This window comes from Elaeis guineensis, chromosome 16, assembly GCF_000442705.2.
Source record: "Elaeis guineensis isolate ETL-2024a chromosome 16, EG11, whole genome shotgun sequence".
Lineage (NCBI taxonomy): Eukaryota > Viridiplantae > Streptophyta > Magnoliopsida > Arecales > Arecaceae > Elaeis > Elaeis guineensis.
In genome coordinates, this window is record NC_026008.2 from 31,781,159 (window position 1) to 31,925,337 (window position 144,179).

Below are 144,179 nucleotides of genomic sequence, written 5' to 3' on the forward strand. Positions count from 1 at the left end.
TTTGTTCCGAGCCTCTTCATTTTTTGAGAGATTGAAATACAGAATCTGAAGAGTTTAACTCTCTCTCTCTCTCTCTCTCTCTCTCTCTCTCTCTCTTCCGACCTATGATTCATAGGAGTGATTTTAGATCTCCTCTTCTCTCCATTGGATGCAATGGAAAAACAGATGAAAAGCTAACAAGAGGACCGCAGAGGGTCAGATAGAAGGATAATGTTTCTCCTTGTTTGTATGGTATTTAAAATCCTTAGTAACTTCTCTTTATTTGTGCGTTCTGCAAAGCAAGGTTCATAGTACCAATTGATACCGTACCAGGGCCAAATTGACATGCAACCTCACATTGTACCGATTTTCAGTATTCGTCACCATTTCGTACTATACAACTGACACTGCAACAGAACCATACAAGTATAGGATGAAATACCGAGGCGTCAAACTTTGACCCAAAGTTTTGGATTTAATGTGAGACGGGTGTCCGCATCAACTGTCAGGGGCCTCCTCCTCCGTCTAATTGCATCAGAGGAAATTTTTTGTGCACGAGGGACGGCGCAGAAAATTCGATATAAAGTGCGCTGTCCTGTTTAATTTATCTATATAATTATTATTTTTTAATATATATTTAATATTTATAATTTTATTTTTTTATTTAAAATTTTAAATAATAAAATATTTTTTAAAAAAAAATTATGACATTCCGTGACATAATATCTTACATCAAATTATGGCATTTTGCATACAGGATATCGTAATATGATCTAAAAAATTATAATATCCTGACATATTATGATATCCTATATCAAATTATGACTTTCTGCGTACAAGATGTTATAATATGATTCAGAATATGATAAAATGAGAGAGATATTTTTATCCAATCATTTTAAGATATATTTAATGTCTGTAATTTTACTTTTTCGTTTAAAAATTTTGAATGATGAAAATACTTCTATTTTTTAAAAAAATTATGACATTCTGTGTCATATTATGACATCCTGCGTATAAAATTATAACTTCTTACACATACGATGTCATAATATGTCATAATATGAGCATAAAGTATCATAATTTTTTTCAAAAAATAAAAATATTTTTTCAAACAAAAAAATAAAATTATAAATATTAAATGCACATTAAAAAATAGTGACTACATGAACGATGTGCTCCACATCAAATTTTCTATACTGCCTGCGGTGCACAAAATTTTTTTCTAGCATCAGATACCTAAAAATCATCCTCAAGAGAGACACTCCAACGAAGCACATCCACAATCATGCCCCATATCAGTCGAATCTCTCGCTTTGCTTATAAGTTCCCCACATATTGTAGCAGTCTTTAATAGGTCATTCCAATGTTGTCTATTTCAAGAGAAAATGATCAAAAACTACTACTTGTATTCTGGGCATCCAACACTCGCTACCCAGTTGCATATTTCTGTTCAAAATTGTATTCATCATCGACTGTGTATCTGTTAAGCAACAACATGATAATTAATTTGGAATGTTGGAGGTGCCTTTGCTCTCTAAACGGCATCGGTCGATCCGGAGGTTATTTTTCCTCGACCAATGAATGCACAAGCAGAGCTGGACAAAAACAAATCTTGCTTATTCCTTGGCCAAGTTGACTTGTCTCCATGTTCCAATGGGTGGTCAACCTGCTAGCGTGATAAGAGTCGACACGCCACTTCTTTGATGAGTTATTTCTTATGAAACTGACGAAAGCTGGAGGAAAATGGATGCACATTAATAGACAGACTACGCTATGAATCAAATTATTCATAAAGTTAGCAGCCGCAGGCATCCAAGATAGAATGTCATCAAAGTCACCAAGAGAATATTGACACCAGTGGAAGATAAAATGAAAGAGCACCTAATCAAAAAGGTATGATTATGTGCAGTAGAAACAACCACTCCACCTAATTTAGGAAGAAAAAGGAATCCATAAAGGCATTGAAGACACACTGGATAAATGATCTGAGAGGATTTAGACAAGCCTGCATTCATTACGTTCATCTTTAACATGACATATACCGGCATCCGATGGAAAACCCCACCTTATGGTGGTTAACCCATCACAAAAGGGAAACATATTTCTGAAGATATCACATTTTGGTTGTGCTGGCAAAACTATCAAATCCAAAAGGATCATAAATAATGGTAGCTAAGAAGTACAACATTCAGTCTGATGGAAGGCACATGTAACAAATCACTCTGAGAACACTGAAAAGTAAATGAAAGAGCAATCAGCTTCTAAACTATGTACAGATGTATTGAAGTATTATCAGACACTGAAGTGTGATAATTTTACTGTTCTTCCAAACATGGCTTTCCTCAAAAACCTATTTTTTCAATTGTCGCAGCTCCACTTTGATGTGGGTACACAGTTCAGATAGTGACACCAGTGGCAATGATCGTAGCCGTTCACTCCCCTGAAAAGCATTACCAAACCAACTGCAAATCTGCAACAAAAAAAAAAATTACGAAAAAAGTGACTAATGTTTACATGGATTCAAATTAACCAAGGATACTATTCCATAGCACAATGTGGCACCAAGTCATGGTGCTGAGAATCATGCTCCACAGAGTGTTGGTTATGGCTTTTGCATGCTATGCCGAGCAATGAAAGATTGTGTATGTTTGGCGACAGATTTAGAAAGATAATAAGCTTAATAATGCTTACCCGGCTAGTATCAAAAGCAATGCGATCACCCACAACACATACTGATATGCTTTGTATTTGGAAGTGACCTGACTTGAAGGGGGCAGATCTTGACGTTCCATCCAACCAAACTGAGGCCGGATCAACAAAATAAAACCGATGAGAAAACCCGTTAAGAACCCCCCTATATGGGCAAACATATCAACATGCGGAAATATTCCAATGGCCAAGTTGACAATAATCAAAAACACAAGAGTTAATAAAGCTGCAACCTGCAATAAGAAATCAATATGATGAGACCAATGAGTTGAATGAACAATAATTAAACTCGGAACATACAGCTTGCATGTACCCTGTTGGAATAGATGGTCCAGTTTGTGATGAGTTCTGATAGCATTGATCCAAGAAGTCCAAACAAAGCACCAGAAGCACCAACAGAAATGTTATTTTGTAACAGAAGAGATGTAAGAACACTCCCACCAAACCCTGATAGAAGGTATATGACACCAATCCGTGCTGCTAGGAGGGAAAGAAGTCAGGAAAATGGCATGTTTAAATGATATAAGAAACAAGACTACAACTAAACAATGTGATCGAGATGGTGTATTATCAACTATCAACCATGTAGAAAAGTACAAATTATATCTGAAACATCTGCCAATGTGATGCCCTCAGAGCTCAGTGAACGTTAAAGGGTGAAACTCAATTAGAAGAGAATTATTCAAAATGAATAAGAATTTATTCCTCATCAAACTATTAATGAAATTTAACAATTCCTTCCTTCTAATAAGTTAAAAGGAGAAATTAAGAACAATGTTAAGAACAGAATTTACCAAATCCAAATTGCTGTTCGAGGCGAATTCCAACAAAAACAAGGCTCAGCATATTTACAAGCAAATGGATAAGGCCAGCATGCAACCAGATACAAGCAACAAGCCTCCATCCCTGATGCTGATGAACCACTTTGTTCCAGTCAAGAGCTCCCAATTTCTTCAATCTGACAAGATGGAAAGTCAAAGATAATTAATTCTGTTCTAGGGATCTACTTCATAATAAACTTTCTTATTATAATTGCATATACGCCTGATTAGCAACCACATCCCTCTCCACCCCAAAAAAATTTCACACCATCATAATTTTTACAAGATTACTGCACTCATAAAATAAGATTTGATAGTTTAAAAGTATGAACTCTACCAGTCACGAATACTCCATCTTGAGCAATTTCTTTGACACCAAAGTTTCCTTTTGGACTCATTAAAGTTTGTTTGCATCAAGAAAAGTGGTCGGAACGTGTAATATTTTGCTCCAAATATTTGAATTATGCAAATACAAACCAAGAAATAACTGGCAAAGATTGCTTCAAATGTCCACAACCACTCATACCAAATCTAATCCATAGATTTTAGCAATATTTCTTCATTATAAAGGTCGCCGCTGACTCAAACTATTTTGCATGTTCCAGGCAATACGTGTCTTGGACATCAGCCCCCCCACCCAACCATGTGATTTCAAATACTGTGACAATATCAAGGAGGCATGTTTAAAGTCGATCATGCCACCACATTAAATGAAATAGCAAATAGGACTTTCAAGACTCTAATTAAGTAGCTCTAAAAATTATCCCTTTAATTAAAGAAAATCAACAAACTCCAAGTCCACAATATGCAAACTTGAATAGTTAATTAGTTAGCAAACAAGAAAACATGAATAAGTCAGAGGTACTTAAAGTCAGAGCTTGCCATTACAAGAGGCTACATGATTTTGTGACATGAACTCACCTATTTGTTACCATCCAACGTGTGGGTGTGCGCCTCGCACACCTAAAGTCCCACAACCAAGGTAAAAGCACCCTGAGACCTTCAATAAACTGTAGGTCGACAACCATTGTTGTTTATTGTATCTACTCTTTTCTATTTCCTTTTAACTTTGAAGCATCACTGTCAAGAGCCAATAGGTGCTAGAAACTTTGATTTCCAATACATTATAGAAATATTTTTCTCCCTCCAGAAAAATCATATGAAGAAAGAAAGTCCTATCTCAAACAGGTAAAAGTTTAGTGTTGCATGCAAGAAAATAACAGAAAAATGTATACGTTCTTTACATTTTTTTCAATAAATATAATGAAATGTATACCTATCTAAAATCTGATTACAAGTATGCATAATCACATAATTCAGATAAAACCCTGATTGGTGTCAAATTATTAAGCAATGACAAGTAGTTCAGACTAGTCTTATAGAAGCACTTGCATGTATCAAACTATTCTAAACATGGAAACTTATTCAGCCAGTTCTACTTCTCAATGTTAAGTACCTCAACAATAATATATTTTTCTTTTGAAAAAAATCCATTGCATATAGAAATCAGCATAATGAATTAATGATTAAGACAAAAATTCCCCAACTAAAGAAGATGCTACAGACCTCGAAAAGTAAGAAACATCTACGAGTCTAAGAACTTGGAGGAAAAAATAGCAAAGACAACCAAAACAAGAAAACAAAATGAAGTCTGATGCCACCTCCAGGCGTAAAATTTAGAGATCAGTGTGCCGAAAACCTTGATAACATAAAAACCAATTTCAACTAGCTCCCAATCTGTTAACAAAAAAGTTTTCTGGGAAAAAAACACATAAAACCTAAAAGCAATGAGCTTTCAAATTAAAAAAAGTAAAAAGGGCTAAAAAAAAGGGTGACAAACCGGGGAAAAGAGGAAAGGGAAGTAAAAAGTGGATGGAGAAATGGCAAGTGCTATCAAATAACCTCTTGTCGCTTTAAAGGCCATAAAGATCCAAACTTTACGAAAAAATTGAGAAATTGAAGTCAGGAAAAGGATTAAAAAAAAGGGGAAATTCTAACATACGTAGCGACCGAGGGTCCGAGGAGGGGATTCTCATGGAGGGGCTGGAAGGAGAAGCGGTGGAGGAAGCGGGCGACGCACGGTCCGGTCCGGTGCGTGTCGTCGGGGCAGTTGTTGACGTACATCTCCACGACGAACACCGCCACGCACGCTATCACGATCAGCGGCACCACCCACGGCACCCACGGCCTCTCCTCCGTCTCCGGCACGTCGTATAAGTACGGCGCCCCCGCCCCGCCTGCGCCGCCGCCCCTGCTTTTGCCGTTGCCACCACCACCACCGCCGCCGCCGCCGCCGCCGCCGCCGCCGCCGCCGCCGCCGCCCCTCTCCCCCTCCAAGTCCGCCATCTCCGCCGCTCACTCTCTCGCCCCTGCTGATAGCTTTTATGGCGACTGGTGAATGGTTTCCAGGGGTGTTGCTTGGCTTAGAAGGAGGGGGTCAGTGGTGGGGGACGGGAATCATGACAAGAAGAGATTGACCGGGTTTTGTTCTTGATCCTGGTATTGAAAAGAGGGCGTAAATAAGAGGTTGATGGCTCTGGAGATTTGATCGGGGGATTAAATTGGAAGAAATTAGGGGCAGGAGGGGAAAAAAAATGGTTCTTTTTTCTTTTCTTTTCTTTTTCTGAGGGCGGTGGGGGCTGGGGGTAGTGGAGACTGACAGCAGAGCTGTGGGCGTGGGGTAGGCGGGTGACGACGGCGGTTGGTGCGTATCGAGAGGAGCAGTTACCGTATCGGAATTCGGTAACGCCCGCGAAACGGGATTAACTGTAAGATGTTAATCACGTTATACCCACTGGCTTCGGGTTGTATGCTTTTCCACGAAGCTAACCGTTGGATCGCGTATTGCACAAATTTTAAAGTATTACAATGCATGTACGCAGGGATACCGAGGCGGCTATTGTGCGATCCAACGGTTGATGTCGCGAAAGAAGGAAATCATTCTTTCATGCGAAGGATACAATCCTAGCCCATACCCACTTCATCAATAACTAATCACCTCCATTAATGACGACAAGCTCACGGTCCGGTGCGAGATGGCCAAAAAGCTTAGGACCTTTCGCAAAGATAAAGATTTAAAAAAAAAAAAAAAAAATTAACTCCTTTTTGTTGGATTCGGGCTTTTGTTCTTTATCTCGGATTGGTGCTCTCTCTCCTTTTATCATCGGTTACCAAATATTTTTACTTATTGCATGATTTGTAATTAATTAACTAATTTGTTTCTTATGTTATTAACTAGATCACCTTTAAAGAGTGGACTTAATCTAGGATTTGAGGTTCAAAAATGTGACAACCATAATTACTGGGGCTTCTACTAGATCTGGAGAGAGAGAGAGAGAGAGAGGGAAAAACTATGTTGATTTAGAGAAATGAAAGAAAAAGGAATAAACATAATTCATGCGATAGTCTTGGTGAAGGACCGTAAAATAAAGATAGAGACAGGACAAATTGTATTTGTTATCCAAGGACTTCATTAAGTTGTTGAACCATGCTATCTACTTAAAAAGGCACCGTTTTGTGATTTGATTAATATAAGAGAAAATGTTTGTCATGGGATGGTGGGTATGGGATGTTATAAAATTTTATGAAGGAATGGATCATGGGCATGTAGTGAAAAGCCACTAATAGCTCGGTATTTAAATATTTTGTACCAAGGGGAATTCTAGAGAAACAAGAGAAAACAACAATATTTGTAGCACAACACTATCTGAATAATGTAAAATAAACATTGCAGGAGGAAGCATTGCTTGTCCATTAAATCATTAAGAAAGCCTGAAAGATCACTCAATCCAACGGAATCATTTTTTTAAAAAAAAGAAGGAGAAAAAGCAAAAAGAGTAGTGAAGCGTAGAACCCGTCCGAACATGTTTATCGAGGGCTTAACAACAATTGGAATGATATAAGTGAAATTCTTTGTGCATCACGGACGATGTAGAAAATTTGACATGAAGTACACCATTTTATCCGATTGGTCTACATAATCATCACTTTCTAATGCGCATTTAATGCCTGTAAGTCAATTTTTTGTTTAAAAATTTTGTATGACAAAAATATCCCTATTCTTTGAAAAAAATATGATATTCAATGTCTATATTATGACATCCTGCATCCATAATATACACAGGATGTCATAATTTTTTCTAAAGAGCAGAGATATTTTCGTCATTCAAAATTTTCAAACGAAAAAATCGATCTGTAGGCATTAAATGCACGTTGAAAAGTGATTGGACAAAAATATCTATCTCATATTATGATATCTTAGGCTATATTATGACATTCTGAACTATATTACGTCACAGAATGTTATTATTTTTTCTAAAAAATAGAGATATTTTTATCATATAAAATTTTTAAACAAAAAAATTAATCTGTAGGTATTAAATGTATATTAGAAAGTGATGACTACATAGATCAATCAGATGAGATGGTATACTCCACATTGAATTTTCTACATCACCCACGTAGCACAAAAAATTTTTCGTGATATAATCATTGGTGGGCTTTTTTAAGCTATTAGAGGGTAACCATGTCAAAAGATGTTACTAAAAGATATATAAGTCCTTGAGCACGGTGGCCATCAGAGGATTTCAACCTAAATTAAGGAAGCAAAATCCTCTCTGCTTAAACACAATAATTTTAGTACCAAAAAATGAGAAGTGGTATAGTATTGGTATGGTACAGGCTTGGTACGTCCTATATGGCTCTTGTGTCAACTCCATCAAATTACCACGTGTGGATACAAGGAGTCATCATACTGTGCCAGTAAGTATCAGAATGAAATCTAGTGCTAAGTTTAAAGCATTGCTTGTGTGTATGTAGGTATACGATCCATACCAGCCCAGTACCAATCTGTTGTATACATTCTATCAACTAGAGACCGGTACAAGGGACCTGGGTGTGCCCAGATTTTAGGAAGCTAGGCTTCAATCACCCTGTACTAAGCTTGTCGGACCATATCAGAGTGCACCGATCTTGTATTCTCCCATATCAAGTTACATATCATACTAGCATATGTACATAGATATGTATATATCTACATATGTACATATGGATGCACCTATATTTATACCTATGTATGTACGTACTTCGGAAATGTGTCGAGTTTTGTTCAGTAAAATTTTGAACCACCATCTTGTTTTCCAATGGATTGACAACAAGAAAGGATTTAAGATTGTATAAGGATGCACCGTTCCTTTTCATTCCAAGTGCTCACTTATGGGGGATAGATTTAAGGTTGCATTTGATAGCTAGCAATCTATTTAGATTATTAATATTTTAAAAGAGTCCCATTAGATTATTATGTTTGGTACATTATTTGGATGATAATCTGGATTATCTTGACACAGATTACCTTCTGGAAGATAATCCAAATTATCTAAGGAAAGGGTGGCTATCTAAATTATCAAATATTTGATAATCTAGAATGAAATATTTGGACGAAATCACCCTCCTCATGCCTGCTCCATAGGAAGGGAAGATGGCCCGACGGTGGCTGTGGTTGGTGAGGCCACTGGCCATGGGAACTTGGGTGAGGGGCGGGTGGCTACCCGACGGACGGCAAGGCCGATGAGGGTTCTAGCTAGATGAGCAATAGAAAGAAAAACAAGAGGGCTCGGTTTTGATGGTCTATTTCCAACGATTCTTTGCCGGATTCTAGCCATTGAAGGGTTGATTGAGAAGAGGAAGAATGAGGGAGGAAACAGATGGATTTTACTTTAGCTCCATCATCCTCCTCCCCGACAGCCTCCTCTTCAACCTCCTCCGCCGCTTCCTCCTTGAGCAGGGGGTGCTCGTACTGGCAGGCGGTAGAGCTGCATGAGGCGGCAGTGGGGTGCGAGCTAGATGAGACAGTGGTGAGGATGCAGTGATAGGGCAGCGCAGTCGGCCTGGGGGTTGAGGTGCGGTGCTGGAGGCACGATGGGCAAAGGGCCGCAGGGGGTGGGATGTGAGGGACCGGTGGGGTGGGTGAGGGCGGTGGTGCAAGTGGGTGAGGGTAGCGATGGAGACGGCCGTGGGGGACACGAGGTGCAGGTTCACCGGAAGGCCAAGGGGCAGTGCGGGAGGATGGGAGGAGAAGCAGACAGTTGGGGGGCAATGTCAGAGGTACGACGAGCGGGGTGCCACCAGGGGGAGGGGGGTGTCGGGATGTGGCGTGCGAGGGGAAGAAGGAAGAGAAAAAAATAAAAAAATAATAAAAATAATAAAAAGTATTAAAATAATTTTTATCATTAAAAAAATTAAATAAATAATTTAAAATATTAAATTAATAATTTGATTTAAAAATATTTTGAGAATTTGATATTACATTATCAATTATCTGATTGTCATACCAAACATGTGAATTAAGATTCTCAGTAATTTTACTATAACATTATCTACGTGTATTAAATATAGTAATCAACATTACTGATAATCTATCTAGATTATAGATAATCCAGATTATCTTTTAAAATTATCTGACGGTGCATCAAATGCAATTTAAAAATTTCATCGTAATGTTTCACACCAGTGATCTTGCTTTGCCCAAGCCAGCTCCGCAAGCACCTCCACATCCATTCCCCTTGAGAAGGCACTTCGGAGTGCACAAAATAGATGATCCTGGTGATTGGTAAAGCTATAAAATCTTGCAATTACCCCTCCATGGATCATAATTGGTCACCCATATAATTGTAGTTGGTTAACTTGCAGGTCGTAGCTGATCAGCCTTGGCCCAGCTAGTTGGCATCCCTGTCCTGGGTTTGTGTTTTCCTGCCGACCGCAAGAATCTAGCTGTAGATTGCCAGTGATCTCCAACAACTCCTTGTCCTACCATGCATCAAAAGGAGTCTCCCTTCCTGCTTCACCATATCAACTGCAGTTTGGAGGGTAGGGTTTAAATATAAACATATTAATCCATGTGAAGCTTCTCAAGTTTGTACCTTCCCTATCTTTGTACCTTCAGAGAAAACCAACTACTCACCAAAGTCAGTTGTAGCTTAAAACGATATCAAACAAAACATTTGGAACTTTAATCTTCTTTTTAAACATTTTTATCCATCCAAGAGTAAACTTTCGACACATTAACGGATCGGATCTGCATCGAAGACAAAAAGTTTGAGATTCCTTTTCAAGAACTGAAATTCTATTATGACTCTATTTTTGACTTTGTAGCATGACATATGAAGTCAAGAGTAACAAGAAAAAACACAATGAAAGTTCCATGCATCACCATTTTGATGCTCTGGTTAAGAATCAGCAGCACCCTTATGACAGAATGATCAAAATGCGTCCCGTAGAATTTGGGTAATTATCCTGGGAAGAAGTTTCATGCCATAATTGGCCTAAAATTGACACATTGTTCATGTTGTTTCAACTTCTGGAATCTAAATAGTATTAGCTAGATTTTTTTTATTTGTTTTGGTTTAGATAGTATCAACTTGTTCCGGTCCATCCAGAGAAATCCAGAATTATATAATTTTCTGAAAGCTATTCATCGTCTATTTGGATCCCCGGATCACGCATAGAAATGATTCGCGAGCTTCAGAGAGATGGGGGACATTAAGCTTGTCACTTGTACCACATAAAACAAAATAATATATCCAAGTTGACAAACAACAGCAAGGCATCAGTGTGGTGAACCAAAATGCATTGAAGTTTCCAAGCTGGGGGCTACAAGCCATAGAAGGGTCCAAATAAACAAGTAAATAACACCACAAAATGAACACGTACTTGAAAAAAAGGCAAGTGAAACATGCTTGCTCAATCTAATGTCCTATTTTCTTTCCACTGTGGAAAATATTAGGTGTCCCCCACCACCTCCAAGCTTAGGGCCTTCTGGTGATGGCCCCTTTGGCATGCTCTTAGTCTGGGTTTGCTGTGTCTTCGCCATTATTTCTGTTTTCTTCGCCTTCTTCTCATCTCTGATTTTCTTATTTTTCTCTTTGAATTCACTGCATAATCCGTTATGATTTTTTTTTTATTTCAAAATAGATCAACATTAAATATTCATCTTTTTTTTAGTAAAATTTAAAAAGACAAAATACAAAATATCATATAAGATCCTAGACAATCGACATCTTGACGTCAGATCTAGTCTCCGGTGTAAAAAGAGCATCCACTTGAAGGGATGCTCCGCACCCTCCAACGAGTTGGTTGTTTTAATACTATAATTGTCAAATGAAGCTCCCAAGTTTTAGCAAAATAAATAAATAAAGCCCCCAAGTAGTGCTTGGCTGCTGGATTAAGTACAAAGCCAGTTAGTCATTCTTGATCCAACTTTTTCATTTGTATTACCAAACTTCCACATGATTTTAATAAGTGAACATTTAACATGCTTTGAAGCATAGGTGTGAATGTAAACACAATTAACGACACTTTCTAGGTACATATATTTAGTAAATTTAAGATTCTTGTTGGTAGAGGAGTGAGGTAAAATGCTACAAATTGTTCTTTATGGATATCTTATAGCTTCTAGCCAGCCCTTAAAATTTTCGTTTCCCATTTTGATTTTGATTTTTCTTGTTTACTTTGTCCTAATTTCTATCCCAAATTGACCTTCTAATTCATTTCAAAATTCTTGATTGCTCTAAAACTCGTGCGTGCACCCTCCCCACCCGTATTAGCTATTAGTCTAAAAGACACGAATAGCTTGGTTTTGGGCCAAACCTCTACAAATCGGGCTAGTACGTACTGCAACTTCAAGATTTAAGCATGACTAACCCATAAATTTCAGCTCCCAAGCATAGGACTGACCAAGCCCGTCCCATCTTAATAAATGTATAAAGAGGGTAAAAGGGTGCCCACCTTAGCAAGCTCAACCCAAACAAACTTGGTCCTTGAATCTATGTTGGATGGGAGATGATCCCAGTATCAGCTCCGGTCTCATCACTTTAACCAAAGGTTGAAATTGGGTCATTCGGTGCGGTTTTAAGTATTTTTTTAAATCAAAATGATATTTCAATTTAAAAAATTTTTAAAATTAAATATTTGATGAAATACAATCAGTTTCTTCGGTTTGATTTTGTATCAATTCGGTCCGTAGCTTTTTCAAATATTTGAATGATTTGAACAATTTTTCGATTAATTAAAGAGGTTAGTCGGTTTGGTTTCTATTTTCTATTCTTTTATGCTAGTCCATAATCAATTTAAACTTAGCCGAGGTTAGATTGAAATAGGGCTAAATCAACATTTCAGATTTTTAATTCATATAAAATATAAAATCTAATTTTAAACAAATAAGAAAGTCCAAATTAATAAGTTAATTGGAAGCCTATTTAATCGTAAAATAACATAATCAAAATTTCAATTAAAATGATACTACTCTAGCTAATAATACTATTTTGACTACTCTCGCTGGACATCAATATAAAAGATAATAATTAGCAGAACATGGGTGCTAAATAATATGATAGAAAACACAACAGTATGATGTGGTGGTATAAGCCTATAAAACTTGGTGATGTGTGTGCAAGTATGCATGCTTAGGTGAGCAAATTGACATTATGGTGAGAAGACACATGCAAAACCAAATAATTAAAATCTTAAAAGTGTATGTATACCTATTTTATAATAAGAACAAATGGCAAAATAAAAAATATGGTTCAGTGAATGTGGGTGCAAGTGAGCAATTTGCTTGCCTTGTGCAAGCAAATACAAGTCCATAAATCAGGTGCTTGTCATTACTATAATTTACATAGACTAGCTAATTTCATAAAATAATTCTAGAATATCCATGGTGACCCAATCACTAAAACTATTAAAAAAATATAAAAGTGACTAAACCATAAAAGAAATATATTTTGAGAATAGTACCTCAATGGCCAAAAAAAATATTGCTAAGTGCTAACAAAAGAGGACAAAATAAATAAATATCATCTTCAAACCATGGCAACTATAACTAGCACCCTAAAACCATAGTAGTAGTGAAAGTCAAAGCAACAGAAGGCAAAAGTACAGTTCAAAAGATGAGAGTATAGTAGTGTCAGAGTTGAACCATAAGTTACAGTCCACCATAAGCTAATATATCTATAACACATTAAGAATCAAAAAGATAAAATTAATATTTAAGACTGAATAATGATTATATATATATATATATATATATATATATATATATATATATATATATATATGTATATGTATATGTATATGTATGTATGTATGTATGTATGTATGTATGTATAGGGACCATAATTACTTACCATAAGAAAAAAAGAAATAGGAAACTTCTTATGTATCACTAAGCCACTGATTGGATCCTCTTAATAGCAAACGCTGAAAACAGAACATAATTAAGGCATTCATTGGATAAGCTGAAAATAAAAATCAAAGTTTAAATTTAACTACTAGTTTCTAATTCTTCAAATTTCTTTATGAGATTTATCGATTTCGTAATTATAATTGGGGAAGACCGTAGCCAATTTTGAGCATATATAAGAGCCTCCACCATCATAGGAGATAAAGAAGTACTCTTATATGTATCAAGAACATGTCCTCTTATGCCAAATACCAACTCAGAAGCAACGGTATGGCCAACAAATTTCAAGTCACCAAACAGAGGATTTTATATTTTTTTTCATATTCAACTTTCACCAAGCTAATACATCAAATGAGCTATTATTTGGTGGCTCATAACCATTAGATAAGTACCTCTCTACCTCTATCTTGCTCTTAACATTGTCTTTCTCCATTAAATGCTTCTCAAAAGAAGATGTCCATAGTTGACACATATCCAACTTCGTGTTATTGCTCGTAAAATTAAGTTTCCATAGTTTTTCCTTTAGACTAGAACTTGCAGTAGCTGATTTATTGCCATTAAAATCAGAATAACAATCATACAAACTTGTCAAAATATTTGACACCTTCTTAAGCTGGGCTTCAACAAGAAAACTATTTGCACCATTTAATTGATCAAAGCAATACTTCACATATTGCACCTTGTATCAAGGATCTAATACAACAATCACATAAAGTAGTAAATTGATACTATCAAAATTCTCTCAATATTTATTAAACTTTTCTAGTATGTTACTAGCCATAGCACATAATGAGACATTTTTATTTTTATTCAAGCTATCTAACATTGATTGCATTAAGATAATTTCATGAAAACTTGATTAAAAGTGACATGCAAAGTGTCCGAGATCTTCAAAGTTATGTTATAAAATACCTTCAAGAATTTGACAAAGTCACTAGCTTTCTCCCAATCTATAAAATCAGGTGACCTGATATTATTTTTCTTCTTTGGCTTCTCCTTACCATTCCCATTCTCCCCATTACTCTCATTGTCATCACTAGCCTCTTCATTTTCATCAAAGTAAGCTAAATATCTTGGGTTATCCTCCTCCAACTGGTCAAAAATCTTCTCAAAGTTCTCAGCCTCTAGTATTAATAGGTGGAATTCCACTTACTTAGAATATCCAAGCTAACAAGGTTTTTTGTCTCAATTTTCTGCTTCTCTGCATACTTCTTAAAAACACCAAGCCTAGAAGGAGACTCACAAATCTCATAGCATTATAAATCTTGATAATTGAATCATTGTACTCCTTCAATCTCTCTCTCCCCCATACCTTTGCGCAAATTTGATTTTCAGTTTCTATTGAACAAAACTAACAATTGCCTTGATACATGGAAATGGATGAAGCTTTCCCTCGCTAGATGTGCCATGCTTATTCAATCTATTTTGTCAACCTTTCCATTATATGTTCTATCTTCTGTTCATATTTCTATATCTATTATCCATTAAATAGAATGGATAATAAGAGCATTTATTTGAGATCACTCGATAAATCAGAGAGCTTTGCATTGTATGGCTTGAGAGCAAGTATGTTTATCCAAGCAACAAGAAGGATTTGGTTTGGTTTCTTTGAGATTTCGAGGGGATCAGTCTGTTTATAAATTAGTTGCGCATTTGATGATGCACCCCGATTCCTTATGGACCCAGTTGGTTCGAGCAAAATATCATTTTGATAACTCTTGGATAAATTATATTAAACTTAGACAGTGTTCTATCATGTGGATTAGGTGGGGGCCTCAATGTCCAATTTCAGTTTCAGTGGTTGATAGACTCTGGTGAAAAGATAAGAGTGTATCATGATCCTCAGGTTTCTCCTATACCTTTGATATTATGGCCAACTCATATCGACATTTAGACTCAAAATTTGGATTTGCATTTAGGGTTGAGCAAATAACCGAAACCTGAAGAAATCCACCCAATCCAATCCAATAAATATCAATTTCGATCGATTGAAAATCATAAATCGGATGAAATTGGATTGAGGTTTGTAAAAAATTAATTATTTATGGTCGGATTCGGTTCTTATACTTTTAAACCGTATAAAATCGAATCCAATCGATGTAATATAGTATTTCACAAACTTACTTTCATTTTGGGACAGTGTCGTTTAGACTTTAATATTTCATTCTAAAAAATACCGTGTCACCAATTTAGATTCATGAAAATATTAATGTCAAATTGTTGATAAAAGTAGGGCTGTTCATAATTCAATTTCAGAACAAAAATTGGTTCGAACTGAACTAAAAAATCAAATCAAAATTGAACCAAATATAGTTCGATTTGATTTTCGATTTTTATTTTCAAGAATTTCAGTTTTTGGTTCAGTTCGATTAAAAATTGAAAATTTTGAAAATCGAACCGAAACCAAAGTCTAGTCAACTTTATCAAATGATGTCGTTTATACTTTTCCCTTTAATCAATTCAGTTTCTTTCGATTGGTGTCAACCAAAAATGCTATTCTAATGCTAAAACAGAATAGCCCTTGCTCGGTTGCTTTGCTTCTCCTCTTTCTCTGAACTCTGCTATAATAGAATAGCCCTTGTGCATAGAACTAGTAGCCAGCAGGTAATTTCTAGGATTTTTATACTCATATTACTATTATCTCTTTTTTTTTTGTGGATTTTAGTTCTTGGTCCTATAGAGAGAGTCGTTGAGGCAGAAGTGGTACTTTTGAGACCAAAGGGTGTAGACATGGGGGTTGGAGGATGGGGGCACCTCCCAAGAGTTGAGATCTCCCACCTTGTACTGGTAGCACCAACACCCACTTATGAGTATTGCTGCTAGGAATTGGAATGCCCATGAGAGCTGACGGCAACTGGTAATGCCAGATGGGACGATCATTTTCTCTTCTTTTCTTCTTTCTTATTTAGCTATAGAGTTATTGCAAATCTTTTCTAGCCATCTGGAGGAAACTGTAGAGGTGAGAGAGTGATATGGAGGATGATGGGAGGCGAAGGAGTGTGTCTTTTTATTTGATTGTTCCTCAACAAATAGTCGTTGGATGCCAAGGAACAGGAATCCTATATCATATAATTATTTTTTTTATTTGATTATTCTTGTCTACTTTTTTACTCGGTGGCTTGATATAATTGTTTAACTTTTTTTTGTCACTGGTATAGACAATAGATTGAAGAGTTGTGGAGTTTAAATTTTTTAATTAAATTAATTATGGATAGAAAGAGCTACAATCATGATTGATATATCAACCGAAAACTCTTGCAATATGAGTATATCAATTCAAAATAATAATTATTTGATTATTTGTGAAGTCAAATATATTGCTGCTTATGTGTTATGTTTGTTTGAATTTTTGTTAAATGTCCGAGTTTTCAGACAAACCAATTGAATTTTTCTCTTTCACTAATGGTGATGAGTTGGAGGATGAGTGTCTAGCTGATATACAGTCAAGTACACAATTTGATCTTAGTACACAATCCAATACATAGACTAGTACTGGTAGTGTCCCTGTGGAAGGAAGTAGGAAAACCAAGAGAAAGTTGGCACCAAGGGCAGATTGCTGGAATCACTTCAAAAAAATAAAAAATAATAAAGGAGAGATCAGGGTGAAGTATAATTACTGTTCAGCAAAGTTTGTAGCTAATCTCCTTATAAATGGCACAACTAATTTGAAGAGACATATGCCCAAGTGTCCAGAGAATCCTGACAATAAGAAAGACAAGTCCAAAACAATACAGACAGAATTGAACCTTCAATCTACTGAGAAGGATGGAGAAGGCAGTGTTGGTTACTAGAGGTTTGATTAGGATGCAGCCAAACAAGCTCTGTATACAATGATTATTGTAGATGAGCTCCCATTTAGATTTGTGGAGAAGCTGGGGTTCAAGCAATTCATATCAGTTGTACATCCTAAATTTCACATTCCTTCAAGAATCACTGTAGCACGAGACTGCTACAATCTTTATATGGAGGAGTAGAAAAAATTGAAGAATTATTTTAGAACTTTTTGCCAGAGAGTTTGTATCACCACTGATACTTGGACCTCCATCCAGAGAATTAATTACATGTCTCACAGATCACTATGTTGATAAGGACTGAAAATTGTAAAAGAAAATCTTAAACATTTTTTCGATTTCTAGTCACAAAGACAAGAATATAGGTAAAGCTATTGAGACTTGCTTAATGGAGTAGGATCTAGATTCTAAACTCATGACAGTGATTGTTGACAATGCAAGTTCGAATGATGTTGCTTGTGGATATCTCAAGAGGAAACTTAGCCAGAGAAAGAGTTACATAAGTGATGAAAAGTATCTATATATGAGATGCATTGCTCATATTGTTAATCTGCTGGTGTGGGATGGCTTGAAGGAAGTGGGGTAGTTTCTTCAGTGTGTTCGGGATGCAGTCAGATATGTGAGGTAATCTCCTGCTTGTTGATGTATATCCTAAAAGCTAATTATTGGTTGACACATTGTTCATTCTATGACGTAAATTTATACTTTAAACTATTGATTTAATAGATAAATGATAGATTTTCTTTTTTCATTCAAGTGTTATGTGTCTTTGAATCGTTCTTGAAACTGATGTTTCGATACATATTCTTAAGTGTTGAGAATTAAAACCATATATAATCGATTTCTAAATTGCTCTTGATCATAGAATGGTCATGGAGATGGTGATTGATCCAATCATATCGATGCATGGTTTGCTTCTTTCGAGATAGATTAGTCTCTAGTCTACGGTGTAGAGACATTGAACGGTAAATATAGATAGTTGTTAGAGAAAAATTAGTACCGAACATGACCATACGAGAGATCACATGAATTTTTATCCAATCATCAGTGATCATCTCAATGCTGTAGTTGTGTGACTGATTCTTTGATCTGCAATGTCACAGTTGCTCACAGTAAAACTGCTACAGTTTGACTACACATAAATATTGATTCAATCATGAGTTTTTGTAGTGAATGTTAGCTTCAGTTGGTTGAGCTGTGGAAGCAAGATGTGATCTAGATGAGATCTATCGATCTTGATAGAGAGGAGTAGTTCTATGAGATTTGAGAAGCTGAGTCCACAAGTCTATGACTATAGTAGTGTAATTAATGAAAAAGAATTTTTATTTAAAATTACTATTGAATTTGAGGTGATCGAATCTATCATATGACTGATGATGAGCTTTGACGATTTATCGATGACCTGCCATCTAGTCGAAACTCATGATAGAGAGACTATATCACACATTAAATATACTTAGAGATTCTATTTCAGTTCTGATATGTTGCCACTACATATTACTAGATGTCACTGATAGATTGTGAGAGCTCAATAGGATCATTTTGGATCAATGATCCTTATCGAGTTAGAGTGAAACTGTTTCGATCCACCGAAAGAGATTTTAGTAATACCTATGATAGAGATCATGGTACGTCTCATTACCAGATAGAATTAAACCTATGAAATCACACATAAAGAGAGAAGACCTTGATTAGTTAAAACTGGGCTTATAAAGCATCAATTAATATGGATTTAGAGAAATCCTATTAGGTTCATGTTAACCTTGCTAGCACCTAAGTGAACCTAATTTTTTTTGTAGTTAGTCTGCTTAGTGATAAGTTTTTAGCCAATTCCTGCACTTGATTTGAACCTAATTGAATTTGATTCAATGGCCTCCAATGATTGGATGCTTAATTTATAGCTTGAATTAAATCAAGAAAGAGTTTCTTGATTTTATTCATCTTGATTTGATCCAGTATCCTTGAAGTGAATTTATGAAACCATGTGGGCTAATTTAAGAATCTTTAATTGGATCCCATATGATGGGACGTCTAGCATTGGGTGTGGGCGTGGGTGAATTATGGGTGACACCCTATTTACTTGGTCTAAGTATATTATGACTAGAACTTCTAATATGATTAGGAGAAGGGATCCTAATTTGATTAAGATACCCTTATGATGTCTATTTAAAGGATCCTAGTCTTATCTCTCTTTTAATCTCATGATCTCCCATCCCTTGCTGCCATCTATTACTGTGCCCACACCTCCTCTTCTCTCTCTCTAGAGTCCATATCTTCTCTCTCTCTAGGCATCCCTCTTGGAGCTAGAAGAGAGGTGGGCGGCATCCCTCCTTGGTGTCAAAGGGTTGGTGCCAAGTTGGTGCTGGTTTCATCTTCTTCCTCTCAAGTTATTGGGAGTTAAGTACAATCACTTCTTGTTTGTTATTTTTTTTGATTAGTTAAGGGATCAAGAAAGATTCTTGGCTTCTTCAAGAATTAAGAAAAAAAAATCAAAAAGGATTCAAGAGTTGATCCCTATCCAGACTTGGTTCAAGCCTGTTCAGACGTTCGATTCAAGCAAGCAGGAGTTAAAAGGATCTATTCGAGGTCGGCCTTGTGGATATCCATAGAGGCAGGATGCTTGTGCTGCTGATTCAATGCCTGATCAACCCCAGATCTAGAAATTAAATTGGATTCAATCTCAGTTACAAGTTTGAAATAAAAGAAAAGTGATTCAGGTATATGAATTAATTATAGATTTTTCTTCATTCATCCTAAAATCAGTTTATGTTAATTTCAGCATAGGAACTAGATCCATAGGTGCTTTCATATGATGAATACATGCTTAGATTAAAAATATTTTAATCTATTTTTTTTGCTATATTTTGAATTTAAAAAAGTTTTAAAATCTACATGCATTAACACATGTAGAAAATGGCAAAAATTCAGAGAATGTGTTGAAAAAAAGAAGATAAAGAGTAATGCCATGTTGCTCTTGATGTGAGCACTAGATGGAACTCCACATATGTAATGTTGAACACTGCTTAGAAGTTTAAGAGTGCATTTGAAAGATTTGCTAATGAGGATCCATTCTTTAGGTTAGAAATTGGTTTTGATCCTGGGATGCCAGTTGAAGAGGATTGGAATGTTGTCAGACGATTGGTGACCTTCTTAGAGTGCTTTTATTTGGTGACCAACTAGATTTTAGGCACATCATATGTTACTACCAACAGGTTCTTTTTTGAGATCAGAGGACTTCAAATCTGATTGAACCAAATGACAAAAGATAGTGACCTTGAGTTCAGATTAATGGCTGAAAGGATGAAGGCTAAGTTTGACAAGTATTGGGAGAGTATTGATAAGATGAACAAGTTAATATATATTACAGTTCTTCTTGATCCTAGATGCAAGATGGTCAGTTTGGCATTAGCTCTCCTGGGAATATATGGTGAAGAAAAGGCCAATGACTTGGTGCATCTAGTAAAGGAAGCTGCATTCAGTTTGTTTGAAGAGTATAAAGAAATGTATGCTCCAGCCACTAGATAATGCAATGGAAGTGGTGGGAGTGGAGTGATGGCTTCCAACTCTTTATCTCATGGGAAAAATGAATTTGATCTGGAAAGGATGGTGTCACAGCAATTGAAGCAACAAAAGATTTCCAATACTGAAGAAAGTACATTCATTAAGAATGATCTTGAGAGGTATTTAAATGGAGCACTTGAAGATGATAGTGATCCGAAATTTGATTTGTTGTCTTGGTGGAAGATCAATAATACGAAATTTATCATACTCTCTCATTTGGCACGTGATGGGTTAGCAAGTTCAATCTCCACAGTTGATTTGGAGTTTGCATTTAGTACTGAAGGACATATCCTTGATCAATTCAGGAGTTCTTTAACTTCTAAGGTATTTTTTTAGTTAAGTAAATTTGTTTTCTAGTTCTACTTGACTACTTCTACATTTATATAATTGTTTATTATTTCTATCTTCACTTAAAAAATCATATATTTTATATAGACTTTTCTAGTATTCTTAAATCATTTTTTTAATTTTTGTAAAATAAAGATAGTGGAAGCTCTCATATGTGTACAAGATTGGATGCAAACCACCACACACATAATTAATGTTGAAGAAGATTTGGAAGAACTTAACAAACTTGAAAAAGATATTAATTTTGGTTCTTTGTAACCAATAATTATAAGGTTTCTTCATTAGTTAGTTGTTTCTATTAATATTTATTATTTAGTTTATTCTCATATTAATTTTATATCATTTAATTTAAAAACTACAGACTTTGAGAAGATTGGTATGGAAGATGTTGTTATTGATGTTTCCTAGATTAATAGCCAAAAGAAGGTAACCTCATTACTCCTTTAATTATCCATTTTTTATTTGTTATTTATTATTAGATTTTAGATAAAAATTATCTACACCTACCATTACTTTTTTTCTTGTTTAGCTGATCCTTACTGTGCCATTGTTCACTTTGAAGATTCAAGATAAGACATCCATTCATCATGCTATGCCAAATCTTAAGCAAAGCTTGTCTTTCTTTGCCTTGATAAATAATTACTAATTCTTATTTAAATTTATGTTGTTTATTGTGTTGAGAACTTATTGGTTACATAGATGGATGATCGAATATTTGGACTTAGTCTATTGTTATAATTTGCTATGATGTTTAATTGCTTATTTATATTGTAGATGATGTTGCTTTTGATATGTTGCATTTTACTTATTATTAATTTATCATTTATCAATTACTACTGTACTATTACTTATCAACTGTTGATTTTTAATGTTAGAAATTATCAATCAACATCATCCAAATTGGAATGAGTATACCATGATTTTTTTTGCCCAATAGCAGTTTTTGCATGTAAAAATTTATTATATTATTTGGATTGTTACATCCTTAAGTATCCATAGAAGTTTGTTGATAATGTTTTTGGGTGTTCAAAGTTACTTCTGATCAAATAAGAATAGATGAATTTTAACCCAAGTGTCTTGATTTATCTATATGCTTAGTAGAAGACTTAAGCCCTGTTTGGCTTTAGAGTGCCATAAAGCACTTTTTGGCTCTCAGAAAGTACTTTGGAGTAATATAGTGGTGTTTGATAAAAATATCGAAAAGTTGTTATGGCTTTGCTAGAAAGTTGAAAATGTCTACTTGGAGAAAGCTATATTTTGAAGTTTTTTTCAAAAATGATTCCTGACTAATGTTGGAAAACTGTTTTGTTTTTTCTAAAGTAGTTTATCAATATGGTTATCAAACAAATAGTTTTTTATAAAAACTATACTTCTAAAAATTTTATTTCTCAAAAGCTCTATTTTTAAAAGCTTCAAAAACTCTACTACCAATAGCAATCTCAAACATGACCTTAATCACATTGCCTGCATTCACATTATAGGCGACACTGATGTTTTGTACATGTGTCATAAACATGTTAGCAACAAAAAGCTTCTCTTTTTATTTCTGAGTGGAATAGAACCTTGAGATCAACTTCAAGATAATTTCTATCATGAATGCCTGATTGATATCTTGCATTAGGTGAGAAGATTATCCATTTTAAGTTCTTGTTCTCAAATTCTATCACAGCTTATTGTTTTTCCTTGTTTTGGATATATTGTATCAAAAATAGATAATTAAAAATAAAAAAATTATAAAAAATCGAATAATCGAACCGAATTGAACCAAAATTTTTGGTTTGGGTTTGGTTCAGTTCCTCTCTTATTTGGATCGATTTTTGATTCTTATTTTTCTTGTTATTTAGTTTTTGGGTCGGGTAGGTTAAAATCGAATAAACAGCGCTAGATAAAAGCACATCAATTTGAAATAATTCTAAAGTGAAAACTTTCAGAGGTAGTTGCTTTCAGATGAGTAATTTTTTTTATATATATTTTATTTTGTACAGATTCAAAAATAAGCCTAAAATTTATAATTTATAAGGTTTAATTTTTTTTATATTAAATTGATAAAAAAAAGTAAATAAGCTTACGTGGTCTACCATTGGACTTAAAATCAATATTGGATCAATATTGAAGTCCAAACCGACACAATCCATCCGAACTTGCTACAAACTGTTCACTTCAGTTTTAAACGATTTATACAAAATAAACGGTCATCAGTGGGTTGAATTTGTTTCAATCCGATTGGATTTGTTGGGGATGTCTGGTCAGGACACCATTGCCATAGGATCTTTTCGATACTACGTATTGCAGTAGGAAGAAAGATGAAATAAAATAGAGACAATTAAATACGTGGATCGATAAAAAAAACTCACATCGATGGGGCATGCAAGCTTTACTATGAGAAAATAAAAAAGTTACAAGAAAAGATCACACCCTCAATGCTCATACACTCAATCTTTCCCTTACAAGAAGCTCTCCCTCACAAAAACTCTCTCTTTAGGAAGATCCCCTGAACCTTTGAAGCGACTGCTGTCCGCTATCTGACAGTTTGCCTGAAGTATCCTGCTCCTGGACTCTGTCGGTGCCTCATCTCTGCTGCTGTTCTAGGTCCTTTGCCGAACAACCAACAACTATTTTTCATCTTTGCTGCCACAGGCGATTTTATAGGCCTCTGAACCCGAACAGGATCAAAAACTGACTCCTGTTTGAGTCAAACTGCCTCTCCAGCTGCCAGATCAAAACTGGCAATGCTCCAAGCCGTCCGATCATGCAACAAGTCTACAAAAATCCCCATAGACCATGAGAAACTAGAGGAAAACATCCGTCGGTCCACCATGGACCATGCGAAACCAAGGAAAAATACCTGCTCGATCCATGCAGATCCTCGTGGATCGTCGGTCCACGCATTGCATGTGGACCGCATGAGGAGTATCGCGCGATTCGCACAGCACATGCCCGCTCAGGCTTGGGCCGCACACTGCGCATGCCCGCACGTTCGTGCGCTGGGTCGCTTGCAGTCGCACCACCGCAGCCTCCGCTAGCTCGTTGAAGGCCGCCGCTGACCTCTATCGTTTTGATTTTTATGCCATCTTCTATCGAACATATCTCCTTCATCCGATCTCCATTTATACTGATCTTGGACTCATTAGACTTCATTCATCATCATGGATCTCATTGTGGGCTCAATATAAATCGAATCTCGAGACATCAACTTTTAACAATCTCCATCTCGACTCGATATTTGATCTTTTCCTAACTCTGAGAGCTTCTAGATCTTTTCACCCCCATGCTCTGGGGCAATCGCTTGCTGATCATGGATGGACAGACATGGGAGTGGAGCCAGGCCACTCGATTCCATCTCCGTCGTATGCTATGCTCCTCCTGATCTAAGACTTACTCAGGTATCATCCTGCGGTAATAGGAATCTCACCTTACGATATCACCTCTCATTCTTTCAAATCTCACGTCTCGTGCCCGATCCACCTCTACGTGGAGCTCCACCTCGCTCTGGACTCCTCCTGGCTCTTGAAGCTCCACCTCGCACTGGACTCTCCATCAGGTAGTAATGTCTACTCATCCTCTTCTTCTCTTCTAAAGTAATCCTATCACCATGCAACACCTTCAAGATTTCTCCACCAGCTACCCTCCTGTAGCCTCTCGAATCCAGTTTGCTCAGTGAGATAAGATTCCATCTGAAATTGGATATGTATCGGATCTTCCTCAATCTCCTCACTACACCATCATGTGTCCTCCAGCTGTCTGTTCCGATACCTCTGATCGCACAGTTCGATCCATCCGACAGATAAATAGTGCCTACACTGCTCTCCAGAGAGTCAAATTGCTCCTCTCTGCAACATACATGATAGGTGCATGCAGAATCTAAAATCTACTACTGAAAAGAAGTAGATACCTTATCAGATATCTCTAGGGTATCACTTTCTGACTCGCTACTGGCTGTCGCTGCAGTAGCTCTCATCCGATCTCTGAGTTGAAAGCAATCTCTGACTAGATGTCCCAACTCGTCACATTGATAATATCTGATCTTGCTCAAGTCTCTCATCTTGAACTTGGAAGGCCTTCGTCATGATCCTCTATCGCTCTGTCTACCGCCTTGTACTCCTCCAGAAACCACCAAAGCTAAGCTGCTGCCACTTAAACTCGAAGCTAGGTTCTCCCTTCTGAAAATCTCATTCTGAAGAATCACCGCGGTGACTTCGTCCATCTTGATGGTGTTCTTCTCCATTAGAAGAGCAGTTATCAAAGACTCATACGAAGAAAAAAGCAATGCTAACAAGACTAGCGCCTTGGTCTTCTCCTCAACTTTCTCACCAATGCTGAGAAGGTCGATGAAGATCTTCTGAAAGTAGCTGAGATGCTCCTGCACACTCTGTCTGTCAATCATCTGCAGCTGATAGAACTGCCTTCAGAGGAAGAGGATGTTGGTGAGAGACTTCGCCATATACAACTCCTCGAGCTTCGACTACAGCATCGTTGAGAAAGTCTCGTCAAGCACATAAATCACCACATCATCTGTTAGGTACAAGCGGATCATACTCACCATCTGTATCTGAAGCCGTCTCCAATCCTGTACCTCCATGATAGTCGGCTTCTCCTCGCATAAGAGAGAATCAATCAATCCTTGCTGGATGAGTACATTCTTCATCCTTTTCTGCCACAAGGAGAAATTGCTCTTTCCATCAAACTTATTGATCTCCATCTTGATTGATCTTGTCTTCTCCATCTTCAATCTTACTCACCACCGCCGTAATCTACGTTCTGGTACCATCTCGCTCTGATACCATTTGTTGAAGATGTCTGGTCAGGACATCACCTTCATAGGACCTTTTCGATACCATGCATCACAGCAGAAATAAAGAAGAAATAAAATAAAAATAATCAAATATATGGATCAGCCAAAAAAAGTTCGCCTTCACGGGAAATACAAGCTTCATTATGAGAAATGAGAAAAATTACAAGAGAAGATCACATCCTCAACCTTCATACATCCAATCTCTTCCTCACAAGAAGCTCTCCCTCACAAAATTTCTCTATTTAGGAAGATCTCGTGAAACCCCTGAAGCGACCGCTGTCCGCTGTCTGATAATCTGCTTGAAGTATTATGCTCCTGGACTCTGTTGGCGCCTTACCTCTACTGTTGTTCTGGGTCCTTTGCCAAACAACCAACCACTGTTTTTTGTCTCTGTTGCCACAAGCGATTTTATAGGCCTCTGAACCCAAACAGGATCAGAAACTAACTCCTATTTGAGTCAAACTATCTCTCTAGCTGTCAAATCAAGCTCGGCAATGTTCCAAGCCATCCGATCGTGCAACAGATCCACGAAAATCCCCATAGACTGTAAGAAACCAAAGGAAAAACACCCGTCAGTCCATCGTGGACTGTGCGAAATCATGGGAAAATGTTCACTCGGTCCATGCGGATCCCTGTGGACCGTCGGTCCACGTACTGCGTGTAGACTGTGTGAGGAGTATTGTGCGGGCTGCGCAACACGTGTCTGCCTAGGCTTGGGCCGCGCCCGTGCGCGCACTCGCTTGGGCCTGGGCTGTGCACCGTGTGTGCCCACTCGTTCGGGCCGTGCGCTCGTGATCGGATCGTGCGCCACCGCACGCGATCACACCATTGCGGCCTCCGTCATTTCGATTTTCGTACCATCTTCTATCGAGCATATCTCTTTCATCCGATCTCCGTTTGGGCTGATCTTAGATTTATTGGACTTTGTTCGTTATCGCGGATCTCACTGTGGGCTTAGTATAAACTGAATCTCGAGGTATCAAATTCTAATAGGATTCGATTGGATAAAATTTTTCTCTCAATCCGATCGAATCCGACCCGTACTCAATCTTATTTGCATTCTCACCCCTGAAAAACTGATACTTTGCAGTCCCTATTTCTGAAGACCTTATCAATCACATTATTTTCTTTACCAATAATGACATATTTATGGAAAGACAGATTGGTCTGGGAGAAAACTAAACTTCCTGATGTCTCGCTTTACGATATCTCTCCTTTGTTAGCCTCAAGCACCTTCCAAAATTTAAACAATACTAGCAGGTTTGCTTGGATTTGGGTGTTGAAGATTCCTCCAAGGGTTAAAAATTTTGATGCTTACTTTCTAGGAGGAAACTACTAAGAAAGTATTACCTTTCGCAATATCCTGTACTTCCGCCTCATGACTAGTACAGTGATTTATGTGATGGGGTTGTGGAAAATTGTACTCGTGTGATTTTGAGCTGTATCCTCGCTCAAGACACTTGGCAACACCTTGGAACTGTTTATCACATCCTTCCCCCAATCTTCGATCTTGATGCACTGGCTGATTTCTTAGCTAACAGTCACGTTGATTGCTATTATTGTGCTCTAAGTACATATGTTGCTTGGGATCTTTGGCAGACTAGAAATGATAGAACTTTTAACCGGCAGCATACTTCACCTCCTAATATAGTTTCGAAGAGCTGTTGTTATGTCTTCCTCTTTGCTCTAGTCTTGAAACTGTAGTAACTGTCCTTTTCAAACCATCATACTCCTCCTAAAGTGGCACCATGGCTACCCCCTCCCCATGGAGCTATTATGATAAATTTTGATGCATCGGTAATTCATTATAAGGCTGCTGCAGGTTATGTGGTCAGAGACCATACAGGGAGAATGATTCAAATTGGAGGAAAGCTTCTTCCTCATATGTCTATTCCCTTCGCTGAACTAATGGTTGCTTGGTTGGTGGTTAGGATTGTTATGATGGACCTACATGCTACCCATATTATCTTAAAAGGAGACTCTATCATGGTGACCTCTTGTATTGCCTCTTCAAAGTTTTATAAGTATACCGGCATATATCTTTCCTCCAAGGGCTTTGGACCTGGAAGGCTTCTTTTCTTTATTTTAAGATCTGCCATATTTTTCAGGAGGCCAATCAGGTGGCCAATTTCATGGGTAATAGGGTTTTGTTTGGTGACTTCTAGTGGCATTCATGTGACAGATTAGATCTAGCTGCTCAATATTTGTTTGATACTGATGGATACAATATTTTCTTGGTATGATATTGATATTTTCATACAGATGGTGGAGCAACTCTGGGAGTCTATTATCATCCTATGCATGACATGTACTATTGTTTTTCTCTATTTTGGATCAACATATAAGTCTTCTCACTTGCAGGTGCAGATTGTTAATTTTTCATCATAATATCGGTCTTCTTCTCTCTTTCTTCATCAACCTTTCATCTCTTCCATTCCTAATGTCATCACTACCATTTCAGCTTCTATTCCAATTTCATTTCTACTCTATATTTAGATTTCATTCTGTTGCTAAAGTGTCAATTATTAACTCCCTCAACCTCTCTACCCATATGGCAATGATACTTATATAGTGTTTAGCAATTGCCCCCAGAAATATGGCTTTTTTGAAAATATCACAAAAACTTATAGTTTGCTCATGGTTCCAACTGGTTGGTGGGTATTGGAAGTTCGGTGTTCTATGCATATTCAGAGTTCATTCTTAACTTTGGATCACCATCTTTCACTGATATACCAAATTGGTGAAGAGAGATCATATCCCTGCTATAATGCTGCCTCCAATGTTGTCATGGTATGACTATTATATAATAATAGGTTCAAATTACAAGATATACAAATTAATATACATACTCACTCCCATGATTTGAAAGTTTGGAATTCCATGTACTATAGAATATTGAGCCTTAATCTTTTTCCTCAACTTATGTACATATATCAACTTCTTGGCAGTTTGCTTTCTTTCATAACTCTTATGAACCACATGCTTTTAGCTCATAAGTTTTTTGGGGGTTATTTCAGCTTCTACACTACTTCACTAAAAGATTACTCATTATCTGCTACTTCATCAACAATATTTTTGGCTATGTATATATTTCTCTATGGGCATTCAACTACATGAATCAACATTTTACATGCTCATTTACACCACTAAGTGTTATCTCCTCACACAATTTACTTCATCATGCTGCATACAATTGTTTGGTATACAGGCTTCAAGGTTGTTTGATATTATACCGATTTATTGCATGTCTACTCCAGCTTGATCCATCTTCTTTTATAATCCAATAGTCATACAAAGCATTTTGTTATACCTCTCATATGGATCTTTGTATCATATAGTTCAACTATTAGTTCTTTCTTTTCTACTGTCTACTTTCATATATGATGTATCAAATAATATGGTTTCATCCTACTGTATATATTATTTTCCTTGGCTTGTATGTTTGTCCTTATAACTCACAGGTTAAAGCTGTAACTAAACTCTTTACTATTCATTTGTGTTAATGAAGGTATACTTTTCTACCAAAAAAAAAAGATTTACTATATGAGCAGTACATCTAATATGCAAAAACTGATTATCAAATATCTTATTATGCTCAAGTTTAGTTTTTCCTTTCAAATACTTGATCAACAATCATTGGAAGTAGCATTATCAACAATCAAGCAAAGAAATTTATCCACAGCCCAATCAAGCAAACAACTCTCTACGATCTTCCCCATAGTCAACCCCTTATGATTTGAGGCTTGACAAAAATTTGATATCCTCTTATCGATGTTCCAATCACTATCTATCCAATGAACAGTTAAGCATAAGTAGTTCATGTTTTGAATTGACATCCAAGTATCTATAGTTAAAGAAAGTCGCTGATTCTTGATAGCTTGTTTCAATTTTTCTTTCTCTTCAAAGTACAGATTTTTTTTTTGATGATAATGAAGACTAAGGGATAGCCACCAATCTTTTATTGAACAGGTTATGAAAAGTCACTGGTTCTAAGAAGGTTTACAGATTCTGAAAAGTTATAGGTTCTGAGAAGATTTACAAAAATAAAGTGATCAGAAAAAAATTACAGTAGACGAACATTAGTTCATTTGATTACTGTCCAAACTTTTTCAAAGTCAGCAATCTCCTGAGATTTATACAGGATGGACTAGTTGTTGAAGTTATCTAAAGCATTAGACACCACGAAAGTAGGGGAAGAGGCTTTGTGAAGAAAGAGTCTAGCATTACGCTCTCTCCAACATGACCATGCTACCACTGCCATCAGCAATAGAATAATGGCAGATATCTCTTGGAGAAAGTTTTAGGAATCCATTCCTGATAGAGGAAGTTGGATGATTGAGGATGAAGAACTCAAAATAATGAGCACAATAGTTTTCAAATGTTAGAGAAAAGACAATAAGTGGAGAATAGATGGTCAATAGTTTCGGCACTTCTCCATAGATTGCATAATTTTCTAAGTATTGGTTAAACTCTATGCCCAGAAGTTCTCTAGTATTGAGCTTATTTCTCCAACATAACTATATAAAGTATTTGATTTTTAGCAGGACAACGATCATCCACAAAGATGCAGCAAAGCAGCATTCGATACCTTTAGAGTTGGAGAAGAAATACATAGAAGAGGTTGTGAATGTGCCATTTGGTTCAAATTTCCAGATAACTTGATCATCTTCAAGGTTTAAAGTGGCTATATCAAGGAGTGAAGTAAGATGCATAAATTCAAGCCTTGTTGCCAAGCAAGGGCTAGGAAGAAGTTTTATCTTCCAATGGCCATTCCACTGATTGAAGAGTTGAGCAACGATCGCATTTTTTTTTTTTTCTGCTACTCGAGTAAAGGTTGGCAAAGATGATTTGAAGCGGTGCATCACATGGCCAGTTATCTCTTCAGAAAAAAATTTCTTGGCCATTCCCAATGATGTGTAGAATCTTATTTCAAAAAGCAGGTAGAGCATGAATGACATCACGCCACAAATTAGAACAATGTTTGATCGATTTTCAATTGAAGGAGAGTTTCATATTTTTATAAAAAGCGAACTACATTTGTTTGCTTCGGAGACCTTTGTCTTTTGCAACCATCCGCCAACCCCATTTAGTGAGAAGTGAGGTGTTTAATTGAGCGATGTCTTTTACTCTGAGCCCACCTTCATCTAGTTGCATGCACACTGTCCTCCAATTTACTTTGCAAGAGAGGCTATTGGTGGATGAAGTCTCACTCCAGAGGAAGGATCATGTTACTCAGAAGCTGACAACCCAAGAGGAGGGGGGGGAGGGGGCGTGAATTGGGTTGTATAAAAATTTCAGCTCAATCAATAATCTAAATAAGTATGTGCTTTGAATTAACTGATTTAAGTGATTATGATATGTATAATATATGTAGCAGCGAAATTAAGATATGGAAGGAGCTATACCAGAATTAAAATAATGCTAAGTAGGAATTAAAGGCAAGTAAAGTATGAAAGGTCATGGCACAAACACAAAAATTTATAATGGTTCGATGCAACCCCGCACTTACATCTACTCTCCAAGCTTTTCTTGAGAATTTCACTATAATCTCCTTGATTACAGTACGTTTGTTTTAATCAGGATCACAAACAAATTCAACTAATTTTTCGAGATCACCAACCACAACCTTACATAATTATTTTTTGGGATCATAATTAATCTAGTTGATTTTTCAAGCTCACCAATCAAAATCTAATAGTCCAATTTCAGACTTAGATGGGCCTAATCCTTAAGTTTTTTTTTTTCCATGAGAAATTTGTAACGAAAAATAAAATACAATATAGAAAGTTTCAGCTCAAAACAAAAACAAATTTAAACTCCACAAAGTCCGAAGAAGAAACTGATGATTTGCACTTTAAAACTTGATTTCTTCCTCAAATGAACCTTAAGAGGATATGAAAGTAGTTGGTGATGATTCCTCTTTGAAAGCTCTCAAAACTATGCACTTAATCTTCTCTTTTCTCTCTTTTTCAATGGTATTAAATGAACCTCACTCATTTGAAAGTTTTTTTTTTTTTAATCTACTTGGCTATCTTCTCGATTAATTCTTTAGTCTTTTGTAAGCTTAGAAGTGACTTTTGAGTGAGTTATGATCGTTAGAATGGCTGAAATAGCCATTAAAAGCAAAAACTCATAGTTGAAAAAGTGCAGAAAAACTAGCCGTTAGTGCAGTCCTATAACAAGAGTCGACTCTATTTGTAGGTGAGTCAGCTCGGATTGAAAGCGAGTTGGCTCGAGTAAAAATTTTGAAAATATAATTTTTTATCTTCTCTAAGAGAATCGGCTCAGATTGACTTCGAATCGACTCGATCCTATGCCAGTCTTCTTCCAACATACTAGAGTCGACTCGAAACTTTTCAACAATATTTTTCTTCATATTTTAGCCTCTCAACTTGAATTTTTTGATTCTAATATTTTCAAATAATATTTACTTCTTTCAATTTCATTTATCTTCATAATGAGCCATCCAAATTTATGAGAACTTAATCTTTTAAGTGTTTTGGTTTGACATCTTGACTGTATTTCTTCCAAAGATGATTTCTCTATTATGAGCATATAAAAAATCCTACACCATCTTTGAAACATATAATTAGTATAATTTATACTCAATATTTTAGAATCATCAAAATCAATCATAGGGTCAGCAATCTCCCTTCGATAATGACAAAACTTTGATTATATGCGCAATAAAAATATAATGTCTTTCAATTAATTTTACAATATAAATTATGAAGTAAATAACTAAATACTTGTAGACATAAATTTCATGAATGCTTCAATTTATCTTCAATTCATCTTAAATTTAGATTTTAAGTATTTGATACATGATATTCAAGAAGGCATACATCCACAATATATATTTATTTTATATAATTATCTCAAGCAAAATAAATGAGCATTTCAAGCATCTCAAGCAAATTGTCAACTCAAGTATTTTAAGCATGTGATCATTCAAGCATATACTCAATATAATTCTTCCTCTTTTTGACGGCATCAAAAAGTACAAGAAAAAGATTTAAAGAATCATCAAAATCAAGTAGAAGGTTAAATAAATGCATAACTCTCCCCTTTTTATTTAAACAAAGATATACTCAAGAGTGATTTTCAAATTTAACTTGAAGCCATCTTTTAAATTTTGATTTCATAAGTTCTTTTCCTTCTTTTTGTATCAAATAATTCATAGGAAGGGGCAAAAGAAATGATGCAAGTAAGTTCTCTAATTTTGTTAGAAAAATACTTTTAGCTTCAAAGTTTAATAGAGATAGGATTTTTTAAGACTAAAAATTTTGAACAGATCATTCAAAGCAAAATATAAGATTGTATTTAGCTTTTCAAGAAATGATTTCTTCTCTTTCTCCCTTTTTTTTTTTATTTTAAGAGACATCAATCAATGTAAACCATAAGGATATCAATCTTATAATTTGTCTCAAGATCTAATGACAAAGATATATTCATGCAAAATTAGATTTGAGACACAGATATTTTTCTCTCTTTGCCAAAAGTAAATCAATAAAATACAAGGCAAACAGTAGGCTATTTAATACCAATAGATTAAACCAGAAATTCAAACTAAAATGGTTTCTCTTATTAAGTTCAAAAATTATTTGTTTTTTAAATTTTGATTTCTCCACCTATTTTTAATGGTAAATGCTAGAAGATTTAATTCTTTTAATTTTTTTTTACAAAAAATATATATTCATTTAATTAAAAACAAGCATTGCAAGAATATATTTTTCTCTCACTTAGTTTTATAAATTAAGCAAACATTCAATTAAGCAAATAAGTATGATTATTTAATTTAAGTAAGCAATCATTTCTCTCCCTTTGTTTTATAAACAAAACAATTGTTCAATTAAGCAACTAAATATAAATAAGGGCATTAGACACATTGTATTTTAAGAAAATATTATATTTTATTAATCAGCAAAACTTGATAAGAACAAATGATAAGAGCATGAAAATATATAAGATGTATGAGAACTATATCTATTAAAAGATGGATTGTTAAAATTACTAAAGATCTAAAAAAGGAATTATAGCATTCTAAGCAAAAATAGGTCAGGATAATCGTAAGATGTAGGTCTAGATCGACTAGAAGAAGAGGATGATCTAATGTCTCCAAATGACTGTCTTCGAATATCCCTCATTGCAGTGAAAGCTAAATCAGCTAGGTAGACTTCTCTCTGACCAGTGGTAGAGCATCCATCAGCTCTCTCCTCACCTGCTATGCCTTTGATGGATATCTTTGAAAATCTACATAAATATAAAAGACGATCTTGGTGGAAATTCTCTCGATAAGTATATTCTCATCCAGTATATCAAATAATCATGAAATACTCTCTGGATGGCTGGTTTGTGAAGGTAAAGTGGTCTCTCATGCTGTTCTGCTAGTTCTTCAATCCTGATATCTACTATAATGGGTTCTACTGTAGGAGTTTCATCATCATCATCTGTTGTAGCATGCGTGCTGGCACTGATATCTTCGATACCCTTAACATCATCTTGATCTAATATAAATCTCAATCTTATGTGTTGCTGCTCGAGACGATCGAGGTGCTCTTATTGGTCTGTATATGTAGCATGCATCCAATGCTATCGACATCCATCTCAATTTGTACGTCTTTTACTTTGGAAACTAGACTTCCAACTTATCTTTTTAATTTTCCTGATCAATTACAATTCTTTCTTACTTCATAAACTTAAAGTCCATTTTTTTTACTCAAGATCATTTTGAAGCTTGATCCTTCTTTCTTATATGGGAGAATTACTTGGAGAAGCCCTAAATTCTTGAATTTCTATATGAGACTTCATCTTTCTTTAGACAAATTACTTCTGAGGTGCCATTGGAGAACAAGGACCATAAGAATCAGATTAAAAAAATGAAGAGGGAAGGTTCAATTTTGGTAGAAGAGGGGTTTGAAAGGGATTATAGTTTGAGAAAAGATCAGAATAGAATGATAAAGTTATAGAATAATTCTAATTAAAAAATCCATTTCTATTAAATCAAGAGTCAACTCCTCACAAAACTGTTTCTCCGCTAGAAATCACAAGTCGACTCTCCAGATCTAAAAGTTGACTCCTTAAAGTAGAAAGCAGTTCAGGGAGTTTCAAACCAAGAAAAATTGATCAAAATGAATAGAAATAAATAGACAATCAAACTAGAGATCAAGAATAATATTCAACTCAATTTGGGGGATCCAAAATTAATTAGTTAGGGGGTTTAAAATCAATGAGATCAATTTAGGGGGAAACTAGATGAAGGCTTTATGGTTTAGGTTCAACTAGGAGATTTTCAAATCCTTAGGGGACAGGATGCAATGTAAATCAATTAACTTCAAACATACAATCTTTTATGAATGAATGTCTTATCTTGGTGTTCTTTGAATCATGCAATTTTTGAGACATTTTAGTAGTTATATATCTTGTGAGAATGTCAAGAGTTAATTTGAGATTTTTGCTCAAGTATTTCCATAAGCAAACAAACTTGTTTTAATTAAGTTTCATAAGAAATAATATGATAAGGGGAGTTAAAAAAGCATGCTGAATTTTAAGAAGACTTATGCTCATAATAATCAAAATGACACATGGAAGAGAGCATAAAGATCAATACATAAAAAATTTTTAAGTCATAGAATAAGATTATTGCTAACATAAGAAAAATCATCAAAATCAATCAATTAATTAAAGTAAATTCAACAAATAATGATGGTATGATATAAGAAAGGTTTAGCTTTTACCAAATATTATCATCCATTCACTCTAAAACCTAAGCATTCATTTTCAAGAATTCACTCATTTCATGCCCTTGGATGCTTGGTATATCTGTAAATTCACTTTCTAAATTTTGATATCCAAGCCATCTCTGATTCAATAGAGTTAGTGCACATGATTTGTTTTGGAATCCAAATTTATTTGATAAAAGTATGGCCAACTCTTTTAATATTATACTTAGAAATTTTATGATCAATTTTGTTATATTTGAAGTAAATTATAGAATTATTTTTATATAAAGCTTTGCTAAACATATTCTTAACAAATTTTTGTTTTCTAGAAGAATTAAAATCAATTCAAGTAGCCTTTTGATTGTTCAAAATTAAATAAAGCTTTTATGAACCAATTGTTAACTTTTCAAGCATAAGCTTCAATGTATCAATCTCTTTTCTAAGTTTGGTAATTTCTTTTATTAGAGATTTTTTAGATTTTACAAGAATTTTTTTTCTTCATCTAATGTTTTCCTTTCTTTCAAAAGATCTTCCTTTTCCATCAAAATCTTGTTCTTTTTTTCAGCTGAAGATATATTTAAATTTTTAAACTCTTCACTTTTTAGTCTTATCTTTTTATATTCATCCATTAAATTATTAAAGACTTCATACAATTTATCAAAAAAAATTCAGCAGGAATTTCATTGTTTACCTCATCATCAATAGCCATGAGGAAAGATTGGCGATATCTTCTTCCTTTTCTTTTTCATCAGGGCTAGAAGTATCACTATCTTCCCAAATGTCCAACATTGCTCTCTTTTTTATCCTTTTGGTAGTGTTTGGATACCCTTATTTTGGATGGAATAAGGGCTTATTCCACCTTATTCCCCCAAACACTCTTAAAAGTAGTGGTGGGCCACCCTGGTTTAGTAATTTTGGTCAACCCTCTCTTATTCCCAACAATCCTGATTTAGCTATTTCATGGTAGACCATGGAATAGTTTATTCTAGATCTTTAATGAGTATTAATTACATCTTATTCTAGGTACATGGAATAACACTGCATTAATTGCAGCTTATTTTCGATGGAATGGCAGATTTTCAATCAAATAGAAATCTAAAATAACAAAGGTGAATAGCTATTCTCTGAGAATTTATATTCTTATTTCAGAAATAAGAAAAAGATATCCAAACACTACCTGAGGGATTTCTTTTGAGTTGGGGGCATTCTCATTTGTAGTGCTCTGGCTTGTTGCACTTGTAATATATAATCTTTTTTCTTTTTTTTTTTTCTTCATTGTCTTACTTTTTCTTTGATCATTTTTCTTGAAATTTTTTTGAATTTTCTAGTGAGCAATAAGAAAAAGGTATCCAAACACTACCTTAGGGATTTCTTTTGAGTAGGGGGCATTTTGGTTTGTAGTGCTCTGGCTTGTTGCACTTGTAATATATAATCTTTTTTTTTTCTTCATTATCTTACTTTTTCTTTGATCATTTTTCTTGAGAATTTTTTTGAATTTTCTAGTGAGCAGTCCCATATCCTCATCTTCATCTTCACTCTCTTCTTCATCTTCATCCTCCGACTCATCCCTATCTTCAAGTGTGGTGGTTGACTTGAATGTAATGGTCTTCTTCTTTGACTCTTCTTCTTTCTCCTTTTGATGCATGTTTAACTCATGTATCATAAGTGAACCGATCAACACCTCCATGGGTAGCTTAGTGAGATCCTTTATTTCTTGTATTGCTGTCACTTTAGCTTTCCATATCTTTAACAAACATCTTAAAACCTTGCAAACAAGTTCATGATTAGTATATATTTTGTCAAGACCATTTAATGCATTAGTGATATCAATAAATCTAGAGAACATATCAAAAATAGACTTATGTTGTTCTATATTGAATAATTCATAATTATGAACAAGCAAAGTAATTTTAGATTTTTTAACTTGGCTTATTTCTTCATGAGTTATTTCTAATTTATTCCAAATTTTTTTAATGGATGTACAAGTAGATATTCTATTCAACTAATTTACATCTAAAGAATAATAAAGAATATAAATAGTTTTAGTATTTAATTGAGCCATCTTTTTATCACTCTCATCCCAATCTTTTTTTAGTTTGAGAAGAGACACTCCATTTACTTCAATAGTGGATGTATGTGGTCCTCTAGTTATGACTTTTCATATATTATAATCTAAAGTTTGTATAAAAATCCTCATTCTAGCTTTTCAAAAAGTATAATTTATGTAATTGAATAGTGGTGGCTTGAGGTTGATTGTCTTTCGGCAAATAAGTAACCAACCAAAATTGTCATAATCTTTCGCTTTAGACCGCTAGATTAATAACAAATAACAGAGTATCCATTCTGATACCAATTATTGTCTAGAAGATAGCAATCCAAGAGGGAGGATGAATTAGGTTGTACAAAAATTTTAGTTAAATTAATAATCTAAACAAGTATATATGTGCTTTGAATTAACTAATTTAAATGATTGTGATGTATATAATATATGTAGCAATAGAATCAAGATATAAAAGAATTAAGATAATACTAAATAGAAATTAAAGACAAGTAAAGCAAGTATGAAAGGTCACAATATAAACACAAAAATTTATAATGGTTCAGTGCAATCCCATACCTACATCTACTTTTTAAGCTTTTCTTGAGAATTCTATTATAATCTTCTTGATTACAGTATGTTTGTTTTATCTGGATTTATAAATAAATTTAGTTGATTTTTTGGGATCACCAATCATAACCTTACATAATTATTTTTTGAAATCATAACTAAATCTAGTTGATTTTTTAGACTCACCAATCAAAACCTAATAAGGTCAATTCTGAGCTTGGATAGGCCTAATCCTCAAGTTTCTTTTCACCTAAGAAACTTGTAAAGAAAAACAAAATACAATATGAAAAGTTTCAACTCAAAATAAAAATAAAATTTAAACACAATAAAGTTTGAAGAAGAAATTGATGATTTGCTATTTGAAGCTTAATTTCTTCTTCAAATGAAGCTTGAGAGGATGTAGAAGAAGTTGGTGATGATTTCTCTTTGAAAGCTCTCAAAACTAGGCACTCAATCCTTTCTTTCTTTTCTTTTCAATGGTATTCAATAAACTTTACTCATTTGAAAGTTTTTCTCTTTTTGATCTACTTGACTATCTTTTCAATTGATTCTCTATCCTTTTATAAGCTTGGAAGTGGCTTTTGAGTGAGTTATAATCGTTGGAAGGGTTGAAATAGCCGTTAGAAGTAAAAACTAGTCGTTGAAAAAATATAGAAAAATTAATTGTTAGTGCAGTCTCGTGACAGAACTCGACTCTATTTATAGACGAGTCGGATCAATTTGTAGATGAGTCGGCTCATATTGAAAGCGAGCCAACTCGAGTAGGAATCTTGAAAATATAGTTCTCTGTCTTCTCTTATAGAGTCGGTTCGGATTAACTTCGAGTCGACTCGATCCTGTGCCAGTCTTCTTGCAACACGCCAGAGTCGATTCAAAACCTTTTGGAGTCAACTCAAAATCTTTCAATTATATTTTTCTTTATATTTTAGCATTTTAATTTGAATTTCTTGGCTTTAATACTTTCAAATGATATTTACTTATTTCAATTTCATTTATCTTCACAATGAGCCATCCAAACTTGTGAGAACTTGTTATTTTAAATGCTTCGGCTTGGCATCTTGATAGGACATCTTTCAAAGATGATTTCTTCATAGTGAGCATCTAAAAAATCTTACATCCATCCTTGAAATATATGATTAGTATCATTTATACTCAATATTTTAAAATCATCAAAATCAATCATAGGGTCAACAGATCACCAGCATAAATCAATTTTTTTATGACCCATGATGGTAATTTTAACAGTGACATATAGTAAATAGATTATGTCATTTGTTATAAATTAGTCCCACTCCTCAAAGTACATATTCAAAATGTCATTTGTTACAGTAATGTGACAAGGCACCTTAAATTTAGGTTACATGACCATGCAAAATTTCCTAAATCCATCCCCTTCCACAAATCTAAAATGTGACTCATATATTATAAATATATTTTTGAGAACTTTTCTACATTCTTCTTGACTATAGTTTATTGCCTTCACCATATAATTTCCCCTAATATTTTTTGTCTCATCTAACTTTTTTTTTTTAAGCTCCATATAAAGATTTTTTTTGTCTTTTATCCTCTTCTTTAAAAGGTCCATCCTGACATTTAGCTAAATGATTCCACAAATTACTAGTCCTTGACTTTTTTGAGTCACACACATAATCCATTCTATAGTAATTGCAATATATCCTTGATGTTTTTTTATCTTTTCTAAAATGATCACATATGGCTGAACCTTTTCTAGAACCAACATCCCTCTTCCTCTTATCTTCCTCAAAGGAAGGGTGTAGTTTCAATCACTTGAGCTTCGGTTGTATTTATGGTTGGTTGACCCTCTGTAGTTGTTGGCTTATCACTTGTTGTAGCCATCTATAATGCAAAAAAAGTAATAAAAATCGTAAACAAAGAATAATAACTATCATTTGAAAAAAAAGATCGAAAACACAAATACTAACTAATGTTTAAAATACTTGACTTTGTTTTAAGTGTTGGATGAATGACTAATTTATCAGTCACAATACTAACTGAAATTACTAGTTACATAATATGCAAGTCAGCAATCATCCAAATAGAATTTTTTTTTTTTACTTACTTCAGTGGAACCTAATGCAATAATAATGAACAACTTATAGGAAAATGACAAGTTCCTCTATTTTATTAACTTACAAGCATAACCCATTGTCCTTTATTTTTTTTAATTTAAAAAAATGGATAGAGAAAGAAAATTGTGCAAGCAGATTACAAAGAAAAAAAGAAAAACAAGAGTACAACAAGTAGAGAGAGTCTACATTAACCAAAGTAAAAGAAAATCCAATAAAATTTGACTCTATTGAAAAGTACTCCAAAACTCTACATTAATAGAAATATGATACAAGCAAGAGATTTTAGGTTAAGAAAAATTAAAATCAATAATTTACTCAGAAATAACAAATATGTTAAAAAGTACCCACAAATTTATAGAATATGGCTAACGGCTAATTTCATATGGTAAATTAAAACCACTAATTACAAAGAATGCTAGTTAGAGAAGCTCATTCACCTGAACACTGGGAGACAATCAACATCAGTAGGTCATTAAAAATTGAAGAAAGAGAGAGACAATAATGAAGTCACAAAGTCCTTGAGAGAGGAAGGGTCATGAGCAGGAAAATGAAAGTGAGAGACAAGATATTTTAAGGGATGGAAATGTAAAACATGTAACATCTGTATATATATAAATATATAAAACAATGTCATTTTAATTTTGATTTGTCGGTTTAGTTTGGTTCCAATATGTTACATAAATTAGTAAACTAACAACCAAATCGAAACTTCAGTTTTTCTATTTTATTCAACTGAATCGATCTAATTAAATTGCTAAACTATCATATTTGGTTCAGTTCGAATCAGGATGGGCGGTTTAGCTAGTTTGAATGAAATTTTTTATTCCTCTATTTTAACCCTTGTTTACTCAATAGATTTGTGAGCCTACCTTAATATGAATGGGTGGAATGATTAGGATAGGGGGAAAGCAATTGGGAGAAGGAAAATGACAAAAAAAAAACAGTACTAAATCAGAATAGAATAATAAAATAATTTAATTTTTTATTATCATTTTTTTCATTAAGAGCATGTTTAGTTGGAAGAGCATGTTTAGTTAGAAAGAGTTGGGCTTTGGAATGAAAATAAGAATAAGTGACTTCCATTCCAGCTATTTTCATTTCAATCTATTCGAATTCTGATTTCAATTTTAATTTTGGTCATGAAATAAAATGCACTTTTGATGATTAATATAAATAATACATGTCTTTTTTTGCTTGTTTGTTCCTAGAGACCAAGCACTATTAGGGCACTGACCTGAATGGATGATATATTTTCCCCATAATTCATGCTAAACAGCCGTGTCTACATTAGAACTACGTCCTCGTACAAAACGATTTCAGGAGAGTTCATTACCTAAGTAATTAAAAAAAAAAATTATTTATCAAAATAATATACTTTTTAACTTATTTATAAAATTAATGCAAATCAATAAAATACCATTTGAAATGACGTTTTATAGTGTCCACGTCACCACCCTCCCTATTCCATGCAGACGATCATAAAAAAAAAATTAAAGTTGCCATTTGAAACGGTGCTTTTGAAAACACCAATTCAAATGGTGACTTTAATTATTTACTTCCCAAAAAAAAAAGAAAAAAATAGAAAAAAATAAAAATTCTAATTTTAATTTTAATTAAAATAAAAATCACCATTACAAATTACTATCCTCATTTAAATTTTTTTTAAAAAATAACAAAAAAAAGAAAAAAATACCTCAAAAAAAATGCCATAAAAAAGAAAAAAAAATTTAAATTTTTTAAAAAATAAAAATTTTAATTTTAATTTAAATAAAAATTATCATTTTAAATTACAATCCCCATTTCAAATTAATTTTTTTAAAAACAAATCCCAAAAAAATACCTAAAAAATTAAAAAAATAAAAAATACCATAAAAAAGGGAAAATGGGAAAAAAATAAAAATTATAATTTTAAATTTAAAAAAATAAAAATATTAATTTTAATTCAAATAAAAAATACCATTTCAAATTACTTTCCCCATTTCAAATTAATTTTTTAAAAAAATATCCCAAAAAAGGAAAAAAATACCTAAAAAAATAAAAAAATGCCATAAAAATAGGAAAACAATGGGAAAAAATGGGGAAAAAATAAAATGTAATTTTAAAAAATAAAAAAAATAAAAATTTAAATTTAAATTTTAAAAAAATACCATTTCAAATTACTTTACCCATTTCAAATTATTTTTTTAATAAAATACACCAAAAAAGAGAAAAAGTACCTCAAAAAAAAATAAAAAAATAAAAAATACCATAAAAAAGAAAAATGGGAAAAAAAATTAAAATTAAAATTTTAAATTTTAAGAAAAATAAAAATTTGAATTTGCATTCAAAAAAAAATCATCATTTCAAATTACTTTCCCCATTTTAAATTAATTTTTATAATAAAATATCTCAAATAAGAAAAAAATACATCAAAAAAATAAAAAAAATAAAAAATACCATAAAAAAGGGAAAAAATTATAATTTTAATTTTTTTAAAAAATAAAAGTTTTAACTTTAATTCAAATAAAAATTATCATTTCAATTTACTATCCCCATTTCAAATTTATTTTTTTTAAAAAAATCCCAAAAAAAATACCTCAAAAAAATAGAAAAAAATTAAAAAATGCCAAAAAAAATGGAAAAAAAATAAAAATTATAATTTGAAATTTTAAAAGAAATAAAAATTTTAATTTTAATTCAAATAAAAATTACCATTTCAAATTACTATCCCCATTTTAAATTAATTTTTTAAAAAAAATATCTCAAAATAGAAAAAAATTATCTCAAAAAAATAAAAAATTAAAAATACCATAAAAAAGGGAAAAATGGGAAAAAAATAAAAATTTTAATTTAAATTTTTTGAAAAAATAAAAATTTTAATTTTAATTCAAATAAAAATCATCTTTTCAAATTACTATTCCCATATCAAATTAATTTTTTTAAAAAAGTATCTCAAAAAAATAAGAAAATTAAAAGATATCATAGGAATTGACATTTTTGAAAATATCATGTTAGGATTTGACGCCTCGAGATTCAGTCCACATTGAGCCCACAGCGAGGTTCGCGGCGAAAAACGGAGTCCAACGAGACCAAGATCACCTGAAACGGAGCTCGGATGGAGGAGATACGAGCTTTTGAAGACGGCACGAGAATCGAGGCGACAGAGGACCGCCGGCAACCGGCGGCGGGCGGCAGCGGCGCAGCCGCAGGAGGTGGCGTGCGGGACGCGCGACCCAGGCCGGCGCAGGACGCGCGACCCAGGCCCGCGCGGTGGGGGCCCGCGGCCCAGGCGGGCGCGCGGCCCAGGAGCGCGCGGCCCAGGCGCGCGCAGGCCCGCGTGCAGGCGCGCGGCCCGGCGGGGCGCGCGGCCCAGGCGCGCGCAGGCCTGCGCGCAGGCGCGGCCCAGGCCCGCGCGCGCGGGCCGGCCCAGACCCAGCGGCCTGCTGGCCCCTTGCCCCGGTCCACCGTGGACCTGGTGGTCCACGGTGCGGTCTGTGGACCACGTGGGCATTTCCCACGCATTTCTCGCGGTCCACGGTACTATTCTGTGGACCGGAGCGCGATCCAACGGCCTAGAGGGCTCCCGGTCTTGATCGGACGGTTCAGGGGGGTTTTTGGCTTTGTTTAGGACTCCTAATCCTTCTTTAATCAAGGTTTAAAGTCCGATTAACCCTTTAAAAGGGCTGTGCGTGAAACAAAGAGGGGTGTGCTCGGGATTCTCATCGTACAGCAGTACGAACCAGCGTGAAGAGAGAGAGGCACGGGCGTGCTGTGAGAGGAGCAGGAGGCTCCTGGACAGCGGTCGCCAGGCTCTTCAGGGGTTCAGGGGGTCTCCAAGAGAGAGAGAGCTTTTGTGAGGGGAACTTTATGTGAGAGAGAATTGGGTGTACAAGGGTTGAGGGTGAGGTCTCCTCTTGTAAAATTTTCTTTTCATAGTGAAGTTTGCATGCCCCGTGGAGGCGAGCCCTTTTGTGGCTGATCCACGTATTTTGATTGTTTTTCCTTTTGTTTTGTTTCTTCTTTCTTCCTGCTGCATCGCGTGGTACTGAAAGGATCTTGGGAGGTGGTGTCCTGGCCAGACATCCACCCAACAAGTGGTATCAGAGCAAGGCGGTACAAGGACGCAGATTGCAGTGGTGGTGATCAAGACTGAAGATGGAGAAAATAGGAACAATCAAGATGGAGATCAACAAGTTTGATGGTAAGAGCAATTTCTCCTTGTGGCAGGCAAGGGTGAAGGACGTGCTCATCCAACAGGGGTTGATCGATGCTCTCTTGTGCGATGAGAAGCCGACCACCATAGAGGTGCGGGATTGGAAACGGCTACAGATGCAGGCGGTGAGTACCATCCGCATGTACCTGACGGATGAGGTGGTGATCCATGTGCTGAGCGAGACTTCCCTGACGGTGCTGTGGTCGAAGCTCGAGGAGTTGTACATGGCGAAGTCTCTCACCAACACTCTTTTCCTCTGGAGGCAGTTTTACCAACTGCGGATGACTGAGGGACAGAGCGTGCAGGAGCATTTGAGCCACTTCCAGAAGATCCTCACCGACCTTCTCAGCGTTGGCGAGAACGTTGAGGAGAAGACCAGGGCGCTGGTTTTGCTGGCGTCGCTTCCTTCTTCGTACGAGTCCTTGGTGACTGCTCTTCTAGTGGGGAAGAGCACTATCAAGATGGACGAGGTCACCGCGGCGATACTCCAGAATGAGGTTCTCAGGAGGGAGAACCCAGCTTCGAGCTCAGGTGGCGATAGCTCAGCTTTGGTGGCTTCTGGAGGTGCAGGAGGCGGTAGACGGAGCGACAGGAGATCGCAACGAGGGCGGTCTAAGTTCAGGAGGGACTTGAGCAAAACCAGGTGTTACCGGTGCGAAGAGTTGGGGCATCTAGCCAGAGATTGCCCTCAACTGAAAAATCGGACGGTGGCTGCTGTAGCGACGGCCGGCAGTGATTTAGATGGAGATATCTTCGAGATATCTGACGAGGTATCTACTTCTTCCCAGCAGTGGATATTAGATTCTGCATGCCCCTATCATGTGTGTTGCAGAGAGGAGCAGTTTGACTCCCTGGAGAACAGTGAGAGCACTGTATATCTGCCGAATGGATCGAGCTGTGCGATCAGAGGCATTAGGACGGTCAGCTGGAGGACACATGACGGTGCAGTGAGGAGATTGGGGGAGGTCGATACATACCCGATTTCAGGTGAAATCTTATCTCACTTAGCAGATTGGATTCGAGAGGCTACAGGACGGTAGCTGGTGGAGGAATCCTGAGGGTGCTACGCGGCGATAGGATTATGCTGGAGGGGAAGAAGGGGAGCAGAGGACATTATTACCTGGCAGGGAGCCCAGTGCGAGGTGGAGCATCGGGAGCCAAGTGGAGCCCAGAGCGAGGTGGAGCTCCAGGAGGTGGATCGGGCACGAGACAGGAGACTTGGGAGGATGAGAGGCGACGTCGCAAGGTAAGATTCCTATTGCCGCAGGATGATGCCCCGAGCAGGTCTCAGGTCAGGAGGAGCACAGCATACGACGGAGATGGGATCGAGCAGCCTGGCTCGACTCCCATGTTTGCCCATCCATGATCAGCAGGCGATTGCCCCAGGGCATGGGGGCGCGGAGATCCAGAAGCTCTCGGAGTTTGGAGGAGGCCGAATATCGAGTCGAGATGGAGATTGTTAGGATTTGACGCCTCGAGATTCAGCCCACATTGAGCCCAGAGCGAGGTTCGCGGCGAAAAACGGAGTCCAACGAGACCAAGATCACCTGAAACGGAGCTCGGATGGAGGAGATACGAGCTTATGAAGACGGCACAAGAATCGAGGTGGCGGAGGACCGCCGGCGACCGGCGGCGGGCGGCAGCGGCGCGGCCGCAGGCGGTGGCGCGCGGGACGCGCGACCCAGGCCGGCGCGGGACGCGCGACCCAGGCCCGCGCTGTGGGGGCGCGCGGCCCAGGCGGGCGCGCGGCCCAGGCGCGCGCAGGCCTGCGCGCAGGCGCGGCCCAGGCCCGCGCGCGCGGGCTGGCCCAGACCCAGCGGCCTGCTGGCCCCTTGCCCCGATCCACCGTGGACCGGGTGGTCCACGGCGCGGTCTGTGGACCACGTGGGCATTTCCCATGCGTTTCTCACGGTCCACGGCACTATTTCGTGGACCAGAGCGCGATCCAACGGCCCAGAGGGCTCCCGATCTTGATCGGACGGTCCAGGGGGGTTTTTGGCTTTGTTTAGGACTCCTAATTCTTCTCTAATCAAGGTTTAAAGTCCGATTAACCCTTTAAAAGGGCTGTGCGTGGAACAGAGAGGGGTGTGCTCGGGATTCTTATCGTACAGCAGTACGAACCAGCGTGAAGAGAGAGAGGCACGGGCGTGCTGTGAGAGAAGGAGCAGGAGGCTCCTGGACAGCGGTCGTCAGGCTCTTCAGGGGTTCAGGGGGTCTCCAAGAGAGAGAGAGCTTTTGTGAGGGAAACTTTATGTGAGAGAGAATTGGGTGTACAAGGGTTGAGGGTGAGGTCTCCTCTTGTAAAATTTTTTTTTCATAGTGAAGTTTGCATGCCCCGTGGAGGTGAGCCCTTTTGTGGCTGATCCACGTATTTTGATTGTTTTTCCTTTTATTTTGTTTCTTCTTTCTTCCTGCTGCATCGCGTGGTACTGAAAGGATCTTGGGAGGTGGTGTCCTGGCCAGACATCCACCCAACATGTCATTTGAAATGGTATTTTCAAAAATGCCATTTCCCATGGCGTTTTAGCTGGTTAAGATCCAAAAAAAAATAAAAAAAGCAAAATCAAAACTCACCTTGGCGGCGAGCTTCGGTGTTCCCTTCGGTGTCTTCCTTCTCCTCTCCGATGGCACGGCGGCGAGCTTCGGTGGCGGTGAGCTCCCTCTTCTCTCTTTCCTCTTTCTCTCTCTCTCTCTTCTCTCCTTTTTCTTGGTCCGTCGGCAACAGCCGGTCGGCCGCACGTCCCCCCATGTTGTTGGCCCATCGGTGGGCCGACGGTGCCCGCCCCACCCCTCCCCTTCCCTTGGTCGGCCGCCCCATCCCATTGCTCGACTGCCCCTCCCCGCGCCCTTCCCCCTTGGTCGGCCGGCGGCGGTCGGCCGACAGTGTGTCGGCGGCTGCCCCCCGATAGCGGCGCCACGTGCCACCCTCCTCCACATCCTTGGCCCGATGTTGGGCAGGCAGCGGCAGCCCCCTCCCCACCCGCTCCCCCCTCGTTGGCCCTCCCCCCTCATCGGCAGATGGTGGACAGCAGACGGCGGCATCCCGACGGCGGCCCTGGGCGGCCGACCGACGGTGGCCCTGGGCAGCCCTGCGGCGGCCCTGCAGTGGCCCCTCGACGGCAGCCCCATGCGGCCCTGCTATGGTCGATTGGCGATGGACCTGGGCCGCCGTCCCTACGGCGGTCGATCGACGGTGGCCCTGAGCGGCCCTGTTGAGGCCGACCGGCAACAGCCCCTTGACGGTGACCCTGCACGACCTTACGACGGCCGACCGGGGGCAGCCTTGCATCCCCCCACGTCCTTGGCCTGTCGGTGGTGCCGCGGTCGCCGCGCCCCCCCACCCCACCTTCCTTGACCCGCCGCGGCCCTGCGGCGGCTGGTCGGCAACAGCCCTGCAGCAGCCGACCGACGGTGGCCCCCCGACGGTGGCCCTGTGCGCCCCCACCTCCTATTTTAGTCTTTTTATTTTTTACTTTTATCTCATTATTTTTTATTTTTTATTTTTATCTCATTAGATTCGGATTTGATTTAAAATTTGAATGGATCCTAGTTTAAGAATTTTAAAATATATTGCATTTCATAGAACCGTAGATCCGTCAGTTGACCAATGTAGGATATTCTACGATATCCGTATAAAATATATATTTGATTATATTTTTTGTACGGACATCTTAAAATATATACATTGGTCAATTGATTGTCCAATTTGGACAGTTTGGAAATTATATTTAATTCTGTAGGTAATTACATTATTCAAACGATATGCAGAGGGTTTGAAAAAAATTTTGGACAGTATTTTTCTTTAGTTCTCCTTACACATTTTCAGCAATGTGGAGAGAACTAAGAAAAAATACTGTCAAAATTTCTTTCGGTCCCTATTGCATATCGTTTGATTAATGTAATTAACCTATAGAATTAATACAATTTCTGAATGGGATAGGACCTATCTGTACCTATTTGTTGATGATATGATGCATTTATCATGTAAATCTTTTGAAATGATAAAATAATTATTAATACTAAATTTTTTGATTTTGATTTTGTCATAGATTTCTCTGAGAAAATGGCCAATACTTGGGTTCGTATACTATTATATTATGATGGCATGATATAGAATGATGAAATTGGTGTGCAGTACAGTCACCCTGCAAACTGGATGATTAGAGTATCTTCATCGTTATCACGTCGAAAATTATTGAACCGTTTATACAGTAGTATTATTGTAGATAAAGAAAAATATGAAATAAAATTGAAATAAAGATCTCCTAATCTGTCAGGACAGTTAATGTAGAGCAAGTATATCTTAGTTCCAATTGATGACAATGAAGATGTCGAAGAAATACTGACCTTTTTTTTTAAATATTCAGAATATCGATTTTTAGAATTATATATTGAAAAGAAAGATGTACTGAGCTTTGGATACTATAGTCGGCTTTTAACCCAAGCGGATAATACTGTTGAGCCTTCCTCTTTCTCGTCTTTCGTAACTCCTATGGTGCAAACCGATAGTGTTGAGGCCATATTTATCGAACAACATTCTAGTACTGTCGGTCCTAATTGTCCAATTATTCTAAGTCCTATGATGACTTCTCCTGTATCTTCTGCAATGTTGACTTCTCCTTTGGTAGAAGTAGTGGTAGTGCGGGAGACGACACTCATATAGAGAACGATGATTAGATAGGCGGTGGAATAAATTCTGATAATCTAGGCTTTGAGTTAGATGAAAGTGGAGATGAAAATTATTGGATGGATAAGGACAGTAGCAGTTATAATGATGATGGTGAAGATGAGAATGATGATGAAGATGTTCAGCCTAATATTAATGTGGGAGAACCTCAATCTCATTTGTACGAACCCCCATAATTTTTTAACGATATAAATTTAGATGATGGTGGTTGTGTTAATGCTGGTCTAAGATTGAACTCTGACTATCAATTTTGGGACTCTCCGATGACTGAATTTTCTAAAGGTCTAATGTTTGAGAGAAAAGATTATGTAAGGAGAGCTATTGATCTTTATCACATTATGAAGCATCGAACATATAATGTAGTTCAGTCGCATTCAAAGTTGTGGTCCGTACGATGGCATCATCAGATAATGTTCAAAATTGTAAATGGAGGCTTCGTGCTGCATTATTGAAAAAATATGGATATTTTCAAATCACAAAATATGAGGATCCTCACATTTATTTGTTTACGGGGTTGAGTCGAGACCACAAACATGTCAGTAGAAGGATGATTGGTACACTAGTCTGACATATTGTTGAGAAAGATCTCGGTGTTAGAGTTGAAGCTATTGTGGCAACCGTTAATAATCAATTTCAATATACAGTGTCATATAGGAAAGCATGGTGTGGAAAGCAGAAGGCATTGGTTGATATTTATGGAGAATGGGAGCCGTCTTATGCTAAATTATCCTATTATATGGCTGTACTTCAATATGCAAATCCCGATACAGTTGTTTCATGAAATTTTTTTCAAACTGTGAATTTCAATGTCCAAGTTTTAAATTATATTTTTTGGGCTTTTAAACCATCCATCCAAAGTTTTAGGCACTGTCGTCCTATAATCAGCATTGATGGCACGCACTTGTATGAAAGTTTAAAGGTAAAATATTAATTACAACAGAAATTGATACAGAGAATGAGATATTTCCATTAGCAAATGCAATTATGGATGAGGAGATGACTACAAGTTGGAGTTGATTTTTTTTCCAGCTCAGAACACATATCATCAAAGATAGAAATAGAATATGCTTAATTTCTGATAGGCATCCAGGTATATTAAGTACCATCGCAGATGAGTCTATTGGATGGAGTCTATCACGTGCCTATCACCGATACTGCTTAAGACATATCTGCAGTAATTTTAACACTCATTTTAAAAATGTACAACTGAAAAGAGCAGTATGGCAAGCAGAAAGTACTCATCAAGTTCGCAAGTTTAATTTTACCATGGATAGGATCAGAAAAATAAATAAAAAGGCTTGGAGTTGGTTGTCTGAGTTAGAAAAGGAGAAGTGAACGTTGGCACATAATGATGGCCTGCGCTATGGTGTCTTAACTATAAATTTGTTGGAGATTTTTAACAGTATTTTATAAGGAGCTAAAAATATGCCAATTACAATTTGTGTTCCAATGACATTTTACTGTCTTGTGAAATACTTTGATACGAGGTATGCCCAAGCCTTGAGATATGTACAAGAGAATTCAAATAATCTTTTTACTCCTCATGTTGTAATTAAGATTGCTGAAGATCAAGTTAAAGCTAACCAGCATTGAGTAACAGTATTCAACCTTCAAAGAGGCATATATGAAGTACTTACGAGGAGAGCAAGCGGAGGGTTACGAGGTGGAAAAAATTCTCATACTGTTACTTTAACTGAAAGAAAATATTCTTGTAGAAAGTGAAGCATGTATAAATATCCATGTTCACACGTTTTAGCTGTATGCCAAGAATTTGCTGTACATTTTAGTGGGTTTGTGGATGATGCATATACAATTACAGCATATATGAATGCTTGGAGTGGCGAGTTTAATCCATTATCACATGAAGATTATTGGATGCATACAGGTATATTCAAATATATTCTTGATTATCATCATTTGAGACCCAAGCAGAAAGACAGATCAAAGTCAACAAGACTGCGAAATGAAATGGATGATAGGTAAACAAAAAATAAGAATCAGTGTGGCATTTGTAAGGAATAGGGTCATGATCGTCGTCGCTGTCTTAGGATACTTCAACACACTTTAACTTCAAGCAGTAGAAGAAATTAAAGGCTCCAAAGATATATTTTCAATATTATTTTATGTATTTATGTGGGATGTTGTTTTATGTATTTATGTGGGATTGTATTTTCAATGTTATTTTCTATCCGAAGATGAACTGTATTGTGTGTTTAAGTTGTATTATATGACAATATTGTGTTTAAAATATATTTCTCATAAAATGAATGGCTATCATACTTTTCATGCACTAATACACTTGGGATAATATTATTATTTTAGATTTATTAGCATGCTATGGCTTACGATCTGTAGTATCCAGACCCTCGAGACATGAGTATTCTTACATTACAGGAGCACCATCGGTCACAGACTATTTTAGATGGCGGCGTAAGCATTCCAATCTTACTTTTACTATTAATATTTTTTTAAAATTATATATATTATCTAATTATTATATCTTATTGCAGGAGCTCAGACACCTTCGACTACGACGATCCGATGTTGACTTCTGGAGGACAGAGCATATCCCATTTAGAGTGGTGGATTATTTGCGATATCTTGAATTCTATGGAGTGTATCAGATTGGTCGCATACAGATGGACGTTGATCTTATTACTGCCTTGCTTGAGAGATGGCATCCAGAGATACACACGTTTCATCTTCCATTCGGTGAGGCGACCATCACGTTACAGGATGTCAGCATTCTTATCGGACTACTGGTTGAGGGCGATCTAGTTATCAGAGTTGATCCCACACTTACCATTTTGGAGTGACAGGCTTTATACTTACGATTGCTAAAGTTTGAGCTCGACGTTCAGTTTTTCGATCATTCACGACTCAGGATAGAGTGATTGGATGATCGTTATCGATATTTTCACATTAGGGATGATGCACCAGAGGAGATGGTGCAGCAGTATGTCAGGGGTCAGGTGCTGCGGTTGCTAGATGGTGTTCTATTACTTGATACTTCATCAAATAAGATGAAGTTGATGTTTTTGCCATTATTGAAGGATTTAGAGTTCGTTCGTAGGCTCAGTTGGGGTAGTGCAGTACTAGTTTGTCGGTACAGGGCTATGTGTCGGGGTTCTTATGCTGATCAGAGCAAGATTGGTGGTTATCTTGTATTACTACAGGTATGTAAATTAAAAATTAATATTTTTAATATTTTTAAAAATTTAATGTTATAGCTCTGATTTGATATATCAGGTATGATTTTTTTGAAATTTACAGATTTGGACATGGAAGAGGATGCCGACTATTAGTCTATTACGACGACAGTTGCTCGAGATGCCATCAGAGAGCATGACCTTGATATTCCATTCAGACTAGACGGACCATTAGGATATAGGTATAAAAATATTGCTTCATTTACTTAAAATTTAGTACTGTTTTAAATCCAAAAAAATTTATTTAACATGAGTAGACTGTCAAGCAGATGGGACGTTGCATTCAACATTCATCATGTATCGATGAGAGTGGCACGGGTTTATAGGTGCCAGCTGGATACATTAGTTGATACACATAGATGGATAAATTTTATTTATTTATAAATATCATTTTATAGTATTCATAATCTATTAAAATTTTTGCTGACTAATTTTTTTTATTTTAACTCTGTCAGTTTTTGTGGGAGCCATATACACATGAGATATTGGCTATATTGCCGCAGATGTATACAGTTGGACATGATATATGGACTGCTAGGGTGCCACTTATTTATTTTGATGTAATAGAGTGGTATCTTCCCGATCATGTCCTACGGCAGTTTGGTCAGATTCAAGACATCTCAGAGCAGTTTGATACTAGCCAGGGACTTCATCATATTGATCGACGAGGGAGAGCTCGTATTGACTGACGTATCAGATATGCAAAGTATATCGATATTTGGGATACACGTCGAGATCACATTATTTATGGTGATCCCATTTTGAGAGACCGTCCATATACCGAAGACTACATGGCTTGGTTTTTTAGCATTACAGTGCGAGTCATTGGACAGCCTCGGTTGCAGTTCCAGAATACGAGGACGAGAGTTCTATTGTGCATCTTTTGATAAGACCATGAAAATTATATTTTATATCAATATCTTTGCTTCTAATAATTAAGATTGAAAAATAGTTTATGTTGTTTGTATTATATTTTTATTTTATATTTTATGGTATATTGCTAATTTTATTTTTATTATGTAGACTGATTCTATGTCAGGTCTTATGTTTGACACTCGTCGTGCTTTTATCTACGACTGATGAGGACAAGCGGATTCGGATACTGCGTGAGATAGAGAAAATAAGTTCAAAAATATTGGTGGCGATTGGTGTTGACCCAGATAGCTGTGCACTTTGGTATGGAGCAGCTGATGTGTCAGATATGAGATATACACCGTCACCATATGTTTCACATATGCCATCACCGTATATTCCACAGATGTCATCACTACACGCTGCACAGATGCCACCACCTTTTGATCCACAGATGGCAAGGCCTTCTTCTTCCTACATCTCCCAAATGATATCACCGGATACCAGTTGGCCATATGAGTATGACACTTTTTTTCAGATCTATCCGTATATCTAGATGAGAGGGTTGAGGGGGTCGCTTAGTCCATAGATGATCCAGCAGCATCAGTTATTTCTGAGCAGCATGACCAGCAGACCTCCACTAATATAGGAGAGGAGACATCACAACAGATACAGGAGCAGGAGCAGCCGTTGAGGACCTTCCTGAGAAGGTCCAAGTGACCACGAGCACCACGACGTCCTTGTGGGATTTAATATTTTTTAAATTTATATTTAATATTTTTGAAACTTTTACTGTACTATTTTTTGTACACTTGATATTTTTATTCTATTTTATATTATTAATTATTGATTCTATTTTATATTATTTAATTTCAAGTGATCGAATATTATACTTTGTGGATATGGATACACATGTCTCATGTGTCTCAGAACATTAGGAGAGAAAAAGTTATGCTAAAAGGACTATAAAAATTATAACGTAAATAATAATAATATGTCGGATAATTTAATTATATTTTTTAAAATATCTAAAAATAAGCTAAATCAGACAAGTTGGTGGGAAACCAGCAAAGTTCAAGTCAATTTTTCGATAAATGAGATGAATCGAACCGCACTGGTATATCTCGATCTGGTACGGACACGAACAGCTACGTACGGTGCGATATAGGTCGGTATAGGTCAGTAAAGCTCTGGTACATTATTGTGCTTTTACCAATCGCTCGGTGCGATGCGGTTTGGACTGCTATAAGTCGGTACGGCATCGGTACTGATCGGTACGGAGATGATACGGATTGATTTTTTATTTTATTTAAATTTATTTGAATTAATATTAAAATTTTTATTTTATTTTTTTTTTGAATTTAAAATTATTTTAATTAAATTTAAATTTTTATTTTTTTTAAAATTTAAAATTATAATTTTTATTTTTTTATTTTTTTTATTTTTTATTTTTAAAATTTAAAATTTATATTTTTCTTTTTTATATTTAAGCTTATTTTTGAAAATACCATTTCAAGTGATCGGATATTATGCTTTGTGGATATGGATACACATAGTCTCATGTGTCTCAGAACATCAGGAGAGAAAAAGTTATGCTAAAAGAGCTATGAAAATTATAACATAAATAATAATAATATGTCAGATAATTTAAGTTGGTACGACACCGATACTGGTCGATACGGAGATGATACGGATTGATTTTCTATTTTTTTAAAATTTATTTAAATTAAAATTAAAATTCTTATTTCATTTTCTTTTTTTGAATTAAAATTTATTTCAATTAAATTTAAAATTTTTATTTTTTTAAAATTTAAAATTATAATTTTTATTTCTCTTCCCATGTTTTCTCATTTTTATGGTGTTTCTTATTTTTTTATTTTTTTGAGGTATTTTTTCCCTTTTTTAGGATATTTTTTTTAAAAAATTAATTTGAAATGGGGATACTAATTTGAAATGATGATTTTTATTTGAATTAAAATTAAAATTTTTATTTTATTTAAAATTTAGAATTATAATTTTTATTTTTTTCATTTTTTCTCATTTTTTTCCTTTTTTATGGTGTTTTTTATTTTATTTTTTTTTGAGGTATTTTTTTGAGATATTTTTTTAAAAAAATTAATTTGAAATGGGGATTGTAATTTGAAATGATGATTTTATTTGAATTAAAATTAAAATTTTATTTTTTTAAAATTTAAAATTATAATTTTTATTTTTTTATTTTTTTATGGTATTTTTTATTTTTTTATTTTTTTAGATCTATTTTATTGGAATATTTTTTAAAGAAAATAATTTGAAATGGAGATATTAATTTAAAATAATGATTTTTATTTGAATCAAAATTAAAATTTTTATTTTTTTTAAATTTAAAATTTTTATTTTTATTTTTTTTTGTGATTTCAAATGATATTTTATAGATTTGTATTAATTTTATAAATAAATTAGGAAATATATTATTTTTTAAATTACTTAGGTAACGAGCTCGAATTAATTGGGCTTGATCAATGGCAAGCAACCTGGCCGGGTGAATCTCTTCCAAACTGACCTGGGCCGAGGCTTCATCGTTCCAGGAGACAAAACCCAAACGAAAACCATCCTTTCTCTGACACCGACTTCCATCTCTTCCTTCCCCAAGCCTAAAACTTGAACCTTCGCAGACAAAAATGCCGTCTTTCTCCAACTGGGGGAGATTCCAAATCCATCTCTTCTTCCAATCCACCGTCGCCGCCACCGGCGCTACTGCGGCCGCCGCCCGGTGGATGTCCCAGTCGACGTCGCTCCCCCGGAAGCTCCAGCGGGTCCGCGACCACGCGTTCGACGATTTGATGGAAGTCCAGAAGAAGGTCCGCCGCGCCCTCGGCCTCCAGGAGCTCATCCTCTCCCACCCGGGCGCCGCCCTCCCCGTCTCCCGCCTCGACGCCCTCGCCCGCCGCCACCTCGGCCTCCCCCCCAACGACGCCGGTCGCTTCCTCCTCCGCCACCCCCACGTCTTCCATGTCTTCGACCACCCCGTCCAGCGCGTCCTCTGGACCCGCCTCACCCCCCGCGCCGCCGCCCAGCTCCGCGTCGAGTCTGCCGCCATCTCCGCCGCCCTCCCGGCCGCCGTCCTCCGTCTCCGCAAGCTCCTCCTCCTCGCCACCCCCGCCCGCCGGCTCCGCCTCGAACACCTCCGCCTCGCCCGCCGCGACCTCGGCTTCCCCGACGACTTCGAGCAGTCCGTCGTCCTCGCCCACCCTTCCTTCTTCCGCCTCGTCTCCCCCTCCGACGACCCGCGCTCCAAATTCGTCGAGTATGTCGAGGTCCCCGACCTCCCCGCTGACCTCACCGTCTGCGCCATCGAGCGTGCGCGCGAGCGCGAGTACCGCGCCCGCGGCGCCGACGCCGAGGACGCCCGCTTCGCCTTCGTCATCAACTTCCCGCCGGGTTTCAAGATCGGCAAGTACTACCGCATTGCGGTCTGGAAGTGGCAGCGGCTGCCGTATTGGTCCCCCTACGAGGACGTCTCCGGCTACGACCTCCGCTCGCTCGAGGCGCAGCGCCGGATGGAGAAGCGGGCGGTCGCCATGATACATGAATTGCTGTCGCTGACGGTGGAGAAGCGGATGACGCTGGAGAGGATCGCGCAGTTCCGGCAGGCGATGGGACTACCGAAGAAGCTCAAGGAGTTCTTACTGCAGCACCAGGGGATATTCTACATTTCCACCAGGGGGAACCAGGGGAAGCTGCACACAATATTCTTGAGGGAGGAATACAGGAAGGGGGAGCTGGTGGAGCCGAATGAGATTTATCTGGCAAGGAAGAAGCTCGCGGAGCTGCTTCTGATGAGCCCCAAAAAGGCTAATTTTGATAGGATGCTGACAAGTCTTGGGAGGGTTGGAGATGGGTTTGGTGTCGGCGGTGGTGTCAGCAGGGAGTTCTTTGGGGATCAGGATGGTGGAGAAAGTGAAGATGAGGGAAGCAGAAGTGGTTCTGATTCAGGTGTCGAGTCTCAGTTTGTTGAGTGAATCATTGGATTCTATATTGAGTTGAAGAGTACTATGATGGAGGCATTGGATGTCTTGAATTTTGCCAATAGAACACTTGAAGATGATTATTATTCGATGAGGATTCTCACCGGAAGATCAGACAGCATTGAAGTTAAGATGTTTTGAGGGCAATTTCCCTGTTCAAGTTGGAAGGATTATGTAACAGAAGTATAAAAGTTGCAGGCTTGGAGCAAGTCCGTAGTTTGGAAAGGAGCCATGCCAAAGATTGTTCTTTTTGGTGTGCATCTAGGTCATGCTCTGGGGATGTGGTCTTGCACAGGATAAGTTATTTGAAATGAGTAGATTGGGCTAAGGTTAATAAAAATTTGCAAAGGAGGGGATTTGATTGGAGAACGTGGAGAGAAGGTTACTGGAACCATTTCTGATTGAGTCTATATTTATCTCTGATGCAGACAGAGTGTTATTGTAAGTTTACTGCGATGCTAAACAAGACTCTGTCTCCTAGACTATTTATTTTGATAGGTCTAAATTACCTATTCACTGTTAAAATTCTGTATCATTCAGCATTCCTTTGTAACTGAAATTTTTCTCCATTCCTAACTTGATTTAATGAAAGAAATTAGTTGATTTGCATTATTTTCATTTTTGTTGCTAAAGATTCTGGTCTTTCAAATTGCCATCACATCTGTTTGCTATTCATCTAAAGTATTTCTTATACCTGCGCTAGTTCTCTTTAGGAACTTTTAGACTGCTTAGTGATCCGAAACCTCAACTTTGTTTGAAAACTTGACAGACATATTTTCTAGAACTGGCCACCTATCATCGTCTATAACCAGAGCATCTTTTTTACAGCATGTGAAAGGATGAAAGCACATCTTCTGTTGAAGCAGATTTGTTGATGCAGTACTTGGATTGTACTTGATAAAATGGACATTCAGCTCCTGAGAATAGATAGTAACTACCTAACTAGTATGCAATAAATAAATTTCGATCAGATTCAAAATGTTCTTCAAGATGATTTGTGTGTATATATATACCTTTGACAATTGTGAGGGGACGGTGTAGGATGGTGAGTGCAAGAGCGAGAATGAAAACTGCTTACCGTACCAAATGTTATCCACTTGTGCAAGCTAATTAATTCCTGTCTTTGCATTGGATATTATTCAAAAATCTGGTCGAATTGAAGGCTTATGGTCATTTTTCCAGCAACTTTTGCATGCACCCCACATTTGCTCTTTCCCATTCTCCTTAACTAACTTCCAATGTTGTACTATTGGCCTTTACATTAGCATCAACCATCAGCATGCATCTTCACACATTAATTTCGGTCAATGGCATTATTTGGCTTGCTGATACTCTTAACCTTCGTCTTTCTATAGACCCTAAATTGTTTACCTATTTATATGAGGTACTAACCATGAACAGCATAGCGGTTAGTAGGAAAAGAAGTCTAACAGTAAGGTAAAAGATTGAGTATCATAAAATTTCAAAGGTTGGAAAATACCACAAGAAATTAGGCAAAGGAGAAAGAGTTATTGGAATGCCAAGACCGGGTGTGTTGGCTTTGGGTTTGGTGTTGGAGGTGGTGCTGGAAGAGAGTTCTTTGGGGACTGGGATGGTTGAGAAAGCGTAGATGAGGACAGCAGATGTTCTGATTCGGGAGTCTTAGTTTGTTGACCGAGTCATTGGATTCTATGCAGGTCGAAGAGTACTTGATGTGATCATGGGTGCCTTGAATGGCTATTTTGGGACATTTGAAGATTATTATTTGATGAGGATTCTTGCTGGAGGATCAGACATGATCAACATTATGATTTTGGCGCAATTCCTTTGCCCAAGTCTAAGCAAAAGAGTGAGAGAAATATCAAAGTTTCAGGCTTGAAGTAAGTCTCTGGTTTGAAAGCGTCGTGATGCCAAAGGTTATTATTTTTGTCATGAATCAGTTTCATTCTTTGAGAATGCAGCTTTCATGGTTAATACATTATTTAAGATGGTTGGATTGCTTCGAGTTTGAGCTAAAGTTGACAAAAAAATTGCAGAAGCGAATATCATTTCGGGAGGTGGAGAAGAATCCTTGGACCAATTTTCAGTCAGGTCATATTTGTCTGTGATGTAACCTTAAGTTTACTGAAATACTCAACAAGACTTAGTCTGATTTATCATCTACTTTCATAAGTTTAGGTTATCTACTAAATTTAAAGTTATGCATTGTGTTGTCCCTTCTAACTTAATTCTCCATGTGCATTGGATAATTCTTTCTGCTAATGCAACTTCCGGCATCAAATAGGTTCAAGTACATGCACTGTCAACAAGAACTGTATTTTTAGTTTAGAAATGTAAATCATAGAAAATTAGGCTGGCCTTCTTCTGGTATAAGCTTCACTTAAGGACAACCATGAAATCCTGCTTTGAATATGGGGAATGTTAAAGAGTCTTTTGTTTTAATGAGCAGACAATTTGTACCTTGGCATTCACTCTTTATTTCTCCTTCTGGCTACCACTTGACCATTTGTTTTTGTCAAACATGAAGTACCAAAATTTTTACAGCATAGTATTTGGAGGACCAGCTCAAGTATGCTCAAGCATGGTGGCTTATTTTGCCCAAAGCTCCAAGCCTGATTCAAGTGTCTTAATCATCCCTTAAGGGTTCTCATCTGGTAAAGGGCATCCTTTTTGGAATCTTATCATATTATTTTAATCAATAAAGTAAAATCTTTTGTCAAGCTACATGGTTCCAAAAATTACTTGCATCTGTTGAATTATTCATCACTCGTCTAAAAGTTAAAGATCAGAAGATGTGTAGCTATTCAGGCTAACTGTAAGCTAGCACTCTTAATTGCATGGATTTTTTTTTCTTTCCAACTAAGGATTATGTATTTGCTACTCTCATGCCCACCATGGAATGCATGGTGTCCAATACACTTTGTGGCATAATAACTGTTTGGTTGTTTTAGTGTGCCCAATGCAGCAAAACAAAACGTTTCTCATGCTAGGAGTGGTGCCATAATTGTTGTTTTTAAAATTTGTGATGACTGCAAGAGGTTTTAGTTTATTTTATACGAGAAGAAGAGGAAGATGGGCAATATGGATACTCATGAAATTTATTTATATCATGAGTTATAATGAAGGCAGGATTTGAACCCAAATAACTGGCATCCAACCTGCAGTGATGCATTGAATCGGTTGTGGCCACTGAGATCAGCACGGTTGATTGAAATAAAACTCATCACTAACATAATTTACATTCCTTTGTCAGAGGGATCTTATCAAGTAAAATATTCCTCTATTATTCATGTGCTGTCACTTTACTGTACAGCAGCAGTGAATCATAGATGGTATACAAAATACTTTTAAGGTCCATGCCATTGCTTTAATTTAGTGTCTTGGTGGTGACATGGCAGATGTTGTTTCACTGGATACAAATCCTCGGGTAAGGCATTTAAATCACAGAGCTCATGAGACATAACTTCTTGTAATAGGTGGCACAGCCAAAGAGGTTACAATTTATTTAGTTATGTTATAAGAAAAGGATGGAGATACTGAGGATGAGATCTTGAGGATATCACTATTCAGGACTCGAAGGACCCCTATTTGTAAATGGAGGAGTGACCCATTAAGATAAGCAAAGAGATTGCTTGCTTTACGCCTGAACTGATTTACTTTTCCGATTCAAAAGTATTTCTACACATGGAGTTGAGCAATATATTGAAAAGAGTTCAAAGCATCCATTTTCAGGTCTTTTCAGGAGGCATGGACATGATGCCTCTTCAGACTTTCTAGCATTCTTATCTTGTGTAATGGAGCTAGAGGTTGGTTCCATATGCAAATGCACATGCACTTCAATTAGTTTAATTGTTTCTAAAGTGGATTATTGACAACTTTATTGGTTTATGCAAATCATTTAGCGAAAAGTATGCGCTTCTCTTTCTTCAATAATAAATCAATAATCATGCATCATTTTGCCTTTCTTTTTCTTGGTCATCAAAAGGCCTCTCCTTTTTCACATCCATCAGTAGTTCTATTTAGTGTATGCAACTTTTGCTATTTGGAGTTCCGTATGTATTGCCAAACTATAATAATTGGGTTAGAAAAATGATATTGGAATTGATTAGTTCATTTGTTATGAAACAGTTAATGGTTAACATCACTGTATCACATGCATTATTCATATCTAGTATATAAATATCCCTTTTCTTGGTAGGCAGATAAAGAATCCATTTCTTTATTCTTGTCTTGTCTCTGTTGTAGTTCCTCTTTCAGGTCACTCTATCCATATGAAATGCATTGAAGCTCCAGTGAACAGAGAATCTGTTCTTTTTCCCATCTAAGACTCTCTTTCTTGCACCTTGGGTGTTCGCTACATTCTTTTTCCCCATGATGTGTGAAAAATAAATTGTGTTCATGTGAATATATGTGTGTATTACATGGTGAGTTACTGATATCTATGAACAAGAGATTGTTAGTAATGCAAGTTAATGATCAATATGTAGGTAAGGCAAGAAGTCAACCCATATATATATATATATATATATGAGAATATTGTAAATATTATTTCTTTTTGAAAATTTAGTTCATCAGGAAAAGAAAAAGAGACAAAACTTAAAAGCTAATTGTAGTGATTGGCTTTGGAACCTAGGGTCAGAATGGACTTGAATTGGTGCGAGTCTGAGAGACTAGCAAGGAAATCTAAAGCAAACTTGCAATTGAAATTAAGACTGACATTTACAAGACCAGGGTAAAATTTGTTGATAGAGGTTGGACAAAAAAGCTAAAGTCAAGATTAAAATCGATCTCAAATTAAAGCTATAAAGGATGGTTCAAAGTTCATGACAAGTTTGGTGTTTTGGTAATAAAAAAAGATCAATTTTTTTCACATGGTGCTGAGGTGCTCTCTGCTTGTCTTCACTCTTCAGGCTCTGCTACTTACTCTCCTTTGATGGTTGGTAGATACGACCTTCTCATGACATCAAGAAACCCAAATTTGATGGTTCTATGAGGAACCGGAAAGCTGGAGAGGGATTCATTGTACCTTCAATGCCTCATCTGTTCCATTGGCCAAGACAAGGGTTTTCCTTAGGAGGGCTTCATGGAGGTCTACCATCATCTGCATGCTAGGTGGATATGGCTTGAAGGTGATTATGATGCTCTAATTAAATGAATCAACAAGCCACCTAATATTAAACACCACCAGGACCATCTACTCAGAGATGTTAGTAAGTTGGTTGAATTGTTGCCATTCTTGATAGCTTCTCATTTCTTTAGTGGAGCAAGCCAGTTAGCAGGTCGACATTCCTTATTTATTATGAGCTTGCATTTAAGATTTTTAGTTGCTAGGGTGGTTCATCTCCCTCCTACCAAAAAAAAGTAGATAAGATTACATTGAATCCGGACTCTTTCTAATACAGAGATGACACCATATTTGGATTTCCTCTAATTTAGATCTCAATTGGAGAGAGTCAATTTTCCCATCATGACCATCTACGGAATTTAAAATTTAAGGTCAGATTGTACAATTTAAGATTAGATTCCTACTTGAAGAATGTTTCATTAGAGCTGGCAATTTTCGATATGATCCATTGATATTGACACGATATATACTTAGATGGATTCAGATTTAGAATAAATGAGTTCGGATCATGAACGGATTAATCCATTTATGACATGATAAATTCGTATCTTAAGCGAGTTAATCCACATAACCCATTTTGACTCATTTAACTAAACAGATTTAAATAAATTAACGTGTGACACAAGTTAAAACAAGCTAAAACAAGTTAAATAGGTTAAAACAGATTAATAGATGTTCTTAAATGGATCGATGGGTCATTAGGCAGATCATATATCCGTTTGATCCGTCAACATGATTATTAATCATATTAGATGGACCATACTGTATCAATCTGTGTATATTTGTGTCGTATTCATATTTTATAGTTTGATTTATTTAATTAAATGGATAGTATTTAGATTAAACTAATCTATATTATACTTTCTAATCAACAGGACCCATTTATGACGTATGAATATGAATTGCCAGCTCTAGCCTCACTTTCTTGTTCACCTTTCCTGCTTAACAATTCACTTCTTTTGAGCATCCAAGCGTACAATCGTCGCCAACGCGCCTTTGCAAATTTTAGCACCGTATAAAAATAAGAACTATGCGACCGCTTCCAACGCGCGCTTTTACTTTAAACAAGAAAAGAATAAAAATTTATTCCATCAACCACAAACAAAATCCTCCCTTCCTCCTTCGCCGTCCGATTCTGGATAACTTCCAATCGACGGCTCTCCGATGCTCCGGATTGGCGGTAGGATGCCCATTAGGGAATGATAGGGGGATGGGGTCTCCCACGCTTTCACTGCCAATCATATTAAACAAAATAGAAAAAAGAAAGGAGGCAAAGAAAACCTCATCTTTTTAGTTATTTGGTTTTCTTCTCTCTCTTCCTCTCTTGTCTGGCTTGGGAGGAGGAAGAGGAGAGAGAGAGAGGGGGGAGGGGGAGGAGGGATAGGGTTTCGCGATCGCGGAGGGGGAGAGCCATGAATGTGATGCGGCGCCTCAAAAGCGTCGCGTCTGGCCGCTCCTCGGTCTCGGATCCCGTGAGTTCCCCGTCCTTCTTTGTTTTCTTTGTTTATCTATCGATTTTCTTGCTCATTTTGGGATGGGGGAAGGTGCATTGCTTCCCAAGATCATTTATGTTTGATGTTGAGCTGAAGACATGGGTTTGATGATGTTAATAGGGGAAAATGGGATTTTTTTAAAAACATTTTCGGTCGTATTTGTTTGTTAAATGAACCATTTTGTTGGTTGGTTTATAATGTATTGATTGAAAGCTGGTTGATTTTGCGGATGTCTCCTTTTTCGTTTTTTCGCTTCTCTTCCGGAGAATATGCGTCATTTTGGATTTGTTTAAAAAATCTTAAAGATTTCGCAATATTTTCTTAAAAAAAATGATTTTTATCACGAATTCTGTCTGGTTTTAACATATTGTTTTTTCTAGTAAAATATTACGTCTTCTGTTGTTTTATTTGCACTATTAAATCATTTCTTGGAGAAAATGGTAATTCCGCGTTTTGCAGATGATTTGCTCGAGAAATTTCCGTGCATTTGATGAGAAGAAATTTGGTGGCATTGTAACAATTGAATTGGAAGAGACAAAGTGCTCGAATTTTTTAGAGATCTATTGTTAATTATTTGTTTGTTTTCTAAATCATAGGATGACAGTTTTGCTCGAGGTGTTGTCGATGCGAGAGGTCTCTTTTGCTCCCTGGACTACTGCTTGTCTTAATAATTATAAAAATCCAGGGATCAAATATTTGAATGTAATATAGCTTGAGGTTTCAATCATAATGCAAAGTCTTGAAGATGATTAATGTAAACATCTTATCGGTCTTGGCAAAAACTTTATGTCTTCTTGAGACAAAAGATGGCATTTTATAATTTCTATGTTTTCCTGGTGGCGATGTAAATTTGGAAGAGTGCAATCTGATCATTTTCAGTTCAAATGTGCAGAAGAAGGGAAGAAGGAAAAATTATACATTTTCCTTTCTCTCTTTCTTCTTCTTCTTCTTCTTCTTCTTCTTTTTGGATTTTCCTGCACTAGATAAATGATGGGAAATATTTTATCAATTATACACTATCGATTCTAAATTTTACTCTACATGAGCACATCCTTGCATACTCCAATCAATCCTAGACATTTTTTAACCTCATAATACTCTATATTATAAAATTCCACTATTTGAAGAACTTTTTGAACAGCAGCTATACAATATACATGAAACCTTATGCCTTTAGTGCAACCCTTAGAAGCTTTTGAACCTTTTCATGTTCTTCAGACAATAAGGATTAAATATTTTGAAGGAAAAAATTTAGTGATAGCAAATTAATCCTAAGCATCATAAAATGATTTAATTAGTGTTATCTCTCTATCGAATAACCAAAACATTTTGGTACAACATGATGTTGGATTTAATTACTGGGCATCATATACTATTATGATGCTTGCTTGCTTCCACAACATTTTCTAAAATTCACATGCTTTGGTTTCACTATTGCCCAATTATATTCCAACCTTATGGAGGAATAGAGCTTTGAAGTTTTCTCTTTATGCGGTACTTTGATTTTATTTTTAACAGCTTGTTGTCAAGATTTTCCATCGTTACACTTTCAGAAGCCTCAAGCTTTTCAAGTTTTGTTTATTGATCTAGTATTCATTTGGTTATCCATTCGATATTAACTTGTAAAGGTTCTTTATGTTCACGCTTTTCTATGATCAATACATTAATCTATCTATGTGCTGATCCTATTGCAAAGCAAACATCTTGGAAGGGTCTAAAAACTATATAGTTTCTAAGTCTATATAGTTTCTAAGTCAAACATTTTTTAGTTTCTAAGTCAAATTATGAAGCATCTTGTAGTTTCTAGGTCAAACAAAATGGAAGTAGGCTTGTTTTCAATATCTATAAGATCCTTGATTGTTTAGCAATCATCAATCTTTTTAGTGCCTTAAGTTCTAGTCATAGAGTGGTTATTGTGTTAAATCTGCTGTTTCTTATGGAGGTGCTTTGCTGGTCTGTTACATGACAATGAATTTCTAACGAGCGATTCAGGAGGATTATAGAGATGGTCTGCAAAATCTTTCTAGTGTGTTGAAAAAAAACCCAATGATATTCATCTACTGTAACACTTTGATATTCAGCTACTGTGACAGGTGTTGCTGATTCCTAATTTCTAATGCATGAATGCTAGGGAAGCTGGAACTGAAGAGTATATTGCATAAAGATGCTCTTGATTCATGTGCAGTTTCACCTTGCTTGAATTTGAAGTAGGCTTCAGAAGTATTATGGAGCAGTGGCTAATTCTTTGGTGGACATATAAAAGTAGCAGTGCAGTCTACAGATTAAATAAATATCAAATTATATAGTTGGTGATATAAGGGTATCGTCTTTACCATGGCATTCGGGGAGGTTGCCTTTTTCTTTTTTTTTTTTGGCGCAATAGAGTGAGCTGACAAGTCTGCAATTCATTAAAGATTAAAATCTTACTTGCTCAATGTACAGAGAGAAGAATGACTTAGTAGACATGATGTTTAGGCATTATTGGCATCAGTACTTCAGAATGCATCTAGTTTACTGAGGCTCAGGTGAGTCTGCAGCTCCGTTCTCCAGAGGCTGGCTGACTAGGTGGCTCCTATATAAGGTTTGCCCACTTGGTAGGCATGGGGCCCTCACTTTGTTCTGCTAAACAGAAGAGAAAATTCATTTTTTTTCACTATACCCCTGACATCCGTTTCACAAGCAGCCTGCCTAGGTAAGGCAGCCCAGGCAGGATAAGTCTGGAAACTGGACCATCTTAGGTGCTGGTTGGGTGTTAGTTTAGGCAGGTAAGATGTGAAGTATGTTATAAGCCTACTTTGTCTCTCTCCTGCCATGCTAAGACTATAGCTTTGCTACAACAAACAGTTGAGCTAATTCTTTGTAAAAATGCTTAACTTCACTTTACTATAGTTTGGTAGTTCTGCTTCTTGTTTGTTTCTTGATTTTCTAGTTTTATATATCTTTTTATATTAATGAAATTTTCATTTATCAATACAATATGCTTACATTCCCCTTAAGTGCTCACCTTTTGCCTAAGAAACATATTGTCCCTTGGACACCGATATAGAACAACTTCATTTCTAAACATTGCTTGATATCCAAGATTCCAAATAATAGGCTCTTCATTCTTCTAATCTGAACATAAAGGGGGATAGGGAGCCTGCAAGAAGCAGAGAGTAGTTGGGTGGAAATAATTTACCAAGTCGGAAGGCTGATAATTACTGGGGTTGAGTATAGAGGGTCCTTTGACTTGATAAAGGAAATGGCTAGAGACCTTACCAGCAAAGAGAGCTAGCAATTTGTAAATTGATAACATCATGCAATATCACCCAGCACCAACAATCTTTACAAGTCACAGAAGATATGCTTTCATTTTTAACTTTCTAGGATCATTCAGGATCATTCAACAACTAATGATTTTGGCTTTTCCTTCCTCTTAACCCTGCAAACTCATTGTCAGGGTGGGGACTCTGGCATGAAAAAGGTAAAGGTTGAGCAAGATGTAGAAGGGAAAGAGTCTACTGAACACTCTGTGGTTGAAGACAAAGCTATGGGTCTCAAGCAGCTTACAACTTCCGCTCACTTGGATTCGGATGCGAGCACATCCAGTAAAGGTACTACAACCAGAGCTAAAAATGCAGGTATTGATCAGCTACCAAAGGAAATGTATGAAATGACAATCAGAAATGATAAGGCTGATGGAAACAATGATAAGGTTGTTTTCTGTGCCCTTTTCGACTATCAAACATGTACGTATAGTTACTTTCCTCAATTGATGCTATAATTCATGCAGGATGTGAAAGCCACAGTGTTAAAAGGAAATGGGACCGAAACAGGTCACTTGATTACAGCAACAATAGGTGGTCAAAATGGTCAGCCTAAACAGGTGATCCACACTTTCCTTGGCTCAAGTTAATATGCATGTTCTGCCTTTGTTACTCCTGTTCCGGTTACTTCATTAACTTGTTGCAATTGCACTACTATCTGTTCTGCTAGTTGCTCATAAGCTGATCTTAACTCTTGAAAACTTTACCTGTATAGCTTGGGTTTTCTTCTTTCCTATGCCATGCCTTAGAATGACTCTGTTTCAGTTCTTCTTGGTTGTTGGTTATTTGGTTTGAATAACGTACATGGTAATTGTTCTTTTCATCTTTTTCCCTTTTTCTAATGAAATATCTTATGAACTCCTAAATTTTCTAGGCTGTGACCTTTTTATTGTAAGCTGATCTTAACTCTTGAAAACTTTACCTATATAACTTGGGTTTTCTTCTTTCCTATGCCTTGCCTTAGAAGGACTCTGTTTCAATTCTTCTTGGTTGTTGGTTTTAATAACATACATGGTAATTGTTCTTTTCATCTTTTTCCTTTTTTCTAATGAAATATCTTATGAACTCCTAAATTTTCTAGGCTATTACCTTTTTATTGGTTTTGAAGTCAGCTAAGTATGATTATGATGCTGGCATGCTGCTGGGTTTGACCTGGGCCCATTATTTAAAATGGCTAACAGCAATATCAAAGTTTTTATTATTATTATTATTATTATTCAGCATATCTTCTAGTAATCTCTTGTTGTCTCTTCCGATCGCTAATTTTTAGCATATGATCTGTGGTTACTTGGAATAGGTATATGATCTGTGGTTACTTGGGATCAAAACTACATTAACTAATTTAATTGTTTCTCTATTGATTGGATGTCAGACAGTCTCATACATGGCAGACTGTGTGGTTGGCACTGGTTCATTTGGTGTTGTCTTTCAGGTACTTAATTGTGATTTGCAGAATTTTGAGCTTCTTTTCATGGCATTTCATTTTTATTTTCTTTTAATTTACCTTGCTATGGTTTTGACATCTGATAATGTTTATCTGTTGCAGGCTAAGTGCCTTGGAACAGGAGAAGCAGTTGCCATTAAGAAGGTTCTGCAGGATAAGAGATTCAAGAACAGGGAACTTCAAATAATGCAATTACTTGACCATCCTAATGTAGTTCAACTAAAGAACTATTTCTTTTCAACCACTGAAAAAGATGAAGTGTTCCTGAATCTTGTACTTGAGTATGTTTCTGAGACTGTTTATCGTGTTGCGAGACATTATCATCGGATGAACCATCATATGCCTCTCATCTATGTGCAACTTTATACATACCAGGTGGATGCTCTTTTTGTCCACTTATTTATTTTTCTCTGAGAATGCTATCTCCATACATACCTTCATTATCTCTACATTCTGCAGATATGTCGTGCTCTTGCTTACATGCATGGTGTTGTTGGAGTGTGCCATCGTGACATTAAGCCACAAAATTTATTGGTAAGCAGTTGACTCATGTGGTTTGTGTGTAATCGTGCCATGTAGTTTGTTGTATTGTCCGTCTAATGGAGTGTGTAAACATTGATGTGCCAGTCTGGTCATCTATGTTGCAATGGTTGACTAACTTATTGCAGAGATGCCTTATAGATAGGTATAAAAAACAATAGTTAGCTTGACATGGATATGTTTGTCATTTGAAGTATCAGTATTCTGTCAGTATTTACATGCATACATGCGTGTGCACGCGTGCGCGCATGTGGACTTAAATATATGCCTATGGATTATTGCAACTCAGTTTTCTTCACTTTCATATTGGGTCAAAGAATCAACTAGGCCAATCTTACAATTAAGAATGCCGTATGTTGCACCTAGTTTAATTGCTTTCTTTCCATCTTTCCTTCGGGAGAGAATAACTTCTGAGAGTGATTTTGTAATAAGGACTGGGATGAGTTACCTAATCTCAACATTAAAAAATAATTGAGTTTGAAATTGCCTATGTTGAACGAATGCATATGTTATTTAGATCTGATGGTTGTTACAATGTTGCACTTACAGTAGTTTTATTGTTCAACATTTCATCTTGTTTGGCTATACCCTTTCATTTGATAATCTTTATGAAATAATTTACATGATCTTGACACATACTTTGAAATTTGGGTAGCTTGGTCTGCAGCCTCTGATACATTTTATTAGAATTATATGGAAGGTTGTTTGTTTTTGATAGCTAGTAGTACATTATTTGCTGCTCATACCAGTGTTGATGATGGCATATCTTGGGGTCCCGTTATGACATTACTTTAATTAAATCTGTAGGTGACAAAATTTGGGCCTAACTGGTGAACTAATTGAGCCTATTTTAGATTGGATGCAGGTCACCTGAATTTGAGTTAGGTCAAGTTGGAGATAAACATGTTGACTTGAATATTAACAATTTATGCCAGGTCTAATTCTACCAACCATTTTCATCTAATGATTGCTGGCAGGTCTGGTTTGGGTGCATTAGATCTTGGCCGTTAGTCCAGTCAACCTAAAAAGGCAGCATGTGGCTCAGGTTGAATAATTTATATTGCTCTGCTGTAAGATGAGGTCAGGCACAAACACGTTTATAGGATGCTTTGTCTAGTTGTGCCATGTCCAATTCAATCCATAGCCTTTCCTAGCTATTTTCTTGGATGTTTATACCCACACACTAGGATGTTGCTTATTGGTAATTTTGGTTTTTGGGCAGTACATGATTCCCTCATGTCCAAATCCAAATTCTTTGATCTATGGAGATATTATCGACAAGACATAGGCCATCCACTAACATCTTCCTACAGTCTTTGGTGTTTATGGTCCTTCTTTGTCTTTCTTTCCTGCTGTGTGCTTGACTCCTGTATTCTCTTTATCCTTTTATATGTTGTGCTCTTTAGTGCCAACTCTTGACATTGTGGCGATACATTGCATCATGTGCTCCAACACTCTTCATGCACACACTATGTGATGTAATATGTGGAGCCATATTAATAGCTTAGATCTAGGCCATCTTTGCCGAGCATCAAGCATAGTCTAAAATGCTTTCATTACCATTTCACATCCAACATATAGTGTTATTAAATTAACTGAAGGATTTATTCCTATTATGCTGCTTGGATACCGGTACAAGTTTCAGTGTTGGACACCAGAATGCTATTTGGTTCTCAAAACTCCAAACTTATAGGACACAATGATATACAACATAAATGTAGATGTGATGTGTGCATGTTTGAATTTATGCCTGTAAACGAGGGTAACTGGAAATTTCACACATTTGCAAAGGTGATTATCAACTTTTATCACAACGACTAGGGTCAGCTTTACTATCTCAGCAAATTATTACTATTAACGACCTCATCCGGTGCCATTGCATGCTGTTTCAAATCCCTTCTCACAATGTCTATTCATGTGGTGTTGATCTTTGGCTCCTGTTTCTAAACCCTCTAACATAAACCTGAGTGCTTATTGGGGCCTTCTTAGTTCTTGTTGTACATATCCATACCATCTCACTTTTCACCATTACTTGTCCTTAACAAATGGAATTCATAGATTTCCTATAGTATGCTCAGTTCTTCACCCTATGCATCATAGATCAGTCACACGTATATTTCAAACTTCTTATCTCTACCACATCATGTTCACATGCTTCGACCCTCTCTAGCACCCATTATTTTAGCCTTTTACTGTCCTAGAACATCTTTCCTTAAGTTGCTCAGCATAAGTTTGTAAATAACACCCCCAAATCATCTTTTTGCTGTAGCATTAACATGGGTTTCAGTTTGGTTTTGTTCCCATATAATTTGTACTTGTTTCACATGTAAATTGGAATTTCTATGCAATTCCAATTTAGCATCAAACTGATCTTTGTCTTATAAACTAACATGATGCTGCCAACAACTAGCATCGCATGTCTTCCTGAATGTAAAACAATTAACTTTATTTATAGCAACTGGATGATTTGATTCAGTATTAGTACCATAACTTGGTATTGGCCGACTTTGACTGGAAACTTGCTTGCCTTTCCCATCATTCCTTAATAATTTTGCCGTACTTTGTAAGTGTGCCTTAACTTTTATGCTTGAAAAATAACTTATTGTGGATTTTCGTGAGTCATTGAAGACTAGATTCTACCTCTCCTCCCTAAATCTTTCTGTTGTTTTGATAAATATCTTTGTTAACTTGGGGAAAACTTGTGATTCAGCATCAAGAGAGGTAGTTTGTGAATTTTACTTAATGGGTTCATTGAAGTAAAAAAAGCTGCCAAAATCAAGCCTTAGCATATCCAATTATCCATTGTTTTTGCTTTTTTTGTGTCTCATTAAGGGAATGACTATGCCCCTCACGCATCAACCCCCACAATTCCTCCCCAGTCCCCACCTCCAGTGCCCCCTTTTTCTGGAGATTATTAAGAAGTGGAGCTTATTGGAAACTTTTGCTGGAACCTGATAACATAAACATGTGTATTCACCATATCTGTTTAGACTTCAGTGCTGGGTTGATTTGTACAATATCTTTTGTTTGAAAAGTTAAAATCATGTTGCAGGTGAATCCCCACAATCATCAACTAAAAGTTTGTGATTTTGGTAGTGCCAAAAAATTGGTATGTTATCTATTTTCTTGTTGATAATTCTATGCCGCTTTTCGAGAAACTAACATTTAGTGACCCAATTTCAGGTTCCAGGTGAGCCTAATATATCTTACATATGCTCGCGATACTACAGGGCTCCAGAGCTCATCTTTGGAGCTACAGAATATACCACAGCAATTGACATGTGGTCTGTTGGTTGTGTTCTAGCTGAGCTTCTCTTAGGACAGGTAACTTATGGTGCTAATTAAGCAATCCAGCTGGATTTTGTTATTTTGGATTGTTCAGTTCTGGAATCTGAAAATAATTCTTCAATCTTGTTAGTACGACTAAATATGATTGTGCATGATGTATCTTAATGGTGCAGTACAACATGATAATACCTGAATTTCTTCTATAGGAAATCCTTTTTTTTTTGTTGTTGTTGATTCTTGATTGATTTTGATGCTGACACACTTGAATTTTATGTGATATAATCTGCACTCGAAGATTTGTGAAAAAGGGTGGTAGATTGTGGCAGCAGCTGATTTCCTTTCAAATGAAAGAACTTAACTAACCTATTTAAAGTTCTAACAGGATTATTAGTCCTACACTTTACCAAAAAGGAAAAGAAGAAAGTGGAAAAAGATTTACCACAACTTGGTTCACAGATAAAAGGAGAGGCAAAGAGAGGAAGGGGGTGCAGTTCAGTCAGTTATGAGCTCATCTTTGCATTATTATTTTCTTTCTTCTCTTGTTTGGCCTCCCCACATTCTTAAATCAGTGGGAAGTTGGCTACTTCTCGACATTTTCTTTTAGGGGGTTGCTCCCCATATCTTAGCATCGAATGCAGAAGGTAACAGACTTCCTAAGCTTTATAGACTGCAACCTCATTAAAGGGAAAAGCCATGTAACACGAGCTTTAAAGAAATTAGTTCCAATATGCCCCTTAGGAAGGATAGAATTAGAAATGTTGCAGACTATTGTGATGTTTAGGAGTTCCAGTTGAGAGCTACGGATGTCCCCCCAACAAAAATGTTTCACATATATGCAGTGAAGGCTAAAGATGGCTTTCATAGGTGAATTTGGCTTGAAGTGGCCAGGAAAGTGGAAGGAAGCGTGGTCAGAGCTGGATAGAAGTGTTGAGGGAGGACTTTGTGGACCTTGTTGTGGAGTGAATTAACTTCTACCCCATTGTCATTCTATAACATTTTGCATAGAATTCCAAATCATCAAGCTACAGAACGTGAGTACAAATAAATTCATCCTCTTGCGCACCTTTTTGAGGAGAATATTAACATGGACATAAGCATTATCAGGAAAATCTTATGTTTCTGTTTTGTCAATAAATAGAATGCCAATTCATCAAGCTTCAGAAATCAGAAGAAATAAATGCATCCTATTTTTTTTTTGTTAAATTGTGTTTCTATCAGTCTAGTATTTTGTTCAGATTGTTAGCTATTGCTTTGAGAAAATTGACGTGACTCTATTATCTCCATTTGTAACTAGCAGTGTATTATATGGGCAATTCTAGCTATCTTTTAATAATTTTAACTTAATTTAGGCATTGAAATAGTTTTTGCTGCCTTGAATAAATGTTATGTAACTTAGGCATTCTCATAATTTTTTCTGAATGTTAGAAGTGAATCCATGCAGCCTTTGTTTCCTGGAGAGAGTGGTGTTGATCAGCTGGTGGAAATCATCAAGGTCTAATATCCATTTGACTATTTTGTGCATCTTATTAAATTGGCATTTGATTTCCTTTTCTCTTGGACTTGTTGTTGAATGGCTTTCATTGCTATACAAGGTTTTAGGTACCCCTACACGAGAAGAGATTAAGTGCATGAATCCAGGCTACACAGAATTCAAATTTCCTCAGCTTAAAGCTCGCCCTTGGCACAAGGTGAAACGCATCATGTCATCACAAATTCAGCTATCACCCATCAGATTTACCCCTTCTCCATTTGGAGGTTCCAGGTTCAAACCTTGGGAGGTGTTTCCTGACTGTTTTGACCTGGATACTGCTTACATCATTTCTTTGAAATGATTAGTGGCGTGCCCACTACTATGTTACAAAACAAGAAGAAGAAAATCATGTTAACACTCATACATTAGTTTCACATCATTTCCTAACTAAATATGAACATGCAGCTCTTCCACAAGCGGATGCCACCTGAGGCAGTTGATTTTATATCACGGCTGCTCCAGTATTCACCAAATTTGCGCTGTACTGCTGTAAGACATCTTCTGTTGATCCACCTGGCATGCTTTCACTAACTAGGTTTCATATGACTTATCACAGTGACTGATTCTGATACTTTCTTTTAATGTAAATGACAATATCAAGTGTAAGAAATGAACTATTTTGACGTATCTATGATGATTCTAGATTCTTAGCATTATAGCTTGCTGTTTCTTTACTGGATGAGGTTTGCTTTGGTTTAGGCATGCATAACTCAAGCTTATGTGCCTTGTGTTTTGTAATATGCGGCAACTTGTATTTCATAATTTGCCGTCTCAAACTATTTATTGGTGCATTTTGTATCAATATGCAAGACACTCAAAGGATGGACTTTTAAACTCTTCATAGATCAGCATTTAGGATTTTTAGTTATTTGTTCCCTTTTTCTCGATGCAGTAGCTATATTGTGCCTTATATTTACCAATGCAAGAGAATCCATTGAACCATGTTTAATGTGATGTTCAGAGGTGACTTGGTCTTTGATCTATAATGCTTTGTTGCATCATTAACTTTCAAAGGATGCTTGATTATCAGTTCAACTGAAAACTAGGATTCTCCAGGTGATGCTGGTTGATAATCCAAATCTCACTGGTGCTTTCCCAAGTGCTTAGGGAGGTTTAACTGCTAGGAGAAGACTGCCTTGTCTGCTTAACTATAAATACTGTGTAAAATGAAATGTATCTGAAATGTTAAATATTCACTACGTCAGTGCACACCTTTAGTTTTTATTTGTGTATATCCATCATATGCATCAAGTGCCATGTGTTTATTTGTATATATAATGCGTGTGTGCATGGATGGATTAACATATGTGGTACCTGTGTACATGCTTAGACATTGTATGCCCAAAATATATTCTCTAAGGCAGTGTTAAAATATCATTAAATTAGGGGCCAGGCTCTAGATCAGCTTCTGTGCTTAGGAGCTCCTAAGTGCTTCTAACGTAAGATCATTCGTTAACATAGCATTTATATATGTACAACTGCCTTTTAGATCATGCATTTTGTTCAGGTTGGAAACTTTAATGTTTCCCTGAAGCTCATTGTATTCTCTATCATGTTATATGAATTCTTGATGGATCTACAACTTTTCTTGTGTAGTCAATACATCCAGCTGGTTCTGATGGCTTAAATCATCAAATTTTTGTGAAACTTCTCTCAATGGTTTATCCAACTCCAGAAATACCTGGTCTGGTTGTGGAAGATCAAGTTTTAAAGTTAGCTCGTAGTATACTTGCTAAGCAAACAAGTAGTCACATATTAGTTGATCATCACGGGCTTTACTTGATCATACATACAACTCATAAAGATATATGAAAATCTCATAAACTGTCCTAAGCCCTCTCTGTCCCTCCGAAGATAGACAAAAGGATTACTATTTGTTGGACTTGATCCAGGGCCAATGCAAATCTGATGATTGACATATATAGTGTAAGCAGTCAAGGTGACCCTTTGTAACACCCTTTTGAGGGAGGAAATGGTGATGAGCTGCATGACCCAACCACTCATATTGCTAAGTTGTGTTTCTGTGCATGGAGATAGATGAATCGCCATGCCACACAAGGTTACATGCCTAAGGCAGTAAATAGGTCTATCATTAAATCAAAACACATGGAAGGGCAATAAGGAAGAAGAAGTGTAATGATGGAAATGAACTGATGAGTACACAATAAGCCAAATGAGAGAAAAAGAGACTTTCAACTAGAATATGACCAGGGAGAACATGAAGTTGAGAGATGGGTCCAATAAGACTAATAAACCCACAAAGTGTGTGTGAGAGAGAGAGAGAGGGGTGAGTGGTTGGGTAGCTAAATAACAGGTTCCAGCCTTGAAAGACTGGGTAACTGCATGTGGATGCACCAAAGAATTTCTAAGTAGCCTTACATTGAAATGGATGAGAAGAGGGCAAAAAGGAAAAGCAGAGTTTCTTTGGTGTCAGGAAGGAAATGAGATTACCGAAAAAGAGTTCCATTTCAGTTAAATTAAGCATGCTGGACACATGGCTGAAGACTGTCATTCAGTCATTGTCTATTGTATTAAGAAAGGAATCATGCTGTGTGGAATAGTATGACCTATGGTGGGCTTTTATGACATTCACACAACAGATTCTGGCATCTGATATTTGTTAGTGATTGGAACTGGTTGATAGACATGATTGAACAACTACTCAACGGGACAATAAAAATGCGGTTGTTGGAATTTTGGCTCTTAGATGAAAGTTCAACATCAAAGCTATAATGCTGAATTAAACCTATACCAGATCTAGATGGTCAAACTCCAGTACCCACTCAATTAGTTGGAGTTGAAAATTCTCAATTTTGCAGAAAATCCAATCACCCTTCGGTATAGCTATCGCTATGCAGTGACCAAGGATGTTGAAGTCAACATTGAAGAAATGCAAGATATCCAGGGATCTCACATTGTATGTCTCATTACTTGGTAGTAGGATTTAGGAAATGAAAATCGCTACTGTGATTTTAGGAGCAATTGCCTTCTATATTATGGAGCTATATGCTGGCCCTTCACATACAACACAAAGTATATAATTATATAATCTGCATTCTCAACAACTACTTAGCTATGATAAATAATTCAACCTATATAATCAATTATTTCTAAACAATATCAAATGTGGTAAAAAATTGAGAACGATCAGTGTTCTTCAAATACCATGCTTCAAGTAACAAACCTTAATCTTAATGGTTGACATCTGGTTATTAACCTAAATTACATAGCTGTAAGATAACTGTACTGGAGCTTATATTTATTATAGTAGAAGATGTTAACACTCATCCAGGAACTTAAACATGTCTCTATATATTTTCTGATGTCTGAACACTGCAGTTGGAGGCTTGCGCGCATCCCTTCTTTGATGAGTTGAGAGACCCCAATTTGCGCCTGCCAAATGGACAGCCCCTTCCTCCTTTATTCAATTTCACACCCCAAGGCAAATGTTTTGTTGCCTTTTTTCTCGTTTTCTTTTTTGATCCCTGTTTTTAAATTTTTCATTCTCATTTCTTTCTGCTCTTCTGCAGAGCTCAGTGGTGCTTCACCTGAGCTGATTCAGCGCCTAATTCCTGAGAACATGAAGAAGTAAATGCATAAAATGGCAGCACAGGTTATCTGTAATTTATCGTGCTCATCCAACCACAAGTCCAGAAGTCAGTGTCTGATTGCAAATAGATCTGAAGATAATGAGTTCTTCTAAGCAATGGATAGAGGTTCCAAATGCAGTGGATCTGTGCAGCTTTCATCCTTATGGGACAGCGTTGACTACGTTGGTTGTTCCCCATTTACCTTTTTTGTTTGTTAACACTTGAATGAAATGCAAAACAAACACTGTACAATATTTGACATTAATAGTCACCTACTAGCATGTAGTTTCTGTCATTTGTTGTAGTTAATATATTAACTCTGCATATAATCAGGACCAAGAATTTGCACCATTTTCCTCAGGGTGGATCATGCTTCAACTGTTTTCTTCTTTCTTAAGTGGAATACTTTCTGAGATGCTGAAGTTTCACTAGTTGGTCAATTACATTGGAAGATTGAAGTAGTATGGAAGTTCCTGGAGCGTGTTTGACAGCATGGGCAAATCGACAAAGGTCAGGGTGTCTAGTTCCCTAAGGAAATTGCGAACCATGTACCTGGAGTTTGTCTTGTATCGCAGATAATTTTCTTTCGGTTTCTTTAGGGGACATTCTGCCACACTGCTTGAAAAACTGTAGCCAATGGATGCTTAAAAAGACATCATGGAAATGATACATCATGCCTTGACTTTTTAGTGAAACTTCTAATGATAGATTGATCTTTGACTTGGATTGATGACACACATATGGATATGTTTCTATGTATGCTAAGCGTATTTCTATTTTTCTTTCTATATTGTACGCCTTTTGCGTATTTAGGTGAAGGTTTTCTGCAATCTAATAGCATTAAATGCAGGCTAGTATGAAGCTACTAGGGCTGAAGCTTTGCTTTCTTGTGAAGCCAATCAACTTTTAGATTGACCTCTATTGCCACAACTAAGTCCAAATAGGCAAATGCAATACATTTTCTTGATGCCCTGGTCTTTAAACAGGTCTCTCATTTTTGGATTTCTTTTCGGGACCATTAACTCCAAAGTTGCCTCTCATCATGTCTCGTGATCTAAAAACAGAATTCAATTACCTCAACTAGCAAACTTTTTAATAAGAGGACAGCAATTGGCAGCCAGACCTGGGCAGATAACTTCCTGTGCATTATTCCTGATATCCTGGATCCAGACTTGTTGCTCGATTTAATTTTTTTCTGCTTTTTTTTTGACACTATATTTTGGCAAGCTAATTTTTTGATAAAAAAGGGAGGTCACCCACCCAGGATATGTTATATGGTATTGAGAATATATTATATATTTTCGTAAGCTATTGACTTCTGATTCCACTAAGATCCCCCAGGTGAAATGGTGCTCCTAATTATAATAGTTCACTATCCCTTTTTACTGATAAAATTAGAGATAAAACTGAACCATTATCAAGCTTGACATTTTTATAGCTATCAGTAGCTTCCATATTCAGCTGGTGTTATTCAACCATGGTTTCTGTGTCTTGGTTTTGGAAAAAACATAGAAAGCAAACAAGACTGAGTCGATGTTAGATATTTTCAAGACTGCCGGCTTTAGAGACTGAGAGTCGTTTTCCCTAATTACAAAATTTTGGTCAACTCATGGAATTGAAATCTCTTGAGCTAAAGTAATAGCTCCAGAAATTTCTCTACCTTTTGGTTTTCAGGAGAGAGAAATTTTGATACCTTCTGTTTCAAAAAGAAATATGTAGCTAGCCTCATCAAGCAACCTTCTTTTGGTTAGCCAAATCTCCATGTGTACTGTTAAATATTCCTTCTGGCACTCTTGCTTAACATATGAGAGATTACTGGTAAACATTATTCTTCCCTAGTACCATTCTCTTACATTGGTTATTTGTTTTTGCTTAGCGTCATATTAGCCTTTTGGGCTGAATTACTGGAATAAATGAACTAAAAACAAAGCATAGACTCAGCCAAATACTTTTTCATGGTGTAATGTTTGCAAACAGAGCAGTCACAGGAGTAGGGGTTATTAGCAGGAATTATTGAGGAGAGTTTATTCCAGAGATGTCCAAAAGAAAGGGGCATATAAGTTCTGTTAAACACATCACAGCATCAGCTATAAGAAAGGGTCTTCAATTTGCACTCAACTACTACCAAAAAAAAAAAAAAAAATTGCACTCAACTGGGGGATGCCCAAAATATACTGATTACGAGTGTAAAATAAGTTGATCTCTTTAATACTGGAGATATAAAGCTGACCCAATAAAATACAGGAGTTGTATCAGTTTTTCATGTGAATCGATGGGAGAAGTAAGAAGGGAATCGATTCGAGTTTAATTAGGTATATCTAGTCGGAGAAAGTTAGGCTTCCAAATGGAAATGAAAATAAGTGATTCTTTTTATTTTTTGATTGAATAAAATTTAATCTCTATTTTAATTATAGAGGAGAATAAAAATATCTTAAATTCTTAAAATTTAATTTTTATTCTTTCTTAATATTTAAGTATTGAATTTAGAAATATATGATAATTTTTATTTTTATTTTAATCTATTTTAATTTTATTTTCGGTCGCAAATCAAATCCGCTTGATCGTGGACCCGTTTGATTGAATGTCTGGATCAACTATTAAAAGATGTAATGAATTCCAGGTTCAATGAAACTATCATCTTTTCATTAAAAAAAAGAAGCTTTTCCATTGAGATAAGACACCTATATTACTATAAAAAAAAAAAATTTAAAAGCTATCATCTCAGCTAAATACCTGTCCCATTTTGTCAATTAAGACACGCATATAATGCCGCGTATCCGCGTGGTGGATTAGTAATCGTCTGGAATCAACTGCCGTGCAAGTCTTAAAAGGAGGGCGAGAATGGGTTGTATCTTTTGCACGCAAGAACGATACACCTTCCTTCGCGCGAATCCACCGTTAGATTATCCACCTCACAGCTCGCAAAGCTCCATGAGCTCCCTCACTCCTTCGCCTGCGCAGATCTTAAAGCGACCACTGAACAAGCAACGTCGGATTCGCGCGAAGGAAGAATTCACCTTCCTTGGAGCGAAAGATGCACTCCAAGTGGGGAAGAGATTCCGTGGGAGCAATCACCTATCACAACGAAGAAAAGAATCCTTGCCGTCTCCGTTCCTTTGTTTCTTCTCATTGGTCCCATGGATTTTCCTTTCACCCTCCATGAGGAGTTTGGTGAAGAAGGTCCAAAGAGAGTATAAAGACGCAGGAGGAAATAAGGAAGGAATCTGGAGAAGGCTGAGAGGTTCTTCTTGGAATTTCTCTTTGTCTCTCCTTCTCAAGAAGCTCTCTCTCTCGTTCGAGAATTGATGGGGAACTCGCTGTGGTGCTCCGCCTCCGGAGAGCGGCTGGCCACGGCAGCGAGGGATGGGGATTTAGCCGAAGCACGGACGCTGATGGAGTTGAATCCCGGTCTCGCAAAGTACTCCATCTTCGGGGGATTCAACTCCCCGCTCCACTTGGCCGCTGCCAACGGCCACAGCGAGGTTTTCCTCTTCACCCATTCCTGAATAAAAGATAGCTGTCGAGTTTGTAATTTTTTTTTAAAGAAATTTTGGTATAAAGAGAGAATAAATAAAGTGTTTGACATTTATTTGTGATGTTGATGTCTCATGTCGATGCCTGACGAGTTATGTCTCAACTAAGACTCAATCCCATATTAGTTGGAGTCGGTTGAATGAATCCTTTTTTTTCCCTTTCCACTTGGTTTGGAACTATATATATATATATATATATATATATATATATATATATATATATTGAAGATGTTGGGTTATCAAGTCCTCCCTTACTATTTTATACGGTATCAAATCATCAAATAATCATAAAAAAAATGAAAAAGAAGAAGCTTTTTTTTTTTTTTAGATTAGGAGAAATAAATCTTTGCTATGATTAAATATGGCCATAACTTCACATCCTTGCAAGTGACTCATCCAAGGAAGAGTATTTTATGAATGAACGAGGTTCTGATCTTGACAACCAGTGAAATTTCTACATTTAGATTTTCTTTAGTTTCGGGCATCTTTTATCTGCCTGAATTTAGAGAGAAATGGATTTTTTTTTTGTCTTATTTTAAAATAATAGAGTTTGACCCTTGAGATGGACATGGTATAAAGATGAATTATCCCTGTATGGAGCCTCACATATTGCTTGGGAGTTTGCTATATTTATTTGCTTATTTATTTTTGATGGGGGCAGGTATTGGGTTAAATCATCCACTATAATCAATTTAGCTGGGCTTTGCTATTCAAATGTTTGGTGGTTGAACTGATGGTGGGTTTCATTCCAATTCCCACTCTTTCCTGTTCAAACACCTTGTATTGAGTGGTGGGACACACTGAAGCCGATGATGGATAGTTCAATTGAAATGTTAAAAAACTTCGACATCCATCCAACATATGCTCTCCCACATCAAACATGTCAGAGAATAGCTGAATGGTCAACAAAATAAAACACTAACAAATTATAGCATTTCTATTCTCTTAGTTGACAGTCTACACGGTGGATTTTGAGATGAAGAAAGAGAAAAGTGTAGAAACCGGTATGTCTTTGGAATAAGATTCCATGCCACAACGACTTCAAATTATTAGAGAAAGAGAAGAAAGGAAATAATCAAAAATCAAAATAGTGATAAAGACCATAGAATGATGTTTTACGAGGGATGTAAAATGCATCCATTTCTAGATTTTGAGAGATCTTAATGATGATTGTTTTTGAGATTAACAAATTTTAGTAAAAACTTCACTTTTAGATTTTGATATTTTTTTCTCTTTAAGCATCAAAAGCAACATTTTAATATTCAATTATCTGGCTAGGTTGCTAAACTGTTGCTGGAGAAAGGAGTGGATGTGAACTCAAGGAACATCAGTGGACAGGTGCACACGGTGTTAATATCACCATTCAGATTTTAGTTCCAAACCTTCACTTAAGTCTGCAACTGAGTTCTTTAGTCTTTTCTTACCTTTTCTGCAAGACACCATTGATGCATGCATGCCACTCTGGGCATTGGGAAGTAGTGCAGATTCTGCTGGTATTCAGATGTGATGTATGTGTGTATATGTAAGCGTGTGTGTTTTCTTTGCTTTCTTCCTTAGTTTGATTGACTAGTAACTCTCTTTTTCTTTATTTTTTGGTTTGATCTATTAAAAGGTCTCAAAAGTGGAATATCTAAGCAATAGGACTGCACTGCACTTTGCTGCAGAAGGTGGGCATGTGCGGTGCATCAGGCTGTTGGTTGCTGACTTCTCCTATGGAGCAACTGTTTCTTTGACAGATGGTGCCCAGGAAGGCAGCAGCCCTGGATCTCCTTTAGAGCATGGTTATGATCAACTGTAAGTTGGTTTCGAGGATTTGCTGAGGGTTTTGCAATGTCTTGATGTTACAAATTTTGTTAAGCTGTGTTGTGCCTCTCTGTGACAGTGCACTCTCCAAGTTTGTTAACAAAGCAGCCAATGGTGGTGTGACAGCTCTCCATATGGCAGCATTGAACGGGCACTTTGATTGTGTGCATCTCCTACTCGATCTACATGCTGATGTCTCTTCCATATGTCTCTACTATACCTCATCGACGGGTTCAATAGGTATCTTAGATTTTTAACAGTGAATCACTTGAATCAGTGGTTTACAACATTACTGAAACATCTACTCAGAATAGAGCCCTATAAATGATTCAGGAGCTGGAAGCACTGCTTTGCATTATGCAGCATGTGGGGGAAATCTTAAATGTTGCCAGGCAACTCTTTCTTAACTTTAAACTTTTGAGCATGCTTTAAGTCATTTGAACATTGCACAATTAATGGCAATGTCATTATTTGTTGGATCTAAAACTATTCCTTTATGCAGGTTCTTATTGCTAGAGGAGCCAGTAGGTCGACAGTGAATTGTAATGGGTAGCTTGTTTGTTTTCTTATCTCAACTAATTTTAATAGCATTCTATAACTTCTTGATCTTTTCATCCAAAATTTGGCTAGATTACTTAAAATCTTTCCATTATTTTTCTAATATAATTTTCAGGTGGCTTCCACGTGATGTTGCTAGGTTGTGGGGATGTCATTGGCTTGAGCAATTGCTGTCACCAAATTCTGGCTTTACCATACCCTTGTTTGATCCATCGAATTATCTATCCTTGCCTCTTAGGAGCATCCTTGATATAGCAAGGTACTTGAGTGGTCATTCAAGCACTTCAGTGGTCAGCTACTTTTCTGAAACTTCAATTGCTTTTATTGTTTGGTATTCATACTTGTATACTGTACTGCAATAGTTCTTAAAATTTATTTTTGTGGGTGTTCCATGTTGTTCAAAGTTTGTCACTCCATCACTTAAAAGAACACTTGGTGAAGAGCACTTTCTACAAATACAATAATGAAGATAGGCTTTAATGAGTAACTCAAAATTAAGCTTTGATTTATGCTCTATGCTTATTTGGAATGCAGCTATTCGATTACTTTAATTCTCTTATTTCTTTTTTACACTTTCAAATCTCTAATGATGCTTACCACCAGAACTGTGGAAATTTATCTTGGCTCCATACCAGACATTACATCACAGGGCTTGCTCAGTTCCCATTTTACCTTGAGAGGTCTTGCAATATACATATAAATATACATATACACGTGCATGCATACATATGTATGCACTTACATGCATACACTTATATTCATAAAAATGCTTTTATTATATGTATATGATAGATCCCTGCAAGTTGCGAAGTAACAACAGAGTATGCAACCTTTTGTACCATTCTACATCTGAATGTACAACCAATTGACCACATGGTCTTAGTAACAACTGATTCATCTACTGAGTGCATTTCTTCTTTCACTTGTTACTAGTGCAGTAGGTAGGCTGGCTTATATCAGCCTAGTGATTCCCCTCCACTGTGACATTAGGCCCTTGTATATTCTATCTGCTCCGTTTTTCTATTTGCTGTACATAATTGTTTGATTATTAAAATTAGGGAATTTTATAAAAATATGAAAAATATGTTTGTGGTTCAACTAATTTGTTTTGCTTTATAAATTTTCTGCAGTACCAACAATCTTCTTGTTACATTAGAGCAAAATTCTTATTTCTAAGAGCTTTGTACAACAACTACAAGAAGAAAACAACAAAATGCTTTGTTACATGCATCAATTTTGCAGATTAAGTAAATACAAATATCACGCAATGATTGTTTGTCATTCATGTAATAAAGGTTATGTATTTGCATGCATCAACATGACATACTTTTCAATCTTTATTTTAAAAAGAAAAAGTCAATAAAGCTCTCTTCAAAAATAGACTGAAACAGAAGTTTTAAGGATTTGGTCATCTAGAATTAGATGCTTACAATATTGCTTCAACTTGTAATATATTCAAGCTTATGCACAGCACATCTATCTGCAGGGATTGTGGGTTGCAGTCATCAACTGCTTCTTCCGATGATGATAATCTTTGTGCTGTTTGCCTGGAAAGAGTCTGCACTGTGGCTTCTGAAGGTTGGTTCCTGTAGCCCTGCTCCCTTGGTTCTTCTATGTTTTGCAATTACTGAATTCACTCATTTTATTCTATGTTTTGGACTTGTACAAAATTGCATACAGGCTGTAGCTAGGGGTGAAAGTAGTATAGATAATATCTGTCCGGATCTATTTTCATATCCGAATCAATCTAGATAAGGATAGAAATTTGAAGATCCAACTGATATCTGTATCCATATCTATATTCCTCAAAGAAAAATGGATATGGATATGGATAGATAACTATCCGATCCGTATCCAAATATCCAAATTTATCTATAATCCTATATAATTTTATATAGCACTTATTAATTTTTAAGAGAAATATACAATCATATAAATATGCTATTAACTTGATTTATCATCTATTTAGTAATATTTTTGATTCTGTAGTTATAAAATTTAATTATTCAACCTATATCCATAATTATATCTATACTTTCAATATCCATATCCGTTTAAAACAAATATGGTTATAAATTTTTGCATCCGAATAATATTCGTATCCATATTTCTATTCGTTGGACGAAACAAATATGGATATGGATATATCGGTATCTGATCCGATTTCAGCCCTAGCTGTAGCAGAAATTTATGACAGAGCATCAGACATCCAATCTTTTAAACAATAGAGTCTTAAATTTTGTTGTACATAATAACTGAACACTAGTGGTGGATTGATGAAACCACATGTGGAGGCCAATGATCAAAGCTCTTGAAGCTAAATGTGGTTTTATTTTTGGTCATAAATCTTGTATAAGTTTTTCAGCTAATAGAGAATATGGACAAACATTCATACCTGTCAATAATCAGTTTCAGAAAATCTGAGAAATGACAGAGATAAACCTTGGAAACATGTTCATAACAATAGAGACGTGAGTGGAAAACAAATCAACCATATTAAATTAGTTGAAAATAGTGAGGTAATGTGGTGAAATCAAGGGCTTAGATCATGCCCGTGATTCTTATCATGATGATATGAGTCTTTGAACAATTAATTGGAGCATTGAAGGAGCAAATCAGAGGATTAAGCAGTGCATATTTAACCAGAAGATAGGGATTTGTTACTGTTTAGGGAAAATGTTCCTTCTTTTCAGAGTCAAACAAAGTTTCAAAGTTTGGCCACAAACTAGTTGATTATTAGCATATGTTTAGGAATCTTGGTTGTTCTGAAAAAAGTGAGGAACTAGAGAAGTGTTTGCTGATATGTTTAGGAGATTTACTTTCAAATTTTAGTCCTAGCCCCTAGGTTACTAGTAGAAGTCCATGAAAGTTATAAAAAGGTTATATGTTCAGCCAATTAAAAAAGCATTATACATTGATTTCTTTTTTTTTTTTTTTTTTTTGATGAACTAATTTGATTCTTTTGGAGAAAGAAAAAGGATGGAATCTGCTCCTCCTGCTCTTCTCTATATCCATTTCCCCTTATGCACCGCCCCCCGCCCCCCCCCCAAAGTAAATTATTTTTTCTCTCCTCCATTCTGTTCTCTTCACATAATTGTCTTTCACACAATTGTGCTTGCTGATTTACTGTTTAAATTTACTGAATCTTGTATTTAATTTGTACACTTAAACTTCTTTGTCTCCTTAGTTTTGCTTGTAAGCCAACATCAAACCCTGTAGGTTGCCATTAGACATTTGTATTAGTTCTTCTAGTACTCCAACTGTCTCTCTAATTTGCAAGACATGCTTAATTGAACTCTTGATTGCCCATATTCTTCAAATCTGGTAATATCTCTCTACATTTGAAATAGGATAGCCATGACTAAGGTAATGCTAAGCCCTCATTTTTCCTGAACTTGAGGTCCACCCATGCACATGCAAGCTAATGACAATTGGTCTTGTAGCATAGTAGTTCTCCGATTCTTTTTAAATGCAATTTTGAAGAATGTGTTCCAGATATGTGGGGATAAATCTTGTAATGTATGGTTCCCATTACAAAAAATGATTTTTTTGTTATGCTCATTTATTGTACTTATTCTTCTTGTTTTTTAAAAAAAGAAAGAATGGTGGGAATGCCACCTTTACTGTTCAAACATAGAGCCTCTCTTCAGCACTGAGGAGAGGTAGGGATTGGTGTGCGTGTTTGGTGTGGGAGAGGGGGGGGTGTGCTTGCAAGGGGGCACAAACCATCAGACACAAGTCCTATTGGCCATTTACAGAACTTGTATTGCTTTCCTCACTATTTTTGTTAATTACTACATTGAGTGGTTGGTAATGTGAGTGACATAGACCAATCTTTTACTGCCTCCATTTACCCATATAGTTGGCAGGAAACAATGAAAGCTAACTAAAATACAACTCAATGTTTTTCTAATTAATTTGCACTTTAAAAGCATAACATTAAGCTTCCATAATATTTTACTACAAGAAAAGTTATACTATTTTTTCTGTAGATTTACTTTTGTAAATTCCGTTGAATGATTCATTTGCATATGTAGTCCTTAAGCATTTTTTTAAATTATTAATTTTAAAGAAATGATGCATGTATATATTCTTATACCAAAAGAAAAAGTAAGATAGAAATCAAATGGTATTGGCCTTCACTGCTGTTTATCCCCAAAACACATTGGGAGCTTTGTAAGAAATTCATTGGGAGCTTTGTAAGAAATTCCATATCTAGCTCATTCAATTATAGAGGTCATGAAATCCCACTAAACAGGGTTCTTGGTCCACAAGCAATCATGGGAGAAATAAGGAGAAAGTGGCATTTATGGTTTTCTTCCAATAAGACATTCCATGACTGTAGGGTGATGTGCAAGATTAATCTCCTTCAAGATTTTACTTAGTTGCTAAACAAACATTTATCATGCATTCCCGCACAATGGAGTGGCAACTATTTAAAAATTTCAGTCTTGAATAGTTAATTTGTCAGTTTAAAAATTTTGATGTTATATGGATGGCTGTTCATTTGGGTTATTTACAAAGATATATTAAGTATTAACTGATGAAACTTCAACATAGGTGGTTGAAAAAGCGGATTTATGCAAAAAATACAAATTTGACTACATAGAGAAGATTCTTTTGAGCAAAGACTAGATGGAGTAAAAGAAATGTGTTGTAAATTGTGAATAATGATTCTGTAAGAATATGATATACTTTATCATGTTAATGCTTTCGTGATGTTCAAGGATTCGCATATCACATCTTTTTCTTGCTTTTTTGCACAGTATGTTCTCTTATTTATTCTCTATTTCTTGAGCCCTTGCTCTGTTAATTGCATAAAGAAAAAGAATCTACGATTTTTTTTTTAAATTTTAATGAATATACATACAATATTTTGGTAGTTAGATGTGCTATGAGGATAGCCTTAATAGAGGTAAAAGCAAATCAAGAATAGAGCTGAAATTTAAACATGAATAAAAATTGAAATCAATAATGAACATAAAAGATGTGAACATCCAACTATTTCCATATATTCATTCCAGAATTCATAATGAAGAACAAATAAAAGTTGAAACTAAATTAAGAGTGAGATGAAGGACAGAGAAGATAAGAGAAAAACCAGATCTTAAAGAAATATAGGAAAATGCAAGACATCTGAAATAATTTGAGAAACATATTGAAAACCATGGATCTGTAGCATGAAATGAACATTGACAAAATGCTCTTGCTCATGCTCTTTTGTTAATTGATATATTCATAAAACAAGAATTTCTGCTCTTGCTTATGCTCTTTGTCACAATGATATATTTCTCATTAAGACAATCTAAGGTATATTGTTCATATCATTCTGTCTCCATGCATGTTGGGTTTTTGCTATAGTACCCTGAAACATCAAACAATGGTAATCTTTTATATCAGTTTACTATTCATGATAGTGAGAGTTTGTTGATTGCTGCCCTCGCTAGTGCAAGGCATTGTGTTATTATGGAAAGCATGCAATCTCTCCTAACTTAAAAATCTATGTGCTACTAGTTCCCCAAATATCTCCAATTTTGAGAGCCAGTTGATGTGACTAATTATGTTCCAAACACAATAATGTTGCCATCACATGTTGTAAATTTACCCATAATTTGCTTAGTGGTTAAATATGTTCTGAGTGTTGGGCTCATGTGGTTATTTGTGAATATTTAACTGGTAAGAGATTCCTTAATCTTGTGATCACTTAGACTGATGAAAGCCCCCGAACCCTAGCTCCATCTAGAAAAAGAAAAAAAAAAAAAAAAAAAAAAACCTAAAAAAGAGAAAAAGTCCAGCTGCTTGTGGTGAGTTGTTGCCATTTTGCACTCAAAAGATCTCCTTATGAACTAAATTTATGAGTGTTGAGTGAGGAACCTCCAGTAGAAAGAGAATGTTGTTCCAAACTTTCATCTGATATATCACAGGATCCACTTCAGCTTGTCCATTCTTCTTGTGATGAGAATTTTGACTGATATCTCTGATCCACCATGCTGGTTTTCACTTGGGGATGTCATCCGTTCCTTAGAGTTTTGACTAAATTTTTACCTTCAGTTTTTTCGTCCGTTTACCAACGTCTCTTAATGTCAAAGGCTTTGTTTTTCCATATTTTATGCCATATACTGTGCACATTGGTCATTTTTTATATATATAGACCTGTAAATTCTTTATGCAATACCTCAGATGTTTCCAGACAGGGATCATGATAGTTGGGATTATAAGCTCAATTATTAGTTCACAGAATGTGATGTATAGATGGTAAACAGCAACTGGAAATGGATTCCCTTGTTTCGATGGCTGAAGGAGAAATAGTGGTTTCCATGGTCTTTACGAATTAACGAACATGCCACCGAAACAGGTTGAAACCAATGATTTCCTTCTAAGCATGCTTTCTATTGTCCCACACTATAGCCAATGACTAATCTGTCTGATATTGTGTTCTTGCTCCTTTATCACAATAAAGTATTGAACTTCTTTGCATTTTTTTGTAAATCTCAATCAGAGCAGTTAAAACCTAATGTGCTACTGCTAATACTAATATTCATATTTGGAAGGAGCAGTAAAGAGTCTTTTTTATTTCATAAATTTCTCTTATGTTTCTTCAGGCTGTGGGCATGAACTCTGCATAACATGTGCACTCTGTCTTTGCTCAACAAGCAAAACAACACCTGAAACAGATGCACTGCCTGGATCAATTCCGTGTCCTCTCTGTCGAAATGGAATTGTGTCTTTTGTAAAGTTGCCCAGATTTCCACCTAAAGAGCTCAAGCTGAACCAAGAACTAAGCCTCTGCATCAAATGCAGTTTTGACCCTCATGATCTTAGCCCACCAGCAATTGCTTGCAGATCTGAGTTTTGTAAGAACCACATTATGTTTGTTCCTTTGTAACTTGTTGATCCACTCTTTTTTGGTCCATTCTCTGCTGCTGCCATCTCCTCAAGGACAAACAGGAGCAACCTTATTATCACTCTCAGAGTGCATTAACTAAGCTGGAGAAGATGAAAAAGCATATGATAAAATTATTTGCTCAACACTATTTTGGAATGGAAGCAGTTGCCAAAGAGAACTACTGTGCAATTTGGTAACAGATGATTTCTTTCTGCTTGTGAATAGTTTGATTGATAGAAGTGCCAGTAGCTTGTGGTTGGTTACTCATTGGTTTGCTTCATCATACATCAGTCTGCTGAATTACATATCTGTTGACTTTATAGGGATGAGTAAATGTGTTTGCAACATGGAACTCCTTGGTTTCTGTCGAGTCTAAAGATTTAGGATGTTAGTTTGTAGTATTTTGCAAATTAGTGAATTAGTTGCAAGCACATGAAGGAATCATGTGTTGTAATTACTTCTATCATATCACTTGGGTGGTTGTAAGCATTGTTGTAAAGACGCCATTGAATGAATTATTTTTTCATTATTACAAATCTGCAGTGGTCTTGAATTCACTAGAGATGTTTTAGAATTATGCAACTTGCAACTCCTTTTTGCTATTTAGCTATAACTAGAAAATGGAATTTCCATTCATATATATTATTAAAGAATTGTTCTTTTGGTCCACAACACAAAACATTTAGGTCTTCATGCAGCAGCTATAGGGAGCGTAGCTAGCTAACTCGAAAGTTACTCAAAGGTCTTCTACTCTGTCTATTTATGGTTCCTGGCTGTCTATCCTTCAAAGGTATTGATATTGATTCCCTTTCAATATGGCTCATGGATATCACCTATGATGGTTTGAATGCCAAAATTAAAATTTACAGATCACTCAAAAGAATCAAAGGGTATTTTTAAACCATAAGTTGTTTTCCTGGTACAGGATGGTTATAAGCTACCAAGGAGTCATAAATGAACATTAAGAGCTAAAATTCTAGGCATTTCAGCTTTATCTAAATTCTGTTGCAATACAGAAGAAAGGCAAATGTAATACCAAAGAAACATTCATCAGTTTGCAAGCCTTTTTTTTTTTTTCACCCAAAACATCCTATGCAGACAAATTTCACCAGCTCTGATTGTTTTTTTGCTCATGTCAATCATCCATGCCACTTTACAAGGCAGCTACAGCTAAAAGGAAAAGCAGACTGTCCATCAACCTGCCACCGCATAATGCATTTCAATTATGATAGACAATTTATTTTTTTTGTTAAGTACACAAAAATAATTTCTATCCTTTGATGCATGAAGAAAAACAATATTGCCATTCATTTCTAGCCACTTTATCAGAGATTTTAAAATCTTTTTTTTGCCCCTACTGTTTTAGATGAGAGTAAGGAGAAGGTGAGGACTTTAAATGCCAGCTACCTTGGATGCTGGTCCCAGAATTCTACCAATGCAAATTATATAATGAGCCCTTCATCAGCACAAAAGCCTCCTTGCTATAAAATAGCAGTCCAGCTTAAGGATCCTGTCAATATAAAGTCTGGTACCACCTCAATTTTGTTTGACCCGGATCTTGGACAATAATTTTTGGTTATATAAGCAAAGAAAGTAATCCTGCATAAGACCTAGATTCAGAACATCACCAGGATTTGTCTCATACAATCTAACCACAAGTTCTAAATTCAGCTCAGCTACATCATCAACATTCTTCAGGACTCAGGATATGCCTGGATTTACATCTGTAATGGAGCTCAGATCCTCGTCGCATGGTTTTAGCATGAACTTCCTTATTTCTGATAGTACAATGCAACTCAGAGCAGTCCAGAACCAATGTTTATATTTTTTTTTTTTTGTTTTTACTTTTGCTTCTGTTTTTGCTTTTCTTCTGAATCCGCAGTCTCAAACTATCTTCTGGTAAATCTCTAATTTGATAGTCAGAAGCTCCAAGTTTGCTTGCCAAAACCTGTCTTGTGGTCAAGCAGTTTCAAGCAATCATGACACCAGAGGAACATAAGTGTAAAACTCCTACTTATCATATTATTCTGGTCCATGACACATCATCTAATAACAAGAGCAAACAAAAAGGCAAACAGGTCAGGAAGTTAGTTCACTGCAATGACGCACAAAATGATACTGGCAAGTTTACCAAAACCCTGACTCTGCTCACAAAAAGTTACAGCTACATTCTTGCAATTGCCTCTCAAAACATAGAAAAATAAGCAGAAAAGAACTGGCATTAAGCATTCATTGCATCATAGTCATCCAGTCTCCCATTATACTCCATCATCTTTCTTCTGATCTGCGATGAGTCCACCCATGTCACAAAGTCCTCCATGTTCCTTGTCACCAGGAATGTATGCCACGGCTTCCTTTAGATGCTCAGCAAACTTCAGGTTCACCAGAACAGATGGCAATCTGGGTCTGAAACACAACATACAGGAAAAGAATGATGGTCAGTTCTTTGCTAGGGCCTTTTTTCCTATGTAATTCATTATCAAGATGTAACTTTGAAGAAGAAGACCAGTCCAAGCAAGGGACAAAGCCCTTGAAAAAAAAAATGGGCAATCTCATGCACTAAACTAATCAAAAGGTAAAATAGGGGCTCTTGCACGACTGTCTACAACTATTATAATGAGATAAGGATGGTGAATATTTGGATGAGTTATGTTATAGGCCAAAAAAAAGAGGAAGAAGTAGTATAATTGTAGATAATAAAATTATTAGAGTTAGTTCATTGGATCTAGAGATTATTTTGTCTAGTTTATCAAAAATCAAGTTTTAGATGCCTTCTTCCAAGGAAAAAAGGGACCGTTAGGAGTTTTGGTTTGCAAAGAGGGTCAATCTGTGAGAATTCCTTTATTCATTTTCTTTCGGGCAACTTTTCGATGTAATCTTTTAGTTAAATATTTGGTTCTTTTTTGTTTTTTATACGAATATTTGGTAGGTAAAATCAAGCCCGTTATTTCAGTGGTCAGTGAAGCAAGCTATGGTGTTTGCCTTATGAAAAAAATCTCTTGCACCATAATAGATCCAATTTTTGCACTTCCTTATAATATTCCTAAATTGTCCCACACATTTCATGACCCTTCTTACTTTTATTACATTGTCATATTATAGGTTTTCTTACCTCAAATTTCGTATGGCTATAGCCTAGTGACGTGACATGTTAGCCTCATAAAGTGTATAGTTGTAGCATAACTAAGCATGTAGGATAAGTTGGTAGTTTGCTACAAAGAAGATGGCTATGTCTCCATCTCTTTAGAGTTGGATTTGCCATCTAATGATCGAGATTCTATTTTATTACTTTTTATACATATATTAGTAATTGTAATTGAAACTTTTCCTAACTTACATGCATTCTTATATATACATCATAAAAGGCAACTATCTTGAAATATGTCTTCGTTACTACATCCTATCAATGATTGAAAATCTCATGTCATGAGGTTGTTATTGCAAAATACAATTAGCAATATGAGTGATTTAAATATCATAGCTAATACCACAAAAGGGAAGCTTAAAAATATTTTACATATAAAAATAATGTTTCAAACCTCCTATTAATATATTTTAAATTGATAATATGGGCCAAGTAAAAACTAAAATAGTAAAAAATAATAATAATAAGATTTGGTATAAGTTTACCCATCACACTTGTAGTGCATAAATAAAAATTTAATATTTTGGACATAAATATGCTAGTTTCTTTCTAATAACATGCTTTATAATCTCTTTATTTTACAAAAAAAAATGAAGCACATCTATGGCAAAGAAAGTATATTTACGGATATCACGAGAAAAGGTTAATAAGAATTAAATTGAGTAGAAAATGAAGGAACGGTGAAGAATAAAACTATTTTACTATTATTTCAAAATTATTATTTTTTATTTAGAGGGATAAGGAAGTAAAAAAAGCTCCTCAAGCTTTTCAAAAAGGTTCTGGATCAAATTTTACTATTTCCTCATGTAGTATTCCATACGTCAAAAAGAAATAAATTGGAGAAACATTATTCTTTACTATTTTTCTCCCCATATTACTTTTTGGTATACATAAATAAAGAGAAAAAAAAAATAGTTGAATCTATGGTGCCATTGAGCATCACTTTCTTTTTTATTTTTAAAAATAAAAAATAAAAAAATTTATCACTATTTTTTAATTTTAAATTATAAATATATTTGGTATAATTAATTTTTTTTAAAAAATAAACATATTGATGGTAATGGATACGATTGTGTTGGACTATGGAGGTGATGATTGTGTTAATGATAGATACAATGACTGTACAGTAGAGATATTGATGATAGCAGTGGTAGAGTAGTGGAGGTGAGTTGACGATGGTGGTGATGGCAATGATGACAATAATAGTGGCAGAGATGATGAAGATATCATGATGTGGCAAAGATAATAGCTATAATAGCAATATAGTGGAGACAATGAAGAGAATGATAGTGATAACGATGGTAATAATAATGGAAACACATAGTAATATGATGGAGTTAGCGATAATAATAGTGCTGGTGTGACGGTGATAGGACGATAATAGCAGATAGATAGGATGGTGACAATAGTGGTGGAGGCGATGTTAGTAGTGATAATAGTAAAAAATAAATTTTTTATTTTTAAAATATTAAAGTTAAGAATTTTTTACTTTCAAATATAGAAATAATAAAAATAATTTTTAAAATAAATATAAAAATAATAAGATTAAATATATTTTTTATCTTTAATTTAAATTTTTTAAAATAAAAAAATAGGAAATAAAAGTGATGCCATTGAGGTCTTAGGGCTAGCAAATATTTTTGTTGAATTTATATTCAAACAATCATTGCGGAACCATTCATATAATTAGTTCTCCTTTTGCTTGAAAAAATTATGTATTATTTTTCACATATTATTCAAAATGATGCGTAGGATTCTGCAATTTACGGATCCGCATCCAATTACCTTTTTGTCATTCGCACGTGGTAATCGGCCACCACCCACCGGTCCATCTGTCCACATTCCAAACAACGCATCCAAATGCAATGTGTTGATTGGTCACCTGATCGGTGTGCCGTATTCTATCATTCACACGAAATCCTTCCTTCCAGCTCCCCTTCATAAATGTATGCTCCCTCCGCCGCCTTCTCTCGTCGTCTCTCTGTAAATAAACGACGAATAAAAGGAGAAACCGAAACGTTTTAACGCGGCCGAACTGTTCGCAAATAAAAAGAAAGGGCCAAACCAAAAAAAAAAAAAAAAAAAAACGTGAAACCTTTCCCCGATCCAGAACCTACTTTTTTTTCTCTCCCCCAATCCCCACTCTTCCTATCCGATCGCGAATTCTTGAGGGCTTGGATCGAGATCGATCGCATTCTTGGATCTCCGGTGATGTTGGCGACAAGGTCGTTGAATCCGATTGGGGGCGCCACTATCGACGCGGCACCCCTCCTCGGCCCCCGCCGCGGCGGCGGCGGCGGCGGCGGGGACGACCGTGGGCGGCGGCCGAGCCTGCGCGGGGCGGCGCGGTTCCTCCAGCGGGCTAGCAGCCGGCATATGATGCGGGAGCCATCGATGCTGGTGCGGGAGGCGGCGGCCGAGCAGCTGGAGGAGCGGCAGAGCGACTGGGCCTACTCGAGGCCTGTTGTCTTCCTTGACATCCTCTGGAACCTGGCGTTCGTGGCAGCGGCGGCGGCGGTTTTAATCTTGAGCTGGGAGGAGAGGCCGTCGGTGCCCCTGAGGCTGTGGATCGGGGGGTATGCGCTGCAGTGCGTGCTGCATATGGTTTGTGTGTGCATTGAGTACCAGAGGAGGCATCCGCTGCGGGGGACGGAGGGGGTGGAGGATGGCGGCAGTGGGAGCCGAGGGAGCTCGGGGCCGAGCTCTCCGAGGGAGGTGGAGGGAGGTGGTGGTTATGATACCGAGCAGGGGCAGGATGAGGAGGGGACCAGGTAAAAGAGTTAACAATATTTTCAAAAAGTTTTGTTATAGTAATTTCCTTTTGTCATTAAGTTTGATACGACACAGTTCTTTCTTTTAGGTTTTTTGAACAATAACTAGAATAGGACCGATAGGAACCAAAAGGGAAAACTTTTAGGTTGTTGTTATGTTATATTCATGGTCAATTTGTATTGTCCCTCTTGAGGATGGTTAGACAATCTTATATAGCAGTGATTGTGGATAGGAGAATTAGATTGTTTAGCTCTTGCTCTGATATCAACAAGTCGGAAGTTGTGACTCGCTTAGACGCTTAAAAGTGGATCTAAAGCATAGAAATTAGTCATCTATAAAAAGGAACATCTCTTCTTCTAAGTTTCTTGTATATCTTAAATACTGAGTTTGAAGTGTGGGTTAGGTGAATCCTTGGCAAAAGATTAAGGATCGATTTAGAAAGACATTTCTCCTGATAGTGCAGACACATTTCTATATTTTTGAGTGGTGTATAGCTTTTCTAAGTTTATGAGTAAACCACAAAATAATACCTGATATGTGTACCCAAAAAACAAAAAAAAAAAAGCTTCATAAATTCCGTACATCTTATTGAGGCAACATTTCTTGGTCTTGATCAACTAGTGACCATCACATTTAATTCTTATCTTATGTGATAGACAACCCTTTGCACTCAGAGTTAAGGATATTCTTTGGTATGCATTTGTTGGTTACAGTTGCAAAGGTCTGCAACTTATCTGATATTCAACTAATTTTTAATACTATCTTATCAAGAAGACACTTTTGGCCTTACTTTTTTTTTTTCGAGGGTGTCCCTTGGCACGATGATATGTTTGTTTTGCTGTGACCTAGGTGTCATGGGTTCGAAATATGGAAATAGACTCTATGCATGTGGGGGTAAGATTGTGAACATTGAATCTCCCCAAGCCCGGTGTGTCGGGAGCCTCGTTGGTCGTTGGTTTTTACTTCTTTTTCTTTGTATCTAATTACTTATCAAACAAATTATCATTTTCAATGTTACTTATTAAATAATTCATTGTTATCAGTATCCTTCATTTCTTTTCCTCCATTGGAGAATGTCCCCTGCTCACTGCCTATGATGAGATCCAGGAATTTGCATATATGGCATAAGTGCAAATGGATCACACAATATGGGGAGCTGAGGCTGTTCTTAGGCTGATTTGCTAACTTGGGTCCATCCTAACACTTAAAGATCAAAGGGCTACATACCCAAGAATCAAGATAGGCCAGAGGATCTCTTTAGCCATCACTTGCTGATTGGGTAGGTGAAGGCAATTGTTCTACCAAAAAGGGAATCAATTTCAAATATAGAAAGGTGCTTGATTTATCATTCATTGGGCCTAAGTGATAAGGCCCTAGTACCAAAAAGAGGGTTATTAGATGGGAGGACAAATCTGTTTCTTGTGGTGGGAGGTTCTGTGGTAAGAATTAAGATATATATATATATATATATATATATTGGCTACTGTCCTGGTTTATATTATAATTACATTTAGGTTGCCGAAAGACTTGATCTCACTAGGACAGGAGCGAGGTGTGCACAGGAAGAAGGGATATCTATTTGCTTGGTTGGCTAGGCTGTTTAGAAATAAAAGATGGGAAATTATGTATTGCAAAGATGCAAGGAAATTATGTGGTGGGCCAATGCCCACTGCTTGGTGCATCTTGATGGAAATATAGGTATGAAATAAGCTCCATACATTACTTGGAAGATTGAAAGATTCATACTGGTTTAGTGAATAGGTCTTCTTTAAGGCACATAGAGACTTTAGCTATTATTATGACAAAAATTAGTCTTGTACATGGATTTCTCTTTTAACATCTTAGCTTTTGTGTTGCCATTATATTGAAGGGATTTTTCCAGGTATAACTGAGTTATCTCTTTGTTGCTACTTCATCTTTTGTCTATTCGGTTGCACAAATGTGAGAGAAGCGCTTGAATTGAGTTGAATGAAAGTGGTTTATTGAAACAAATGATTTCTAAATCTGGGAACTCGGCATCATGGATTCTGGGAAGTGCTTGTGAATGTATAATTGTTGATTGCTGCACATGGTCTACCTTTGCAAATGCAATATGGTTATGCTGAACTTTTTTCAACTATGTTAGAAGTAGTTGGATAAGAATAGAAACATTATATTTTTTTACTAGAGTCACTACCTAAAAAAGGGAGGTAGATGTATTTGTCTAATCATCTTAGTGCTTTCCTTCGGTATGCAATCTGGACTTTTGTCCAACAGTTAGTTCTAGCCATGGGGAATTTGAATAAAATGTGGTGCACTGAAACCAAACAGATCCTTCAAGAGCTGTAGTCATATTATTCCTTGATAAATGTGTGTCATCCTGTAAATAATTGAGGACTGCTTGTTGCTCCAAAACACTCTTTCTCGTATATCTGAAGGACAAAAACTATAGAATTTGCCCCACCAGAAATTTGGTGAGGTTTCATAAGACCAGAATTTATGAAGTATAAGTGTATGCAAATGAATGAATTCAGGATGCAGTTTTCAGGTTGTATCTTTTCATAGTTGCTTGATTGCATCTTATTTCATTAATCCTTTTACCCCAGCTTTGTCCTGACAGGCAACTTGGTGCCATTGTTTCTCACTCTTTATTTTAAGGTTTTTGTTTTTATGCTTACTTTTTGTTTCATATCTTGACCTTCTTTTGAACTTTGATTTCGTTGATAACTATAAACTGAATGTAAATATCAGTTAAGAAGGTAGATAGAAATATACCGTCCCTATCTATGTTTGATAAATGGTATGTTTTAATTCTTATTCTATGAACAGTTGCACAGATATAAAAGTGTGAGTTATTGTCATTCCTCACCTTTGAGACAAACGAAGATCCCATTCTAGAAGAGTTTCTTTATCATATCACTGTTTTATGTTGCTAGGTTTTAGTTAAATAGAAGCTTCTTATATTCATCTGTAGTTTAAATGGAAAGACTCCTATCAAGCATGGACATGGATATGAGATATGAATACACCAATACAAATTTTGAAAAAGTAGGATATGATATGGCTAAGATATCACTATTAACATATACTTACTATTTAATATATGTATGTATGAATATATGAAATTACATAAAGTATAGTAGGATATCAAATAACCTAGTCCATACTTTATATGATAGCATCAATTTCCACAGACTCATTATCTAATCATCATTCAAATTTAAGGTTTGCTGGATTTGTACTGGGGTGCATACTGGTTGGTGATCGGTTTGGTATGGTACATGTTTGTATTGTACCATGCCGCGGCATATCAAAGTAGGGAGAGGGAGGTAATAACATTAGGATCAACGGTGTACGGTGAGAGATTTCCCACATTGAGAATGTTCGATAGGGGGTTATCGTTGTCTGCTTCCTTGGGCGGCAACCACTAGTGGTGGTTCGATGACCTTCTAGTTGATTATTGGATGGCATCGGCAATGCCAGAGTGCTAGAAAAGATCTGGGCTAAGAAATCGGCAAGAAAATGGTGTTGAGGATGAAATCGGGGTTGGAGTACATTGGATAGAAGGGGATCTTTTGGAGATTTCAATGTAGGAGGTTGATTTGAGGATCGAATTGTGGGGAGTGAGGGGTTTAGAAGAGGGGAATAAAGCGAAGAGGGAGAAGGAGAGGGAGGAAGAGAGAGAAAGAAAAAGTGAGGTAGTGAGGGAGGGAGGAACAGAGAGAGGGAGAGGGGGGCTTACCAAGGAGCTGCCGGCATTGGTTGGCAGTGTGAGACAAGCGAGAGCGAGAGTGAATGAAATACTTGTCTCTTAAGCCATTTTGAAGAGTCAAATTGTCTTGGTTAGTGGCTGATCTGGTTCGGTAAGTCTTGAATCATCCGGTTTAGCATGCTTCGGCGGTCCATGTTCAAATCCATAGATTCAATCTATACTCCATACTTTAATATCCACACCACAAACTCCAAAACTAGCCATTCGTTGCTAAAAGTTTAACATTTATAAAGAAAGGAAAGAAGGAAAGCCCTCATTGCAAGAGGTATCGGGAAGTATCTTGGGTGTATTTGACAAGTATCTGGAGTATATTTATAGTTTATCAAAAATAGGATTCTTTATATAAGTATCAGACATGTATCCTAGAAGCATTTGTTGAGTAGTGGTATTCCATATAGATTTAGCAAGTTATTTGAAGTATCTATGCTTCTTAGGGAGACATCTATTCCTAGACAACATTAACAATACTTTTTATATTCCAATGGTCGCTACAATAAAAGTTGGCACTCTTGAATATCCATATTTTTGTTTGGTCAAATTCCTTCCTTCAAGATTGCAACATGAAACTTGATCATCAAACTTTATTAAGGACCTTGACCAATAAACATTCTCCTAGGATCTTATTTTGTAAAGGGCTCGTACGTGTTAGTGCAAATCCTATTTGCTAGATGATTGTTTTTAAAATAAATATGTATCCATGTGATGGGGTTAGTAAGCTGTCCCTCCGTGAAAGTTAATTTTCATACCATGCATAATGCATAGAAAAGAATGGTTTTGGTTTTAATGATGGGGCAAAAAATATTATACATAGGATAAGGGAGAAAGTGGGGCTTGGTTATCACTTGACCATGAAAAAGAAAATTTCTTGAACCCATTATGAAACATCAAACCAACTCCATTAACATCTTTTTGAAATTTAGCATTTCGATGTAGCTTCATGCCTACATGTTGTCCAATGATTGAACTCTAAATGACGCCAAAATTCATAGCATTGATTTGGAATGATGTCAGACAAAACGAGTTATGCTTTAGACAAAAATTTGGAAAATACATATTGCCACAAAAGGGTAATTTCTTCATAAAACCATTTCTATTATGATTCGTTGAACATTGCACATATTCTCCAAATTTTGGGAAATTATACTCTAATTATTTTTTCCAAACACATCTGACATGTACATACAGATATAGGGTACTAATTTAAGAAACATCCATATCTTTGACCAAAATTAAGAGTAAACAACAAAAATAACTGTGCCCTAGTACTGTCATAACATCTTTGGGCCTAGTAAAAGAATAAAAAATGAGCTCCTAGGTAAGGTTAACACCTCCAATAGTAAGCTACCCAAAAGTTGAATACAATGAGGCTAAAGTCGGTCATGAGAATGTGATTTGCTAAATTTTAGAAGGCCCATCACTCATCTACAACAAGATTTTCAAACCAAACAAGTATAGAACTTATACCTAAAAGTCAAATACAATGAGGCTAAAGTCAGTCATGGGAAGGTGACTTGCTAAATTTTAGAAGGCCTGTTACTCATCTAAAACAAGATTTTCAAACCAAACAAGCATAGAACTTATTTTAAATGTCATTAAAGTATAGTAAGTAAAAGGATTTGGCTCTTCTATGTTGAAGAGGGTATGTGATACTCATGGTTTGCCGAACCAATATCAGGGCCTATACCAGCTTGTGATCAGTTTGGTACGGTATGGGTCAACATCGTGCTGTTTTGAGGTATATTGAAACGGGGAGAGTTGGAGAGGGAGGGGGAGAGGGAGAAGTAGAGAGAGGAAGTGAGGGAGAGGGAAGGAGGGAGGGAGGGAGAGAGGTCAAGGAGCTTCAAGCCATTGTGGGGGAGCTTTAAGAGCTCTAGATCTGGCAACAAGGACTAAGAGAGAGGGGGGGAGATAGAGAAAGAGAAGAGAGAGAGACTCACCTAGTCATGGACCTACTCATTGTCATTGTATGGCATCATTGTCGACTCGACGAGGATGGAGGCCTTTGGGATTAGGGTTTCGAAACCAGGCGAGGGGAGCTTTGAATGAAAAGCTTCAAATGAGAGATGGCTTCATCCTTCATCTCCTGAACTGACTGGCTGAACCATGTCGGTAACCAATTGGTCTGGTTCAGTATATTCTAAACCGCCCAGTTCGGTATAAGTTAGTTAACCTTAGTGACGCTCAATGTCTAGATAGCAGGGTTAATAATAAAAGTTTGGATGTTTGGAAAAGCCTACTTTTTGCAAAGGCTAGATAGGATGTTGTATCCACGTTTTTAGTCAAAAGAATTAGCACAAAGATATTAGTAATATTAGAGCAAAGAGTTAAATACAATTGGACATTGTATACATGTATGTGTAGTCCATAGTTTTTTTTCCCTTTTTTTACCATTATTTTGTACTAATCTAAAATTGTTTCTGGTGCACCAGTAACATTTTTTTCTTACCAAACATTTAATCAATATTATCATCATTTAATCTATGTTGATTAATTTTCTGTTTTTCGTTAGGTACTAAAAAGGGGTACATTTTCATAACTGTTGGCATCTAATACTTTGTTATGTTATTATGTACATATTTTGTTATAAATTTGATTTCAAGTGTGTTTTGATTGCTATTTATGGATATATAATTAAAGTGCTATATGAAATAATTCTGGAGAATTTTTAATATAGAGGTCTGAAAATTTAAATTAACAATTTTTAATTGTCTAGGAATTTTTCTTTACTAGAAAATTAACATCATTAGTGGATTGGCATCAAAACCCACTGGACAATTTTGGGATCATCAGAATCATATTTTAAGGTAACCTAGGTGCCTTTGTAAAGAGCTTTATTGAGGTCAAATTTTCTGATTGGAATTTAATTTCTTGGATAAGATGTAATATTCTTTCATGCAGGTTCCATGTCCTTTTTCCATCATTCCATCTCTCCTATCTCTTCTGCTGGTGTGCCCTTCATAATTCTTCTGTTTCCTCTACTGTTATATTATACCCATCCTTTTCTTCCAGAAAGTACGGCTACTGCAAAATATCGGCAGCTGCACCAAAACAACAATGTTTATGATGTGCTAGAATCCAACAATGACCTACTATTCATCCCTTCTTTCCTTTCAGTCTTTATTTTCTTGAAATTCTGAGATTGACACTCGAAGCTCCTGTTTCACGCCATGTTTCAGAGGTATACTTTCTTTTTTTTTTCTAGTCATTTCAATGCTCCCCTAGATCACCCGTAGCTCCAAAACACATACTCTTTTACGTACAACCATGATTTCTTTTCTGTTGGGATACTCAGCCAATAGCTTTCTTTTTAACTTTATGATCAAGTCGGTTTGCTTTAATGCTGACACTTCCTCTGGATTCCCATGAACAAATATTCCGCAGTCCAATGGAACCTATGAAATAACATATGGAGTTGTATGTTGAGTATAAGATAATAATTTGTGCTGTGAAGTTATATAAAACAAATCCTCTTTGCTAGGATCTTCCTGAAGGATCTTTTAAAAAAATTCTTCTGTAAAACTACTTATTTGCAGCTACTTGTGAGTTGTGAAACTGTATTAGGCTTATATCTCAGTGGTGCGATTTGCCTAGCACATCCCAATGCACAAGGCTCCCACCACTATAGGGTTTCGGGAGGATTAGATGTAAGCAGCCTTAATCTCGCATGTAGAGAAGCTGTTTCCATGCTTCAAATCCATGATACTTGGATCATAGTGGAGGCAATTTGCCAAGAGAATTTTTTTAAAATTTTTTATTTAAAGGTTGGCAGTCTTTTATTTGAATGGAAATGCTGAACTGCATTTACAAATTAAATTTGGTGAACCTATAAATTAAGTTGGACAAAGAGCTGTCTTTTCTGATGAAACTTATATAGTTTGTGGTATAGAAATCTTCACCTGGATTCAAATTTTCATTTTTTGTATGCTTCCCCTTCAATAAAGCAGACTGGAATCTCTTTTTCTGTTTCGTTTCTTCTTTAGGCCAACTGTTGATATTGTTTGTATTGTTGCTTGTTCTGATTTCATTTTCCATCACCTCTTTGGCAGTATTGCAAAACATCTGGAGTTTGCAAACACCATGTTTTCGTTCATTTGGTGGATTGTTGGATTCTATTGGGTATCTGCTGGAGGCCAAGCCTTGACACATGATGCGCCACAACTTTACTGGTCATGCTCAAATCATATAGATCCACATATTTCTTTTAACCTTGTTTCGACATGCTTATTATTACCATCATCATCATCATTTTTTTCATTACTAATTGTTCCCTGGTTGATTTATGTTTGCAGGCTTTGCATTGTTTTTCTGGCATTTGATGTGTTCTTTGTTGTTTTCTGTGTTGCTCTCGCATGTGTCATTGGTATTGCTGTTTGCTGCTGCCTACCATGTATCATCGCAATTTTATATGCTGTTGCAGATCAGGTATCAAACACAAGGACATGCTTCTTTTCCTGTAAAGTATTGATCGTGATTCATATTCTAGATTAAAATTCACTTTAATTTGATACTTGTTTCAAGACTCTACCAATTCTGTGTTGGAGGATGACAATCACAAATAAATTTGACAAGATAGAACAGATCAATTCTAATTATTTTATGACAAAAAAAAAAATACCACTGATGACAAAAGCTTATCTTGGTAGAATGGAACATTGTTGTGATTCAATGACATAAACATCTGCACCTGAAGACAGTACTATGAAATTTTAGAGTGCAAAATGGAATTCTGTTGATGTCCAATAACACCAGGTCAACATCATATACGATTCAGCTTTGATGGGCAAGGATGTTAAGAATTTTTTGGTTACATGACCCTGGCTAAAGCACGAGGCATGTGTTACACTAAATCTTGTCTATTTTACTCATGATAGACGGCCCTCCTGAGGCCTTTAACTTGCAAGTGTGCCCAGAAAGCAGCTGTGAGGAGCACATTTGATTCTGACATTATTTATCTTGTTACCCTGAGTAGTAAAAACAGAAGGTGGAAGTAGATCATATATATAGAGTGTTTTACATGGTGCTGTATTTTTGTCTGTGCTGATGTTAAAAAACTAAGAAAATTTCTCACAGATGGCATGTGGACTTTTGCATTTAATTTTTATTACATGATGAGTAATGACTGTATGCACAATTACTCAATTTAGCTTATTTTGAAATGCATATGCATATCTGTGCTGCAGGTATGGAGGTTGTCCCTTATATTCATTAAAACTTCGATGGTACAAGGGCTTCAGTTATAGCACCAACTTGAGGCTGAAAGAATTTATGCTAAATTTGTTTAGTCACTTTCAAATAAAAACGCCTCTTTTCTTCCAACATATATCATCTTGCTATTTTTTGTCCTTAATATTGAATCAATCTTATGTATGAACTGCCATATAAGTATGACATATTAAGAAAACATTGTCTGTGATTTATTATATGATCAGGTTTATGTACTCTATGGTCTGCTCAAGAAATGCTTACAAACTACGGGCAGGACAGGCTTGTTTTATCTGCAACTTTAGCTAAATGTTCAAACACATTTGTTGTTAAGATTTTTAGTTGTTTTCACATAATCGTGCATCTGATTTGCCTGTATTGGCTTTTCTTTTTCCCCATTTTTAATCAGGACATCGGTTAATTTTGCCTTAAATATTTGCTTTCTATAGATTTCCATGATGAAATTGGAAATTATGTAAAGACTTTCTTATGTTGTACTAAATAGTTTATTTGGCAATTGTTTCCCTTTTAAAGCAGGAAGGAGCATCCGACGAAGACATCTGCCAACTTCCAAAATACAAATTCCGAAGAATTGGTGATCCTGAAAAACTTGCTGGTGACATATCAAGGCCATCCGGTGGAATAATGACAGAGTCTGGCAGTGATCAACCCATCGAGCATGTTCTTTCAGCAGAAGATGCGGTAGGATATCTAGTTTGATTCTTCTAATCTTCAGCTTATTCTTTTTAAATGATTTAAAGTCAGAACAGTGTGGCCTTTTTCCTGCTTTTGCTTTCTCCATGAAAGGTGCTTTCCTAGAGTATGAATAGTTCAAACTTGCAATAGTTGCCCATCATGGCATGCACATTATATGCATTTAACTCTATCCAAAGGGACACTTGAATCTTATGAGAGTAAGGATTTAGCAATAAATGGAACGAAGGGTCACATACTAGGTAGCAAGCCCATCTGTGGGCAGAATTCTCATTAGTATGATGAGGATAGGGACATTCTCAAATGAAACTAAATTTTAAGCATTAATAGGAACTGATATCTGGGGCATTTGCCGACATGCAGAACAAATTAATTGAGTCAAGTAGCTATCAAATTCCTACTCATTTTCATTTTGCTTAAAACCTTTATGTATATGGTTGCTAAAACCTATACTGGTTCTGCACTTACCAGCTGTACGTTTTGGCTGCCGTGAAGGATGGCTTTTGTTATATCTGTTAAAGCACCAATAATTGTTACCCACAAACCCCTTAAGAGAAAGAAAGGAGGAACAAGAAAAGAATCATGTGTCCCACTGTTATATTATAATGAAATGTACATATTTGTCTGGGATGGAAGACCAAAAGTCTAGATTGTCTCATTCCCGATATTTAACATAAGAGGCAGAATTTTTTTCCCAAAAAATGATTGAGTCATTTACATGCTATTATCTCTTATATGCAATTAGGGAAAGCTTGCATAATTGTTGCCAATTAAGCACAAGAAAGCAGATTGAGTATTTGGGGTTGCATCTAAAGCCTATACCTTGAATTATTGAAAAAATCCTGAAACTATTTCAATTTTTCTTGTTGAATAGATCTCTCAAAATTCACCCTGAACAAATTAATCAAAAAGAATTCAATTATACATGATTATTGTTTTCCCCTCTCTTGCTTTTTCATGAAAATTGAATTACCTCGTTTTCCTGAATTTTTTGTTGAAATTTCTGCTTTTTTACCCTAAATCCCAAATCTTTACCTCAAGGCAGATTTTTCTGGGAACTTTTTTCTTTTTTGCGAATCTTTTGAGAAAAAGGATGGGGAGGGCAGGCCTTAGTACAATGATAAGATTGTTCTATTGTGATCTGGGCATTATGGGTTTGAAACACAGAAATAGCCTCTCTGCACTCGAGGGATGAGGCTGTGTACATCTAACCCTTTTGAGATCCTGCAGTGGCGGGAACCTCATGCATTGGGATGTTTTCTTTTCCCTTCAAATTTGAAAGGAGGGGTTTATTCCATGCCCAGTTACCTGTTATAGGTGAAATTCAAACCCAGGTCATTGGGTACTATCTCCCAATTATTGTTCTGGAAAGTTGAACTTGTGGCTTTGCTGATAAGACATGTTGACATCATGTGACGTTCCCTTGTGACATGTAGGAGTGCTGCATCTGCCTCTCTTCCTATGATGATGGGGTGGAGCTGCGGGAGCTTCCTTGCAGCCACCATTTCCACTGCTCCTGCATAGATAAATGGTTACGCATCAGTGCAACCTGCCCCCTGTGCAAGTTTAATATTACAAAGAGAAGCAACCATGGAACGGAGGTGTAGAAGGTGCTTCTGGATCTCCAGTTTCCATCAACTTGTTCAGGTACTCCTGAAATGCTGTAATTATCCATTCAGGAAATGAACGCCATCCAGTCTATTTGCATTAATGTCTATAATAGTCTCCTGGGGAAGTGGAAATGCAGTTTTAAGTTTGTAGTTCTCTGTTAAATAATATGCTTTATATATATACATGCCAGCATTGTTGAGAAGCAAACCATATAACAGGAGGATTGGTTATTTGGATACAAAAGTATGGGAATGTATTGCTGACTGAGAAAAGAATCATGGCAGCTCTGTTTCTTTTTGTTTGATAAGAATGGCAGCTCTGTTGAAAATACATTACTGTCAAGTGTAAACTCAGTTGTTGCTTCTTCGAAAGTTAAACGTGTCCTTTGCTGAGTTTTCTACGTTGAACTATCTTAAAAGCTTGTATCTGGTCTAGAGCCTTTTTTACTGCGGAATTTGGTGCAAGGATGGTTTTTGTTCTGCAGAGTTCATAACATAATAATGGCTGCAGACTGGGTTGCCTTGGATGAGAACATTGACTTAATCAACCGTGGACTTTCCCTGGCAGTGGAAAAAGAGAAGTATTAGCAGAACCTTGATGGAAGAACTTGATTAAGGAAGCATATGTTCGAATGAGTAAAGCAGAAGATCTAAATTTTGTCTTTTAAGAAACTCAAATGTATCGACATTTGAATCGGCAAGAGAGATATAATTTGGAAAAATTGGAATGTGCACAATTTCGAAAATTGTCAAGTTGTAGAACTTAAATTTTTTGCAGTTGCTCACCATTGCTTAAAAATTTCTACCACCCGTTGCCAACTAAATCCATTTGCAGGTCTCCTGGATTCGTGATCCTTATCCCCCTTTCTTTTTAGCTTTACCAATATTGTTCTATTTTATCAAGCAAAAGTCGCCATTGACAAAGCTAGATCCTTCTCAATAATAAGACATCATTTTATTAATTCTTCTGATGACCCAATTTGATGATCAAATTATTGAGATAGTAAATGGGCAGGCTAGGTAGAATTGAGTTGATCAAGACTAATCTTCCTCAAATTGATGGCACCCTAAACCAAATATATTTTTTTCACTATCTTCGAAATCAAATAAACCAATCACTTCTTTTCAGATCACCTAGCCTCAGAGAAAGGCGCAAACACTTCATTAGGGAAGTGCCAAGCAATCGCCTTGCGCTTCATTATCACCAAAATGAACAACAGAGGATTTTCAGAAGTTGACCTTTAAATTGGAAATTAACTCGAAGAAGTAAAGAATACACTTCAAATTGCAGTTATCAATATGACATGAAAATTTGATCATGCAGCATAAACTACAAGCAGAGATATCAAAGCGAAACTGCTCCACCATTCTGGAAAAACTAGGTTGATCCATCGATCCAGCAAAACTTGGAAGATCCAAATCATAAACCAAAAAGATTAATTCTGATGTCAGACTAGTTTTCAGCTGATCTAATCTAACTGGGATGAGTTTTCATCTGGATCAGTGAGTTTTAAGACCATCATCCTGGGATAGATTGAGTAGTTGATCTAAGAAATATACAATTTAATAGGTCAAGATGCATGACTTATACCCTATTCATCAATAAATCATAGTTTTGATTGCTAAAGGAACACTAACGGTTTGGAAGTGTCAGCATATGCTCCTGAGTTGAAAGCCACATGCCACTTGAACGTGTTTTGAACTTGCTGAAAGAAGCTTGTAGCGGGTCATTATTACTGAAACCTTCAAGACTCCACCCAAGCCACTTTGACTTCTCTCTTATTTTGTTAGGTAATTCTACTACCTTCTCTAGCCAAACGCTTCTTGAAAAAAAAGAACAGAAAAGAAAAGAAAAGAAAACTCTAATCCTGATCTTCTTAGCAACTCCCTTCTATTTTCAACTCTGCTTTCTTCTTCTTCTTCTTCTTCCTTTTTGGGTGGGTTGGGGTTTGGGGGGTGCTCAACTCATCCAAACTTTTCAGCTTGCCTTCTCTTTACTAATTAGTATCTCTTTGTTCATGATTGTTACAGCCATTAATTCCAGTAAGTCATTTACTCTAGGAATAATCATAGTGAAACAAGTGAAAACTCTTCCAAAATATTTAATGATCCAAGGAAATGAGAGGGAATAATGAATATCTTATATCAGTAATGCATATCTACAAGTCTGTTGGAAGTTAATTTGTAATTAATGTTAGTGAAAATTCAAAAGTCTAGTCATTAATATGTTATGGAAATCAAAGAGTTATGTAACTCTTTAATCAAAGAGTTAACTTAGGAAAATTAAGGGTCATTTAGAAAATCAAAGGTTACTTTGTATTCATGAGGGTAGTCTAAGAGTTATCTTCATGTATCTATATATAGGACCTTATGTAATGAATCAAGTAGTGTCGAGTAATCTATGATTCTATAATATAAGAGTATTATCCAATTCTCCTCCCACTCCAAGTATTTTCTATAAGCATCATATTATATCAAAGCAGTAGTATTTGAGTTTGTGATTGTGCCATCACCTTTCCAACAGAGTGCCTTAGAGTAAGATCGATCCTAAAGTAACTATCAAAGCATAGGGTTGATTCTACAATAACTCACAGAGCAAGCAGAGCAAGATCGATCTTAAAGCAACTATCAAAGCATAGGGTTGTTCTACAATAACTCACAGAGCCCGAGAGCCATAGAGCCAGATATCCTCAGAGCTTCAGAGCCAGAGAGCTTAAGAGTTTTCTGAGAAAGTAAAAAAAAAAAAAGTGTAGTTTTTCAATAAAATTGAGAGGTTTAAGCAAAGAGACCTCTTTATCAATAACAATAAGTGTGTGCAATGGAGGGTCAAATGTCTATATCTATGGTTGCATCACTCAAACTGATGTAAGGAGGTACTTGAAAAAATGAATTTGTCATCAGTAAGGTATACATGTAAAAAATTTGGACCAGATCATTTACCAATCTTTGTAGCAACAATTCAGTTGAAAGATTCGAGTGAAAGATTAGTGATCGATGGTCATAAAAGTACTACAAAGAAAGAAGCTAAGAATGATGCTGCGCTACAAGCAATCAAATATTTAAAAGATATTTATAATATTATCATTAAAGATATTTATTTTTTAGAGATGGATGAAGTCAAGACTATTATAAAAAATTTGTATGAAAGTTATGAAGATTAGAAAAAAAGTTATGAAGATGCAATGAAAGAGTCGTAGGACACATTCTCATGGAACAAAAAGAAGAGCTTATGCTGTACATGATTTTCCTCCTTGTTGCGGTTCAAATTCATGATTAAAGATATTATGAAAACTATAAATTAAAGAGAGTGTTGGAAGTTAATTTGTAACTAATGTTAATGAAAGTTCAAGAGTCTAGTCATTAATATATTATGAAAATCAAAGAATCATGTAACTTTTAAATCAAAGAGTCAACTTAGAAAAACTAAAGGTCATTTAGAAAATCAAAGGTTACTTTGTATTCATGAGGGTAGCCTAAGAGTCACCTTCATGTATCTATATACAGGACCTTATGTAATGAGTCAAGTAGTGTGGAGTAATCTATGATTCTATAATATCAGAGTATTATTCAATTTTCATCCCACTCCAAGTATTTTCTATGAGCATCATATTCTATCAAAGCAGTGGTATTTGAGTTTGTGATTGTGCTCATCACTCTTCCAATAAAGTCTATATGGTTATTTGAAATATTATACAATTTAATGTTGCTAAGCTACATGGGTAACTTTTTTTTTTAAAAAAAAATTCTTAAAACCATAATAGAGATCAATTATCCATGATATCTAAGTCAACAGCTAAGACTTGGTGTCTAAAATAATAACATAATCATATTGTATTAAAATAAATTTCTTAACTAAGTTATTTAGTAAGTTTGATAATTATTTATGTCATGTGACTATGAACTATTTAATTAATATAAAATTATGCTAATATCACTTTCAGTGTGGTAACTATATATAGTAATGGATTGGAATAAAATAGATTATGTAATGAAAATTTGATGATTAAAAGATCATTGCTAGATCTCTTTTTTCTTTTTTCAGTAAATATTTCTCTCATCGTTACAACAATGATAGTTCAAAATAATTATTAAAGTTAAAACAGCTCACTTTAGTGGTGTAAGCTACCTTTTATTTCCAACTCATTCTTCTTTAATTCATTAAATCTACCCATTCCTTTAACTAAAATCATGTCTACCTTTTTTGAAAAGGACTTCTAACTGATCAATTAAAGTGCACATATGAAAATGAGAAGAAAGAATGCAGAAAAAAGGACTTCTAATTTATTCTTTAATTTATTATATTGTTCAATATAGGATTAATTATACATATATATTTCTTTATTTCTATTTTTGTATATTTGGTTGGAGTCCAAGCTTTTCACATTATATATTAAAAATAGAACTTGGTTTCTTTTAAATGTTGCTGTTCTTTTGAAATCTTGGTTTTAGGTATTTTTAATTTTTTCGGTTGCAACCCGGAGATTTATAATTAGCCTCCATTAAATAATGGGCATTTTACAATATCCCAATTTATTAAGTTGGTAAAATCTATCTTAGTAATTTCTTCCTAAATCTAGGTTAAAGTATTTTATTATTCTCCCCTTTTTAGACATATAGAAATTAGATTAGAAAATATTTTCTTTGACATATATATTAAGAGGGCAACTTGTTGGGACAAATCAACTGACCTCCGACTCCGACTCTACATCGATCGAATGAACATATTACTCCGACTCATAATCGGTAGACCGACCGACAGTTGGCTATTATCGACCAACAACAAATGACTTGATCAACTTCCGATCAAAGACCATCGGCATATCAGAGTTACCAGCTGATGGTCATTCAGATCTTCTATCGATTTATCTCTACCGACGTATTAGTATTACCGACATATAGTCGGCCTATCTGCTCAACATACCCTAATCGTTATGAACGGTTATTGACTATGTGTTATGGCCATTAATAAGAATAAACAGCCCACTAACTCCATGATTATGGCCCGATAATCTAGCATCATGAAAAGTGAAAACATATGCTCGACGGTTATATCAGAATCATCCATAAAAGGGAAGGTAAACGAGCAGCACGGGCAAGACAATTCTGCACCAAAGCTCTGTCACTCTCAACATTCCTATTAGCTGTTCACCAACCCCTTCTCTGACTTAAGCATCGGAGGGTCTCCATCGGATATAACTTCGATCTGTGAGGACTTTGTCTTGCAGGTGCTCTTCACAGATGACAGACGACAAAGAGTTAGCCGCAACAGATTGACGCATCAGGTAGGGGACAGCCATGAAAGAATAATGCCCTACATGCCAATCGCATATAGGATGCGATAGGATGTTTATTATAATTTATCTTTCAGACTCACATAATTGATATTTATATTATTAATAAAATAAATATTTTTAATTTATTATATGCTGTATCTTATTATTTTTAAGATTATAATGAATCTCATAGGTCCAGACAATGATTTTAGGACCGTGATGAGATCATGCCAGTGAGACCTAAATTCTTAATAGCCATGACCTAAAATATTCTTAGTCATATATATATTGAGTCGGAGATCAATGATACCGATAAGACTAGCATGTCCCATGTATGCTCAGAAATGAGGATGGTTAATCTCACAACCACTTGTGTAGTGACACTAATATAAAGATATGGGTACTTATTAGAGAATGAGTTCACTGAATTGACCTACGAGAGAATATCAGATGAAGTTTTATTTACATGTTAACTGATGATTCTCTAGTGGGAGTTGTGTAAGTGATCTTTTAACCTAAGATCATCATGGTACTTGTGTACTTGGATCCATATTTTGGTCCACTTCCTAATCTGATTCTTTGATCCTTGCATGCGGTGTTCTGGATATGGTGAAGAGTGCATGAAGATTGTGAGTGATCAATAAAGAATCAGTCACTCCTAATAAGGGGAGCAAACATCTTATGTGATCTCATAGGTCGATGATTTGGAAGTCTTTGGCCAAAGCAGGATGATAATTAAAAATTTTTTTTTAATATATCATCAACTGAATCATCATCTTCTGATCGAGATATATAATGATAAGTGATTGGATTTGACATATTTTTATGCCCATAGCTTATCTGAGATGTTATTTGACTGAAAGATTGAATTACACGGTAACTTGCCACTAAAAGATATTTTGATAATTTTTTATCAAAATTTTAAAGCTTTCGGATAGTCATGACACGTTGCTAGACGTCAATCTTAACTTATAGATTTATCAGAATTAAAAGAGTTTAATTTTAAAATCAATTTGGAAGAGTCCAAGTTGATTGGGACTCTTCGAATGACCTAATCTCATCGGATTAAGGTTACATCGAAAGTCTTGATCCATTGTTGACTAGATTTGGAATCTAATGGGTCACACACTTTAAAATTTAATCTTGATATGATTTAATTAGAGTTTAATATAAATTTTATGGGTTAATTTGATATGCTAGCACATTGTATTAACCCAAGTTCCTAAATTAGTTTAGATCAAAGTGTTTAAGCAAACCTAGACCAGTTGCCTTTGACCCAATGGAATTGGGTCAATCTAGATGGATTCTTATCTAACTTGAAATAGTTTCAAGTGGAGAAGGACTCCTCTATGCGCACCAGAAGCCATGCCTTAAATGATGGAGATGGAGAGTCCTTCAGGAAGACTCTTATTTTTACATGTTACCTTAAATGATAAACCAGAAGTCCTTTGATTTGTCACCAAAATTAAATGAAATTTTTATGACACATAGAAGAGGGAGAGTCCTTCTATGAGAAGTCTCTCATGTGCCATAATTCTACACGATGAATTTATTCACCATGTGAGAAGTTGGAGTGCCAAAGGTTGGCGCTCCTTGGTCCTATGACACATCCTTTGGTCCCTTATTTAAATGGGACATCCCACATGGCTTTGCTGCTGAGTTTTTGGATTGAAACTAGAGAGAAGGGATGTGAAAATCATAAAAAAAATTTTAAAAAAAATCTGAGAAAAAAGCAAGGGGAAATTGAGTAGCAAAAGTTGTGAGAAGGGTGGTGAGAAATTTAGCAAGAGTTGCTAGTGTGCCCTAGGGTTTAGTTTTTCCATGTGTTGGAGTCAAAAATCAAATCCTAAGTTGTGAGATATTTGAAGAGTGTCTTCTTGGCATGATTCTGGTGGTAAGCTTGGAGGCGACTGGGCTTTGGTACGTTCGTTCCTTGAGTTCGAAGCCGACAGTGTTTTTGAGAAGAAAAAGCTGCGGCAACGCACTGGTTAGGAAGGACCTTGGCTAACTTTCGTGTGGATCACCATTGGGGGCTTCTATTTTGGAGTTTTGTAGAAAATACTAATGTGCCATTTCATTCTTTTTGGTGAAAGAAAAAATTCTATTCCTTTTTGCATGCTTGTTTTGTTTTATCGATATCGACAAAGTGATTCTAAGATTTTGGATTCGGCTCCATAGTTTTAATTGTTAAAGTTATTGACTTATTTAATTTTAAAAATTTTAAAAATTATTTTTCACTATGTGGCTGAAATCCAACAAGCCACAATCAACCATGCCAAGAACCAGAGCCAAACACTCGACTGGATTGGCGAGGCAGTCTTTCTGTCAGGAAGATGTTCCTCCTCCACCTCCAGTGGCAGAGCCTAGTTTCTCGTGTTCTGTGGTCACTACGGACGTACAAATTACTGCACTCATGTAACAAATAAAAATTTTGATGGAGACGGTTCAAAGCCTCCAACAGCAGCAAACTCAGTAGCAGTAGCAGTAGCAGTAGCAGCGATCGGTGGAGCAATCGGTGGCCCATCGGTGCCATGTAGGCACAGCCACCGTCCTCTATGACGTTCGCCCTCCTCATCTTCAGAGTGACCATCTTGACACTCTCATCGAGATAGACAACCGCATTCTTAGCACTCTCATCGTGCCACCATCATTCACGGCATTCTCTCTCTCCTTCTCGTGCACACAGTATCAAGAAGGAGAAACGACTGCGGATGCTTCTGCTTCTCCTTCTTCGAGTTCTTCAGGGGGTTCCACCCTCAGAGTTTTTCAGCAATGATGGCTTATCGATTATGAACGCAAGTTTCAAAATATTGATTGTCAGCTCGTCCAATTTCAAGTGAAAGATCGAAAGTCTTTCAATGACTACGACTTCCACACTGCCTAGTCTATCTCCCGGTGCATCTTGGATGAACTGATTTTCTCTCAGTTCAAGATACCGCAGATGGAGTCATACGATGGCTCCACCGATCTGATCGACCATCTGGAAAGCTATAAGGCTCTCATGATGATCCAGGGGGCAATCGATGCCCTCTTATGTATTGGCTTTCCGGCAACTCTTCAGAAGACTGCTCGAGTCTGGTATTTCAGACTTCAGTCAGGGAGCATTAACTTTTTCGAGCAGCTGGAACATTCTTTCATGGCCCACTTCAGCACAAGCCAAAGGCCGCCACAGATATCCGACAGTCTTTTCTCAATCAAGCAAGGTGAGATAGAGACACTGAGAGACTTTATGGCTCATTTCAATATAGCCACACTTGAGATCAGGAACCTCAATGAAGACATGGCTATATCGGCTATAAAAAGGGGTCTAAGGAGATCCAGATTTACTTACTCTCTTGACAAAACTCTTCCTCGAACCTATGCTGAACTTCTGGAGCATGCGTATAAGTACATTCGCATGGATGAAGCTGCTTCTGATCAATGCCAAATAGATAGAAAATGTTAGAAGAAGAAACAAAAAAAAAGTGAAGCTCCGGTCGAATCAAATAGGCCAACTGTCAACAAAAGAGCTTTATGCCGACGATGAAGTTTGAAGTCGAACTATGGCAGGTATGACTCATATACTCCTCTTTCTACTCTTCGTGTACAGAGCTTGATGGAGATCGAAGGAGCAGAATACTTACGACAGCCCCCACCAATGAAAGCACCATCGAGGAGCCGAGACAGGAAGAAGTACTGTCGGTTCCATCATGATCATGGTCATGATACCGAATAGTGCATCCAGCTCAGGGATGAGATAGAAGCTTTGATCCGATGAGACTACCTCAAAAACTTTCGAAGGGATCAACTGACTCAACCTCCTGCTGATCGACAACCTCAGCTACAAACTAAGGAGACTATCAACAATCGATCGACTACAAGAGTAATCAACATGATCTTCAGATGATCAAACTGGGGGGCAACTTCCAAAGAAGAGTCGGCGAAGAAACGACGACTCAATAATGTAATTACTTTTTTGAAAAAAGATGTTCAGAGAATTCAAACTCCCCATGATGATGCTATCGTTGTTTCGATAATGATAGCTAATTATGATGTAAAATTTTTTTTTGTAGATAATGAAAACTCAACAGATATTTTATTTTATTCGACTTTCTTTCGAATGTGACTACCGACTGATCAACTCAGAAGAATCTCGACGCCATTGGTCGATTTCACTGGAGATGCTGTTACTGTGAAAGAAGAAATCACTCTTTCCTTAACTGTAGAAATTAAACCACAATAGAGTACTGTTCTCGTGACATTCACGGTTGTTCAAGTTTTCTCGATTTATAATGTCATACTCGGATGATCTGATCTGAATGCTCTGAGAGCAATAGTCTTGACTTATCATCTACTAGTTCGATTCTCGATAAAAAATGAAGTCGGAAAGATACGTGGAGATCAACAACTTGTCTGACACTGCTTCTTAGATTTCACACAAAATAATCAACCTGAAGGCTCTTTATCCGTCGATAAATTGGATCAAAGAAAAAATGAACAGAGGGATGAACCGATCGAACAACTGATTTTCATCCCATTAAAAGAAGAAAATCCTAAGAAGACGATCCAAATTGGATTACAGCTGTCTGATCCAGAGTGGCAGCAACTAATAAATCTATTCAAAATAAATATCGATATTTTTGCTTGGTCGGCTATTGATATGCCAGACATTCCTCCAGAAGTAATAACCCATCAACTAAATATTGATCCAAAGGTTAAACTGGTGAGACAAAAGAAAAAGTCTTTTGCTCCTGAAAGACAGAAGATCATCGATGAAGAAGTTAACAAATTTCTCATAGCTGACTTCATTAGGGAAGCTACTTATTCCGATTGGCTCATCAATGTAGTAATGGTGAGAAAGGCCAATGAAAAATGAAAAAGTTGCATCGGCTACACAAATCTGAACGAAACTTGTCCGAAGGATAGTTTTTCTTTGCCAAAGATCGATCAGTTAGTTGATGCAACTTCAGGACACTGACTTTTAAGTTTCATGGATGCCTTCGTCGGATATAATCTGATTCGGATGGCATCCGAAGATGAGGAGCACACAACCTTCATAACTGATAAAGATATATACTGCTATAAAGTAATGCCTTTCGGTTTAAAAAATATCGGAGCTACTTATCAACGGCTTGTCAATAAGATCTTCAAAGCACAGATTGGATGAAACATAGAGATTTATGTGGACGACATACTGGTGAAAAGCTTTCAAATCTTAGATCACATTCGGGACCTGGAGGAAGCTTTCAGCACACTTTGACGACATCAGATGAAGTTGAATCTGACTAAGTGTGCATTTAGAGTGACTTCCAAGAAATTCTTTAGATTTCTTGTATCATAACAAGGAATTAAGGTCAATCTCAAGAAGATAAAGGCTATCATCAACATGAAGCACTCAAACTCAAAGAAAGAGATACAGCAACTCAATGAAAGGATCGCTGTACTTAACCGATTCATTTCGAGATCGGTCGAAAGATGCTTGTCTTTTTTCAAGACCCTGCAGTAGATAAAAAATTTCTTATGGTCGGATGAATGCTGGCAGTCCTTTGAAGATCCAAAAAATACCTTGCATCTCCGTCACTACTGACAAAACTGAAGGTGGGAGAAACTCTGTATCTCTACTTGACAACTTCAACAGAAGTAGTCAGTTCAGTACTTGTCCAAGAAGATGAAAATCGAATTCAATGACTGATCTATTACACTAACAAGATGCTTCACAATACTGAAGTGAGATATTCAAGAGCAAAAAAAATGATCTATGCTCTAATTATATCATCGCAATGACTTTGCCCGTACTTTCAAGCACACCCCATCATTATCTTGACAGACCAACCGTTGAAGGTAATCTTGCACCGACCTGATACGTCGGGTCGAATGACAAAGTGGACAATAAAGTTTGATAAATTTGATATACAATATCGTCCATGTTTGTCAATGAAGGTGCAAGTTTTGATCGACTTTATCGTCGAATGTACAATACCCGATAATAAATATGAAGATAAAGCTAGTGACACAATAAAGCAGACCATGACCTCCGAACCTGACTTAATATCGGCATGGGTGCTACATATTGATGGAGCATCTAATGTACAAGGTAGAAGAGCTGGTCTCATCCTTACAAATTCTGAAGGGGTTATTATAAAATATGCCCTTCAAGTTAATTTTTAAGCTTCGAATAACCAAACCGAGTATGAAGCACTCTTAACTGGCTTGAAAATTGCTAAGGAGCTTGATATCGATAGCCTGAAGATCTTCACTGACTCACAGCTAATTGCTGGATAGGTTAAAGATGAGTTTGAAGCTTGAGACCCTAGTATGATAAAGTATCTTCAAAAGGTGAAAGATCTATCTTCAACATTAAAGTATTTTAAAATCTTTCACATCTCAAGGATAGAAAATGCTCAAGCCGACGTACTTTCATGACTCGCAACCTTTTCTTTCAACTCACTAGGTCGGACATTTGTCGAATACCTTGAACAGTTGAGTATTGATAAAGTCGAGAAAGTGTTGCAACTCACTGATGAACCAAGCTGGATAGATCTGATTATCCAGTACTTGACTGATGGGACTCTTCCTATGGATCCCTCAGAAGTCAAACGACTCAGTTGGACTGTCTCTCAATATATTTTAATGAATAGTCATCTATACAAAAGGTCGTTCTCTCTTCTCTTACTGAAGTGTTTGGGACCAACAGATGATGATTATGCACTCAGAGAGGTTCATGGAAAGATTTGTGAAAATTACTTGGGAGGCAAAGCTCTAGCTTACAAGGTCCTATGATAAGAATATTATTGGCCCATCATGAAGAAAGATACAACTGAACTTGTCCGAAGGTGTGAACCATATAAAAAATATACAAATATACAACACTAACCGACAAGTCAGTTAACATCAATTGTCACGCCATGACCCTTCACACAATGGGGGATTGATATATTTGATCCTTTCCCTCCGACATCTGATCAGAGAAAGTTTATAGTGGTCGCCATCGATTACTTCACCAAGTGGGTGGAAGCTGAACTTTTGACACAAATCACTGAGAGTAAGATGGAAGACTTCGTTCAAAAATCAATCATTTGTAGATTTGATTTACCACATACTATCATCACTGACAATGATCGGAAATTTGATAATCAGAACTTTAAAGAGTTCTATGCGAAGTTTTATATTATGCATAAATTCACATCAGTCGGCTATCCACAATCCAACGGAGAGGTGGAAGTAACCAACCAAATAATTCTGCATGGACTCAAAATCAAACTGAATGAAGCTAAAAGCCTCTTGATAGAAGAACAATATTCGATCTTATGGGAATACCGAACAACTTTTTGTATACCAATGGGAGAATCATCATTCAATTTAGCCTATGGAACAAAAGCAATAATCCCACTTAAGATCGGAGTACCTTCAACAAGGGTTAAGCAATACTGTGAGCTGAGTAATTTTGAATATCGGAGAGTCGATCTACATCTACTTCCAGAAGTCCGACAGCAAGCTCAAGTCTGACAGTAAGCTCAAGCTCAGTCAATTATAAAGTGGTAATGGATCGATAGATGGATGGTCAATTCATCGACTATCGACTATATTTTAGTTTTTTACTGTAAAAATCGACATATCAATTATACTTTGACTTTCATTGTAAAAGTCACAATATCGACTGTCTCGGTACCGAACATATCCTGACCTTCCACTGTAAAAGCCGATCATAGTCGAATGACTATTATGCCAACTTAGTCTTAACTAAGTGGAATGCTATGCCAATACGATTAAGGTTGGACAACTTGATTATGATCGGTCGAAAGATATTCGGTTTGCCATCGATTATCAAATAACTTGACATACTAACCCGACTAAGGTCGAATGCGGGTATTCAGCTTATTATCATTTATCCTAATGTTTAAAAGTATGTCAAATGGATATTCGACTAACGGATGATTCTATAAGTACTATCGAACATTCGATTTATCGATTGATATTCGGTAGTTAAATAATTACTCTACAACATTACAAACATATAGAAAAGGGAGTCTATACTTAGAAATTTTTTTTTCTATACATTAAAAAAAGAAGATTACAAAATTGGACCGAAGTTCGATTACAAAAGTATTTGATTACAGAAAGAAAAATAAAAGATTACAGCGATCACAACTCGTAGTCCCTATCTCTTTGCTTCAGTGTAGCATCGATGATTTGGACCACTTCTAGTGCTGTCGGTGCTCCATCTTGAGTCGGTGTAGCTTCTTCCTCAGCAGCTCCATCTTTCGACACAGGAGGGACGATGCTGCTCAAGTCAAGATTTGGGTACAACTTTCCGATCGTATCTCGATCGTCCTCGTATCCGATGCAGTAGGAGGCAAACTCGCCTTCGAGAATCTCTTCCTTGAACTCCTCTAAATTTTTGAAGTTCTCAATGGTGTGGTTCAGAGCCTCCCTTGCCAACTTTGCTTCTGTTTTCATCAACTCTACATTAGCCCTTGCGGAAGCCGATTCATCATCGGCCAGTGCCAACCTTTTCAGGCTGGCCTGATGTCTTCCACATTTGGCTTCGAGTTCAATGATGCACCTGTCTCTTTCTCGTCGAAGCCGATGGATTGAATGTTTCTTGCTCTTGATCCGCGACTCAAAAGCCGAGATATTTTGGTGAGCCGACTCAAGTTCGGCTTCAGAAGATTGAAGGTCAATGGTTAGATGGGAGACTTCTTCTTGAAGCTTCGTCTTTCACTCGGTCGTTGCTCGAAGTTGTTCAATGGCAGCCACCTTTTCAGTATTAGCGGCTGTCACTTTATCCATCCATGTTCGACGAAAGTCTGCAACCTTTTGATAGCCGACTTTTAGATCGAACATGTCGTGTGCCAACTGAAAGCAGAAGATAAGTCGGATCAGTCAAAACAAAAAAAATATGTGAAGGAAAGCTTACCTCGAGTATCATCAGATAAAAAGAAGAAAATATTTCAATGACGGTATGGCTTTTCCTATTCTTTCAATCAATCGAGAGAAGGGTAGCTTGAATGAGCTATTTGGCCAACTCTAGATTGGCCAAGGCCGACTCATCCTCAGAAAGCCTGATGTCGAAGTGAACGGTGTGCCCTGACGATGATCCATCATCAGTCGAAGTCACCGGTGCCTTCCCTCGACCTTCCATCGGTAGTCCCATGCTTGAGAATATGGGAAAATTGGAGCTTGATTACGCTTGAAAAAGTCCTGCTGAACGAATGACCGACGTAGCTGCGGACTATTCAGGTTTGGCCACGACTTCCACCTCGATCCGAACCTCTATTGATTGAGCCGCTGATGGTGCTATGGCAACTCTATCTTCTCTTGCCGCCCCATTTTTGATAGACGATACTTCAGGAAGCGCTGTCAGGGCTGACAGCACCAGAACTGGCTCAGGAATCAATGCTGATGGTATATCAAGTTCTTCCGTCGGTGCAGATGTAGTTGTCCGATCCTTCTTCGATGGTCCAGCTTTGGATGCTGCCCTTTTCTTGACAGTATGTCGATGAATATCGACAGTCGATACTCACGCCCTCGGCTGCATAGCTGCAATCAGAACAAAGAAGTCAGTACAATTCAGAAACAAACATGAAAAAATAAAAGTGATCGACTATGCTATACCTAATTAAGTGGTGACTGAACTAAGGCCGATATCATAGAGAGCTTGTTCGGTCATCAGCTCTCTCTGCGGTGGGACCGCTATGTCCTTCAATCGATGGAAGTCTTTTCGATCGTCGACCTCCACTTGACTGTTCTCATTAGGGTTGGTCCTTGGATCACCCCAGTGCGAAGGGAAGCCCCAGGGAAAAGGAGTAACAAAGAAGAATTGGTTCTTCCTTCCATGAATAAACGATGGAAGATTGGTAATGAAGGAAAGACCTTTTCTTGGGTTGAAGAGCCACCAACCCTTAGCCTTAGGATGGAGGCGGAGAACAAAGAAAGAACAAAAAAGAGAAGGACGAAGCTCGATCGGTATTAACTGACACAACAAAGCAAAGCTGATTATAAGCCAGACCGAATTCGGTGCCAGCTGAGTGGGATAGAGACCATAATAGTCCAGAAGATTCTGGACAAACTTTGAAATCGAAAATCGAAAATCAGTCCAAAGGTTTTCGACATAGAAAGCAACCTGATCCGAAAAAGGGGAGTTCACCCGACCATCAGCATCAGGCACAAAGAGCTGATACTGCTCCGGGATACGATATTATTTTCAAAGCCGTTCAACATTAGGTTCGAATAGTGAAGAAACCTCCACTTCCAAATCTGATGGAGAGTCATCAGTCGGATTCTCCGACCGACTATCCCGAGAAGAAGAAGCCCTAGCCATGGGAGAAGAAGACTAAAGAGAATAAAAAGGAGATGGATCCAAGAAAGAAGGACAAAAATACTTAACCTGAAAGATAAAAATAAAAAGGCGGAGAAGGAACCTTGGTCTTCTGGCACTGGGGTGACCTTCCGGCAGAGTTTCTGTAGCAGAGGATGAAGACAAAATGTAAAGTAAAAGGCTGGTCGAAAGTGACCTTATATATATAGGATTCTTCAACGACCAGGATGGAAGCGATCAAATCAGAGTCTCATCAGATGTTGACACATGGCAACATCTGAACCGACCATTGATTGAACGGTTTGACACATTTGCTCCTGATCATGCCACCTCATCGTCATCCGCATGAACAGCTTCGATCCAATGACATCCGGACATGTGGCCAAAATCTATTAGTCAGAATCATATCATCCGACATCGAATTATCTTTCTGAAATGACGTCCGATACTGACATCCGATACCGAATAGTCCTGTCGACATGACAGCCCAATAATAATTTTATAGCCACTAAAATGACAAAACAGTCGAAGAACTCTCGTATTTCAAAATATCTATAAAGGACAACAACTGAGTTAGGGCTCGAGATGGTACATTATGACTCCCTTCATCCAACGTGACAAACCACATGATGATATACATATTGGATCACCTTGGACTTGGGAGTAGGAGGCAACTGTTGGGGCAAATTAACCGACCCTCGACTTTGACTCTATATCGGTCGAATGAACATATTACTCCGACTCATAATCGATTGATCGACCGACAGTCAGCTATTATCGACCAACAACAAGCGACTTGATCAACCTCCGACTGAAGACCATCGGCATATTAGAGTTACCAACTGATGGTCATTTAGATCTTCTACCGACTTACCTCTACCGACGTATCAATATTACTGACATATAGTCAGCCTATCTGCTCAACATACCCTAATCGTTATGAATGGTTATCGACTACGTGTTACGACCATTAATGAGAATAAACAGTCCACTAACTCCATGATTATGGTCCGATAATTTAGGACCATGAAAAGTGAGACCACGTGCTCGACGGTTATATCTGAATCATCTATAAAGGGGAGGTAAACAAGCAGCACGGATAAGATAATTCTGGGCCAAAACTCTGCCACTCTCAATATTCTTATTAGCTGTTCACCAACCCCCTCTTTAACTTAAGCATCGGAGGATCTTTGTCGGATACAACTCCGGTCTGTGAGGACTTTGTCTTGCGGAAAGATTTAATAGTTTTTCTACTCAAAAAAAAAAAATTATCCTATGACCGTCAAGGTTTTGGGGGTATAGGGATTTTTTAGGTGGGCGGGTGGGGATAACCAAGTGTATATCCCATTGTTTACGAGCTTCTTTTTTTTTAAAAAAAAAAAAGAAAAATCATGTAATGCACGTACATGAATGGTGATATGTTTTTAGAAGAGAGAAAATCATAAATGATAATGGGATATTAAAAAATATTTGTAGAGATAGCAAGAGTTTTGTTTTCATCTACCAGTATACTTTACAAATTAATGAAAAGACTAAATAATTTGGAAAGTTGATGTACACAGATTAAAATAATCCTACAAATGATAACCATAGTAAAAGACTTCTTATAACAAAATATAACTACAATTATGGTAAAAATTAATTTTTAGAAGGATATATGCTACCAAAAAGATGTTCTACAAAGTTTTTGAAAATATCCATTTGAAAGAAATTTCATGGTTGGCTCAGTGTTGATCCACATTGAACTAATAAAGTTATTAACAAAAATAGATTAATCCTACCTGACCTAAGTTGAGCCAAATTAGATTTTATGATTAAATTGTTTGACTCATGGTACCCATGGCTACCATTATCTTATGTCTTAGGAATACATTTTTTATATTTGTTTCAGAAAAAAATCATTTAATTTTTTTTTGAAAGATTCTAAGGTTTACTTAGCAAATTTAACATAAAAAATGAATTAGAACAACAACAACAATTTACCATTTAAAAACATAGATAAGTAAAATATAAAGTTTGCATTAGAAGCAAAGAAAAGAAAGGGGAATCATATATGCTAATTCTAGCCTTTAATCCAAAATATTTATATTACCATTTTAGAGTGAAAGAAAGCCCGGTATTGTTTATTTTCACCGCAGATTTTTTTTCGATATAACAGATATATGTGCAGATTAATTCATTAATGTAAGCATGTTTTTGCTATGAAGTCTCTCTCATACTACCTCAGAGAGTGGATATATTAGAGAACTTACTGGCATAAATCAAATGACAAAGATATGATGTGTGTAGATATGCTACCTGCATTGGATCAACCAACATGATGGTGATCAAAGAGGGGATAGAGAGTGGCATGAGTCCAAATGACACCATTTGAAGGAGATGAATTTGGATAGGGATAGGAGTGTAGTTTAGTAGAGACTTTAAGTTACAATTACTTTTAGAATAGAAACTACTATAGATTAAAACTTAAGGTGATTAGGATTATTGAAGGGTTCCCCCTTTACAAATTATAATTTCTCCTTATATTATATTTATAGTAATATATAATAACTGCCCAATCTAATAGTTGTCACCACATCTAGCCTCCACTTCTAGCAATTCTGAAAATTGATGCTAGTTATGCTTCACTAGATATGTCCATTAGCACGGTCATCTTGCATCAACTGTTAAACTAATAACCTCATTGGTCTTAGCTTGGCTTATATTGGCTGTCTATTTATTTTAGTATATAATATAAATTATTATACTTAGAGATATCTCCAAGACCATTTCAGTCATCTCGGTCTATTTCTATGTATCGTGGTTGATCAATATCTCCAGATTTTAAGATTTTAGCATGCTTATCAATGTCATGACTAAACCCTCTTTCTTTGGTCTATGCCTTCTCACTTGGTGAAATTTATTGTGATTAAACTCTTATCTAGTTCAACAAGAGTCATGTGATCCTCATCTACTTAAATTTCATCAATTTTGATCCCCGTGGTGCTTGCTTTTAACCACTAATTGGATTGTTAAGATAATACATAAACAATTGCCCTCCTCCACTCCCCCCCACGAAAAATATTTCATTGATCGATGATCAACACACTAATGGGATATCTGTCATTATCCTTTCGATACGTATGGAATAGAACCCTGTAATCATATCTCAATTTGCTAACTAAGTACTCACTGAAGTATCAGTTTCACTCTCGATAATTTGCTTGCATCTTTTTTGATTCTGCTAAACTCTGTACTTTTGTCATGTGAAATACTCCTATATACTGGTTCGTGAGTGGAATTAGAATCAAAACTGGAGTCAAAAAATCAATTAAACAGAAGATTATTTTTTAAAAAATCAATTAAACATAGGGTTATTTTTCAAAAATTATTTTTGATGCAAATTTGGTAGAAAATAATCTCCCCCCCCCCTCGTCACTCATTTTTATTTTCATTCTAGAGTCTCACGCTCTTATAGTTGGAGGGGGAGTCACTCATTTCTATTTCCATTCCAGTGCCTCATACTCTTCCCAACTAAACATATCCTAAACTATTAAAACCCCTATTTTTGCAAATCATTTAGGCCAAGGATCACATTTGGAAGGAATAATAGCCCAATTCAATCATGATGGAATTAATATTTCACCATGGAACAACATACATTTGGTATTAAGGGGTTTGAGTTTCATACAATATTTTTAGAAATAAAATTGAGCCATTGATATATTAAAATATTTTTATTTCTCAAAATGTTTAAAATATTCACAGTTCAGTCTTTAACCTAATTTAATTGTATCATGACTTTATCTTGATGATTTAATGCTTTATTTCCCCGGTATAATGGCAAAGTTTACTATTGAGTACTTAGATCCATATCTACTTACTATCTTGCCTTTCCAAACTCCACTTAAGCCTTCTTGACTCCCTTTTTCTCTGCCATGCATAACATGGCCAATAATACTACAAAAATTGAGAACGACTTCAACATGTGATAGCATTAATGACTTCACAAGCATAATGTTTAAATAGTCTCCTGATAATGACTAAGTTTATGAAGCTAATGCTATCCACATGTTACATGTCAATGATGCTTGACCTATCGATCAATCAATTCTACCATATAATATAAACTTCTTGCAATACACCATACATGAGATGTCGACATTTCCACTAATATATATCTATTTTTTTTGCTTGCAACTTTATATGATATCAAGTTTCCTCCATCATTATCATCTTTTAGTCACATGCACCGCACACTTAATATTATAGTCATACTACCACTTTTCCACGTAGAGGGTATTGCTTATTCAAATCCTAGGGGTTGTTTTCCTAGATGCTTGACATGAATAATTTATGTTTATTATTTTCATAAAATGATCAACATCACTCCTATTATTATTCTCAAAAATATTTATCCGAGTGACAAAATCAAATTTATTTCAGTAAATTGCCACTCCTCGTCTCCTTCAATCTTCTTGCATGATCCATACACGCTAGAGAAATCCATTTGTGTTTGTGAGGCAAACAAAGAATAAAACAAGTTTATCAGGAAAAAAGAACAAAGAATAAAACAGAAGAAATATTTGGGTTTCTCAAATAGCGCCAAGCTAATCCAGAAATGATCATTCTTTCAACAATTGATTTGAGCTGGGAGACAGGATACAAACACCAATGGGCATCACCGTCCAGTTTCCCGAGATTCCATCAATCATATGGTCCCGATTGATGAAGACCTAATTATGATATCGTACCTTCAGAGTACACACACACATACACACATACATACCTACATACATACATAGATGTATGTATGTATGTATGAACTCGCTTGCACAAACTTGTCATCCTGTAGAAAAGACGCACACCCAAACTTTGACCCCTTCCTCGTCCTGTTCAAGGATAAGAATGCAACCGACCGGCCTTCAAAGCGCGCCGGAATTCCAGTCAAAAAAATTTCTACAGAAAGTCAAAGCCCACGCCAGCACGCTACGTGTCGACCCTCCAGCCCGCCACGTAGGTCGAAGCGACCTCCCCCCACCCGGTCCTAGTCCCCGGCGGGGAACGCCGTCTGCGCGCTCCCGCCACCGGGATCCCGATCGCGACCCGGCCCCATCCCTGCTCCGGTGGCGCCACCGCCGCAGGCGGCGTTGGCGGGGCCGCGTGGTTCAAAACGGGGCCGAGGAGGCGAACGGAGAGGTGGACGACGCCGTGGCCGCGGCCGCCGTGGCGGCAGGATCGGAGGGCGTAGCTGAGGCGGCGCTGCATGGCCGGGGGCCAGAGGCCGTCGAGAACGTCGGAGGGGCGGATCCGGCAGAACCCCAGCCGGGTGGGGCCCCCGACGAGGCATTTCGACAGCACGGTGACGTGGACCGCCGCGTCCTCCTCCTCGTCCTCCCGCCGGCCACCGGCGACGCGGACGAAGGAGGGGTCCACGGGGACGCTGATCGTGTCGTGCCACGTGGGGTTCCGGTCGCCGGTTTCATCGACGCGGGTGCGGTAGAAGGGCTCGTGGTGGCGGTGGGCGGTGGCGGAGAGGGTGACGTAGGGGCGGAGGCGGCGGGGGAAGAGGCAGCAGGAGGGGTTCTTGAGGGACTGGGCGGAGAGAACGGTGACCTCCAGCGTCAGCTCATCCTGGCCATTCTTGAAGGACATGATGATCGAGATGGACGGCAGCGATGAGAGCCGAGGAGTACTGGAGGAGATAACGAGGGGAGGAGGAGGAAGTCATGGGAGGGGGAGGTGGTGGTGGAGTTGAGATACTTATATGGCGAAGGGGAGAGCAGCAATTTCTTCAAGGTGAAGGGTTGGGGAAAGGTGGGGCATAGACTGTGGAGTTTTATTTATTTGTTTACTTTTCAATGTGGAAGATGCATGGAAGAAGTTGAGTTAGGAGGTGAGGGATTTGAGTGCATGATTTAGTGTGGGTCCTACATGTTTTTGTTGCCATTGCCATCTAGTGTGCTAGCTAGGTTGTCTATCCATTTTCAAACTAGTTCCCTGATTGTGTTGGAAATTTATTGCACTCAATGAAAAAATAAAAAAATCATAGAATAGTGCACAGTTTTATATAACATGAAAGTTATTATTTGTGTTTGTGGGAGACTCTGAAGGTCTATTATTTATAAATTTAAATTGGAGGATTTACTAATGTTGCTGCTTTTGTTATGTAGTCATTCTCTATTCAAAATGAGTATTTTTGCTTACAATAAGACAATCAAGATTAGGTTCAAATTTGATTATTTCTTATCATTTTTGGATACCAAAGATGGAAGATTCATAAAAATTTTATTAAGAATCGGTTATTCCATATCAGGTTCATTGGGCCTAAAATCCACAATTGAATTTCTAATAGTCATATAATATTTCAAGATCTGGTATGTTTCTATGACATCTTCACGTAACAAACTTACAATAGTGGAACGATTATATATTTTGAGTATTTATTAATATTCATGTTGGCAATTGCATTTGCTTATTTTTATGATTCTAAGCAATTTCCAGCTAATTTGGACTGATTATCATAACCTTCTATCCAACAAATATAAGATTCTATAAATCGATGGTCTATGGACATAAGCTGATACCATGGGGACCGCTCATTTGGCAACATCTGCAGGCTAGGGCAAGTGTATGGAAGCCCAAGAAAAACAAAAAAAAAAAAGCGTTGTTGAAATTTGGATTTGTGGAAGTATTAGGTTAAAAATGCTTGCAAGAAAGGTTCAACATAGAGTGCAAACCACAAAGATAAGACCGCAAAATCCAAACAAGACATCCATCATCTCAAAAGAAATCTATGGTAAAACAAAGAATCATAAAACAAAATTTTAGCATCATCATTTGAAGTAAGAAAAATAAAGACTAGAATACCTAGAAGGCTCATCCAAACTAAAAGGTTTGATTTAAAAGCTACTTAGAAAGCAAAAAACAAAGAAAGTTATCCAGAGGATGACTAGATAGTAAGAAGGTAAAGAAAAAAAAGGTAGAAAGTAATTTAAACCAAAATAACTAGTTGGAGTCTCATCAACTAGGTCCCACGATCTAACTAGTGTTGTACCAGCCATCACTTAGGATTTTCATCCGCCTATTGATATTGCATAGGTTTCATATGTGGTTTTCTCAAGTCACACCAAAAGATAAAAGATCTTTTAATTACATGAAGGTTGTTAAGGAGTTACACCACACTCAAAAGGATTCAGAAAAGGGGGATACATGAGGTAGTTATGGTGTTTGAGGACCCTTACATTTATACATCATCATGGGATCCCTTAAAACTCAAATAGGACCCAAAAATATCCAAAATAGATCTTTTAGAACTAATCTCGCACCACAAGAATGTTTCTAGGTGCAGAAATCCATCTAGTGGAGACTGAGGAGCTATCAAGTTGAACTGATGGTAGCTTAGTGCTGTCAATTGACCCCTACTTTGACTAGCATTCGAATACCTTTTAACAAATATAGTTTTTGTTGCAAAAATTATGGGGCCATAAAAATAGGACATTACGCTGTTTCACTAGCAAATATGTCTTCAATATTTCATCCATAACCGCCTTTCAAGCTCTAGTTAACATGATTTAAGTTATATTGAAAGATCACTCAAAATCGAACACAATGGAAGAAGATTCACTCTAAAATTTAGCCCTTGCTGTGTTTGCTGAAATTTTATTGGTGTAACTTTCCATAAGATAGAACCTTGATTTAATCTCGGATGATAGCAAATAACCATAATATCGATCAAGAGGAAACTTTAGGATGCATATCTTACACAACCCTTTTTAGCATAAACAAATGCTATTATCTTTTTTTCTCGGTTCATTTTCACTTTTTATTTTTTGATAAATTAAAAATTTTATATAAATCTTTTATAAATTTAATAAAAAAATTAGAAATAAAATATTATAGAACCGTACTGAAACCATTATTCTTCCTCCTTTTAGGTGCTCTTTGGAGGCTTGCTTATTTACAGTTGCTCGATGTACTTCCACTTCCATGGCTCCAAACATATCCCCAATTATTGAAAACTAAGTCATGGAAATTTGTATGACCGAAAGCTTTCGTGTTGTATCAATCTAGTAATTAATTAAATGATATGCAGAGGATTGACTCGCTCACACGTACTTTACGGGGTGGGTTGTAGTTGGTTGGTGATAAGACCACCACGCCGTCTGGTTATCGTCAAGGTGGCGGGACCGGCGCGGTGGGAAACTGGCTCGCACAATCCTAGCTCGTTCGGACCAGTTTCCATTCATCTTTTTAGGCACGCCAGGTTTGATTGGTACCTGCACAAGAAATCACGGAGAAATGGTGTAACGAGAGAGAAAAAGCTCGTGGGCCTAAGCTTGACTCGTTCCAAAAAATTATCACCACCTTTCCATCTTGTTCCAACCATTTTCTGAGGCTGTGGAGTCTTTGCCAAAAGAATGGTGGAATAAGACCGGATGGGAAGCAACATCGCATGATACCGTGTAATTTTGGATGATCGGGAGATAGATAATCATCAAATAATAATTATAAATATATATCATAATACATATTGTTAGATGATTATTTATTTTTTATAATAAATATTTAAAAATATATATTATTTTATAGTACAGTCGAAAAGATGCTCGTTGGATGTGACAACTACAAATGGTTCCCTCGGACGTGTGATTTGTGGTTGCCCGGTTGGCCAGCTAGAATATATAAGAAGGTTCCATTGATGCCTTGACGTTGTTTTTGATCATGATTCATTATGGCCTTGTGTTGCATGCTTGGTACGTAGTCGCATTGAAAGTTTATGCACGTAGCACGCATTTCAAGATGACATTGTGGCATTTGTACGTAGGAAAGAGGTTGGGTCCAACAAGGATTGTACCATGCGATGTTCCAATGCAGCACATGCCCTTCCATATTTGTATGGAGATATGTGCCAAAGATGGGTTTTCACGATCAGATCATATGCCATGCGCTTGATGTGCTTTCCACACATCTCCATGCAGATCCAATGGCCTAGCAAATGATCCGGAAGTAATTTACATTCTTGCTGGTTGGCAAAGCTAAGTAAGCTGGCTGGTTCCCACGACATCATGTCAATTTTTACTGATCATCGCATCAACGACGGAGAATGAATTTATTTGATAAAAATATATTAAATAAAATTATATATATAATTATTAAATTTATTTAATAAAAAATTTTTATAAATAAAATAAAATAAAATGAAGACGACATTATGTAAAAAATTATGTAATTATAATCATTATATAAAAATTAATTAGAAGTGATAATACTATCTTAATATTAGAAAAAATATTTTATGTTGAAAAGGATATTTATAAATTTAATCATATTTCTATAGAGACTTATCTCCAATCAAACATAGTAATCTTTTTTCAGTATTATTTTTCGAAAAAATTCTTCTACTAATCAAACATAATAAAAATTATTTTTCTCAACAATCATTTTCTTAAATAAATAATTTTCAAGAATTACCAGATTATCCGTAATCTGACATGCCCCAACCAAACGGACCTTTAGATTTTGCCTTCTTAAATCAAGCAGTTCATTCTGGTCTACAACTACCTCTCCATTAATTCTACAATTAAGGAGATGTTTCGTTAGAAAGAGGTGGGTCTGGAATAGGAATGAGAATAGATGATTTTCATTCCAACCAGTTGATTGAAAGAAGTTTCATTCTGACTTCGATTCTAGAACAAAATGAGAATGGCTCAGTCTATCTTTTATTTCAATTTCAATTCTGGGATGGAATGGAAATGACTCAATCTACCAAAACTTAATCCTACTTTCTCTTAAGGATTCAAATTTTTTTCTGATTCCGATTCTAATTTCGATTTCAATCATGAATCAAATGCTTTGAGGGATTTGGCCATTCTGATTTCGATTCCAATCTATTTTGATTCCTATTTTGATTCTAATTTCAATTGCGAACCAAACACTTCCTAAAAGAATATATCCCCATTACCCAATCTACATTAATCTTTTTATAGAGTTCTATTGGTGGACACTTTGCCCCATGATATAGTTATCATAAATTTGAGCAAGGCCCATAGGTTGCATCCCATCGAGAAATTATACCTTACACCTCATGCATCACATGATGGTGCACCTCATCAATTATAGCTACTTATTTTTATAGATCTCATTCATCAAGTACTTATCTTAATGAACTATCATACGAATGAGTGACTATGATTGATCTAGTGCATCATCATGCCATACACATGATGTAGGATATAAGCGGCTGCTGAGCTCCCTGACAATTTGGTCTAATTATAAAACATAGTGAGCTTGTACGCTATGATCATAAAGCTTATTGCCAATATCTATTTGAGTTCACATGCCCAGCTAATATAGCAAGCCAATCGTGTGTAGGTTAGAGATGAGTTTGCTGGAGCTGATCAGTGTCTGATTGTCGAAGCTATACATCAATACTTGCGGGAGCACCATGGGGGAAATTGGATTATCGTGCGGCATGAAAAATCTTGTTTAATATATGATGTCATCACCACCAGGACAATGAAGTGGTTCATCCATTTCTTATTATTTTTTTTTTTTTTGGTAGAATCCATTTCTTATTCTCGCTTGAGGGCAAATCATATCCTACACAGCACCATTATGATCGTGTACGATGCCAATCAGTTGGTCTTATTTATATGATTAGCCAATCATGTGGTCAATGGAGCTTGCAAGGAGACAAAGATAATTGGACGCCACATTGTGCATACGTTGTAGGGTATAATTTCTCTTTCTAAAAAGATTGATTTTTTTTTTTTTTCATCACCGAAGAAGGAAAAAGAAAGATGAAGATATAATTTCTCTTTCTAGAAGGTTTGGTTTTTTTTTACTATCACCAAAGGAGAAAAAAGAAAGATGAAGGCGACAAACACAATGGGAGAAAAAGCTCGTGGGCCTAAGCTTGACTCGTTCTAAAAAATAAACACCTACCCTTCCATCTTGTTTCAAGTATTTTTTTGAGGCTGTAGGGTCTTGCCAAAAGAATGATGGAATTAGACTGGATGGGGGGCAACTATGATACTGTACAGCTTTGGATAGCCGCCATTAAAAGATGAACATGTTGAAATTTATTTGATTAAGCCCTATTATGGGTAGAACCCTGATACATAATCCGAAGATACGACCGATCCCTGATCGTAGCTGACTTATACATCGACCACTGACCTCCACATTAGCTACCGACTCTGGCATCGACGGCCGACCTCTCTTTAGACGTATCAGACTGTTGATCTACATAACGACTGTTGCTCACATCATCGAAACAATATCTGGACATCGGATATCGATTCGAAAAAGGTGCCGACCCCCACGTCAGCTCCAACTTAGCCACCCACCTCCAGTTCTTATCTCCAATGGCATATATGGTGGGTCTTTAAGCTACACTTCCTCTGCTCACAATCTCGGTTGCTATGTTCGGGAAGGTTAGCAGGAGGTCTTCGAACAATTCTTTCAAATTCAGCCATTAAGGAAAACGGTGAGAAAGTTAGCGGGAGGCCTCCAAACGATTCTTTCAAATCCAGCCATTAAGGAAAGCGGCTAGCCACATATAGTAAAAGGTCATATCAAATCTCCGAATCCCAAGTACTTAAATCAAAGCCATTAAGAAAAATGGCTTGCCATGCATGGGATAAGGTCACATCAATCGATATGTTCTAGGGACTTCGATCACAAGAGTTATTAATGGAAGCGACTGGCCACGTGCCCGATGAGGTGACGCCACCCATCAAATCAATAAAAAAATAGATTGAGAATTTTGAGAGTATGGCAAAAAGATCTCCAGCCACTCTTCTCACCCACGGCTCTCATTTCTATAAATAGAGATATTCAGGGGATCTCTAAGGTATGTAACTCTCTCGCATGCTCTTTTTCATATATTTCATATTTTTAATTTGAGCCTCGGAGAATCCCTGTCGGAACTATCTTTGATCAAAAACTTATTTTGTAGGTCTGATCACCATCATCTTCACTGAATGCCGTCATACTCCAACAACTCTGATCTAGGTCGAAATCTACTGTAACAGATTGATAGTAGAAGAAGAGCTCGAGGCTCTTTTTTTAGAAAGGAGCACATACTCCACCACCATGCCGCCACGAAGGATATCAAAGTGTTTAAGCACCACTACATGTCGGTTGGCTAAGAATTCGATCAAAAATCATGCTCCGACCCAATAGCCGGAGGCACTTCCACAACCTCCTCCACCAGTTGTGGGGGTGAACCTAGACTAGTTCAACACTCTGATTGTCCAGGTGCAGATGTTGATCACGACAGTCAATGCCATGCAGCGTAATCAAATTTGACGCAGGAGGTGACCCAGGAACTATCTCCTCGATCTCTGCTGCAAAGTTTCGATCGAGGTAGGCAAACAGAGTTGAGCTGGCCTTGGAGTTTCGAGTGGAGGAAACACTCACTAATCCCTCTCTTTGATAAGGGATCCACTTCAGGCCAGTCCACATCACACCATACAGAAGTCTACATGGTTTGTGATTTTGACATGGATCGTAAACTCCAATAGATGAACCGACAGATCGAAGCACTACAGCATCAAGCCACGAACTGAAGCAATCAGGTTGGCTTCCGCATCGACCTACCTTTCAATGATATAATCATGGGGGAGCCGTTGCCTAGCAACTTCAAAATACCTCATTTGAAAAGCTACAATGGGTCAACTGACCTTGTGGACCACCTAGAGAACTTCAATGCCCTTATACTCCTTCAAGGAGCAAGCGAAGGAATTCTATGCCGAGCCTTCTCCTTTACCTTCAAGAAGGTGGCTCGAGACTAGTCCTCAGATATGAAGTCAGGCTCCATCCATTCATTCAACTAGATGAGCCGATCATTCATCACCTACTTCATGATCAGCAAAAGGTAGCACTGACAATCTGGCTCCTTGGTGAACATTAAGCAGAGGGAAGAAGAATTCCTCTGTGACTACATAAATCACTTCAATGTGGCCACTTTGGATGTGTGCATCCTGAACCAATTGATTGCCATGATCGCCTTCAAAGATGAACTCCAGAAGAATTCCTTTCTTTATTCCCTAAAGAAGAAATATCCGAAGGACTTCGCAAAGATGCTAGGCCAGGCTGAGAAATATGTTTGGACTGATGAAGCCTTCAAAAAGTATGGTACCTCAGCTAACCCCGTAATCGAGAAGAAAAAGAGAGACCTTAAACTCTCTCCGATCTTAGACAATCCTCCAAGGGATCGACAATGGTCCAGAATTCCATCTTGTCTTCATTGACCATGATGCTGGGCTCTTCATCCCCTTGATAAAGATGACCATGATGTCGGGCTCTTTGTCCTCTTGACGAAGATGATAATGATGTCGGGCTCTATGTCCACTTGGCAAAGATGATCATGATGTCGGATACTTCATCTCCTCAATAAAGATCGCCACGATGTTGGGTGCTTCGCCACCTCAACGAACATATCAATGGAAAGGGAGCTTTACCATCTAGACGAATATGCAGCGATCATCTAGGAGCACTTTATCTTCAAGACGGACACCTCGGGTATAGCTATGAGTTCTCCAAAGCACTTTGGAATGACCTTAGCAATCGAAGAGTAGAATGGACCCCGAAAATCTGAAATTTAACAGAAAACCTTTAGACCTCGAATACACACCCGACTTGAAGGAACAAAAATCTACGACCACCCTAATGATGTGGGATAATAAAAATAACTGATGAATGCAAGAAGATAGCATAAAACTTAGTCACAGAAATAAAAAATAAAGACGATGTATAAGAACAAAAGTAGCTTTTTATTTCATAAGTCAAAACAGCCGACTAAGATAATTACAAAATGACTAGTGTAAACCTACAAGTTAGATTGACAAAACAAAAAACTTTTACAATGGACAAGATTTCAAAAGCTTCATCGCTCCTTACTCGAGAAGGTCCCCCATCATCCCTGCCTACCATGCTAACGATGACCTTGGGGAGCTCCGAGTCATTAGGAGGCATCATCACAAGAAGATCGGTGTCGATCTCCGAGAACAGTTGCTTGGTTAAGGACTTTCACTTTGTGGAGCTAATTTCATAGGCTATTAAAGCCGACTTCAACACTTCATGGATGTGCTCGACCTAGTCTACGGTGAACTTCACTTCCATCTGCTTAATCTTTTCTTCAACAGAGCAGACCACCACCTTATTCTCTGCTAGTTCTAATTGAAGCTTCATTGTGATTGATCGCCAATGGTCAATCGAATGCTCCAAAGAAGCAAACCTTTCTTCCTCTATCAGAAGTCTATTTCGAAGTTGAAGTACCTTCTTGATGCCACCCTACCTCGCTTCTTCGGCCGTCTTACCCGAAGCTTGAAGTGTTCCAAGAAAACAATTCTCCCTTAGGCAGCATGAAGTTCATTGTGGCATCAGACGATTTTTTTGGTGGCACCCTATCTTGTTTCCTCAGTAGCCTTGTCCAATCTCAAGCAGGCTTTGGTCAGTGCTTCTTCTTCAGATAGTATGACTTGTCCATCTGCCTAATGTTCTCTTGGAGATGCTTTATTTCAGTGGAGGTCTCGGTGCACTTCTTCTCCCTCTCCAAAGCCCTTCGATTAGCCTCGGAGGCCATCTTCTTGGCCGAACGGATTTTCTTCTCAAGGGCTTCGATGCGAGCACTAATAGGCAAGGCTGTGGCTTGCGAAAGAGGTTCGGCACAAACAATTATGTGACATAATGTTCACATTGATCAGACTACGAAAAAAAATGACAAAATATGCAATAAAAATCAAAAAAAAAAATTGAAGGTAAAAAATTATTTTTATTAAATAAAAAATTTTATTGTTATATGAAACAGGAATAAAGAAGAAAAAGATTACAATATTGAAGTTAGGGGAGAGACATTGACCACCTCGATCTGGTGAGCTCCAAAAGCATAAGTCTCCACACCCGTAGGCTCCGACTGAGGCTAGGTGTCCTCGGTGACTGCAGACCCCGATTGAGATGGTACTTCAATGATAAGCTTAGCAGTTTGCTAATCCTCTCTGGTCTTATCCTCATCCAGAAAGAGAGATCGAGGTTGAAAAGGTAGGCAACTATCCTCTCTCAAAGCATGTCCTGATCCAAAAAGAAGGCTTCTTCATGAAAATTCACCTTCTCTTGGATGAACTCCGGAGAGGACCAGAATGCCTTGATTGCTAGCTAACTGATGTCGATGAGCTTCTCATCAACCTCTTGATGCCTCTTCATCTCTGCCAAAAATTCAGCCTCGGCCCTCTTTAGTGCTTCCTCAGCCTTCTTTTATGTAGATTTAGCCTTCATCTGCACTGCTTCGGCCGACGTCCTCGCCACTTCGACTGACATCCTCACCACTTCAGCCACCTCCTTCGCCACCTTAGCCATTATCTTTGCTGCTTCGATCGATGCCTATGCGGCTCCAACTTTCTCCAGCACCTCCTTCAGGCACCTCGCTTCAATTTTTATTCTCATTGGCCCTTGCGCAAAAGGCCTCAGACTTCTTGCAGGCGTCGGAGCCCTCTGACCTGGCCACCTTCGTCGAGCTGTTGAACAGGCCAATGTAGTAACCAAGTTGCAAAAATGATCAGGTCAGCTATCGAAGATGCAAAGGGGGAAGAATCAGAAAACTCACCCAAGTATAAGCATTAAGGGCATATCTTTTCTAGACATTCAGGCCTTGCTTTTTCAGCTGATCAGTGTCCTTTAGAAGAAAGAAGTTTTGGAGCTGCTTATAAGTCACTTTATAATCTCGCAAGGTGGAGCTGGAGGGAGTGATTGAAATGGCCTTTGGCCTTTGGCTAGAGAGAGGAGCTAACTCTGAGTTGTCCTCTTAGCTGGGGGAGGTGGTTCTGAAACTGGAAGGCAAAGTCTAAAGTCGGAGATAAAGGATGAGCTATCGATACCCAAACTTACCCTGGCATAGCTTGGGCCACCTCGATCACTGAAGTTCGGCCCTCCTTGCTGGGTTGCTTCATCTCGGCAAATGGAGCTTGGCGCGGCTTCTTCGGTACTGTAGCACCAAAAGATGAATCAAGGCCTTCCTCTTTTTCAGGCCTAGCATCTTCATCGCCTTGATCTCCTCAGACCTCATTTCTACGTCAAACCAAAAGTTAAAAAAAAGGGAGGGATGCGAATCTACCAAGTCGATCTTTATCTTAGAGATCGATTGGGTTTAGACCGATATTAAAAAAAGTCTGCTCTGACAATAACTCCGATAGTTTTGAAATTTTGTGCTCGCACAGCGCATTGAAGTACCGTCGGTCTACATCCCCCAACTTAAGAGCTCGGAGGTCAGACTGCCTAGGTCGGCCCCAACAGGTGAAACTCCAACCTCTTACGTCTGAATAGGAGATATAAAGAAAGCACCCCTTCCAACTATGAATGGACGAAGGAGTGCCTCGGATCAAGGCACGAACCCTCTTCTGAGGTGAAAGGTACCACCAATCATTAAGATAAGGATATTTTTTGAAAGTATAAATGGATCGTAACAAGTTGACAGATGGCACAATCTCCATTAGGAAGCGGCTGCCAGAAAGCCTATAAGAAAATGTTGTAAGTTTAGGGCCATTGAACCCAAGGCCATACCAATAAGGAAAAGCTCAACAATGAAAGGAGGGAGGGGGTGCCTAAGACCAACTCGAAATAACTCCTCATGCAGAGCGGGCCGACTAGAAGGGGGATTGCATGTCCTACCAGTTGGACCTGAGAGCTCTAAGTCAAACTCATAGGGAATGCCGAACTGGGCCCTAAGTATACTAAAATCCTCTGAGTCCATGTGGAATAAAACCTATCAAATATGAAGTTTTCAGCCCCATGCTCGACACCAGCATCCTTAAAATCACCCTCCGAGGAAGAATCGAAAGGCTCTCTCACTACTATCTCTTTCCCTGATCTAACCATCTTAAGGCTAATGGACAGTGCTAAACCCCCCAAAAAAAAGGCGAAGGAAATGCGGGATGAAGAGAAAGAACGAATAGGATATGGAGAAAAACAAAGATAGATGGGAGAATAGCCAAGGAAGGATCCTAAGAAACCAACTAGCACATCTAGAAGTAGATCTGTTGATGAAGCTTTAGACTCTCTCGAAAGAGTACTGTCGTCTCAAGGGAGAAGAGGACTCAAGAAAAATAGCGAGGAAAAAAAAAGGAGGGGAGAGAACACCTTTATTTATAAAGGCTATGAACGGCCCCTAATCCTGCATCAATTTGACTCGGACTATCTGATGACTGCTGTGCGGCGAAACCAAATTGACCAAAATAATTTTTTCTGAGGGTACATTTATAGCCATGCTTGTAAAGGCGTCTGTGATGCCTCGAATCCACCCAAATTTTTAATAGCCGCCAACTAATAACCCTTCACCTGATGTCCTTTCATGAACACCTCCGACTCCCTAATGTGATGGTTCGATGGCTGCAAATGTGTCATTCTACACAAAAAATGAGAGCTTGACATGTGTCTTCGATGGATACAAAATAGTTCATACTTCCAACACCTGACCCCTGCTCAGACTAGGGAGCAAGGGGCATATGTTATAGGTAGAACCCTGGTACCTAATCTAAAGATATGACTGAACCCTGATCATGGCCGACTCTATGCATCGGCCACTGACCTCCACATCAGCCGTCACTTGGACTGCCGACCTTGGTATCGGCGGCCGACCCCTCTTTAGATACATCAGACTATCGATCTACATGACAACTGTTGCTCACATTGTCGAAACAACATCCGGACATCGGACATCAATCTCGGGAAGGTGCCAAATCCCATGTTGGCTCCGACCTATCACCCATCTTCGAGTCTCATCTTCAACAGCATATATGGCGGGTCTTTAAGCCACACTCCCTTCACTCCCAACCTTGGTCACCATGTTCGGGAATGTTGATGGGAGGCCTCCATACGACCTTTTCAAATCAAGCTATTAAGAAAAGTAGCTAGTTATGTGCAGAACAAAGTCACATCAAATCTCTGAATCCTATGTACTCAAATCATAGCCATTAAGAAAAATGACTAGCTATGCATGATATTAGGTCATATTAACCATTATGTCTCAGGGACTCTAACTGAGATCATTAATGGAAGCGGCTGACCATGTGCCAGGTGAGGTGATGTCACCCACCAAATCCATGAAAAATCAGAACAAGAATTTTAAGAGTATAATGAAAAGGTCTTCGGCCACTCTTCTTATCCATGGCTCTCACCTTTATAAATAGAGGTAGTCAGGGGACCCTCAAGGTATGCAACTCTTTCGCGTGCTCCTTCCCATCTATTTCAAATTTTTAACTAAAGCATTGGAGGGTCTCCATCGGAACCACCCTTGACCAGGAGTTTATTTTGTAGGTCCGGTCACTATCATCTCCGTTGGACACCGCCATACTCCAGTAACTCCAATCCGATCAAGAATTTACTGCAACAAGCCCCATCTAAATGTAGCCCACACCAACATATATCAGGATTTATTTTAGTTGATTTAATTTGATCTATACTCTGACTAAAGATAAATCTGAAATAAAGTGATAAGGATATACTTGATGGTTATTTTAATAAAGTTAATATCTACACAACTATCATGGATAATGTCCATCTTCTAATCTTTGCGACTGATTCAGATACTTTTTCTGATGGATGAGGTACGTTATAAAAGAATATCTCCTATGGACTTAGTCTCCAACTCATCCAAGAGCTTGTGAGGTCCTTTCTATCGAAAATTCTTAGAGTTAGGATTGAAAAATTAAGATGCTGCTCAAGGACAGCGAAGAGCACATTTAGTTTGATTTTCTTATGATTGCAGATAGTTACAGACTATTGCAGACTGATTTGATAAGCTGATCGGAGAGATCCCAAACATCATTAATGTCTTCATTTTCATGTAAGTTCTATTGTCCCATAAAATTCTTATAGAACAATCAACAAATAACAGTCAATGAGTCTATATCGTATCATACATGATATATATTATTTGATGGTTGTCCATCTCCCGTGACGGCTATCCAAAGATGTATCATATTTTGCAATATAGTCTATACATCGTAAAAGATACTAATTAGATGCGACAACTACAAATGGTTCCCTTGGACATGTGATTGGTGGCTGCCCTAGTTGGCCGGCAAGAATAAGAAGATTTCGTTGATGCGTTGACGTTGTTTTGTTCATGATTCATGATGGCCTTGTGTTACATTGCTAGGTACGTAGTCGCATTGAAAGTTTACGCACATAGCACTCATTTTAAGATGATTTTGTGGCATTTGTATGTAGGAAAATGGTTGGGTCCAACAAGGATTGTCCCATGTGATGCTCCAATGCAGCACATGCCCTTCCATTTGCATGGAGATATGTGCCAAAGATGAGTTTCGACGATCAGATCATATGCCATGCGCTTGATATGTTTTCCACACATCTCCATGCAGATCCAATGGCCTATAAAATGATCCAAAAGTAATTTACATTATTGCTGGCCAGCAAAGCTAAGTAACCTACCTGGTTCCCACAACATCATGTCAATATTTACTGATCATCACATCAACAGCGAGGAATGGATTTGGTAAATGGTAATGTTTAACAATCATCCCAGCTCCGCAAGGTTTCCCACTCTCCTACCCTTGTATGTGGAGACCTCCAAGCCCAATAGATTGGGTGTAACTCTAGCTTGCTCTCGGAAGGCAAGGAGCCACTGTGGTGGATCCAGTCAAATGAATCATTTGACCATCTCATAATTTGATATATTCTTAGCCAAAAAACTAACCACCCGGATCTAGATTAGTAGCTCATGTTGGTAATCTTTTAGACTTTGCCTTCTTAAATCAAGCAGTTCATTTTGGTCTCCAACATCCTCTCCATTAATTATACAATTAAAAGTATATGTTCCCCTTCTCCAATCTACTTTTGGCCTTTCCATACAGTTCCTTGATGGACACCTTGCCTCATAAATACGGTTGTAATAAGTTTGAGCAATCGATATATATGACTTATAGGTCGCATCCTACTAAAAAATTATATCCCACATCTTATGTATCATATAGCGGTGCACCACACCGATCATAGCTGTTTGTTGCTATAGATCTCGTCTATCAAATTCTTATCTTAATGCACTATCATAGGAACGAGTGGATGTGATTATAGTACATTGTTATATTATCCGTACGATATAGGATATAATTTTTCCGTCTAATCAGCAAAAGGACACCTTCTATGTTAGTGCTCGAGACCCAAAAATAAGTGGCTGCTGAGCTCATGATAATTTGGTCTAACTATGAAACATGTTGAGCTTGTGCACTATGATCACAAAGCTCATTGCCAATATCTATTTGAGTTCAAATATCTGGCTGATAAAACAAGCCAATCTTATATAGGTTAGAGATCAGTTTGGCTGACCTAATCGGAGTCTAATTATCATGGGAAGCTATGCATCAATACTTGCGAAGCATTACGAGGGAAATTAGGTTATAGTACGGCATGAGAAATGTTGTTTAATATATGATGTCATCACCACCTAGACATTGACGTGGTTCATCTATTTCTCATTTATCCTAGGAGCAAATCATACCCCACTCAACATGTACTAACATAGCCATGCATCATGTTAATCAGCTTATCTTCCTTCTATCAGCCAATCATCGAGATGAATGCAATGATGAATGGAGCTGGAAGACAAGATAATTGACACAGCGACGTTGTGCACGTATTGCGGAGTATCATTCATGAAGGCTTTGTCCGTTTTTTTTTTTTTTTTCCCCATCCCCGAATGGGGAAAAAGAAAGATGAAGACGGCAATCATGGCCTCA

General features: G+C 37.0%; 6 protein-coding genes across 12 annotated transcripts; 4 read left to right on the forward strand and 2 right to left on the reverse strand.

Annotated features, from left to right (window-relative positions):
* Window positions 1-2,112: 2,112 nt before the first annotated feature.
* On the reverse strand, window positions 2,113-6,030 carry LOC105059321 (RHOMBOID-like protein 2). Its single transcript, XM_010942578.4, has 5 exons — window positions 5,515-6,030; window positions 3,486-3,649; window positions 3,005-3,168; window positions 2,674-2,924; window positions 2,113-2,452 (listed from the first exon to the last, which is right to left on the reverse strand). Exons 1-5 carry the CDS (start codon window positions 5,856-5,858, stop codon window positions 2,341-2,343), a joined length of 1,035 nt encoding a protein of 344 aa, XP_010940880.1. The 5' UTR covers window positions 5,859-6,030; the 3' UTR covers window positions 2,113-2,340.
* Window positions 6,031-56,131: 50,101 nt separating this feature from the next.
* Window positions 56,132-58,291, forward strand: LOC105059320 (protein ROOT PRIMORDIUM DEFECTIVE 1). Its single transcript, XM_010942577.3, has one exon. It carries the CDS (start codon window positions 56,259-56,261, stop codon window positions 57,597-57,599), a length of 1,341 nt encoding a protein of 446 aa, XP_010940879.1. The 5' UTR covers window positions 56,132-56,258; the 3' UTR covers window positions 57,600-58,291.
* Window positions 58,292-64,022: 5,731 nt separating this feature from the next.
* LOC105059319 (shaggy-related protein kinase epsilon) lies at window positions 64,023-78,620 on the forward strand. Of its 3 annotated transcripts, none has more exons than XR_012137458.1 (14): window positions 64,023-64,181; window positions 67,642-67,896; window positions 67,975-68,067; window positions 68,880-68,939; window positions 69,054-69,326; window positions 69,411-69,485; window positions 72,544-72,600; window positions 72,675-72,815; window positions 74,221-74,271; window positions 74,372-74,467; window positions 74,716-74,799; window positions 77,650-77,752; window positions 77,841-78,086; window positions 78,234-78,620. XR_012137458.1 is itself a non-coding variant. In XM_010942576.4 (13 exons), the coding sequence occupies exons 1-13, from the start codon at window positions 64,122-64,124 to the stop codon at window positions 77,900-77,902; spliced, it is 1,410 nt and encodes a 469-aa protein (XP_010940878.1). In that variant the 5' UTR covers window positions 64,023-64,121; the 3' UTR covers window positions 77,903-78,251. The 3 variants fall into 3 exon arrangements, 1 of the variants encoding a protein (XP_010940878.1); XR_012137459.1 differs by having other exon boundaries at window positions 78,262-78,620; XM_010942576.4 differs by having other exon boundaries at window positions 77,841-78,251.
* Window positions 78,621-80,828: 2,208 nt separating this feature from the next.
* LOC105059318 (probable E3 ubiquitin-protein ligase XBOS33) lies at window positions 80,829-91,237 on the forward strand. Of its 4 annotated transcripts, none has more exons than XM_010942572.4 (10): window positions 80,830-81,382; window positions 82,712-82,771; window positions 82,870-82,941; window positions 83,046-83,227; window positions 83,316-83,476; window positions 83,570-83,628; window positions 83,739-83,785; window positions 83,910-84,053; window positions 85,281-85,372; window positions 90,397-91,237. In XM_010942572.4, the coding sequence occupies exons 1-10, from the start codon at window positions 81,206-81,208 to the stop codon at window positions 90,678-90,680; spliced, it is 1,278 nt and encodes a 425-aa protein (XP_010940874.1). In that variant the 5' UTR covers window positions 80,830-81,205; the 3' UTR covers window positions 90,681-91,237. The 4 variants fall into 4 exon arrangements, with proteins under 4 accessions (XP_010940875.1, XP_010940876.1, XP_010940874.1 ...); XM_010942575.4 differs by having other exon boundaries at window positions 81,268-81,382; window positions 82,847-82,941; XM_010942573.4 differs by lacking the exon at window positions 82,870-82,941 and having other exon boundaries at window positions 80,829-81,382.
* A 4,586-nt stretch (window positions 91,238-95,823) lies between these two features.
* Window positions 95,824-108,205, forward strand: LOC105059317 (E3 ubiquitin-protein ligase At1g12760). 2 transcript variants are annotated; one of them, XM_010942570.4, is made up of 5 exons: window positions 95,824-96,596; window positions 104,395-104,514; window positions 104,638-104,770; window positions 106,088-106,252; window positions 107,701-108,205. In XM_010942570.4, exons 1-5 carry the CDS (start codon window positions 96,037-96,039, stop codon window positions 107,869-107,871), a joined length of 1,149 nt encoding a protein of 382 aa, XP_010940872.1. In that variant the 5' UTR covers window positions 95,824-96,036; the 3' UTR covers window positions 107,872-108,205. The 2 variants fall into 2 exon arrangements, with proteins under 2 accessions (XP_010940872.1, XP_010940871.1); XM_010942569.4 differs by having other exon boundaries at window positions 95,826-96,596; window positions 106,085-106,252.
* Window positions 108,206-128,034: 19,829 nt separating this feature from the next.
* Window positions 128,035-129,203, reverse strand: LOC140854311 (uncharacterized). The gene has a single exon (XM_073250067.1). The coding sequence runs from the start codon at window positions 129,076-129,078 to the stop codon at window positions 128,413-128,415; it is 666 nt and encodes a 221-aa protein (XP_073106168.1). The 5' UTR covers window positions 129,079-129,203; the 3' UTR covers window positions 128,035-128,412.
* Between the last annotated feature and the right edge of the window lie 14,976 nt (window positions 129,204-144,179).

Coding starts and splice junctions, on each gene's coding strand:
- LOC105059318 (XM_010942572.4), top strand. CDS start 81,206: ATGGGGAACTCGCTGTGGTGCTCCGCCTCCGGAGAGCGGCTGGCCACG. Junction 82,942..83,045: donor TGCTGGTATTCAGATGTGAT/GTATGTGTGTAT, acceptor ATCTATTAAAAG/GTCTCAAAAGTGGAATATCT. Junction 85,373..90,396: donor CTGCACTGTGGCTTCTGAAG/GTTGGTTCCTGT, acceptor ATGTTTCTTCAG/GCTGTGGGCATGAACTCTGC.
- LOC105059319 (XM_010942576.4), top strand. CDS start 64,122: ATGAATGTGATGCGGCGCCTCAAAAGCGTCGCGTCTGGCCGCTCCTCG. Junction 68,940..69,053: donor CATTTGGTGTTGTCTTTCAG/GTACTTAATTGT, acceptor TATCTGTTGCAG/GCTAAGTGCCTTGGAACAGG. Junction 74,272..74,371: donor AGCTGGTGGAAATCATCAAG/GTCTAATATCCA, acceptor TTGCTATACAAG/GTTTTAGGTACCCCTACACG.
- LOC105059321 (XM_010942578.4), bottom strand. CDS start 5,858: ATGGCGGACTTGGAGGGGGAGAGGGGCGGCGGCGGCGGCGGCGGCGGC. Junction 3,650..5,514: donor CTCGGACCCTCGGTCGCTAC/GTATGTTAGAAT, acceptor CCATCTTGTCAG/ATTGAAGAAATTGGGAGCTC. Junction 3,169..3,485: donor CGAACAGCAATTTGGATTTG/GTAAATTCTGTT, acceptor CCCTCCTAGCAG/CACGGATTGGTGTCATATAC.
- LOC105059320 (XM_010942577.3), top strand. CDS start 56,259: ATGCCGTCTTTCTCCAACTGGGGGAGATTCCAAATCCATCTCTTCTTC.
- LOC105059317 (XM_010942569.4), top strand. CDS start 96,037: ATGTTGGCGACAAGGTCGTTGAATCCGATTGGGGGCGCCACTATCGAC. Junction 104,515..104,637: donor GATGCGCCACAACTTTACTG/GTCATGCTCAAA, acceptor TTATGTTTGCAG/GCTTTGCATTGTTTTTCTGG. Junction 106,253..107,700: donor TTCTTTCAGCAGAAGATGCG/GTAGGATATCTA, acceptor TGTGACATGTAG/GAGTGCTGCATCTGCCTCTC.
- LOC140854311 (XM_073250067.1), bottom strand. CDS start 129,078: ATGTCCTTCAAGAATGGCCAGGATGAGCTGACGCTGGAGGTCACCGTT.